The sequence below is a fragment of the Gallinula chloropus genome (genome assembly GCF_964237585.1).
Source record: "Gallinula chloropus genome assembly, chromosome: 16".
In the NCBI taxonomy this organism is placed as follows: domain Eukaryota; kingdom Metazoa; phylum Chordata; class Aves; order Gruiformes; family Rallidae; genus Gallinula; species Gallinula chloropus.
The window spans coordinates 2,279,488-2,405,372 of NC_140101.1; the positions used below are offsets into that span (position 1 = coordinate 2,279,488).

A 125,885-nucleotide genomic window follows, 5' to 3' on the forward strand; every position below is an offset into this window, starting at 1 on the left:
GGGAACATGGGTCTTAGTTTGGTCCCTGCTGTGATGTGGTATTGGGGAGCATCTGGGCCTTAGATATAGAATCACAGAATCAGAGGGGTTGGAAGGGACCTCCAGAGCTCATGGGGTCCAACCCCCTGCCAAAGCAGCTCCCCAGCTCATATTGCACAGGGCGGCGTCCAGATGGGGCTGGAATCTCTCCAGAGATGGAGACTCCACACCCCCTGGGCAGCCTGTCCCAGGGCTCCCTCACCCTCCCTGGGGAAAAGTTCTTCCTCTGCTCTAACTTGCAGCCATTGCCCCTTGTCCTGTCTCCACAGAGCACTGACAAGGGGCTGCCCATTTCCCCTTGCAGCCCATCCTTCAGATACTGATAAACATTAATAAGGTCCCCCCTGAATCTTCTTCTCTGCAGGCTGAACAGCCCCAGCTCCCTCAGCCTTTCCTCACAGGGGAGATGCTCCAGGCCCTTCAGCATCTCCGTAGCCTCCCCTGGACTCTCTCCAGGAGATCCCTGTCTGTTTTATCCCAGGGAGCCCAGAACTGAACACAACACTCCCCAGTATAAAGAGGATGGGTACTATGGGTGGAGTCCCCTGTGAGTGTGCTCCCCTGCTGACCACTGCCATTCACAGCGATGCTGCAGCAGAACTCGTGTGGGGGCAGTGAGGGACAGTGTCTGGCTGCCCTTGGCATATTTTGTCATTGGTTTCACCCATGGACAGCAAAGAGCTGTCACCCAAATGAAGTGCCCAGGGGTAGGGTTGGAGCAGGAGGCAGTGTGTGATGTGGGACGTGTGCCCCCTGCCAGCTCCTGCTGATGGGGGGGCAGAGATGCTGCTAATCCCCCCGGATGACTGCTCTGACAGCAGAGGTAATTGAATCACCTAAATAATTTAATCAAATTGTTAGCCTGCTTTGTAAAGTAAATAAAATAACAAGAGGCAGGTAGTGTGAGCATGGGGGACAGACCTCAGCAAAGAGGAATATACGGGTGCAGAGACCCAGCCCTGCTGGGCGGCCTCTGGCTACAGCCTCCCCTGGGACACCAGTTCCAGCAGCACTTAGCCCCTGTCCCTGTTCTTGAGGACAGCAGAAGAAACAGCTCTGAAGACAGAGAAGGGTGCTGGAAGGCTCCTGAAGAGCTCTGTCCTGATGAAGCCACAGCTCCCCTGCAGCGCCCACGCTCCTCACACAGCCACCAGCCTTGGAAGAGACCCTTTGCCTGTGGGCATCCCTGGTCCTCCTCAAGCCTCAGAGGGCAGCAGAGCCAAGTGGACCAGGTAAAGCAGAAATGAGAGGGAGCCCTAAGTGGCTGCCTTGAGGAAGTAAGAGAGGTTGACAGGCCAGATACTGGCCAGCAATGAAGAAAAGCACCTGAGCTCTCTGTTAACATAAGAAGCACTGACAGGTGCCTGCAGGTCAGTGACAGATGCTGATTGTTACCTTGCACCATGTGGTGTGACTGTAGTTCTGCCACCAACCCAGAGAGCACCGTCTTCCCTTGTTTTCAGGTAACTTCCAGGTGATCTGGTTGACTGAAATAATCCTTGATGAATTCTCAGGTCAGAAAGCAAAACAATACCTCTGAAATAATATTTTGGCTTCTGCAGGATCCTACAAAGGAGACACTTGCAGGAGGTTTGTGGGCAGCTCAAAGCAGACAGGTACAAAACTGGGTCTCTGAGGTACTGGAGGTGAGAAGCTCTGGATGGGTATATGAACTGTGATGTCTTGGCCAAGACTTTACATTCCAGTTTAATGACATCAGGCTGTGTCTTAGCAGAATGAGATTTTAGTGGTACTTTAAGCAGGGTAGGTAGGAGAGGGAAAGAGAGAGGAAAAGCTTGTGAATCAGCCTGGCTTCTTCAGCTCTGAATGGCACACCAGGGAGCCAAGGTATTTCTGCTGTCACCAAAAAGTAACAGAAACGTTTCTGCAGAGCATTAACTTCAATTTTTCCCTCACAACAGACTAATTTGCAACTGCCAGCACAAGCATCTTTGTCCTGACCATCCTGTACTCTGGTACACATCCAGCATGGGCAGGGCTAACTGCAGAGCCCCTACCCCAGTATCATGTCATCACATTACCCTTTAATTTCCCTTATCAGCACCGCCATTCAGTTCCACTCCTTATTCCCAGCTGTTATCACAAGGAGCCAAGAAAGTGCAGAGCATCAGCCAGGAGACAAATATATATATATATGTGTATATATATAAAATAAAAGAACAGGTGAAATTCTGATGTTGTCAGCTAAAATAGTTTCCAGATGAGGTCTGCCCACAAAGAAGCTGAATCTTGGTGATTTAGTTGCCAAATTTTACATTTGCTCCTTCCCTCCTCAACTGTGAGCTCCAAGTGGAATCCTGACACTGCAAAGCGTTAATAGAATTAGTCTCCTGCTATAAACTGTTCACTGGGGCTTGTTAGCTCAATTGTTGATGCTAAATTCTTATCAGAGCCACCTAAAAGAACATTAATCAAGAAAGGCTAAACTCCTTGCCTGGGTCACAGAAATTTAATTAAACCCCAAGTAAAACTGGGAAATTCATTTTGAAAAGAGAAGAGACAAAATGCAAAATGCTTTTCATCATTTGACTCTGCATCTTCGTAGTTCAAACCCTCAGCCAGGATTTCAAAGGGAATTTTTTTGCCAGAGCAATGTCTGAGTGAAACACAGACAAGGCTTCTCTCAGTGTCTCCTCTAACACAAGGTCCTGATGCTCATCCTGGGTAAAGGAAATATGGAAAACCGCTGATTAAGTCCTGCCTAAGGACCAGGACCCACAAGTATTAAGGAGCAGAACGCTCTTCCAAGTAAAACAGTGATCTCCTTCAGTGAGATTGCATTATGGTTATTGGTTTATGGATTTGTATCTATTTTCAATTTGCTGTGCAAAAAGGCTCATGCAAGAGGCCATTTATTCAGTAGGCACAGTGAAGTATTAGTACTGGTGTCGGTAGGACCTCGTGTGGGATATTATGAACAGTTCTGGGACCTCTCTTTGGAAAAGGAAAAGATTAATTTATCCTTGAACAGGTGCAGGGAAGGACTGGCAGGGTGATTAGCAGAACAGAGAACCTATCTTAGGAGAGGAGATTAAAAGAGCTTGGCTCGTTTAGCCTAGAAAAACAAAGGTTAAGAGGGGATATGATTACCCTTCATGAATGCATTCAGGGTGGGAGGAAGGGAAATGATTTAAGGTAGAGGATAATACAGGTAGGAGATCAAATAAGGCTCATTTTGGCCAGGAATAAATTCCCATTGGAAATCTGAGGATGTTTTCCTATTCCTGGAGGAGGCAAGTTTTGGAAGGGCCTTCTGAGCAGGATCACTGAGCCCCTGTGTTTTATAAAGGGAGAAGGACCAATGTGGTTGGTGCAGCTCAACAGATGAGCCTGCAGGTGGAACATGTAGGGCAACCAAAGCCAAAGCAGCAGTGGTGATGCTGAAGTGATATGACCTGCTGTACTGTTATTTGTTTATCCATAGAACTGTTGATTTCATTTAATCCATGAATCACCCGAAAGATCAATGAATTGTTTTCTTCCCCCTAAATAGAAAATACGTGATTTTTGAGGTTTTTCAGTTTGCAACCCCCTCCTAAATCATGGCAGGTGGGGCCATAATGAGACAGGAGAGAGGAAGGATGTGGGATGGCACCGTGCTCCTAGCAGTACTGGGAAGAGATGAAGCACTTCCCTACTCTGTGTCCCCAACAGCAGGGCCCTCTGGTGATGCTTTCTCCCAATCTCAGCCAGCCTGCACCATCTCCTGGCTGCTTTCCTTTCACGATGCACTTAAGTGAGATGAATCCAGGTCTTCATGGGCCCTTTTTTCCAAGTGGCAGTGGTTATGCACGGTGCAGTACAGTAGAAATCAAGACATATGTTCTTTCTCTTGCTTCAGCAATTACTCACAGAGCCCTTTGATGCAGTGAGGCACGAGGGCAGCTTTAGGAGACACACACACACACATATATATATATGCTGTTTGCTCTTTCAAATAAATAAACCATCCTATTTTAACTCATCTTCACTAAGATGGACTTTGGAAGTTAATTCCTGCTGGCCAGTGTATCAGAAATGTTTGTGAATGGAAAAAGGAAGGGGGAACTGTAACCCACAGAGAAATAAAGACAAGGAGAATCAAGAAAAACCTCAGCTTCAGCTCTCCCTCAGGAAATTTGCTTGCTCTCAGCAATCAGCTATCTCATCTAACGAAGGATGGAGACCTGATTCTTGCTGGTAAGGCTGTAGAAATGGGGGTTGCTTAGAGTTTAGCCAGGGTTTGCACTGGTGAGTGTGCCTGCCCAGGGGAAGATGCTGAGGTGCGACCTCCGAACCCCGCTGCAATGCCTGTACTGCTGGAGACACCTTGTGGTACATGGCTGGGAAACAGAATAAGGCTGGGATGTAACCAGGGCCACCGGCCCTGCTTTCCCAGCCCCGCTCGGCTTTCTTCGCTCCCGGAGGCAGCCGGAGCTCCCTCAGCTGGAGGATGCTGCCCTCACGCATTTGGAGACAACAGGCATAGGGGTGAGTTACTGATCTATTGCTGCTGGAACTCATGGATAACAAAGCCCCAGGTGAGCTGTAAGGATGAAGGGAAGGGCTTTGTAAAGTGCAGGGAAAGAAGGAAAACAAAGAATCATCATTCACAGCCCCACGAAACACCCAACTGTTCTGCCTTTCTGAATCTGGGTATTTCTGTGATATTATCAGCTAACTTGGGGTTTCCTCCAGAGCCCGAGCCCAGTGCTGTCACCTGCATAGAGGTGTTTTCTGCAATAACTACCTTTTTCAAAGAACCCAGAGGGGTGAAACATCACAGAGGAGCAGAACCAGTGGGAAGCTGGGGGTGAGCCATCCTGGCTGCACTTTGGCACAACTTTTCTGTTAACCACCCTCCTTAGCACATGATTTGGGCCACGTACTGCAGAGAGGTGTGGGGGTCAGAGGTGCAGAAAATAACCCGTCCCTTGGGGTGACTGTCTGCCTTCAGTCAGTCCCTCCTCATGGCTCTGCTGCCTGGCATCTTTGGGGTACAGGCACAGAGGTGGGGGACTTGTAATGGGCTAAATCTCTGTCTGGAGAAGGAGGGGCTGCAAAGTCTCACCGATCCTGGTAGAGAAAGGCTGGAAGGAATCATGAATACACCTGTGAGGTCTCAGGCTATTTGAGAATCCCTAAAACACTCCTCAAGCTCTTTCTGGTGTTCTTGGGGACTTGCTGGAAGAGCAGCTGCTGCCGGATCTCCCTCCCTGTGTTAGTGACAGTTTGCAGGGAGGCACAGCAGTGCTCCCCCCCTTACCCCTGCTGCTGTGAGCTCTCTGCCCACAGCACAGCTGCTCCAGCAATGATGAGAAATTATTTACCCAGCTTTTATTTGAACAATTTTTTTTTTTTGGTGCAGAAAATAAACCCACTGCTATTTTTCCAGGCAGCAAGGGGAACAGATGCTGAACGCCAGGCCTGGAATCACACGTGTATGGAGTTTGTCTGTTCTGTGTTTGCAGATTTCTACTGCGGTGCCATTATGCTCGGGTGCTTTCTGACTGAGCAAGACGAGGGGAGTGCAATCACCACAGCCTGTTTTGGTTGAATCAGCAAGGAGGAGTTGCAGCGCTCGCTCTCCACGAATAATCCCATTCTCCCAGGCAGCTGTCTTCTGCAAAACACAAAGTGCAGACATCTACAGTATTACCCTGTGCCTGTTTGCAGAGTCTGCTGTTATCATGTTAATGAAGGGAGCTGAGATAATCACCTTAAAGCATAAATACATCTGGGATGCTGATTCACTTTCTCCTGTTTGAGACTCATTTACCAGGGTAATTCCTTTTATTCCCCCCCCCCCCCCCCACTGTGGGTTTGTTGTGTCTGGAAGGACAGCTATTTCTTTTGATAACAATTAATCTCCAAATAACTTAAATCAAGAAGCCTCTTGTCTAGATGTGGTTATTCCTTCTCGGTTTAGGTAGTGTCAAGTCCCAGATCTAAGGCCAGTCCAGACAATTTTGTTTGATCTGCAGCCTTAGCAGTCACACAGATCACATAGCCTCAGCAAATGCTGTGCAGGTCACAGACATGCACCTTTTAGAGAATAACTTTGCTCAGTCTGAGATGAAGACAGGAACCACCTTTCCCCCATGTCTTGTCCAGTGTCAGTTGCAACCACTGAAAGAGCCTGTGTGGGTGGGTAAAATCAATGTCAGGTGCCTAATGCTCAGCCAGACCATATCAGGGGATCCCTACACTGCATGAATGGCAAGTCAGATACTCTGTCAGTCATAGAATCACCTGGGCTGGAAGAGACCCTTTAGATCACTGAGTGCAACCACAGCCTCACCCTGCCCAGCCCACCTCTACACTACGTCCCCAAGCACTTCATCCACACGCCTTTTAAACCCCTCCAGGGATGGGGACTCCACTACCTCCCTGGGCAGCCTGTCCCAATGCCTGATAACCCTTTCAGTAGCCCCAGTCTCTGGAGTCAGGTGAATATGCACCTCACTTCTTCCCAGTGCATTTCTTTCTGGCGTTATGGTTGCAGGAAAAAAAATACAGAAAAGAATATCCAGGCATATGACTCAAGTTGGATGTTCACAGGCTCAAAATGCAGAATATCAATTAGCTCCCAGAGTAATGTTTTTTTCCTAAGTTCCCATGATTTTTTCCCAAGCCTGACTAACAATATCAGAACATCTGGTGTTGGCCACGCTTCACGGAGGAGGTTTAGCTACAGCGTGAGGACTGTGTGTGCCAGCTGGAGACTGGCATCCCCCCAGCTCCTCGCTGGCTCCGGGCTGCTCCGTGCATCCGCTCCTGCACCCTGGGAAGCCCCAATCCCACCCTGAGCTGGGGCGATGCGGTCTCACAGTGGGGTGCACGGCGGAGGCATCCTGCGGGGAATGAGGACTGGGAGGACTGGGAGAACTGGGCACTGAGCTGGAGGAACAAGCATGGAAGTGCAGCCCTGTGCTGGGAGGCAGAAGTTAGGGCAGGGTAGGGGGTACAGGCTGGGGGTAGGCAGCCATGGCGGGATGGGGAGATGTTCCCAGGGCTACGCAATGGGGCAGATGGGGAAAGAAGTGTGTCCTAGTCTGGATTTAGTACTGGTCTATATTTAAGCTGGATCTGTGAGTGCAGGTCTGTATTTAGACCTGGTCTGCATTTAAGCCCTGCCAATATACCCAAGGCTGCTGGCCCAGGCCATATTTAAGCTCCACCTGTGCATAGGCCCAGCCTATCGATCTAGGCTGTGTTAGACCCATTTATTCTTAGGGCTGGTCTGTATCTCTCCCATAGCCAAGCATGTTGGTTGGGGGTGTTGGGTGACTGACAACTGAACGTGAGCCGACAGTGTGCCCAGGTGGCCAGGAAGGCCAATGGCATCCTGGCTAGTGTCAGGAACAGTGTGACCAGAGAGTCCTGGGAGGTGATTGTGCCTCTTTACTCAGCATTGGTGAGGCTGCATCTCGAGTGCTGTGTCCAGTTCTGGGCTCCTCACCATAAGAAGGACATCAAGGGCTTGGAATGTGTTCAGAGAAGGGCAACCGGGCTGGGGAAGGGGCTGGAGGGCAAATCCCATGAGAAGTGGCTGAGGGAGCTGGGGGTGTTCAGCCTGGAGGAGGCTGAGGGGAGACCTTCTCCCCACCTCCCCTGCTCTGCCAGGAGGGTGCAGGGAGGTGGGCGATGGTCTCTTCAGCCAGGGGACAGGAGATGGGACAAGGGGCAATGGGCTCAAGCTGCCCCAGGGCAGGGTCAGCTCAGCTGGGAGGGCAAAGTTCTTCCCTGGCAGAGTTGTGGGGCTGTGGAACAGGCTGCCCAGGGAGGGGCTGAGTCCCCACCCTTGGGTGTGTTTAACATCTATCTACCTGTTGAAAGTACCTCTTTTAACAGGTATATGAGGTACTTAGAGCTATGGTTTACTAGAGGACAGGTACGGTTGGACACGATGATCTTAAAGCTCTTTCCCAGCCCAGTCATAGTGCGAGCCTGTGTCGCGCCGCAGCCCGGTCCGGTGCTCTGGGCCCTCTAGGTAGAGCCCCATGGCAGCTCCCAGTGCCTCCGGGACCGGCCCAGCTCACGCCGCGATGGAGACCAACCTCCCCCCAGCAACCCCCGCACTGGGACGGGCCCGACCCTGCCGGGTGCGCCTCAGAGAACCACCGCTGCCCCCCCCCCACCCCCCTCCCCGCAGTGGTACAGCCCAGCCCGCCTCCCTCCGCCCCCCCCCGCACCTCTCCGAACCGCAGTGGTCTGCTCCCGGCCCTCCTTCTCCGGGCGGTGGTACGCGCCGCGGCTGCGTATTGGCGCGGCCGGCGCTCAGCTGGTCAGTGTTTACCGCTCCGGAGCGCCCCGGGACGGTCGCGCAAGCCAGGCCCGGGAGTGGAACGGGCCGCGTCGGGCTTGGGCCGGGTCGAGCCGCCGCTCAGGTACGGCCGGGGAGCGAGGAGACTGTCTGCTGAGGCGCGGCCGGTCCCGGCTCGACTCGACCCGGCTGTCACCGGGCCGCTACAGCCCACCCTCACCCCCCCGCGCTCCCTCCACCTCCCGACCCCCCTTCACCGGAGCCCCGCCGCCTCCTCAGGCCGCTGCCCCCTTCCTCCGGCCCGGGGCTCCAGCTCGGGATGCCCCGCGCGGGGGGGACACGGCCCTTCTCACGGCCCTTCTCCCTCACCCACCAGCGCTGCCTCCCCGCCAGGGCGGCCTGGGGCTCTGGGCATGGCTGGGGGCAGCGATGCTGCGTGGAGACCGGGGGCGTCATTGAACCGGGGGCGGGGGTGGCAGCATCAGGCGTCTCCTCACCTCTCCCCAGCGCTTTCCTCGGCAGCAGAGGGGTACCGCGGGTAGCGCTTGTGCTGTGTGGCGCGGGGGCTCTTTCGTTTGTTGTTTGAGAGGCTCAGAGGGCACTGGAAGCCGTGCCGGTCGTAACTTTTCATCGGTGAACGTCGTTACCTGTGTGGTTTCCTCTGAGGGGTGTTGTGTCCCAGCAGGGATTTACCCAGGGAGCGTGTTGGGGCGAGGAGTCGCATTCTTGTGCCTTGTTTTGAGTCTTCATCTGCCGGTGTTTGCTTTGGAAGAAGTTGCTTTAACTCCAGGGCTTTGTTTCAGGTCTGAATGCAGCTTCTCCTGTCAAGACTTCTTTTTTTTTTATGCTTTTGTTACATGTTTACTACTTTTTCTGCCTTGTTTTTCTGGCAAGGTGCACTTGAAGGGGTATTTCAAGGCTAAGGGGCTGCTTTGGTGCCCACGTTACGTTGGGCATCATTATTATCATTGCTAACGATGATAACTTTTCCATGTGGACTTCAAGATATAAAACGTTCAGGCCAAAACCATAAGCAACCCAGTGGGAGTAGATGCAACCAGGTGTTGTGTATGGAAGAGAACAGCCCCCCAAATTGGCTGATGAACCCACCTAAGCCTTCAGCCTTTATACATCTCCACTCTCAAGTAATAAAACACAATGGCAATTGTACATCATCATAGTGAAAATGGGGTAACTATAGAAAGGAGAAAGATGGCTATTTAAAGTTTTATTACTGGTCTGAAACTAGGCTGTTGTGTTTGAGGCACGAACGCATTCAAAGCTGGCTCAGGTTCCTTGCCTAAGTGTGTCTTGTTTTGTGTGTCTCTGCAGGTAATCAGGACGGTATGTTATTTGAATAACTGTGAAATTCCCTTAGACTCCTGCAGCTTTCCTTTTGTTTCCTCTGAAAGGGAAAGTGTATAATTTGCTTTTGCTGAATGTAACAAACCCCATCAATTTAGCTATAGGCAGATCTTCTGATCCCAGGAACGAACTCTAAAGCTGCTGCTTTTGTGGTTATTACTGTGAGCAGAGAAAGACACTGTAAATAAAGGCATTTTTCAAAAGTCATGTTGTGTTTCCTGGAAAGGATTATTTTCCTTTTTTTTTTTTTCCTTTCAGATGTGGATAGGGAAGAAAACCTGGGTTAATTTTGAGTGATAAGCTCTTCTACCTGGGCTTCTTTTCCCCCCCTATATCTTTTTTCTGTATAGCCATTCTTAGTTTAGTGCATGGTCAAGGGAAGGTGCCTGCTTCCCCACCTCCTCCAAGCATAAATAGGTTGCTGGAGGTGACAGTGTGGGTGAAGTCAGAAGTGGTTGTAAATCTGTGTCACTGAAGAGTTTCCAGGTTGGAGGTCAGCTTATCTAGGACTTAAGAGGACCTGAGAAATTCCACAGGCTTCAGTGGAAATTCTGCTGTTGCTCTCTGCATGGTGAAGTGTTTTGCTGATGATGGTGGCTCAGCCTCTAAAGACGAGCTGTGTCCAGTGTATTTACTGAAGTAAAGCAAACCCACTTGTACTCTGGGTCAGAGGCTGTTTTAACCTCCATGAACTCAGCATCCTGATAACGTTTTCTTTGACAGTTTGCGATTTTCCTGGGTTTTGCTGCCTCTTAGTCTCTTGATTTCCTCTTGATGCTATTAGAGATAGAAAGTCTGTGTGTGGCAAGATTTCTGACAGGCAAGCCAGGCTTGTGCTGTTTGTGGGATTTGCAATGAAAAATGACCTAGAAGCGTAGGAGCTAGAATAATCCTTTCTATAAAAGAGTTCAGTGGAAAAGCTTACATGCCAGTAAAAAAAACCCTGTGGTAGTGTTTGAGGACAGCAGTTCCACATTTGAATTGTCTATTGTGATTTTTTTCCCCCACTAGTGGCAGGTACTAGCTGCTGGATCTGCTGCCTTTTGGTTTCCATTGTTTGAATGGGGGGTGGGAGGTGCTGGTGTTCGTGTTTTTTTCTGGTGCTTGTGGTCCTTGAGAGCACCTCAAGTGCTTCATGTACAACAGCATAACTTGGTGTCGAAGTGCATGTCCTGTGCCTCACCTTCCTTTTGTTGTTCTTTTAGTTTTAGTGCTTCTAGAAAACTCTTGAAGATGGGAGGTGCAGTGAGTGCAGGAGAAGATAACGATGAATTAATTGATAACCTCAAAGAGGCACAATACATCCGGACAGAACTGGTAGAGCAGGCGTTCCGAGCCATTGATCGAGCAGATTACTACCTGGAAGAGTTCAAAGACAATGCCTACAAGGACTTGGCATGGAAGCATGGAAATATTCATCTCTCAGCACCGTGCATTTACTCTGAGGTGATGGAAGCTTTGGATCTACAACCAGGGCTGTCATTTTTGAATCTTGGCAGTGGCACTGGTTACCTGAGCTCTATGGTTGGACTTATCTTGGGTAAATACCTTTTCACTCATATTAACTATTTACACTAAATACATTTATAATAAAAAATGGAAATTGGGAATGCATTCCTCAAGTGATGGAACTGAAAGGTAGCTAGGGAAGTAAAGAATGCAGTAATCCAACTGGCCAATGTACCAGGATTCTTGCAGCCTTCTCTCTGAGATCAGGTGGGATCCAGGTTTGTGTGGCAGATCAGAACAGGCAACCATGTCATTACCCAGGTGGTTGTAGTGGATTCCTGCAGGACTGGGTGTAAACTTGGATTTGTTATCCATTAAGCAGGAACCCAGCTCAGGAGCAGGAGTGCCATGTTTAAATGTGGATTGAGTATGGCTGCAGAAATTTGTGGCCACAGCTGCTCTGTGCCTTGCTTGTTTTACACTGTCTTATCAAGACCAAAACATGTTAGAGTTCAGATTATGGCTTTTCCCAACATACAGGTGGGAATAGTCTCTGAAAGCAGTTAGTACATCAGAATTGATGCTGTGACCACATCTAGAATAGGCACAAATCAAAGCACCAAAGTGTAATTGTACAATTGCAATTTGCCCTCAAGTATTTCAGTCAGTAATTGTGCTGCTTTGGGCTGCCAGGACAGAGAGCAGATTACTATAGGGCACGTAATTTCCTTTTGTGAAGGTGTTGGGAATTTTAATTGCTAAAAATCTTTGATGTTGGGAGGCTCACTTTCATCTCCCATGCTTTTTCATGTAATCACATCTGTGGTGTTCTGCTGGGTTTGTTGAGATTACCTAGGATGTCAATATGTAGTTCCAGGGCTTTTGAATTTTTGGGGAAGTTACTAAGTCAGTTCTAAATAAAAAGCATGAATGCTGAACAACTTCTGTATTTTCCAATTTATTTTTGGTGTTATTTGAGGTACAATGTGTGGTGATTGTTCCCCATTCCTTTGAGGTGATTTTTAGCATATCAGCAAGACAGTATAAAAATAGAAAGGTTTTTCTTTTTAGGGATTTATTAAAACATGCAAGCTGTTGTTCTGCAGTGGGATTTTTTTTTTTTACAGCAATAGTATCAGTGTTCCCCTCCTGCAAAGGAATTTCCTGCATAGTTAAGAGCAAATGATTCAAAGCCAGTTGTGCAAACCAGCCTCATTTGCTGCCAGAAACTGCAGGTAAAAGGGTTGTAATTCCCACTTAGTATTAAGACAGCTGACCCTGCACAAGCACTGCCTGACACTTAAGGAGCAGCTGTATGCTATCCTGCTGGATTTTGTGTTGTTGCCTGTCAAGGTTACCCTCCTCTTCTAAAATTTGCAGGTCCTTTTGGTGTCAACCACGGTGTGGAGCTTCATTCCGACGTGATTGAATATGCAAAGCAGAAATTGGACTTCTTCATTAAAACAAGTGACAGCTTTGACAAGTAAGAATGTGGAATGCCTCTTTGGATTCATTTTGTGCCTGGCTTTAGTCAGAGGAGTTTTTGCTCCCATGTGGCAGCTCTGGATTCAGGGTAATCTGAGGATTCTGGCTCCTTAGGCTTGCTGAGCTGCAGCGTGTGACCTTCGAAGCTGATGTGTGCTGTGGGGGAGTTAGAGACATTTTTGCAGTGCTGGAATAGCAGTGCTGTTGTTGGATTGCTTAGAGGAAGCTGAAGAAAGTTATTTTAAAGGTTTGCTTATTTTAAAACACACAAATAACAATAGTTGTATTTGTGGTCTGAGATCTGGTTAGAAGGAAGTGAACTGATTTCTGTAGTGGCCTAATATGTTTTCCAAGAAGAAGAAAAATGGTGTTTTAAAATATGAAAGTAGTATCATAATGATTAAGTTGGTAATAAAGCTGCTTGGGATTTGATTTATATTCTTCCTTAGAACCTCTGTTTTGCTGCTGTCACAAGGAATAACTTCCCAGCAAGACAACCATTGCCAATAGTAACCTCAGTGATAGAAGTTGTAGCTGACGTATTTTTGGATCTTAGTAAAGCATCTCTGGATACCTGATAGTCCTTGTCTCATTGGGAGGAAGAAAATGAAAGTCATTACATGCTGGAATTTAAACTACTCAGCTTTGTGGTGTTACTGCTGTACAGGAATGCAGTTGATGAGGGCTGTGTTTTCCTGACAGTTGGCAGCAGACCCACAGTTTTTGGCGTGGAAGGTGATTGCACATAGATGACTTGGGTGTTTTTTTTCACTCTCACTGCTGTCCAGTGAATAGGTGTTTTAAAAGAGACTTTTTTTTTTTTACTCTCTCCAGACAAATATAACTATGGAGCAAAAGTGAGCTGAATTCAGAAATCAAGATGACTGGAAAATTGGCATTGCTGAGAGAGATGGCTGCTGGGTTATGCTGCTAGAACACCATGTGCAGGAACTGTTAGCTGGCTGCTCTGAATGTCTAGCACGCTTTGCAAAAGCAGAAAGCTTCTGGAAGTGTTTAGGAATAAATAGGTGCTATATTGAGCTGCCTCTTAAGCTACTGGTAAAAGGGTGGACTACCAAAATCAGCCCTTAAATGTGGGTCTTAAACTTTATGTAGATTTGGAGCATGTAAGAAAAACAGAGGCATCATACAATCCATGTGGTTTTTTTTCTTGTAAACTGAATCAGAAATGCTATAGGCAAAAATCCCTTTTATGAAGGGTTGAAATCACAGTTCTTTTGAAGCCAATGGCAAAACTTCCATTGGATTCAGCAAAACATTTCTGAAGCATTAGGTGATAGTTCCCTACAACATCTCAAAACCATTTAAAAGCTTTTGAAAATGCAAAACACCCCCCCTGGTGCAGTTCTTTAAAAGGCTGTTGTAATGTTTGGGATTACAGGTCTAATATTTACACTTGCATGTTATAACTGAGTCAGCATGTTACTAAAATTAGCTTGTTCTGAAGAGTTATATGCAACTCAAGTATGAAATTATGCATCCTTATCCTTTAGAGAATTTCACCTACGAATTCTCACCTTGTTGTTCTCTGGTTTTTAGACTTGTAGCTCTTCTCTTTGTTCTGATCATGTCTATAATACATGGATGTCTGAGGAGAAACCACATGAAACTGGGCTTTTAAAATGTATTTCTCATTGTCTCCTTTTTCCAGAATCATGAAAACAATTTAATTTAATAATTTGCAGTATTCTTGTATGGTAAACATCCTCTTCATTTTCAGATTTGAATTTTGTGAGCCATCTTTTGTTACTGGGAATTGTTTAGAGATCTCACCAGACTGTACTCAGTATGACCGTGTCTACTGTGGGGCTGGAGTACAGAAGGAGCATGAAGATTACATGAAGAACCTGCTGAAAGTCGGGGGAATTCTTGTCATGCCTCTAGAAGAGAAGGTTGGGTACCTTTCTACTCATGTTTCTCTGAGTTTTTCTTAATTCTGATACTGGTTTACTCACTAGGGCAAAATAAGAGAAGAGCTGGTTGTAGCAGCTTGGGGAAAGCATTAAGCGCCTCTCTTTTCACTAGGAATGGAAGCTGAACTCTGCACTCTTGATAATATTTAAAGAATGAATAGTTCTATCATTCCTTCACGTATTCCAGTTTGTTGTTGTTAATTGCAAAATGACTTCCATGCCACAGAAAAATGTCACCAAAGCTTTGTTCAAGTTACATGATCTAGTGTTGTGCTTGATGGTAAAATACAACATATTACTCTCTACCTGGCTTCTGAAAGGTGTCAATGGGTTCCTTTTTAGTCAAAAAACAGGTGACTGCCCTGTGTGCAAGCTCAAGATTGTAATTCAGATTATTTTTTTGGTGTAGAGGTGTGTTCTTTTCATGGACTTGAAGGGTGGAGGTGTCTGACCTTCTGCCTCTGTCACTGTACTTGAGATGAGCAGAGTGCAGAGTTCCTTCCCAGTAAGATGCTGTGCAGTGAGTTGGCTTAAGGGATGTGAGCTGGAACAAAAATAGTGATCTGTGGGCTTCCTTCAAGAGTGAATGTTTATCAGTGGCTGGTGTGTGTGCTCAATGGTCAGATAAAGCTGCTCTGGTTCAGAATTGGGGAAGCAGCGTCACCCAAACTGCCAGTCCCCGTACTCTGTTGCAACAAATGAAGCTACTTGGGGCCAGTTCTGTAAGGAGAACTCAGTTGTCTCTGAGTAACACCAGTCTTTCTCCTTACTACTGAACTTCTCTTGTTGCTCCTTGTAATTTAACTACTTGTCCAAACAGGAAAGTAATTTGTTAATTTATTTTTTTGTTCAGAAACCTTGCTGTAAGTTCACACAATGGACAATAATCTCCTTGTTTTGGTTTAGTTGACCAAGATAACTCGTACTGGTCCTTCTGCTTGGGAGACCAAGAAGATTCTTGCTGTTTCTTTTGCTCCTTTGATTCAGCCCAACCACGCAGACTCAGGGAAATCCAGGCTTGTTCACTTGCGTGAGTACAGACGTTCTTCAGTGTGGGGGAGGTTTCTTCTGCTGTTTGGCTATAAGCAGCACCTTGCTTCCTTAGATGTAACATCCCTGTGAATCCTTTCAAGGAAAACTACTCCCAACAGGTTCCTCCTTAGAAAAGTTGGCTAAGTCTGGTGTTGGTCACGGTCTTACCTTTGAGGATATTTGCAGAGGCTTGGTGCAAGAATCAGAATTGTATAAAATAGATTCCAAATACAGGGGATTTATTGTGAAATTGTACCTAAACTTTGTGGGATGCTTGTTCCCTGGTTTTACACATGCAGAGAGCTGCTGCAGTCCTGCATTACGTACTGTGACAGTTCTTGGGCGCTGAGCCAGGGTGATGGAAAATGCCACCGCCCAGCAGGTCTGAATTACTCTCTACCTGGGAGAAGAGCTCCTGGGGAGCAGCTCTGCTGAGAAGGACCTGGGTGTCCTGGGGGATGAGAAACTTCCCATGAGCCAGCAGTGGCTCCTGCAGCTGGGAAGGGCGATGGGATCCTGGGCTCCATCAGCAGAAGGGTGGCAGCAGGGACAGGGAGGGGATTGTCCCTCTCTGCTCTGCCCTCCCCAGCTGGAGTCCTGTGTCCAGAGCTGGGGCCCAACACAAGGAAGATGTGGGGCTGTTGGAGAGGGGTCAGAGGAGCCACGGGGATGCTCAGAGGGCTGGAGCAGCTCCCCTATGAAGAGAGGCCGAGGGAGCTGGGCTGGTTCAGCCTGGAGAAGAGAAGGCTGTGGGGGGGACCTCACTGCAGCCTTCCAGTCCCTGAAGGGAGCAGAGGAACAGGAGGGGAATCAGCTTGTTAAAGGGCAGAGACTGGCAGGACAAGGGGGATGGATTAAAGCTGAAGGAAGGAAGGGTGAAATTGGATATTAGGGGGAAGTTCTTTGCAGAGAGAGTAGTGAGGGGCTGGAACAGGCTGCCCAGAGAGGGGATGGGTGCCCCATCCCTGGGGGTGTTCAAGGCCAGGTTGGATGGGGCCCTGGGCAACCTTGTGTAGCTCCAGGCCTGGAGGTTGGTGTCCCTGCCTGTGGCAGGGGGGTTGGAGCTCTGTGACCCTTGGGGTCCCTTCCAACCCAGACCAGTCTGTGATTCTATAGAACACTTGAGGGATGGATAGAAGTTGTGCAATGTTGGGTTAGTTGTTTGAAACGCAGGTTGTACACAGTGGCCTCAATCTTTAGATTACGACTTCAGCCTAGGGAGGCCTCTTAAGAACACATGAAGACAGAGATACTGCCATAAAGGGATTAGTCAGGCTTTGTTCTTATTCTGGAAAGGTGTCTTTGCATGACAAAAAGCACCTCAGTAAGCAGTCCATACAGTGCTCTGAAGTCCATTAAGTGCATATTTCAGCATACTGTGTGTGGTGGCTTTGTAGTGAGGCCTGCACATGTGTATATATATATTACATGTAATTTTTTCCTGGTTCCTTCAGGTGATAGGAATGCTTACTTGTCAATAGAAGGACAGGGTTTTTCTGCTTCAGTTTTAATTCATTTTACTGTGTGGTTATATATACATTGATACTTTATGCTCTGTGAGTTATGTTGTGCATTTATGGGCTGGCAGCAAATACATGCAGAAGACAGAGCAGTCACCCAAACCATTAATGTGGGAGGTAGTTTAATACAATAACTTATTGTATGCTTCTATAATTACTTTTACCAAATGGTTTCCAGCCTGTCTTCACCCACTAAGTCTGAAGCTGGTTTTGAAAAGCATAAATAGTGCTCATGTTTTATAAGTGAGGAACTTGGCAGAACTGGAGTAATTTCATGATGGGAAGCTCATTTTACAGAAGAGTTAAATAGACTTCAGGTCTAGTTATCTACAGGAGGAAAATACCTAAGTTACTAAACAGTCACAGCTTCAGTCACTAAGTCTGCAGTCTTATAAGCTTTAAGACGTGTGTATCTTAAAATAATTGTGAGGACTTGACAACAAAATAGGAAACTCTCCTTTCATCCCATTCTTTCTCTTCAGTTAATGAGAGAAATGCATAATTAACTTTTGTTTGGAAAGTTACAATGGAGTTTATGCGAGCTGACAGGAGTTGAATAGAGCTGGTTTTGTAATCGCAGAGGGGAATTTGAGTGGCCTGATTTAACGTGGGGAAACCCAGCTTTTCCTGTGAGTGCTCTTTAGAATCCTAGAATGGCATATGGCTTGGCAGGGACCCCAAGGATCACAGAGCTCCAACCCCCAGTGCCTCTGGAGGGGGGACTTGTCGGTGTCTGCTCACGGTGTGTTGGTGTTGTTGCAGCCCCGGTGGCAGTCCGCAGCCTGCAGGATCTGGCTCGCATAGCCATCCGAGGAACCATCAAGAAAATCATACACCAGGAAACCATGAGCAAGGCTGGAAACGGGCTGAAGAACCCACCCCGCTTCAAACGGAGGCGCGTGCGTCGCCGGCGCATGGAGACCATTGTTTTCTTGGACAAAGAGGTCTTCGCCAGTCGTATCTCCAACCAGTCAGATGACAACAACAACAGCGAGGAGATGGAGGATGAGAGGCGAGAAGAGGAAGAAACTAAACCCCCTGAACTAAAGCCAGATCCCCCTGTAAACTTTTTGAGAGAAAAGGTTTTGAGTTTGCCCTTGCCTGATCCCTTGAAATATTACCTGCTTTATTACAGGGAGAAGTAATTTCCTCCTCCTAGAAAGCGGGGAGTAGGCAGAAAATGAAACACTACTTAGGGCTTGACAAATGTATACCACTTGCTTGCCTGCTCATACGACCACCCAAGGCAGTAGGCTAGCTGGGGAATGTGGCTGCTGTATACTTAAACATTATAGCTTTTTTGAGTTTCTTCTTTCCTCTCAGTTGTGTGCTATAGTTTTATCCTACAGCAGGGATTCCTTAGGAAGCAAGTTGGTGAAATGCTCAGCTGCTTATGGAAAGGAGGATTTAATTCCCTGAAACTAACTGCACAGAGATTCTCTAAAACACAAAATAATCTCCTGGCTGCTCTGCTGAATTGCAGCTTTTAACTGTTCTTAAGCAGTTCCCCAAAGACCTTTGTCTGTGCTCTCTCCCACTAGACCTGCCATGGGTTTACCATGGTGTGTGCTCAACAGAGGATGAAGATTAGTAGTAAAAACTGACCTGGCAAATATTGTTTCTTCCAGTAATCTGAAAAAAAAAGCACAACTTTCTGTAAAAGTTTTGACGTTACCCCTGTGGCATCCAGGTTTGGAATGAGAAGGAAAGCATCAGCTCCCCTGTGGTTGGTCTCAGTTTTGCTTATAAACTACATAGAATTTTTCAGTAAGAGGCAAAAATGTTTGGTTTTCTTACTGGGAAACACCTCTTCTAGTGAATTAGTCTAACAGAGATGCAAGGTTCTTGGAGTTTTTTGGGGCTTGCTTTGTTTTCAAACACAGTGGAGGCAAGTGAAGAGCTGATGAGCTTTGGCAAGGTGCTAAGGTAGCCAGGGTTGTGACTGTTGTCTCTGGAAACGTTTACAGAGTTATTCTGGATGGGGAAGAGGGTAGAGAGGAGATGCATAGCAGTGAGTTTGTGGGAACTGAGTGTGAAAGCAGAATCTGTGTGTTTTGCTGTTGGGTGGGAGAAAAACCTTTGCTGGGCTGAAGGGTGAAGTGCAGAGCACGAGCCTGAGCAGGGTGGCTTGTGTCCCAGTCACTCAGCCAGATGGGGTTTTGTGGAGGGTACAAAACAGTCTAGGAAGACTGTTTTGTGGAGCCTGAAAACAGTCTAGAAAGCCAAACTGATGCAGTTCTTAAGTGTCCCCTTGTGTGCCCCTGCTGCAGCAAGGTGGCTGGAATACAACTTGGGTACACAAGGTCTGCATACAGGAGGTGGAATGAAGTTGATTGATGGGGTAGGTTATTTTATTCCTGCAACAATTAACTAGATGTTTTAATGGGCTTGTCTAAAAAGACTTTATGCTCTGCAGTTCTGTGGATGTAAACTCTTACCTTTTATTCCCAAGTCTTCCTGTAAGGGTGATGGAAGGAGATATACTGTGTTTAGAAAGGGAAGTTTACTTGGTTCAGCCTGAACTAGTAAAGGCTGGAAGGGAACCCTTGAGCTTGTATTGATGCAAAGTACTCCTGAAGCTGGGGACATGTGTGAAAAAAACCTTCTCAAGAGGTAAAGAAGCTGTGTTAATGCATTGCCCCATCAGAAGCACTTAAGTTGGTATCACTTTGATATCTTTTTATGCTGTCTCCTTATTTTCTGAGGAGGAATCAATGAAGACTGTCTTGCCAAAAATAGGCTGGGTTTTCAGTTCATGGCACTGAGTTGCACAGCTTGCTGAATGCTAAGTGGTGTTTCCAAGGTCTGTGCAGCTTTGAAAATAAACAGATAACTCTTGTAGGTCTCAGTGTGAGGTGGAGAACTCTTCCTTGCTTAGTAAGCTTTCTACAGGTCTTTGAGAAGATTGTTTGATAATACGGTGTTGTGTGGCTGCTGGAGTGTAACACAGTCATAGGCTGTGTTTTGCCTCTGGTTTCTGAAGTCTTCTGGTCTAAATGGAACCCTAAGCTGTCTTGCTCCCTCAGATTTTTATTCTTATTTTACATGGGGCAGTTCTGTGGCCACTGAGCTGATGGTTTCCTGTAAACATACAAGTATCTTGTAATTCTGCCAACTACAATGAATTTCTTTCTACAAAGGAAAATCCTGCATATGGTTGTAAATAGAGACTTAATGGAATCTACAGTTAATACTTCTCTGTGCTTCCCCAAAGGCTGTCACCTCTGTCTCTGTTGGGCATTTCTGCTTAACAGCTGTCACACCAGGTATGTGCCTTTCTGTATTGTGGCACAGTTTCCATACCCCTCCACAGCACAGGGTGCCTCCTATTTTTGGCTACCAGATCACCCTTCAGTTTAGTTACAACACTTCTTGTGAAGAAGTTGCTTTAAAAATGACAGGTCTGTATTATAAACCCTGCTGAGATTCTGTTCAAGCTGACCAGTTGAGGGAGAATTACCTTTCATTTATCCCTGTTTGATTTTTACCTCCATCCCACCCCCAGTTGTAAAAGATACTTTTGTCAGATTTTTCACCAGATCTGCCTTTTTTTATTACATTTGTTAGATTTTTTTGTAGCTTTCTATAAGATGCATAAAGTACTGCTATTTTTTCCTGGATAAAGTTGAATAAATAAATGTATATACAGGAAATTTACATTCTAGGTTGTCAGATTGTCCAAAAAAACCCCCCCACAGATCCAAATAACCCCATAGTAGAAATTTAATGTGTAATATAATTGTGAAATAGTATTGCTTAGAGCCTGTAAATGAAGGGGAACTGTAAATAAGTTTTCCCTGTGTGTGAGCACTTGCACTGTAGCTTTCTATGTGTTTCCAGTAGAGTAACTGTAGCATAACTGGTTTTGTATAGTCTGTAAGCTGTCTAGTTTTACCTGCTTTGACTGTTTCCTTTTGTGTTCTAAGTAGTCTTCACTTTAATTGTGTGACTCCTTTTGGGTTTTCTCTTTGCAAAGAGAAATGAGCTCCAAGCTGCTTTAATCATCTGTGTGTGAGTTGAAAAAAAATCTCTGTGTAGAAGGTAGAGTTCAGTTGGCCTGAGGCATGCAAAAGTGTTGCACAATTTAAACTTTATTAATAAGTGTTTCTGTATCAAATAAATTCAGTAAAGACTTTTTAGCCTTCTTAAACATGGCTTTGCATCATGTTGTGATTAGAATACTTTGTAGATAAGTATGTATTTCCATAATTGAAGGTTAAGGCACTAGAAAAAAACCCCACTTAATAATATGGTGCAGGTAGGTAGCTTTAGATGAACTTCTCAGAATATAGTCTCTCACAAGAAGCTTGCCCAGCTCGTGATTTTTAGTCCTTTTATGTGATGGAGTTGTGCAAGCTGTGTTTGGAAAGCCACACACCCAGCCCTGATACAGACTGAATACAGCAGAACAGTCAAAGGGTGAATTCACTTACCTGGCTGCCTGACCTGGAGACAACAGGTACTAAGAGGTTTAATCCATTTATGTACTTCTTGCCTAAGCTAAAACCACATCAGGAGCTTATTTAATACAGTCTGAACTGCAAACTCCCCTTCTTGTCTCCTGCACTCTGTTTCACCACTTCATTAATGCAGATCTTCAGGAGCTGGTGTTCAAGGCTTCCATCTCACTGGTATTGGGAGTAATATTTTGGCTTCAGCTGTAATAGGAAAGGATCCTCATTGCAACTACAGCTGTTGCCAATTAAATGTATCTGCTAACCTTTATTCTGTGGGGTAATTACCTGGAGCCTGTGTTTCTCCCTGTCATCTGTGTGTGTGATAGATGTCCTTTTACCAACGACGACCTGAGACTGGCTCAGGGTTCATCTTTTTCTTCATGTGATGTTTACTGGGGGGAAAAAAAAATCCTTTCTGCTTTGGAAAGCTACAGGATGTGTCATACAGATGGTATCAGGTAAGTTAAACCTGGGACAATACCCTTTTTACTTTAATTTCACAGTAAAACGTACAACATCACAGTTCCCTGGGGAGGAGTGATGAGCTCTTCAGGGGACCTACTCGAGTGAAACCTGCCTGCTGGGGCAGAAGTGACAGTTGAAAGCAAAAGAGTGGGGGTGGGGGGAACCCCCCCACCTAAAAAACAACCCCCAACTTCCCTGTGTTCTCCTGGTGTGAAAGGGTCTGCCTAGCACAGGCTGGAAGTGCTTAAGCAAGGGATGTAAGGGTTAACTGTCATCCCTCTTGCTTTGGAGTTCCTGCTCAGAGCTGCAAAGTCCTTTTTAAACAATTTGTCATGTTGATGGGAAGGAAGATAAATGAAGGCCAGAGGAAGGGATCTGTGCTTGGCAGCGTTTCCTAACATCCCATTTGTCATGAAGGAGAGATAAGAGAGGTAGAAGAGGTGTGCTTCAAGTTCAAGGGAAGATCTGCTGCTAAGTAAACACACAGGTTGCAGATCTTGCCTTTTACACTCAAGTTACTCCCTGTGGTGCAGCCATGGTTAAATCTGCTGGCCTGGCTGAAGATCCCAGCCCCACAACAGCAGACAAATACCCCCTAGGCCTCCCAGAAGCTGCCACCCACTGCACAGCCAGGGGCTGAGAGGAGATTCCCAAGGCAGTATGTATAGAAACATGAGGGGTGCCTACCCCAGCTCTCCTGTTAGCCACAGAGGTATATCAGGAAGGGTGGTTTTGTTGTGTTTTGTTTGCTGATGGTTGGCTTAAAGCTGGAGTTGATGTGCAAACATGTCCTTGGAAGCAGAAGGCAGATGCTGTGTATTTGTGTAGTGGCCAGATGTGCTGGGGAAGATGCTGACTTTCCTAAAAACTGAAGCATGGGTTGAAGACAGAGCTTTTGTTTATTTTCCTAGTAACATTTCTTCACAGGAAAGCTCCTCAGCACCTGTGTCACCCTGTCCTAACAGAGCTCCCTGTGCTCTGCAAGGACACAGGCAGCAATCTGGCTGTGAGGATGTGTCACATCTTGAAGACTGTTGCCTTACCCTGCGCTGCCTCTTCTGATGCACCTGAGGGATGCGCTGAACTTCTCCAATGGGAATGAAAAGCTGTTACTCACCTCCAGCAATCTGCCAGTCGTTACGTAAAGGCCGGAGTGATTCATTTACCCTTTTATAACCCGTTCTCCAAAGAGAGGGTTGGGTGGGTGGCCGCTAGAGGACACTCCGCTCAAACCCATAAGGTGGGTGCACAGGGGAGCGGGGAGCAGCTCAGCCAGCTCTGCTCGGGCTTCAGAGTGATGGCAGGGCAAACAACCAGCACCTTGCCTGGGGGCTGGGCGCGGAAAACCTGCGGTACGATGTCCCTGTGTAGCGGGGGTGAGGTGGGTGGAAGGAGCTTTTGCCATCTCTGCCATGAAATTGGGGAGCGAATCCCCAATACCCAGCACTTGCTCCCCAATACCCAGCACTTGCTCCCCAAACGCTCAAGTGTCAGAGAATCCGAAGGGCAAAGGGAACCAGGGAAGGTTTAAAGGGCCAGTGTGTGTTGTCAGGTTAATTACCCTGTAGTTTAGGGTGTAAAGCAGGTGTGCAGGTTCATGGGAAACTTGGGTTTGATCTTGCAGGTAACCAGGTTGGTGCCGTGGTTGGAATCCTCTGGTACCTTTCCATCGTGGTGAGTGGCAGTGCCTCACACTCCTGCTAAACCCACACGTTTAGGATCTTGTGTAGTAATAACTTAAATCCTAGAGACAAGCTATTTGCACACTTAAGCTGCTTTATAGCAGTAAGAGGTGATTAATTCATCTGGAAGTGAGTCCTCCCTTTTGCATCTCAATTTTACGATCCGATGGGAGAAGCAAACTGAGGTCTGCAATTCCTGCAGGGCAAACTCAGTCGCTCTTGTTTCTTTCCCTCTTCATCCCTTGATTCCCTTCAGTTTCTCCAAAATCCTGACATTTTTCCAAATGACATCGTTGTACAAAGAAATTACATGGCTAAAAGGTCTTTGTAATGAATTAGCTCTGCCTCAGAAACTTTACAGAATGCCTGTAATCAGGGTTATTAATCTTTATTTGCAGATTATTTATCTCTCTTAAGAGATTTTAAAAGGGGAATCGCTATCTGCAGCATTCCATGTTCCTGTCAGTGGTTGGAAACGTGGTTTTGCTGGGTGTTTGTAGCTATGTGTAAGAAAAGGCAGCCTCTGTCCTAAAAGCCTCACTGCCTGATAGGTTTGACAGGCTGTTAGATAAGATGCTAGCCATGGTTTGCAGAGAGTGTGCCAAGGCAAAAGTTTTGCCATAATAAAACCCTTGAACATGTGCATCTTAGCACAGGGTCATTTCTGTGGTCGCAGTGCCTGTGGAGAGGGTGAGGAGTTAACTCACTTTTCAAAATAAGAAACAAGGCAAAAAAAGAAATCAAAATGAGGAGTTTGTGTTTCAGCACCACAATTAACAGAGGGGTGGGAGCTGCCTGATGCACATAACGGCAGAGAGGGTGGGCGGTTGGACTGTCAAACTGCCTGAGTTTAATTGCAAACACATGCTGATGAGTCCCCTCCTCCTGGACCTCAGGGCTGGGAAACTTTTTTTTTTTTTGTCAGCTCCCTGCAGCTCAGAATTGAGGCAAATCCACTCCAGCAAACACCATGCTGATCAAACCTGCAGCTCTTGGAGGCTTCTTGTGCTTTCTCCTCTTGCCCAGCCTCTCCTGCGCCTGTCCTAGCCGTTGCCTGTGCTTCAGGACTACAGTAAGATGCATGCATCTGATGCTGGAAACCATCCCCGACATCCCACCCCAGACAAACATACTGTGAGTAACCGCTTCCTTTTGCTGCCTTTCTTACCTGCCTGGTCTTTAGAAAGAGGAAAGAAAAAAGCTGAGGCCAAAGGGGTGCTTTCTGTCTTCCCTTTTCCCTGCAGAACTCTCCGTACCACAAACTGGTTTGTGCTTCTCAAGCATGAACCACAAACTGCTGCTTTTGGCCTCTGTTAACAATTAACAGGACAATTAAGGGAATTGAAACCTTTAATAAGAATCTTGCCAGGATGATCACTGGAAGACAGTTTAGGGGGATCGAAGGTCACAGATGTTAAACTGAGCTTATAGAAAGGTATGCATTTTACCTTTGGGAAGGCTGGGGTAGGGGAGAGAGGGGAAATACAGCAGTTGAGGCTTTTGTCTCTACTAAAATGGACCCTTTGCTAATTCACACCCCACCATTTGTTTCTTAAACTTTAAGTAGTAAACTTTAAGTTTTCCAGTTTCTGTGTGAACCATACAAGCCAAACTTAAGGCTTATTTGGAAAAGAACAATTGTGGTAGCTCAGAGATCCCTTGAGAACTGAAGGACCTGTTGGTGGGAGAGCTGAGTCCATTCCAACACAAAAAGGTGGAGGAAAAGGGCACGTAATGCTTGGGAGACTCCTCATGGTCTCCCTGATAGACCCAGAAGGGCACTTCTCTGTGATTCTAAACTGACTCTAAGCTTAACGCTGGCATCTGGTCTGTGGGGACAGGACAAGGGGCAATGGCTGCAAGTTAGAGCAGAGGAAGAACTTTTCCCCAGGGAGGGTGAGGGAGCCCTGGGACAGGCTGCCCAGGGGGTGTGGAGTCTCCATCTCTGGAGAGATTCCAGCCCCGTCTGGACGCCGCCCTGTGCAATATGAGCTGGGGAGCTGCTTTGGCAGGGGGTTGGACCCCATGAGCTCTGGAGGTCCCTCCTAACCCCTGTGATTCTGTGATCTGATAAAATACTTCCACTTGAGCTCCTCTTACCTGATCCCTTGGTTTGGAGAAGGGTTTTGTGAACAGTAGGAAAGACTTGTCAAAACCTTATCTTTATACCCATCCTCCTTAAACTGCTGCTGATTGTGAAACTTTTTCAATGCTACTTTGAGAAACTTTCCCCTGTACCCAAATTTAGTCTCAGCCAGAACATCTATATCAGCATCCCTCCTGTAAACATCTCCCTAATACCACTAATGATCTTCTCTGCTGGCAGGGACGTGATGTGAGCAGGATGCTGGCATTTTAATTGCTGCTATCCAAATCTGCTTTGCTGGATGGAAACCACAAAGGTTGTAGCGTTGTTAGTGGCACAGAGGAAAATGTCTGTGCTTGCTACAGCTGCCAAAGCTGGGCTGTTGGGGAAATTCTGCAGCTGGGCTGCTTGGGAGTCACCCTGACAGCGTGCAGATGAGAGCCTGGCCTTGCTCTCTCCCTAGGCTGGGGATGGAGTGGTTGTTCTGTGGTGTGGGGCTGGTCAGTGCTCTATGGCTTGTTGGAAACTGTCTGGGTAATGGGTACAGCCACTTGTAGAGTTCGCCTCTCCAAACTGTCAAAGCTTTTCTTCCTTATTTTCCAGCATCTTGAAATATTAAAATCTTTAAATGGCCTTAATTGTTTGATTTTAGCAAAGTAACTTATTTCTCCTTGTTTAAACATAGATTTTACTGTGGGAGAAGTTTATTTTGTTGGCTGAACTGGGATATTTCTGAGCTGAGTGAAGCTTAATTTCAGCTCTGTGTTTGAAATGAGTCGAAGTTACTGTCACACTAGATAGCTCCAGGGTATTTCTGGTAGAGATTCTTTGAGTGCAGAAGAAGGGGGATACTGTGGTCACCAGCTTTTTCCCAGTACTGGAACAGATTATTTCTAAATGCCCTCTGGCAGCAGAACACGTCACTCTTTCTGTGCTACAGGGAGCAAATCCAAACTGGCCCATGGCTTGTCCTTGCAGCTTTAGGAAGATTCTGGGTGGTATCTTGCTGTGATGTAGGTGGCATTGAGGTGTCTGTAAAACTCAGCCTGGAAAGGTGAGCAGATTTCCCAGTGCTGTGTGTGCAGTCACCCTAATTCCCTGTCCCCTGCTCTGACTGGTTTGTACAGGGTCTGTGTTTTGTCTGCTTAAGCCTTTGGAAGTGGTTTGTTTAGTTTAATGTGATAGCCACAGCCTCAAATGGTGGTGCTGGAACAGGCTGCCCCATCCCTGGGGGTGTTCAAGGGCAGGTTGGATGGGGACCTGGGCACCCTTGTGTAGCTCCAGGCTGGAGGTTGGTGTCCCTGCCTGTGGCAGGGGGTTGGAGCTCTGTGATCCTTGGGGTCCCTTCCAACCCAGACCAGGCTGGGATTCTATGAACTGGGAAACTAGGGATTTAAACGTTAATTAAATGGTACAGGTGTGAGATATGAAAGTAATATTCCAAAATATCAGACCTTCCTGTCCTTATAGAATAGAATTTCTGAAGGAGCTTTATCTGGTTTATTCTCTTCTAATACTGTCTGCATAATTATAAGCAAATCCCATAGCAATGAGCAGAGTTCCCTATAGATGCAAAGGCACAGAGCCTGGTATGTCTTCTCTGTTGGCAGATTGTGTGCTTCTCTCTATGATGTGTGGCAAGTAAAAATCCTGATTTTCTGGCTATCTTGAAGATCTAATGTATGTAAATGCATTTGCCAGCCAGCATCCCATTGTATCTGTTATAAATAGCATTTGAATAATTAAACTTTTCTTTTTAATTGTGGAAGATTAAAGAATGCTTTCTAACCAAGCCCCTGACTACTCCAGTGGTTTGGTATGCTAATCTTTCTCCTGGGAGGACCATTGTGTCAGAGTGAGCCTTCAGAATTACAGCAGGAATAGCCTTGATCATGGAGTTATTCTGAGGAGGAAAGGTGGGATTGTGATATTTTCCACATTTGCCCTTTGGTATGAAAGGGACAGAGCCTGTGGCTGCAGATCCAAAGCCTGATCCCGGGCTCCAGCTCAGTTCCCTTGCAGAACAGCTGCTGTTTCCAGATGGAGTTTGCTTTGAAGTTGGGAGTTTGGGACTTTCTGACCTCCGTGACTCCATGCCACCCTCTCTCTAACAATCCTTGAAGAGTGGGGAAGTCTTCTAGCTGGCACATGCTGTGCTTCAACAAGCCCCGCTGGCAGGCGGCCCCCCCGGGGCTGTGGCCAGCTGGCACAACTTAGAGCAGCCCATAGCCTTCTCCAAGAGATGCTGGGATTGGCATGGAACCAGTTCCAGGATTGATGAGCTGTTCCTGGCTCCTCTTTGGTCGCCATTTCCCTCCTCCCTTCCCAATCCCAGCTGGGTGCAGCTGAGGATCTGGCCTAAGGTCTGACTTTAGCAATAGACTATTTATCTTTGGCCGTGAAGTCTCTTCATTTTATCCCAAGCAGGGAATAGGGTGGCAGGAATGGCTACACAAGTACAGATAAGTAAGCTATAAAAATTCATGGTGTATAACTGCAAACGTATTTTGGCTGCTGTCTCTTCAACTGGAACATGATTATCCAGATGTGATCTGCTGGTTGCTGCTGGGATCCTAGCAGCTCCTTCAGCCAGCAGCCCAAAGAAGGGAACAGCTGTGAAACATACACTCCGAAAATTTCAATAGGTCTTTAACCTTCAAAGTCATTTTGTTCTACAGTGTGACATTTAAAACAATAAACTTTGAAACATGTGGGCATGAGCTGAAGAAGGAAAGAAGTTCTTCCCCCCTGGCTGGCAGCTAATGGATTGCAATCCAATTATCCATGGGTTATTCTCCTTTCTGCATTATGCATGGCACATAATGAACGAGCACTTCCAGGGAAGCATAGCTGAGGGCACAGGCAAAGGCAGGGCAGTATCTGCCATCTGAACGCAGCGCTGGCACGCACTGAAGGTGACCCAGTTGTTCACAGACCTGGTTGCTAATTGGGCAGTGTTAAGTGCAGCCAGCTTGACGAGTTTTGTTTCCCTTCGTGGTTGGGCTGCTTGTTGGGTGGCTGCTCTGTTCCTTTCCTCCTCCCACAGGTCACTGCCCCGCAGTCAGGATGGCTGCAGTAGGATGGAGTGTAGCTCCTCTTAACCTATGGAAAGGAACGTAGCTTTGAGAAGGAACTTTATGCATTCATTAGGGAAAGATTTAGAGAGCAAAAGGATTTCTTGGAAATGCTGCTCCCTTTGTGGACTCTGTCGTGCTCTTTGGGTTGCAGGATGGATTACTCATTTCCTCTGCATGTGATAGTCTTACATGCAGCCATTCAACGCACGCCCACACGTTCTGGATGTGCCAGGTGTGATCTCTTTCTGACTTCTTATTCTGGAGTATTTAATCCTCATGAAACCTTTTAGAGGTATCACAGAATCACAAGGTTGGAAAAGACCTTTGAAGATCACCAAGTCCAACCATTCCCATCCTAAGCTAAACCAGATCCCCAAGTACCTCGTCTACCCTTTTTTTAAACACATCCAAAGTAACCAAAGTCTTCTGCATGTTCTGTTTATAGAAGTCTCTTTGTCAGAAGGAAAATGGGGAGAGGAAAGTATTTAGGATGTATTTTCCTTCCAGAAACATTCCAGCACCTTTTGTCAGAAGCATCCTAACTCTTGCAGTTGTAGCTACCTCAAGTGTTTGGACACCCTACTTTCACTGAACTTCACAGCACTTCATCTGGTTCCCACTTGAGTATTTGCATTTCCATTGACCTCACCACATCCTTCTCCCCCTAGGTGTGCCATGAGTTTTGTCTGTGCTCTTTAAGAAGTCAGTGTTTTTGGTGAAGGAATGTGCGTGTATTATCATAGAATCCCAGACTGGTCTGGGTTGGAAGGGACCCCAAGGATCGTAGAGTTTCAACCCCCCTGCCACAGTCAGGGCCACCAGCCTCCAGGCCTGGATAATGACTTACATGGTCATGCTTATAAACAGCAATAAAGCTGATGCCTGTACCACCCGAGCCTTGCTATTAAAGAATGTCCCAGCAGTTCATTTAAACTGGTGCTGCTGCTTCTCAGGCTCTATGAAAAAGTTGATTATATCTTTATGCTCCACAATTTTCTTTTACTCCCTCCAGATCAGGGTCAGAACATACTTCAGGAGGAGGGAAAGTTGTCTTCATGTGATGCAGGCAACATCTTGAATAGATGGTGCCAAAGGAACATGCATTAGGTTACACAGTCCTGCTCCTTGCCCAAGAACAGACTTGGCTGGTTTGATCAGGATCTAACCCTAATCTCCATATGTGCTGCTAATACATAGTAGCTGAAATTACCTAAGATTAATGAGGTCAACAGGTTGCTGTGTAATCTCCCTACCTGAATATGCACCCAAGGCCAGAACTGTATTTTGGAGGTATTCCTTGCTCCTGCCTTTACTGTCAAGAGCTAAAGGGATGCTCAGGACAGTTGATGAAATGATTCCACCACCTCTCCTGCCCTGGCACTGCCTTCAGGGCAACACTGGCATCAGAAAAGGTGGGAACAAAGCAGCTGGGTATGTTGACTGCTGACAAGTCTTGTCCTTGTCCTTGTTGTGCAGAGGGATCCCTTTTGAAGATCTGACCCCTGCTTGGAGGAGCTGAAATCTTAAAAAGCTGTTTTCAGGAATGCCTGTGGTTATGTCTTAATTAAAATCTAGTGTGCCTGTCCCTAAAACTTCAAAATGTAACTGGTGTGGCAGTGCAAGAGAGAGCAGCAGCCTGTTCTGCAGCGGGAGGCTCTGCATCTGCTCGCTCCTCAGCGTTTCATCCGCCGTCGTGTCATCCGGTTAACTAGGATTTCCATGCTGAACATATTTCCCTTCCTCTTCACTCCTCAAACAGTCAAATCTTGATGTCTTCAGTCGGTTTGCCCGAAAATAGTCAGGACTTGGAAAAAAAACCCCAGCCCTGAGCCTCCCTGCGGTCTCCTCATCTGCCTAGCAGAGATGGCAATGCTCGGCTGCCCATGTAGGGATTCGGAGATGAAGGCTGTCATTTATTAAAGCCATTTGGGGACTCGTGTGTGAGAGGGACATTCCTGAGTTGGGGAGCCGATGACAGTGAGTCTGGAAGACTTCATTTCCATCCCAGCAAGGCTGTTTTCCCTTCCTGCTGGGACTGTAGCTGTTTGGCAGGACGGGGGAACCTGCAGAGCTGACTCTGACCTTCCCCTCAGAAGAGAAATGATCATCTTCCTGAGAAATGTTCTGGCTCTTCTTATATGTGGGAAACTTGACTCAAAAAATGTGCTTAGGATGTCCTTCACATCCTCCCTTCCCCAGGAAGCACTGGGAGGAACCTCAGTGTCTTATCTCTGTCTCTAAAACCACCTTTACTTTGCTGCTTCATGGTTGATAATGAGTGGCTGCCACTGACCCCACCAGTGAAATGGTCCAGAGCTGCCAGTGTCATTGCTGTGCACTAAAGATGCTTCAGTGAAACACACCCCATGGAAATTACCATGGAACTGCAGTAAAATACCTCTTGTAGCTAATTATCTGCTTAGTTAACACAGTAATACATGATTCTGTGAAAGCCTAAATAAGATTAAACAGAAGTGGAAGTTGCTTGTAAAAGCCATTGATTGCTTTATGTGCTAATCACTGTTAATTATTTAACAGTGCTTGCAGGAATGATTGTTCTGATAACAGCTGAGAGGATCAGAAAGATTCACGTGTCATTCTTTGCAGACCTGTTTCCCCATCCATTTGCTTGGTGAGTCTCTGCAATGGGGCAAAGAGTTCCCTGGGTCAAGAAAGTCAAGTTAGCAGATCCTAGATTATCCAGGATATCCAACCCGGTTTCCCATCAGAGGGATGATGCTTTGGCATGGATTTGGTGAGGTTTTTCTGGTACTGTTGGAGGGATTGGTGAGGGGCTGGAACAGGCTGCCCAGAGAGGGGGTGGATGCCCCATCCCTGGGGGTGTTCAAGGCCAGGTTGGATGGGGCCCTGGGCAACCTTGTGTAGCTCCAGGCCTGGAGGTTGGTGTCCCTGCCTGTGGCAGGGGGGTTGGAGCTCTGTGATCCTTGGGGTCCCTTCCAACCCAGCCCAGTCTGGGATTCTGTGAAGCAGGACAGCTGCTGTCCCAGGCCTCACTGTGTACACTGAGGTAGAAAAGGGTCTGGGATCCTGTAGCAGCATCTCTCTCCTTTGTTCCTTGGGGAAGGGTGTGTTGTAATCCCAAACTTTTGGTCTTGAAAAGGTGTGGGAGAGTTAAATCACAAGGGATTTCCCCCTCACACACACACGTTTGCAGATTCCAAGGTGGAAAGAAGCAGGCGGGAGGTGGGCACAGCAGCTGGAAGGGGCTGGCAGGGAGCAGCTGTGTGGTGGGTCCCTGTGAAAAGCAGGATTGTTTGTGAAAAGAAATGTACGTTTTGCAGAGTGAGTGCCCAGGGAATAGAGAGGAACAAGCCTTTCTCTGAAAGAGAACGCAGACTCAGTAGGGAATGTTCTCTGATGCACGCAACCCAGCGCAGCCTTACATGGTGGTTGTTAAGCTTCAGGCTAAGGCAAGGTCTGGAGGAACTATGGATGAGCCAAAGTGAAGTTTGGTTGGTGAGGAGGAAGATGTGGGTTCCCCTCTGTCTCTGGGGTCTTGCTTTGCTGTGTAGGGACATCCACACCAGCTTCTTCGTGTTGCTGTTTTGGGTACAGGGAGCAGGACCACACAATACGGTTTTCTTATGAAAACCAGTTCCTTATGAGGACAGGCTGAGGGAGCTGGGCCTCTTGAGCTTGGAGAAGAGGAGACTGAGGGGTGACCCTATTAATGTCTATAAATACATAAAGGGTGAAAGTCAGGAGGCTGGAGCCAGGCTCTGCTCAGGGATGGCAGTGACAGGACAAGGGGCAGCGGGTGCAGCTGGAGCAGAGGAAGTTCCATGGGAATGTCAGGAGGAACTTTGTCACTGTGAGGGTGACAGAGTCCTGGGCCAGGCTGCCCAGAGAGGCTGTGGAGTTTCCTTCTCTGGAGACATCCAAACCCGCCTGGATGCGTCCCTGAGTGATTTATTCTGGGTGATCCTGCCCTGGCAGGGGGGTTGGACTGGATGATCTTTCAAGGTCCCTCCCAAATCCTAACTCTCTGTAAATAGTCCAGTCCATCCTTCTGGTTCCTGGGCACGATCCACACTACCTAAACCCTGTGTGGCTTTGTTGCACCCCCAGCCCACCTGAATGCTTTATTAGCCTTGCTGTTTATGATATTAAAAACAAAACCCCAAAACACAGCCCTGAATCTGCAGTTCAGTCTGTGACTATTGGCCCTTTCCCATTTGCAGTGAGGTTCTGACACACTCATTGTATCTATGGCTAAATAAGCCATTTCAGTTCTTTCCATTGTCATGTTTTCCTGACTTCAGATCATTCCCATTGCTTTCTTCTGGATTCTTTCCAGCTAATTCACATCACTTCTTGAAATGAAGTGTTCAGAGTAGACACAGTTTAGGTTGCCCTTTTGTCTGTGGGGAAAGCTGTTGCCTCTGTGTGATGGACAGTAAACCAGAGAGTGATCTCCCTAACAGGAGTGAAAACAGCCAGGGTCCAGGGACTCGTTCAAAGGTCTGATCTGCAAGAGAAAACAGAAGGAAACCCAAGACATTTCATTAATGTAATAAGCCAAGTTTCATTGTATTCTCCTTAGGGGTGTTGTAGAGGAAAAGTTCCTGCATGAAACCAGATCCCCATTGTTCTCTCAGCACCAGGGACTACCAGGAAGCATCTGTCCATCCAAGTGCTTCTCTGCACCAGGAGCACTACTGAGAGATGGTCCACAGCTAGTGACACAGGGTCGCTCCTGCCAGGCTCTGCAGCCCACGTTTGCTTTGTTGCTCTCCAAGGCGAAGCAGCTCAGGGCCTGGGAGGTCAGACTTCCTATGGGGACCAGGTGCAGCCTTCCACAGCACCACTTCCAGAGAGTCATTTTCAGCAAAGGACTGGGAGTGGAAAAAAAACCCCAAACCCTGGGAGCAGAGGAGCTTGTGTTTTATTTTTCTGGGTTTTCCAGAGCTGTTTACAGTCACCTGAGGTTCTGCTCTGGTTTTGCTTTTGTTGTAGCTGTGGAAGCCACGTGCCTGTGCCTGGATGCTGAAGCATGGAGGGTTCCAGTTCTCTCTGTGCATTGAAACAGTCCAATTTTTATTATTATTTTATTTTCTCCCCACTTGCAGCCTGTGACCCAACATGGTATTTTATACTCCACTGCCTTCCACAAGCACCACCAGCCCTGACCCCTGTGTATTTATTCCCATTTATTTATTATGTTTCCTATTCCCTGTATCCAGCTGCCTGGACTAATTACACAGCTCAGTACAGCCCCCCTGGGGCAGGAAGAGTTGGTGTCTTCACGTTCCAGTGTATAAATCAAGTTTGCATTTCTTCACCTATTTTTCATGGTCTAGTCTTTCCTCATTTCCTTGTAATGAGGCCATGGAGAATAGTCAGTGTGTTGTGCTCTCACCTTTGCTGGTGCTTAATTGCATTTGGCTTTACAGTGTCAGCTGCTGCCTTGAAAAATCCATCCGGATATCCTGAGATTCACATCTCAGGGGAAGAGGGATATGTAACTCGGAATCACAAGGTTGGAAAAGACCTTTAAAGATCATCAAGTCCTACCATTCCTGTCCTAAGCTAAGCCATATCCCTGAGCACCTCATCTACCCTTTTTTAAACACATCCAGGGAAGGTGACTCAGCCCCTCCCTGGGCAGCCTGTGCCACAGCCCCACAACTCTGCCAGGGAAGAACTTTGCCATCCCATCTGCTCTGACCCTGCCCTGGGGCAGCTTGAGCCCATTGCCCCTTGTCCCATCTCCTGTCCTCTGGCTGAAGAGACCATCACCCACCTCTCTGCACCCTCCTGGCAGGGCAGGGGAGGTGGGGAGAAGGTCTCCCCTCAGCCTCCTCTTCTCCAGGCTGAACACCCCCAGGTCCCTCAGCTGCTCCTCAGAGGATTTGCCCTCCAGCCCCTTCCCCAGCCTGGTTTTCCTTGATTCCTATTCTAATAAGAAGTGTTGAACCTGTTGTTGTTTGTATAGTTCTTCCTTTAAACTCTGCCTCCAGATGCTCTGGAACTTCCCACCAGACTGATGGGCAATGCAGCACATTCAGGTGGGGGTTTTACCTCTTGAAGCCAATGCCCTGGAAAGGCTGCCTTAAACTGAGGAATAGCTCTGTATTCCCAAAATGCCTTGGATCAGGCAGCGTAGGAGGGAAAAGAAAGCAACTTCCTTGTTGTGCTCTGGATAGAAACTAGCAGTGAAACCCATTAGTCAGCCTTTTGTGATGCATTATCTTACCCTGGCCCCTGGAAGGTGCCAAATCAAGGCACGTTCCCTATAGAAGCCTTTCTCCTCGGTTAACCAGGTTAAACCACTCAGCTCTTATGTTATTATCTCGTTAGCAATCAAAACCCCATGTTTTAGGGCTCTGAGTCGATGTAGTTACATGGACAGCCCCTGAAATTTGCCAGAGTCCCCTGGACTCCACTAATTCTAATTGAAGTTGGCACAAATCTGAAATGCAGGCAGCGATAAGCTGTTCTGAGCCTCGGAGCGTTGCAGAGTAGAATGTGAAATGCTTGTGATATGAGGTTATTTGATCAGATTTAGCCATTTTAGGGCAATGATAATTTTTCTAGGGAGCTAAAAAAGGGGTCGGCACAGTGATGTGCATTCCTCCACAAAGCAGTAAGAGGTACAAGTGCAATTGTGTGTGAACTTGGGGTGTTGAGCAGCAACCCTTGTGTGGTGTTCATGGAGGTGATCAATTGAGTCCTTTCAGTCTTCAGTTTTCTGTGAAATTAAAAGGAATCTTCTGAACCTAAACTTGCCCTGGCCATTGGCTGACTTTGCAGACAACAGTAGACCCCAGCCCTTGTCCCTGCTCCTTCTCCACCCCTTTCCCTGGTCCTTGTCTCCATTTCTCCAGTTCAGGTAGGCCTGGTGCAATAGAGTCTCCCAGCAACCTTCCTCCCTTTGTCCCATGGACGATGCTGACTGCTGGTGGCTTGTTTATGGCATGAGTGCACTGACTGTATTTTCTGCTTGCAGAGATTTACGCTTCAACCACATCAAGGAGATACAACCTGGAGCCTTCAGGAGACTGAAGAACCTCAACACACTGTAAGTTCCTCTCCATGATCCTGTGGTGAGGCTCTCCATTTATTACTTACATTAGTACTATCCCCTATAAAGGCTTAAAGATGCCCTTGGGCTTTTTGCTGTTTCAGCCAAGTCATGCATACCCAACCAAGGCTTTCAAGTTCTCTCCGTTCTACCCTTGGTCATGTTTCTTAACCTTTTAAACCAAACATTCAACTTAATAACTTTCCTTTTGGCAATTAACCCAACTTTAAAAGAAAAAGGGATGTGTGTGTGGGGGAAATCCTGATGCATCCTGTCCCTGTCTGAGGATGTTTCAGCACATATGGCTTTGGAGCAGCCTGTAAAAACAGCTCTGGCCTGGGATTAAGATAGCAGAGGGATGCATTAAAATCGCCGTCCTTTCTATGACCTTCTCAAATGCATAAACCACATTACTTGCTCTACATGACTTGACTGAAGTGAGAGTGTATCCTTCCCAATGCTGGTCCCTACACCTTGCCCTGGAATAAATGCCTGTGCCTGCAGAGAGACAGGAGTGGGAGCAGAAAGCAGGTCCTTCAGTCTTGCATCAGCAGGCACGCTCACATTGGGCTGATGCACTGCTCTTAGGAATGGTTTTCTCACTCTGCTCAAAGGAAACAGCAGGAGCCTTTGCTGCTTCTTGCTGCTGTCGGTCTGAGGGTTTGGAGATAGATATGAGTACGTCTGCACCGTGCAGCCAAGGCACTGAAAACAAACCAGCTCCCCACTGGGCTGGGTGTAATTGGCCTGTTGAGACTCAGGTCGGATGCTTTGAGCTGTAACATGGTGCTAACAGCTGTAAGATTTCCAGGTCCAAGCTCAAATCTCTCTCTGCAAGGCAATCTGGCTAGCTTGGGAACCTGCTGCATGACAGACATGCTCAGATTTCCTGGGTTCAGGCATTTCCTGGTCCCAAACTGCAAGAGAAAGTCCAGACTGGGGTTTTATTCTGTCTGACCTTGAGAGATCTGAAGTCCCTGATCACATAAAGGTGGCAGAGCTGGAAGGAGGCAGCTCTGGGCGATAAGGAATTCAGTCAATTGTAAGAAGTCGTAGGAAGAATGGGAATACAGCAGGACTTTTATCACAGGGCTTGTTCACTAGCTATCCTTTAAAAATTAATGTTTGCTAAAGATTGTGTGTGGGAAAACTATGGCAAAACCATGGCTGCAGGATGCTTCAAAGGACCCTGCTGGGTCCAGGGCACTAGAGGCTCATAGGGCAGGCAGTCAGCTGTTAGAAAACTTTATTGCCAGTGATGCTGTTCATCCACAACACAAGTACAGCCTGTGTTAGTCTCTCAAACAGCACCAGGTGCTACTTGGTGGTACCGAAAATAATAGAGAGAAAGGAGATTTGGGTGGATTTCTGTCATTTGAGAGAGGCATGGATGGAGTGATAAATGTGACTAAAATATCTGGGGAGAAAATGAGAGTCTGGGTCTGTATCACAAAGCTCTGCTGAGGCATCTTGATCTCCAGACCTGCTCTTCCACCCTGAAGCTCTCCTGGGTCGAGAAGAGAAACTGTTCCAAGTGATGTCATCTCTGTGTGATGCAGACAGATGTTTGGCAGGCAGCACAGCAGGGCCGCCAGGCGAGCTCCAGCCGAACCCTGGGGGAACTCGGGATGCTGGCAGGCCTTTGCTTGGAGAGATGCTCCACCCAACCTGCAGAGCTTTGTAAGAGATCCCAGTTTCTGCCCTGCCAGTGCCTGGGTCTAGGCAGGTCCCTGACATCTGCAAGGCTTCCTCTTCTTTCTTTTTGAGTCCTGCTGCTCTGCTTGAAGCTAGGTATAGATACACAGCCTGGCTGAGCTGGAAAGACCCATCTCTCCATAATACCTGTTTATGCTCCAGGAATTTGTCCAATTCTTCCTGCTTTCTGTCTCCACACCCCTCTGGACAAACAAATCAAGGACAGCAAGTCGATGAGCAGATATTAACAGGAATAGGCATTAAGATGCCCCTAACATCCCACAGTTATGGATGCCAGGACAGTAAGAGGAATATGTTTTGCACAGGTAGCAGATGGGCTTTCCCTAAATAGTGTCCTCTGACCACTGTCAGAGCTGCAATGCTAGACTAGGTGAAAGGCTGCTCTAACAAAATATCTGAATTCTGAAAACCAGCTGCTTTTGCAAATGAAACCCTTCCATCTAGATAGCTCCTTGCATGCTTGGTTGTAATTCCTGGTTTGGGCAGCAAACTGGAAAAATCAGTTATTCTCCCACTCTCAGTAGTTAACTCCCACGGCTGAGGAGCTTGATAACTGAATGAGGCAGCGTCAGACCTCATGCTCGTAAAGCAAATTTCTCTCCAGGAACTTTGGTTTGTCCAATTCCCAGATCAAAACTGACAAGAGCTGAAGAATTTGCTGATGTTTCCTCGATGGTAAACTTTTGCCTGAGGACTTATGCAGTGATAAAGAGAATAAATCCTTTAAAGCCCCTGAGAGGCTTGCTGGGAATTCTTGGCCAGAAGCAAGAGGTTTGGAGAACAGCTCAGGATCCATGCACAGGGCTCTGAGCTTGCAGCTTTCTGCCATGGGACTTAAATGAATGTCCCTTAAGCAAATAAATAGTTTTCAAAGAGCCTTTTCCTGCAGTGCTTTGGCCTGACAGAGGAAGGGCAGGAGATTCTGGGGAAGTTTCTGTTCTGCATCTCCTTTTGGGCAGGATGGCTGTGGTATATCCAAGCTTGACAGCTTATAAGCCACCCTGATAAGGAAAGCTTTTTAGCCTATGTTGGATGTGAGGAGGTGGGCTGCGAGGCTGACAGAAGAGGAGCCTGGCATTGAACGTCCAGTGGGGCTTTCAAAGAGTTCAGACCTTCCCCTGGCTCTCCTCTCTTCTTTCCTGGTGTGGGAGATTTGATAAATTACAGAGCATTACTTTAAAATAAAAACCAGGAGCCCTGTTTGACCCTGGAAGAGATACAGTGATGGGATGTTTCTGGCTGGGGACTCCTCGTGCAGCACCACAGTTACCCCTGAAGCTGGGGGCTTGCCCATCAGCGATCCTCAGCGTTGTGTCAGAGAAGTCATGGCATCACAGGATGCTTTGGGCTGGAAGGGACCTCAAAGATCATCTCATTCCAACCCCTCTGCCATGGGCAGAAGGTCTTAAAGTCGCAGGGTTTCCTCCTCCCTTCCTTTTGCCTCTTGTCAGTTCCTGTGCAGATGTTGGTGTCAGGATCCCCTCGGTGGGTTTGTAAACCATTCATGTGTCACCATGGGGAGGAGGTGGGGGGGGGAAACTCCTGATGCCAACCACAAAACAGCCACAGCTCCTCGACAGCTGCTTCACTTGAGTTTGCCAAGGCCAGCTGCACGGCTTAACCCAGCGTTAGCTCACAGCAGGTGGGGGGCTGTGGAGAAGAGCCCGTGGTGAGGCACAGGGTCTTGCTGCTTGCCAGTCTTTCCTCCTTTAGGTCATCTTTGGGTGGGGATGGATGATGACACCACTGCATGACTGTCCCCTTACATGTTCCCTCAGAAGCTCAGTGCCCTGCCATGTTGACCCAACTGGTTGGTTTGTGTATTTTCAAACCAAGGCCACCACAACCAAACACTTGCTGCTACTTGGGTCTTTCCAGCATCATCTGAAGGAATGTCCAACCCTGGGACCAAAGCAGGCTGTCTTAACTTCCCCAGTATGTATTTCATTCTGCCTGTAGCACAGGCACCCTGGGGAGTATGGAATCTCTGGAGACCAAATCATCATGTGCTTCTGCTGGTGCCTTTGTCCTGTCAGTGTTGCTGCTCACATCATATTTCTCTTTCTGCTTAGGTGAGAGCAAAGCTCTGTTGAGCTCTTCAGCTCTCCTTTAGATGCTGTTTGTAAAGGGTTTCAGGGTAAGCAGCAGGAGCAATGTGGAGGCTGTGCCTTGAACCCTCTAGTAGCTCTTGAGAGAACGTGTTCCTGCAAGTGAGGAGGGGATGTCAGAGCCTGCTTGGGGCTCAGAATAAAAGTTTCTCCCTCATCTATGGGAAATGGCTATTCCAGATCGTTCTGTCAACGAGGGAGAATGCATGGCAGAACATTAAACTCATTTTTTCTCCCCCTTTAAATACACTATGTGATGATTTCTATTAATGGTAGGAGGAAAAAAATCGCTGTTATGTCACAACGACTGTAGCATGTGGCTGGTCAAGTGAAAAGAGGAAAGAGTACAAGTTCTGAGTCTGAATTCTGTACTGTCACATCATTTAATACATTCTTCAAAACAGAAAACGACTCATTTAACACAACTTCAGCTTGTGCTTGGCAACCTGAAGAGAGGATGAGGAAGGAGAAGGGAGGGGTGATCAGGACATAAAACCTAAAGGAAACTGAATGTGAAACGTTCTCTTAGTGAATCTGAGCCAGGTATCATGGTCCTTTACATCTCATACCTCCCAGAAGAATTTTTCTGGAATAAAACCTGTACGATTGAGTCCACCTACTCATGTGGAGCCCAGGTCACCAGCTGCCATGAAGGGGAATTGCTATCTTTTGATAAGCTCCAGGAAACACTCTCCTGATACCTTTAATTTAGCTTTTTCTGATACAGGGTATCCTTAAGACATACATTGATAATGAACTTTCCAGCTTCTGTCTGCCAGAGTACTTATTCCCAGCAGATCTGGTTAGCAGCAGGTCTTAGCTTTCAATCCTCTTCAACATCAGCAGGAATCTGGGCATTTTGCTATTGATTGCAGCTGGGATCAATATCCAGGACACGCCAGGATTTTGCACACTTCTCTGCCTGGTTGAATTGCACAGAAGTCGAGGAGCAGACAGCTATACACAAGCCATCTAACATCTTTATAGGAGCCAGATGTGCTGTCTTGTCTATGGATTTCTCTGAAAAGAGCATTTTGGAATATGTGGAGTATGATGGGCTTCATAAATTATCTCACTTCTGAGTTTTTTCCAGGACATATCCTTCTATTACAAAGGGGAATCCTGAGACAGGAAACAGAGATGACTTCTTCTTCCATACACTTTCTAACCTTTCTTTGGGCAGTGAATGCATTTTTAAGTATCAGACGATGAGATAAGAGGCCTGAGTTCTCTGTGCCATCTGAACTTCCAGAGCTGATCTTATTTGGCCTGAATCACTGATTACACCCTCTTGAATGATCTTAAATAGCCAAGAAACAGAGCAGTCTAGGTTAATAGTTTTAAATAGCACCAAAATGTTGTCAGACAACAAGTTGCAATAAGAAACTCCCCCAGACTTCAGTCCCTGCCCAATCTTGCTGCAAACTTTGCACACAGGGTCAGCAAAGAAGCCCAGACCATCGTGGTGTGTGGGGCTGTTCAGGTCGTTGGCGTGTCTTTGCCTCCAGGATCTGGTTGTTGTCATGTTCCCTATGAAAGGAGAGGACAATGCTGTTGTGTGGCAGGGCACAGGTGCTCATGTCCATAGGAATGATGTCAGAGCTGGCACCCGTCTATCAGCCCATCTAGTGTCCTCAGAAGTGGGGCCAAGGCTCAGATAACAGAGAACAAGCTGCCTGCGTCCTGCTCTGGCTGGAGATGAAAGTGTGCTGATGGAGGGCAGGGAAGGGAGCGTGCACGGTTGGTGCCTGTGTTGTCTTTGTCCTGTGGGTAAATAGACAAAAGCCCTCTCCTGCACAGCTCTCAAGCAGTTATCTCCAGTCCTTGGGTGTTCAATCATCAAATAAACCTTTGGGTTGGTGTTCGTGGGCTGTATTTCCACTCAGCATATCTGGCTGTCAAAGCAGAATAGTTTGTTCCAAGGACTTGACATCATTTTTGCATCCTTATGAGTGAAACCGGGTTGTTTAACCTCTGCCATGTGTCTTGAGCCATTGCTTCCAGCTGTGCAGAGATGTTTCCAGCCATGTTCTGCCTTAACCTCTTCGGGCTGCTTGTCTACACCCTTGGCAATGTGCAAGTTGGTAGGTTGAGCTCACATCGTGGTAGCAGGGCAGCGAATCAAGAGAGGACAGGCCAGGTGAGACCATTGAGATTTTTCTCAACCCCTCTCTGCTCCAGCTCCTGAAGGTTTCTTTCCACTCAAGTTTCTTAGATGCTTTGTGGACCCTTAATGTGATGCTCTGCCTCAGAACAAGGTGGTGGAAAGTTTTGCAGCAATAGCTTTTGAAACTGCAATAACAAGCCTGCGTTTCTGGGAGCTTTTTTCCTTTGGGATCCTGGGGGACACCAGGAGGAGGCCAGCAGGTCACAGGAGGGGATCCTCCCCCTCTGCTCTGCCCTGGTCAGGCCCCACCTGGAGTGTTGTGTCCAGTGCTGGGCTCCCTGGGATAAAAAAGACAGGAATCTCCTGGAGAGAGTCCAGAGGAGGGACAGAGATGCTGAAGGGCCTGGAGCATCTCCCCTGGGAGGAAAGGCTGAGTGAGCTGGGGCTGTTCAGCCTGGAGAGAAGAAGATTCAGGGGGGACCTTATTAATGTTTATCAGTATCTGAAGGATGGGCTGCAGGGGGAAATGGGCAGCCCCTTGTCAGTGTCTGTGGGGACAGGACAAGGGGCAATGGCTGCAAGTTGGAGCAGAGGAAGAACTTTTCCCCAGTGAGGGTGAGGGAGCCCTGGGACAGGCTGCCCAGGGGGTGTGGAGTCTCCATCTCTGGAGAGATTCCAGCCCCGTCTGGACGCCGCCCTGTGCAATATGAGCTGGGGAGCTGCTTTGGCAGGGGGGTTGGACCCCATGAGCTCTGGAGGTCCCTTCCAACCCCTCTGATTCTGTGATTTTTGCATCCCTGAGGTGTTTGATGTTATCTTTACCTTATTTTCCCACACATTTTCTTCCTTTTCTCCTCCCTTCTTCATCTTTCGTTTCCATCCTTTACCTGCATAAACTTTCTTCCCAGGAAGGAACCTTTGCTTGTAGTGCTAGAGGCTGGCTGGAGCACTGTCTACACTATTTTCTCCATCAAATATCAGCAGAAGATTGGTCTTTACTGCAGGGGAAAGTGCTGAACTGTCTTCTCACCTGTTGTCTGGTGGAGGATCATTTCTGAAGAGCATAGAAGTCAGAGAAAGCAGCTTATTAAGTAGAAAGACACATCCAGTGCGCGCGTTGAATTTGACCTGATGTTGTTGTTCAGGTGGGATGTTTGCAAAGGGGAAAAGCAAAACAGAAGAAAATTAAGTGTAATGTGTTACACTTGGGCTGGAAGAATCCCAGACATATTTACAGCCTGGGAGAAGAGCTCCTTGAGAGCAGCCCTGCTGAGAAGGACCTGGGTGTCATGGGGGATGAGACACTTCCCCTGAGCAGCAGTGGCTCCTGCAGCTGGGAAGGGCGATGGGATCCTGGGCTCCATCAGCAGAGGGGTAGCAGCAGGGACAGGGAGGGGATTGTCCCTCTCTGCTCTGCCTTCATGAGGCCCCAGCTGGAGTCCTGTGTCCAGGGTTGGAGCTCTGTGATCCTTGGGGTCCCTCCCAACCCAGACCAGCCTGTGATTCTAAGAGCACAGTTAGGCAGCCACAATGAACAGTTAAACACCATCTATCAAGGAGCTATTTATAAGTGATTTATTTCATTTCCTCAGTGCTGGCCTTGGCAGTGGTTGCTGTCGAGGTTGCTGGAGTTCAGCTGCACCGTTACCCCTGTTGCACAGCGTGGTCATTACAAGTTGTGTTTCTGGCCATTGGCACCAGCCCTCATTTGCATGAACAGTCATGGCAACTGCACATACAGGCGGGACATTGCTTGCCAATGCAATGTCCTCCATAGGTTTTGTATTAAAACCTGGCAGAGGGCTCCCTGGATGGAAAGAGGCTGTGTGTCTGGATAGCCTCAGGAGTCAGATCTGTATTTATTTACTTCTCATTTGCACACATTAGCGTACAGAGTGATTAGAACAGCGCGTTATCATTTCATAGCTCCTATGGAGCAGCTGCAAACTGGCATTTTAAGTGGTGAACTCTTTGAAACTGGCTCTGTGTGCCCCTGGTCACACATTGTTGAGCACAGCCACACACCTTTAAAAGCTGTTGTGCTTGTACATGAGTGCAGCAATGATTTAATTTGTCCCTCTTGCCTGTCTTTCTTCCCCTCATCCATTTCCTGGCTAAAATTGTAACTTTGGGGGTAAAAACCACTGTGGTAAAAGGTAAAGTCTGAAGTCGTTGAAAATGGTACAGATTGGAAGCACTTGGCAATGCTGGGCAAGAAACCTTCTTCTTGTCTTTGGTGGTATGAGCATCCAAACTTTGATCTGCTAACCCTTTTAAATTTTAAACTCTGAAAAACAAAGGTTCAGGATTTTTCAGTGGGCATCCAGGAAGACATATGCCCTAAGCCTCACACATGCTGTGTGACCCATTGTGTTTTTCTTTCTTGATTCGACAGGCTGCTGAACAATAATCAGATCAAACAAATTGTGAGAAGATCCTTTGAAGATCTGGAGAACCTGAAATACCTGTGAGTTGGTAGCTCAGTAGTTTCTTAACCTCTTTGACATCTAACAACCCACTTCTAATGGTTGCTAGTCCAGGATGTTTTTTCCATGGTCAGAATTTCTGGGTGTTAATGTCACAGCCATAAAGCATTGCCCTTGGATCCAGCCAGCAAGCTCTGCTTTGGGTTGAGTTTCATAGCCTAATGCTGATTTTTCTTCTCTCCTTCTGAAAGCTACCTTTATAAAAACGAAATCCAGAGCATCCAGCAACATGCCTTCAACGGGCTCCGCTCTCTGGAGCAGCTGTAAGTACAACCCAGACCTGTTGTTTGCTGGATGAGATGTGTGTATGGGCTGATTTATTGCTTCCCCTAACCCAAGTGCTACGTTTCCAGTCCTGGGGAGTACCAGACACTTAGCAAGGAGTAGGATGAGGCTTTGCAAGGCTGCATTGGCTTGGTTTGAAAACAGCTGGTCCCAGTACTGCTTTTGGCTAGTTACTGCTGAGGTCTCTTCCTACTGACATCCTGTATGTTCTCTCCTGACCCTAAACCTCAGGAGCATAGGAAGAGCCCAGCTGTGCTGCTGATCCCCTTTAGGTCCAAGGACCTTATGATGGGAGGAGGTTCAGGTCTGTAGGGTGGCTGGAAGCAGAAGGCAGCTGGCCTGCTGTGGTTATGGCTGCTGGGACTCCTGCAGCAGGGAGTGGGATCTGGCCCTTGGCTTGAATTGAGGGTGGTGGTCACATTTCTCTCTTACTCAAACCTGTGCTGAAAGCCAGTGGATGAAGTGCAATCCAAGAGCTGGGGCAGTGGGGGATTTGTGGGAGTGATGGTGGTGCTTGTGTGCTGTAAAGCATCATGAAATTGCAGGGGGGGAAAGGTGATGGATCCAGGCAAACCAAAGCGCTGCCCTTCCCTCGGAGCTGTGTGGTACTCTGGGATGGAAGGAGCCTCACGGGTTTTCCTGGCAGCTGGAGCCCTTCACAGTGACACTCCAGCAGTCCTTATGTCTCCCCTTCTGTGTATTGCAAATCTGTGCTGTTTATTCAAAGAAGTTTTGGGTTTTGACTCTTAGTGCTCCATGCTTAAGGTGAGATGGGAGGACTGAGGTCTGACTCTTCTAAAGTGTCTTGCTTAAAGTGGGATTGAATTTTTCATGCCAGGGCTCTGATAGATTATGTGCATGTGTGTAGGTACATGTGCACATGTGGAGAGAGAGTGTGAGCATGGATGTTTGAAGTACAGGAATTATTTGCATCATTGGAGAACTGGGTCCAAACATGAAACCATTTTAATTCAGGGACTGTGCCAAACAACAGCGCTTATAGGGCTGGAATGTAACTAAGGGTTTTGCTGTGGAAGTGATAGGATCCAGCTTGTTCTCCAGGCTGACAGCAGAAGTGAACGGAGTGTAACGGGAGGTTTTAGGCAAGCTTAGTCATAGGTGTGCTAACAGCCTTGTGTACAAGGTGGTTTTTCATCAGGCAGCCCAGCAAGATGCCTGAGAGAAACCATTGGAAGCAGATACCGTCTCAGCTATGCTTAGAGGGAAGATGATGCTGCCCACAGTGATACTTTGGCAAGAAGCATTCCAGACTTCATGTCACAAATAAAAGAAAAAGGAGAAAAAAACCAACCCCAAAACCCCACACAACAAAACCACAAAACCAACAAACAACCCTCCAAAAGTCCCATCTGTTTTCAATCTCAGGCAGGCATGCTTCCAAAAGAATTAGCTTTGCTCCAATCCTACCCTGTTTTCCTGTACCCCACAAGCCAGCTTTTCAAGAAAAAGTAGAAGGCGATTGATGGACAGTATCAGATGCTTTCCTCAAGGAAAGCTTTCCTCAAGGAAAGTCCACAGCAATGACAGCAGACATCTGTGACTTGTTAAAGCACGGATGTCTCTCCCCACTCTTGCTCTCTGCTGCAGATTCTGAGTCACCGTCTCTCAGCTTGTGCTCTGATAGTGAACCATTTATCATGAATCCTTCCATTACGAATCAAACAGCCATGTGGTGGCTTAGGCAATTACTCCTCAGTGCCATCAGCTACAACAGCAGAATGAGTACTTGTGGATCCATGATTCATCAGTGTCTGCTGTGAAATTTATGCCTGTGTAAAATAAGGGGCAGGGGGAAGAGTTAAAGCAACTTGGAAACCATACTGAAATGAATCTGAAGGTCAGGAACGTGCCAGTTGTGGCAGTGAATGTCACAGCTGATGGGAACAAGGAGTCTCAGGTATCAGGGTGTGTTGCACTTGGGATTTCAGCATAAGTGAACCCACTGATCTGTATGAGCAGGGACTGGGCAGTTCACCTGAATGTGCTGCTTAGATCCAAGTGTTCCAGCTGACTGCACCACCTCTGGCTTTGGAGCCTTCTCTCCTCAGAAGCAGAAGACCTCTACATCAGAGATGCTTCTGTTCTTGCTGGGAGGATGCACATGCTGGTAGAATCACAAACACAGGCTGGACGAGACCTTTGGATGTCTCCAGTCCCACCTGCAGCAACAAGCAGGACCAATCTCAATGTTTTATTGGGTTGTTCTTTCCTACAAGTTAATTCTCAGGAAACTCATGATCCCCCTCAGATGTGTTGTGGTTCCAAGGCTGGGAACAGGTGCCCTGTGGTAAGGCTGTTTCTTCCTCCCCAGTGATTTGAGGATGTGCTGGGGGTTCCCAGATGGGAGCTGCTGCTGCTGGCCAGTGGCCAGCAGTTTCATCTGGACCCTTAACTGTGCAACAAGCAATTCATGGTGGTGGTCTTAGGCTTCAGGGAAGAGCAAACCTGTCCTCCTTTCTGTGAGTTTGAGTTTATTGAGAGAGACAGTAGATAAATGACAGGATAGGGCAAAGCCAGTGCTGGCTATTCTGTTTGCATGTGGAAAGCGGAGATGCTGAAGTGGCTTCTCAACATCTACCCTGAGATGTGTGGTGACCAACTGGTGGGCATTGTTGGATTGATCTGGACAGATCTGTGCTTTGACTTGCAGTCTGTAAGCCTGCCCTTTGTGATTTTCTGTGTGACAGCTACCTGCACTTCAACAACCTGGAAAGTCTGGAGCCGGAGACTTTTAGCGACCTGCCTAAACTTGAAAGGCTGTAAGTAAAGATGGGACCTTTCTTGTGAGCAAGGGGGTGAGGAGAAGGGGAAAACCTTCTTCTTTTTGTGTAACAGTTTTAACAGCCTGAAGTCTGATCTTCAAAATGGAGAGAAATGGGAAAAAGAAGCTTTCTTGAAGATTTTATACACTTGCCAAGTAGAAGGGTTACTGAGAATCTGAAGGGAATTTCCCACATTGTGTTATGTTCAGGTTTCCACCTAAGCATGGGGAGATCTGCAGAGAGCCCTAGAGTTGGCCAAGCTGCCTGAAAGTTTACGCTGATCAGAAGGTCAACATTAGTCACTGCTGGGCAGTGTGTGCAGAGAAAAGGGGGTGGAAAAAGAATAAAGTCAGAAAGAAAGTCTAACAAGAAAAACACACATCCTTCTTGAAAGCAGTTAGGAATCAAATCCTGTGTCTCCTGCTCCCCAAGGTTTCTTCTAGTAGGAACGAAGGCACTGGGATAAAAATTTATACAGTGGTTCCCACTCCGTGGTGAAACCAACAGACCCTTCCATCCTGCATGGAAACGTGCCTCATCTCCACCCCTGCTAGGACAATAAAATCATGGGATCCAAACACCATTAGGAAAATTCAGAGCTGGATCAGCACACCATGGCTGATCTCAGCCCCTGTATTCGATCCAACAAAAATTCTGGATTTAAATTTTAAGGGGAGGCTTGTCTGCATCCAAGTTGGGCAACTTGGGCGTGCACATGCAGGCAAGATGTGTGGTTTTGTGTTTCAGTCCTGTTCCACCGTCTACTAATTATCCATGGTCTCTTATGAGTTTTAGACATAACTAAATTTCCCCCTCCATTATGGGGATGGAGAGTTAATTATCCCACCTTGGTCTCCACTGGTGAATATTGTTGCAATCAGAGGGTTTTCCTAAGAACTGGGGAGCCTTGTCTGTGTCTCTGGAAGTGAGAATTTGCCTGGGCTTTGTTCAGAGGTAAGCCCAGCTCAGGCTGCTGTCTGAATGGGATTTACTCATGGATTTGGGTTAATCACTGCACCAAGTCTAGGGCATGTGTTGCCTACATCTTCTGCTGGAGTGTTACTTCAACAGCTGCCCTGTCTTCTGCAGGGAGGAAACAAAAAGGTCCCTTCTAAACTGGGGCTGACCCAGGCACAGAAAATGTAGGGTGGGTCCAGCCTGTGGGGATTTGGTGCCCTTTCTCCTCCCTTTGCTGACCACGAAGCAGATTAACTTTAAGGTTCCAGTTTAAACCTGTTACATCACATCTTGAGTCACCGTTTCCAATCCACACCCGCTCTCTGCTTTGGAGTGTTGCAAATGAACAAAATCCCTTATAGCTCATGGACACAAACACAGTAAATTAAAAAAAAAAACCAAACACAAAATCCAACCCACTAAGTTCCATTTTGCTGAGCAGCCTTTGTATTTAAACTGAGTTTTGTTTGACCTGGGATGTTATCATCTGTGTAGTGTGAATACTGAATAATGTTTTGGCACGGGTTCTCCCCTTGCAGCTTCTTGCACAACAACAAGATCTCCAGGATTCATCCCGGGACATTCTCTCAACTGGAATCCCTCAAACGGCTGTAAGTCCAAAACAACTGCCTGCAAAGAGCAATTGTTTATCTTTGATCAGAGGGCCAGGACCTGAGGAAAAATGTGCCTGGTTGGCAAAGCTTTGAGTTGTTGCACTTCTAAGGCCACTGCTAAGTTTATAAAACAGTTTTGATTGGACCTGAGAGGTGATTTAACCAGTTTGTAGTTTCTTCATGCTCGTGTCTATAATCTCAGGACGACCTTCTTACAGCTCAATTCTAACACAGGAATGCACATTCCTGGAAAGTCCTCACAGCTGTTTGAAGCCATAAAACATTCTTCAAAGATGTGGGAAGCCCAGGTGACAGATGTGACCTTGATCATGTCTTCAAATCGGTATTCCAACGTGGAAGAAAATTCAGAGTCCTAAAAGGGAAAGCTTTTCTTCTAGAGGCTGAAAATCCTCAGAGGGGTGCTGAGCTGCACAGTCCTGTGCAGGAATGCCCCAGGGTGTTATTCCCACGTAACCTCCCTGTTAAGATCTTAAGCTTACTTTTTCCTTACTTAACCCCAACTCCAGAGCTTTGTTTTGTTTGTCCTTTATGATCTCTGGAAATGAGTTCTATGATGCATTTTTGGGGGGGCAAAATAGCAAAGGATGTTGGTGTTCTGCCACGATTTTAAACTACAAGAAAACGATGTGTTTCCAGCTGCAGCTCTCTGTGATTCCTGCACGCAGGTAAAGTGCTTCAGGTCCCTTCAGCAGGGTGTAACTGGAGAAATGTGGTGTGTGCCTGGCAGTAGAAAAGGTTGGGTGTCTGTAAAACGCTGTCTAATGGCCTCGTGTGAAATCTCACATTCCCCAGTGTTTGTCCCTGGAAACATGAGACCTTCCTGTCATATATTGTTCAATGGCCCAGCCCCATCCACTGTAAAACTGTCAATGGGGAGGAGGCATAAACTAATCCCCCCTCTAATCTTTATTTATCCTTCTGCATCGTGCTTGCACATAGGAATGGAGTCAGGGGAGGGAGAAGCACGGGTGCGCTGGGAGGTCACTGTGGCTCCCTTTGGCACAGCTGGGGAGTACATCACAGTAGTAAAAGTTCTTATGGCTGTGCAGAAATGCTACAACCTCTAACAGATGGTGGCAGAAGGAGACTGATCTGACATGTGCTGCAGTTGGGGGGGAAGCTTTGTAGAGCTGGAAGAGCTCTGGCAGTGTTACCTGCTGTTCCTCTAGAATTTGGTGAAGGTTGAAATCTCCATCCTGGGGGAAACCCCAATATTTTACATCTCTCTCTGCCTCAAATTAAGCCAAAAACGCATAACCCATTTTACAGAATAATTTTCATTTGAAACTGGAATGGCTGATGGGTAATGTTGGGTTTTGAGCTAAATCCTTCTGACTTGGTTAAGCATCCTAGTTAAATATTGTGGGAATGACACATCTCAAATTCTCACCTGAGTTCTAATCAAATGCAGTGAAAAACCAGCCAAGTCAGCCTTTGCTCTGGAGGACTGTTCCTCTGGAGAAGGAGGCAGCAGTGAGAGGTTGAGGAATGAGGAACGAGCTGCCTTTTCTCTTTCTCTTGAAGGCGGTTGGACTCCAACGCCTTGCTCTGCGACTGTGACTTGATGTGGCTGGCTGAGCTGCTGAAGAAATACGCTGAGCAGGGCAGTATCCAGACAGCTGCCACCTGCGAGGGTCCTCGGGACCTGCACGGCCGCTCCATCGTCACCTTGACTGCCCAGGAGTTTAACTGTGGTGAGTGAGGTCAAACCCCTCCACTGGACACCCTCAGCCCACAGCGCTGGGCTTTGCTCTAGGAATTGCTTCCTCCACCCCTTTTCCTCCCTCTTCCCTGTCCTGGCATCCTGCTTTCTCCCTCCTTTTACTGCTGAAGGGGAAAAGTCCCGATGGGGTCACGCGAGTTATGAGGATAACACAGAGAAAGCTGATGGTCACGCAGGGGTTGAAAGCAGCTCTGCTATGGCTGGTGGGTGTTGTCTTGGTTTTCAGATAGAGTAGGACCAGTAAAGACCTGCTGAGGTCAGTGGCAACCAGATAAAATGTGATGTATTGGGCTGAGCAGAGCTGCAATGGCTGGAAACACAACTGAAAGCCTAAGCAAGCCCCTAGTAGTTATGTCACTGGATGCTCTGTCTGACTGTGGCAGTGTGTTGTGTCTGTCTGTCTGTCTGGAATTTTTCAGAACAAAACATTTCATTTCAAAATGGCACTTTCCAGTTAGCAATTACCCTCATTTAACAGCCTAAGTTAAGCATTTCATGTGGAAAAAGACAAAACTCTGACTTTCAAGTGCAGGCATCAGCAGAGGATGGCACACAGAGCTATGGTTCCCTGATACTTCACTGCTGGTAGAGTCAGTTTGAGATGATCCTCCTCACCTAGGCCAGCTATTAGCATCCCTCCTGGATTTGCCAGTCCAGCTGTGTGCGTGGCCATGCTGTGAGCCAGATGTGTGAGACTGGCTGGATTTTGAAGAGCTCTCTCAAGTTCAGCTTTTCTCCTATTAATTTTATTAATTTTTTTTTTAAATCTTGATGATTTCTCGGCTTAATTTAGGGCACGTCCATGTACAGAGTTGAACAGGCACAAATGGGTCTGTAACCTCAAGGGAGGGGGTGATAGGAAGGGTTTACAGAAAGCAGCTGGGGACACGTGGATTGGGACTGGTTACAAGTGAATGTTGTGCACAACGAGCTGTCCCCAGTACACCCGGTGCCACGGTGCAGCTGTAAATGAGAATTTGTTCTGGTTTAGGCATGGGCACACAGTGGGGTGTCTGTCAAACTAGCCAGAGCACCTGGTGGGAAAATTCTGCTGGCATTAGGCTTTTACGCTGGTGCTGTGCCAGCTGGGAAAGACAAATGATGCATAATGCAGCGTAAAGCTCTAATGATGCAGGCAGCTGATATTTGAGTCCGTAAAAGGCTGCTGGCATCGAGTTAACCCAACAGCCTTTAGCAGATGTGAACCAGCAGAGCAAATCTGTGCTGGGTCAGCGTTTTGTGCCGTGGGGCTGGGGTGGGTTTGGTCCCTCACTGGCATTGCCGCTGGGGACAAGTTCCCAGGATGTTAATTTTCAGTCTAAGGAGTAAGGGCACTGACTGTCCATGGGGTGGGAGATTCTTAATCTTATGAATAATCCACTTGGTTGAGAGAGGCTGAAGGAGCTGGGCTGGGTCAGCCTGGAGAAGAGAAGGCTGTGGGGGGACCTCATTGCAGCCTTCCAGTCCCTGAAGGGAGCAGAGGAACGGGAGGGGAATCAGCTTGTTAAAGGGCAGAGACTGGCAGGACAAGGGGGATGGATTAAAGCTGAAGGAAGGAAGGGTTAAATTGGATATTAGGGGGAAGCTCTTTGCAGAGAGAGTGGTGAGGGGCTGGAACAGGCTGCCTAGAGAGCGGATGGGTGCCCCATCCCTGGGGGTGTTCAAGGCCAGGTTGGATGGGGCCCTGGGCAACCTTGTGTAGCTCCAGGCTGGAGGTTGGTGTCCCTGCCTGTGGCAGGGGGGTTGGAGCTCTGTGATCCTTGGGGTCCCTTCCAACCCAGACCAGTCTGTGATTCTATGATTCTATGGTTTTACTGGATTACTGTGAGCATATATGGATGAGTATTCTGCTGAACCAGGATCAAGCACTCCAGACCATGTACATAAATTCCTTCCTACTTTAGCACATCCTTTATGTGTTTGACTCAGTTAAGTACATCTTGAAGTGAAGCTTCCACTCTCCAGGGCTTTTATCATGCTCAGATGAACAGTGCTGTTCCCTCCCTGATATCACTGGTCTTGCTGATGCTGGCAAGAAGACTCTGGGTGGCTCTGAGTGGATGCTGTCGTGCCCAGGGCTCTGCTGGTGCCTGCTTGCTGAGGGGGTTGCATTACCCACTACTCTCCAGTTGGGCTCCTGGTGGTTTCGTGCTGCTCTGGACTGGGTTGTGTTCCAATGATCTTTTGCAGAGAGGCCTCGCATAACCTCAGAACCCCACGATGTCGATGTCCTCTTGGGAAACACAGTTTACTTCACCTGCAGGGCAGAAGGCAACCCAAAGCCTGCAATTATTTGGCTGCACAACAAGTAAGTCGTGCCCAATGAACCTGGGGGTAGCAGAGGATTTTGAGCACCAAGCTCTTCAGTGCCTGCCTGTAATTACAAAAGTTGTATCACACAACCTAAAAAAAACCCCAAATGCCAAAATCCAGGCATGGATACTCCACGAGTTGTATTACTCCTTCCTTGCAATAGTGTTCTCTGGTGACTGCATAATCCAGGTGACGTTTCCATCTGCATCTGAAATATTTCATCTGCATTTGTAATGGATCCCAAGAGCTTATAACTTCCCCATAAGCACGCTCTGCAGGCTGAAAGCAGTTGTCTTTTGATCAGAAAATAGAAATTAGTATTTCATGTTGCTCTGTGCCACCTTGCTTGCCGTTTATTAACTGCTGAAATGCTTCCAGTCTGTAGGTTCTTCTCACTGAAGGCTGAGCATGCTGGGGGAATGGCTGCTTTTCAAAGGGAAAAACCACTGGTCTCCACTAAAAGACCTTGCAAAGCAGCATCTAGATTATCATTCTGTACAGCAACACTGAGAATATTTGTGGCTGTGCTGGACACCGGAGTGTTTCTGGGAGATGCTGCACAATATGTTGTGCTCGAGCAGTTGCCCGCTGTGGAAGTGAAGTTGCTTTGCTGCTTTACGAGCTTCTTGTCTGTGGGAGCCTGAATAGGGCTCAGTTATTAATAAACATGATCAATGGATGCTTCCTCAGCTAGCTCCCCACCAGGCAGAGTTTCAGCACGGAGCAAAAGTTTATGGCTGAGTTGAGTCCCCCTGGAAGGAAGGCTTTGTTAGGGAAATGCTGGCAGGCTCCCAAAGATAGCATTGGAAGAGGGGTAATGATAATAAATGTTCTGCAAACGAGATATGACTAGAGTGAGGAGACATCAGGGGAATTAAATAAATGCCCAGCAAGCATATTAGTTTGCGTAGCAGACTCAGCCTTTGTCCTAGGGGGAGAGAGGTCCCTTCTCCCTTTTCAGTCATCTGCAGCCATCCAAGATTCCTTCATGCTGGGACAAATAGGATGCAGCAGTGGGTCCTTCTGCCATGGGCTGGGGTCCAGGAGTCTCAGGTCATTGTGGAAAGAAGGAAGATGTTTCGCAGCTCTGGGGTTGGGTTAGAGTCCAAGCTGTGTTGAGGTCCTGCGGTGACTTTTTGTCCCCCCCTGAGGCCTTTAAGCCTTTGAATAGACATGGCTGCACACAAGGACAATATTAATTCATTATTTTATTTGCACTTAGTAAATAATGAGAACAAGCTTTCCAGGCCTAGATGCCCTGACAATAGCAACAGTGCTGTTGCATGGGAACAGTGTGCTCTCCTGATGGGCTGTAAATGTCGTAAGTAATCAGTGGTGAGAGAAAAAGTAGCTCACCCAGGGAGTGAATCGGGGCTGGAGCTGAAGTTCAGGGCTGTAAATCATAACTCTTGCTATAAATTTCCCCAAGTCTCAGAATAGCTCCAAGGAACACACACTGCAAGGCACACAGAGCCCCAGCAGCTTGGGTGGAGACCACCAGTCTTTGCTCCTTGCAGATTTTTGCCTGTTTCCATCTGTTTTTCAGTAATGAGATCGACATGAAAGATGACAACCGCCTCAACCTGTTGCAAGATGGTACCTTGATGATCCAGAATACCAAGGAGTCAGACAAAGGCATCTACCAGTGCATGGCCAAGAACATAGCTGGGGAGGTCAAGACACAAGAAGTGGTGCTGCGCTATTTTGGCATCCCAAGTAATTGAGTCTTGTGCACCCCTTGAAGGCCTGGTCCGGGTTGGGGCTGGGAGTGGAGCTTAAGTCAAAGTTAGTCCCAGTTTTGTATGTGCCAAGTTGTTCTTGGTGTGATGAGGAAGAGAGTGGCTAACAGTGCAGTGTGGTCTGACCTTCAGGGAGTCCCTCAACAGGAGTGGGAAACTGGGCATTAGAAGTTGAAGGTAATTTGGGGCTGGGGAAGGTGTTTGGAGGCTGGGATGAATTCTGCAGCACAGAGGTGTGAAGGGGATGCAGGAATGGCGATGCTCCAGCACTGACTAGGAGGGAGGAGGTGGTAGGAATTGCTCACACTGAGGATTTGGAGGATAAGGAGAGCCTGCTAGCTGGGTTGCATGAGTAGCCTGTGCAATCTCTGCCTGTGACTGAGCAGGCAGCAGAGCTTCTGGGTTCTGAAGCGCTCATTTCCTTGCAGCCAAGCCCACTTTTGTCATCCAGCCCCAGAACACTGAAGTGCTGGTTGGGGAAAGCGTCACCCTGGAATGTGGGGTTTCTGGGCACCCCCACCCTCGCATCAGCTGGACCCTTGGCACAGGCTCCCCTTTACCACAGGACTCCCGTTTCGCTATCACCAGCTCTGGAGGGCTCTTCATTCAGAACGTCACCTTCTCAGACCAGGGGCAGTACAACTGCAACGCCAGCAACACGGAGGGCTCCATCCAGGCAACAGCAAGGATTATAGTGCAAGGTGAGGAGTCCCAGGCTGATGGCATTTTTGGGGTGAAGTGCTCAGTCACTGGGAGGGGATTTAAGCCTTGTGATTAGTTCTGCTCACATGAACTGGGCATTAACTCAAGCTTGCTGCCTGAGTTCTTCCTGCTGCTCAGTCACTGCTTTCTCCTCCAGATTCTCCCAGGTTTCTCCTCATCCCCACCGATCAGGCAGTAACTGAGGGACAAAGTGTGGATTTCCCCTGCTCTGCTGAGGGTCACCCTCCACCTGTGATTGCCTGGACAAGGGCAGGTACTGCCTTGCTTGACTCATGGTTTCTTTCTCTCCCATGCCACCAGCTAAGGAGTGTGGGTGAGAACAGCCAAACTGGTACAGGGTGATAACTTGTAGTGGTGGCACAGGATAGATGGTGATCAACACAGACCTGATCACACTGGGAGGTATGTCGTACCTCACCAAGAATGATGTTAAGCACTGAGGAGGGATCAGGTCTTTGACATACTAAGTCATCGTGTCAGAAGGAAGGGGTGGGCTGTTTTCCATCAGCATGAAACCCATGGAAAGCCTCAAGCTTCCTCCTGTGGTGGCTTCCTGTCTCCTTTGAAAAGGCAGGATCTGGATGCTCCAAGTTGGTGAGTGTCACCATGTACCAGCTCTTCATCACTGTCATTGATTTGCTCCTCTTGGGAAGCATTGCAGGAGAGCATCACTGGCCACTGACACACCTCTGCAGTTCCCTTTATCCCAGGAAAAAACACTTTGGGCCAACAGGTTGTGGTGAACTGCAGTCCCAGATGATTGTTAGCACTGGCTCCACTGAACTGATCCCATCCAACACTTTCTGGGACAGAAGCCAATAATGCTTGGCCCAGAGGCCCTCCAACTTTTCGTTATGCTTCACAAGTCATAATTAATGGTTTAGTGCCGTGGAGAATTCATGTCTATTGTATCCAGCTTCCACAGCAATAGCCCTGACATGGAGTTAAGAAGGACCAGCTGAAACTCCTTTCACCAGCATGCTCTTCATCTCCTTTAACCTGTTTTCCTCCACTGCTAATATTTCAGAAGCTATCTCTTAGAGAGGTGGAAAGGAGCACAGTGACAAGAAGTAAGGTTAACAGCTGCTTTGTAGCAGTCCACAGACCAGGCAGGCTTTAGAGTGCTTTCACAGAAGGCGTGCAAAGACCAAGACAAGAGGAGGAGAAGTGGTGGAGCATTGCTCACTCAAAACCACTCTTGACAGTGTGGGGTGGTTTCAGATTCCTTTTGGTATTGGGGATTAATAAGTTGAGCCCTTATTTGGAGGCAAATAGTGTGTATGTTAAAAATAAGTTGCTAAATGGAGGAGTTCTAATAGTTTTGTTTGGATTTGGTGATGCATTTTAATTTTGAACTTTTCTCTTTAAATAGAGGAAATATTGAAACAACACATTTTCCAAAGCAAAGTAAGAAAATGAATTAAAAAGACAATGCTAAATGCTGCCATCTACTTGATGAAACAGCCAGTTTGGGTAATTGAGCACAGATTTGCTATCCATCAGGTGTCACCCAACGTGCAGTTTGCATGAAGAAAAGACTTAAGAGGAAAGGAAGAGGGTACCAGCTCCTTTCCAGTTGCTCAGGGAAGACAACTCAGTCATGATCCTGGGTGTGGGAAGAGCAGCATCCGTCCTGTTCCACGCTCAGCAAGATGGAGATGGTATTTCAGGCTGGCTGGTGTCACGTTAGGAAGGAAACGAAATGTTTAACTCTCACACAGATACATCCAGTGTTGGGAAGAGAAATTTTACAGGCAATTAACGAGCTGCACTGCTTGTTTGATCAGGTGGGCCGCTGCCGAATGACCGGAGGCACAGCATCCTCTCCACAGGCACGCTGAGGGTGATGAGGGTCGCTCTGCATGACCAAGGCCAATATGAATGCCATGCCATCAGCGCCATCGGGGTGAGGACCCTCCCGGTACAGCTATCAGTGACCCCACGAGGTAGGCTGTGAGAAACAAGGGCTCAATTAAATCATAGAATCACAGAATCCCAGGGGTTGGAAGGGACCTCCAGAGCTCATGGGGTCCAACCCCCTGCCAAAGCAGCTCCCCAGCTCATATTGCACAGGGCGGCGTCCAGACGGGGCTGGAATCTCTCCAGAGATGGAGACTCCACCACCTCCCTGGTTAACATGATGGTGTAGAACACCCAGACTGATGAGGAAGGGAATTGCCCTGGTTCCTGTGGGATGGGATTTTGTGTTTGCAGATATCGAGGTGGGAATGAAACTCATCTGTTGTGGCCAGGGAATGGGATGGTATCAGTCAGCATCTGCCCAAAGAAACCCAAGGGCAGGGTTATGTGATCAGAAGTCACTTCTACCACCCATCAGATGAGTTCAGATAGCTGACCAGTTTGAGTGAAAAATGGGGCCCTGTAATGTGTTTGGGAGCTGTTATTAAGAAAATTATTTTGGGAAAGGAAAGGATAAAATAGGTTTGTGGGTTTTTTAATGAGACTTTACTAAATCTTATTAATTAAATTTTTAGGGGTTTGGGTTTGGTTTTTTTTTTACTATTTTTAAATCTTGGCTGTCCTCTACAGAATGAATTCCAAGATTCTTTTTTAAATGAAATATTCTGTGAAAAGCTGATTCCTTCTCAAGAAGATTTACCTCTGGCTCCAGATACTTTTGTCTTAAACCTGAGCTGCCAGGTCATAGGTTTAACTTAAATTTAGGTATTCTAAAAGCCCCTGAAAACACAAGTCACACAGGAATGCTTTAATGCTTTCCTGGTTTTATTTTTATTCTCTGTTCCCATGTAAATAATCCTTCTAAACTGAGTAAACATCCCTGCTTCTTCACAAACACAGCAGAATTTTACTAATGATAGACTGCAGGGGAGGAAACTACCTAGAAACATGAAATCAGATGCTTCAAGCACAGAATTCCCAGGATATTTAAGACCAGGAAGGTCAATATAGTTATTTAATCTGACCTGACGAACACTTGCCAGAGAATTATTCATCCAATAATTCCTGAATGAATCCACAATCCTGGTTTCAGCTGCAGCATCCTTTCTAGAAAGCCTCTGAATTAATGCTTGGAAATAACAGGGAACCCAGCACATTCCTGTGTAATTGCCCCAAGTAGAGACACACAGGAGCAGAAAATAATGAATGCAAATTACAGAGGACTTGGTGAAAGGATAGAGAGCCTGGGTGAAGTGACACTCCTTTGAAGAGCCCTTGCAACAGCAGAAGGAGCCCAGCAGCTCTGGTTTCCCCATACGGGCAGGTTTTGCAGGCAGATTTCTCTCTTCTCCTTGATGCATTTCTCCTTGCATGTTTCCCTTGTGTTGCACAGTGATCCCTGTGTTCCTTCATCCTCCCCAAGACGTGGTGGCAGAGACAGGCCAGGACGTTGCGATTACCTGCACTGCCCAAGGAGATCCTCGTCCCACCATCACCTGGGTCAAAGTAAGAGATGGTATCACATCCTTGTCAGTCACCAGGCTGGGAGGGCTCCTCCATGGGGGCATCAAGCAGCTCTCTCATCAAACACCTCTCCCAGCTCAGCTAAAGATATCGGTTTGTGCAATGCACACGGAAGAAATTGAGCTTGATGAAAATTTAAGGACACACATTTGCACTGATTTGGGGTTTTTAATGGTCCAGAAAGCCCCGTTGCTGTTTCTCAGGCTCGAAGCCTTGCAATGCACATTGCTGTTCACTCCAAATGAGTAACTGGAAGCCAGTGACCTTCCAGGATGCAAGAAATGCTTGATTGACTATCCCTGGAAAAAAAAACCTGGAAATGGATCTTTCTCTAGGCACTTTGTCCTTATTCCAGGATTCTCACTGGTAGAATTTTCCTTATTTCCAGAATTCTCACTGGTAGAACTGGATGATGCTGGTTGTCTCTGGCTTTGGTGGGGCAAAGCCCTGACCCTTCACAATCACGCTGCAGCCTGGCTGCTCTTTTCAAGAATTCATTCTGTGAAGCTCTTTAGAGTTCTTCCTGCTGGTCCTTCACTGGGACCTGCCCTGCCTACGAGCACAGCACAGATTAGAGGGGGAAATTCTCAAGCCTCAGTTACCCTGCAGAGGTCTGGCTGGAGGTGTCCTAGCAGCCAGCAGTGGGAGCAGGAAGGACGAGCCTGGGAGGACAGCACAGGAACCACTAGCTTGACGTGGGGCAGCAGGGAAATGTTAAGAAATAGGAGAATAAAAAAGTAAAACCTGAAGCCACCAGCCAGGGTGAGAGGTGGGGGATGATGAAGCTGCTCAGCACGTTGATCCACAATGCTGCCCAGAACCAGCAATAGCTGGTGTTGACGGTTCCAGGCCAGCAAAAGTCCATTGGTTTCAGTTGTTCCCACACTTTTAAGGCTTATTTATGTGCCATGAAACTTCTGTGGCAGCATCAAGGCACACCACTCACTCCAGGCAGGGAAACACATGGGGTGTCTGTGCCCTGCAGTGACTGCCTAGAGATGTACCAGAGTAAAGCAGCTGTGCAAGGACCTCTTGCAGTGGGTCCAGGCAGGAGCAGATGGCCTCGGATGGCTTTCTGGTTTCTTTGGAAGAGCAATGCTAACATCTGGTGGCCACATTAGTTCATCGCATCTGTCTGCATGTTAGCTGAAGCAGCCGAAGGCTGGGCTGGTGGGAGGCTGGGCTGGTGGGAGGCTGGGCTGGTGGGAGGCTGTGCTGATGGGAGGCTGGGCTGGTGGGAGGCTTTCCATACCCTGACATGTTTCCTGTCTTTTGGTGGTGCAACAGGAGGGTATCCAGATCACAGAGAGTGGCAAGTTCCACATAAGCCAAGATGGGACCCTTTCCATCCAAGACCTGGGCGTGGCTGACCAGGGCAGATACGAGTGCATAGCAAGAAACCCCTTTGGCTTCACCTCCAGCGCTATGCAGCTCACCATCACTGGTAAGGTATCTCCCGTGGCCCTCTGGAGTCCTCTCATGCAAGGAAGGGCTGTGCTGTGTTGACACCTACACTGCAGACAGATAACTCTGTTTTTCCTTTAGCTCTCGTGGCCAGGGGGGTTGGAACTGTATCACCTTTGAGGTCCCTTCCAACCTAAAGCATTCTGTGATTCTTCACAGATGTGGCCCTTGCTGGGGTGATGGGAGTCGCTGCCTTGTGTCACCCCATGCACCTCCTAGCTGCTCCTTGCTGTTTTCTCAGTGGAGCTGCAATTCATAGAATCATAGAATCATAGACTGGTCTGGGTTGGAAGAGACCCCAAGGATCACAGAGTTCCAGCCCCCCTGCCACAGGCAGGGACACCAACCTCCAGGCCTGGAGCTACACAAGGTTGCCCAGGGCCCCAGCCAACCTGGCCTTGAACACCCGCAGGGATGGGGCACCCACCCCCTCTCTGGGCAGCCTGTTCCAGCCCCTCACCACTCTCTCTGTAAAAAACTTCCCCCTAATATCCAATTTAACCCTTCCCTCCTTCAGCTTTAATCCATCCCCCTTGTCCTGCCAGTCTCTGCCCTTTAACAAGCTGATTCCCCTCCTGTTCCTCTGCTCCCTTCAGGGACTGGAAGGCTGCAATGAGGTCCCCCCACAGCCTTCTCTTCTCCAGGCTAAACAAGCCCAGCTTCCCCAGCCTCTATTCACAGGGGAGCTGCTCCAGCCCTCTGATCATCTCTGTGGCTCCTCTGAACCCTCTTCAACAGCCCCACATCTGTCTTGTATTGCGGGCTCCAGACCTGGGCACAGGACTCCAGCTGGGGCCTCAATTCCTCCCCCTGAAGCCAAAGGTGGTGTCTGAAACCGCCTCCTGCAAGCCGAGCTGTCGGTGTGCACAGAGCTGCTGCCTCTGCTGGGAGGAAGGAACTTATTAAGATGTGCCAGCACGCTCCCAAGTCATGGTCTGGCTGTAACCTCACACGCTGGGGAAGGGAGAAGGAGAACAACCTTGTGGCTGCGAATGTGGGGCTTTAAATGTTCCCTCAGTCCCTCGGGGGTGGGAAATAAGTCGCTCGTTTTCCAGCTACTGCTCTGTGCATTAGGGGAGCTGTAATGAATAAAGAGGAGTAGCACGTTTCTGCTAGTCAAACCAGAGGTCAAGAGCAGAAATCACACTTCTCAGAGGATAGGCAAGGGGGGAAAAAAAAGATCAAAGGCAAGCAATGAGGTTAAAAATAGAAGTAGAAGCTTATTCCTCAAGCACACAGGAGTAACCGGCACGAATAGTGGTAGCTTATTAGATGTGTTTAGTATAATTTTCTATACAGGGGCTGTATGCAAGGAGCTGAGAACAATATGATATTTCTTTGAGGTTTGGAATTATTCCTAAGGTAATTTCTGTGATTTATTCTTGACTGGTACCTCATTTTCCAGCTGGCTATTGCATACGTGGGTGGCCAAATGGGAACGGGTTTGTCTGCTGTGGCAAAGACCCTGGCTTAAAAATGCATTCTGTAGTAATTTTTAGGAATATATGTGTTTACTTCCAAAGGTATTCAAACCACAGCTTCCTTTTGTGTCTTAAAATGATGTATCTGAGGCGCTAACGCTAAAGGTGAACTGAATTTAGAAGCACTCCTTAAAAGTATGAGCAATACATTCAAATTAATTACATGAATTTGAGGAGTTTCTTTTGTGGACAGTAAATACACTGTTTTCAGCTAACCCACTGTGTTTTTTTATATTTTTCTTCTTCCAATTTAACCCCCAACCAAAGCAGACATTTATTTTCCAAGCTGTACAGGAGCAAATGTGTGAATATGTGTGTTCCACAGCCATCTCCTGAAAAAGCCACCTTTTTTTTTTTTCCCCCAGGCAGTTAATTTCTTCTTAACAGAAGAAATAATTAAATAATTAAAACAGAATATCTGTTTTAACAAATAAATTCATGATGTTTCTGTTTAATGGAAATATGGATTGACCCGCAGTGGAGTTCCTACAGGGCTTGTGCTGATACACAGGTTTTCTGGAGCTTGGAAAACAGATGAATATCCATGTAAATGTAGAATGTTTTGTTCTCTTTTCTGCTCTGGGAAGCCACAGACGTCGGTCGGAGCGGTGACACATTTGTAGCCACATCCATCCGGGAAGCCATCAGCAGCGTGGACCACGCCATCAATTCCACACGCACTGAGCTGTTCAGCAGGTGAGTGTGGCAAGTGCCAGGATCTGAGACCTGGAGCAGAAAAGAGATTGAAAACCCCCATGAATGAAGCTTTCTCAAATCTTGTTTCATCGTTGGCAAGCTGCAAATGAAAGCTGCAGCACTGCTTTGAGTATTGGAGGTTGAAGCTGCACCATGTAGGTGTAAGGATGCGATAGAACTTTGCATCAGGCATTTGGGATTCTGGAAGAGTTGGATACATGAGTTATCACCTCTTACGTCACTGATATCTGCAGTGTACATTCTGTCAGCTGGCTCCAGAGGCAGCACACAGAAAAGAATATAATCAATGTCATCATGTTATAAGTGTAACAGACTCTGTGTAGGGTGAACAGCAATAATAATATGAGAATTCTAACCATTCTCTCAATGAAAAATGACTTCCTGAGTGAATGGTAATTCCCTCCTCTTCCACCCCAATATATGTTTTCATTGCAAGGTAGACCATTTGTATTAAGCAGAAAACCTTTGGGTTTCAGCTGTTGAAAAGGGAAAAATAAATGACTATGCTAGAAAAAAAACCCCAGGGTTACTAAGGAAATTAAATATATGTATTTTCCTGGGGAAAAATATCCTTTCTTTAATCATCTGCCATACATTGGCAAGCTGCATCATTCTTATGCACTGGGCTTGGAAGTCAAGAACCAAAGCAGAGCCTGTTTATTTTAATGTTCCTGCATCCCTTCTAATTGCTTACAACAGACGTCCCAAGACTCCCAATGACTTGCTGGCTCTCTTCCGTTACCCCCGGGACCCCTACACCCTTGAAACAGCCAGGGCAGGTGAGATCTTTGAAAGGACCTTGCAGCTGATTCAGGAACACGTGCAACAAGGTCTAATAGTGGATATGAACGTCACAGGTAGGAGAGATTTTATTTCCCTTCTTAGCTTTGGGCAGAGGATTAAATTAAAACAGTGGGTGGATAGTCAGAAAGTGCACTTTTGGGTATGTCAGGAGAAACGTTACCTGGGTTGCAGTGCTCACTTACATCTCCTGGTGTTCATAGCAGATGGAGGGCTGGTCTTGTGTTTACCATACTGGGAACTCAGGGAAGTGTTTCAGTTCCCTGTTTGCTAAAGACTTCTTGACCAGCTGTGAAAGCCCTAATCTTTCAAAACCTTTACCCATCTAACTTGGGTAGGCATGCCTTTGTGGATCTGAGTTTTGACCCCTCAGCATTGTGGACTGAGGCATTCTTTGTTCTCCAAGTGGCAATGAGGAAAATGCTGCACACTCTGAGTATTTGGGTGCTACAGCAGAGGAAAGGAGGTCTTGCTCCTCCAGCTCTCAACTGCTTTGACCTCTTAGCTACAAACTCAGACGAGTTCCAGCTACTCAGGTTCCTCTTATCGAAGCAGGATAGCAAACAACAAAGCAATACAACACCAGAAATACCCAGTGAGGTCCAAGCATCCAGCAGCTGGACCCCAAAACCTGCCAACTGGGACTTCCTTTATTTACAACAGACATTCCCATGCCCTGTGTGTTCTCAGCTACACCTCTGAGTCACTGTGTAGCAGGCGTGTATGTTCGGGCCCATAAATATTTTTGTATTCCATGCTGTGAGGAGTGTCTCTCCAGGCTGCAGGTCTTGTCTGAGCTGGTTGGGCTGCCAGCCTCTCCTCCTCATTGCCCTGTCAGCATCCGCACAGCGCAGCATTATTCAGTGCTTGCGCGTGGCGCAGTGCCCTGGCAGTCACCCTCAGCTTCCCTGCTGCTCGTCACGTAGGGTTCTGGATGGTTGATGGAGCTCCAGGTTGCACTGATAACCCAGAGAGATGTAAAATGAACCCAGGGTGGAGATTGAGACCACCCCCATGGTTGGGTCTGCCAGTCTGGTTCCTAACTTCACAGAGTTTATACTAAACTCTTTTCCTCTTCTTCTCTGTGGCCCTCTGATACCATCTTGTGCTGTCTTTAACCTTCCATAAATTACCCAGCAATGCCATGATCAGAGCCCCAGCCCTCCCCTGCCCACCCTGACAAACCCAAGCAGCAGTTTCACACAGAGCACTTACATGGGATGGTGGGAACTGGGCAGCTCCAGCAGCTGTGGTCTGACCTGGTGCTTTGTCTTTACCTTCACAGGCTATCGGTACAATGACTTGGTGTCCCCTCACTACCTGAACATGATTGCCAACCTGTCGGGCTGCTCTGCCCACCGCCGCACGCCGAACTGCTCCGATATCTGCTTCCACAAGAAGTACAGGACCCACGATGGGTCTTGCAACAACCTCCAGCACCCCATGTGGGGTGCATCTCTCACAGCCTTCCAGAGGCTTCTCAAACCTGCCTACCAGAACGGATTTAACCTCCCCCGGGGCTTTTCCTTGACAGAAGATGCCAGAGACCTGCCCCTTCCTCTACCCCGCCTCGTCTCCACCGCCATGGTGGGGACAGAGACCATCACCCCCGATGACCAGTTCACGCACATGCTGATGCAGTGGGGCCAGTTTCTGGACCACGACATGGACCAGACGGTGGCAGCCATTAGCATGTCGCGCTTCTCAGACGGAGCACCCTGCAGTGAGGTGTGCAGCAACGACCCACCCTGCTTCTCCGTCATGGTCCCCGCCAACGACCCTCGCGTCAGGCACGGGCGCTGCATGTTCTTCGTCCGCTCGAGCCCTGTGTGCGGCAGCGGCATGACCTCCCTGCTGATGAACTCTGTCTATGCCAGGGAGCAGATCAACCACTTGACGTCTTACATCGACGCCTCCAATGTTTATGGTAGCACAGAGCAGGAATCGCGGGAGCTGCGGGATCTGAGCAGCCAAAACGGGCTGCTGAAGCAAGGGCAAGTTGTTCCCAGCTCAGGGAAGCATCTCCTTCCCTTTGCTGTGGGGCCACCCACTGAGTGCATGAGAGATGAGAACGAGAGCCCCGTGCCATGCTTCCTGGCAGGAGACCACCGTGCCAACGAGCAGCTGGGTCTCACAGCCATGCACACGCTTTGGTTCCGGGAGCACAACCGCATTGCCACAGAGCTGTCCGCCCTCAATCCCCACTGGGATGGAGATCTCCTGTATCACGAGGCACGGAAGATTTTGGGTGCCCAGATGCAGCATATCACTTACGCCCAGTGGCTCCCCAAAGTCCTTGGGGAAGCTGGGATGAAGATGCTGGGTGAGTACAAAGGCTACAACCCCAACATCAACGCAGGGATTCTCAACGCCTTCGCCACTGCTGCCTTCCGCTTTGGGCACACCTTGATCAACCCCATCCTGTACCGGCTGAATGAAACCTTCCAGCCCATCCGCCAAGGACATATCCCCCTGCACAAGGCCTTCTTCTCCCCTTTCAGGATCACACAGGAGGGTGGGATCGATCCTCTCCTCCGTGGGCTCTTTGGGGTTCCTGGGAAAATGCGGGTCCCCTCTGAACTCCTCAACATGGAGCTGACAGAGAAACTCTTCTCCATGGCACACTCTGTCTCGCTGGACTTGGCTGCTATCAACATCCAGAGAGGGCGAGACCATGGCATCCCACCTTACAACGACTTCAGGGTCTTCTGCAACCTCTCATCTGCGCAGGAGTTTGAGGACCTCAGAAATGAGATAAAGAACTTGGAGATCAGGGAAAAGCTCAGGAGGTACTGTAGCCTGGCCTTGGAAGCATCAAAATCGTTGGAGATCAGTCAGTGAAAAGCTTCTGATCCTCCCAGGACACCCATCAAATAACCTTCCCAGATATTGCTACCTACAGATGTTAAGATAGGGTAATAGCTGTGGTTTAAGAACGGGGTAAGACAAATGATGTCTAGCCAAGTGATCAGTCTGGTTCTGAGTGGAATGTCATCAGGCACTGCTGCGGTGTAGTTTGGGAGCAGATTGAGCCTTGGAGCTATTTTCCAGGGAGACTAAACTGCATCCTATCTGCACTGGCTGCCCTTTTCCAAACAGGCCTTTATCCCATTGTCTTTTAGATAAGACCATTGTAAATATTGCCCAGCTGAGTTCCTTACATCCAAATGCCTGTGATAGGATCAGATTTCTTTTTTTCTTCACTCTTTGATAGTCTTCTAACTTCTGTTTTTTAATATCTTTTACCCTGCAGTTTATATGGGACTACCAAAAACATCGACCTATTTCCAGCACTGATGGTGGAGGATCTTGTCCCCGGTACCAGAGTTGGACCAACGCTGATGTGCCTGTTAACAACACAGTTCAGAAGGCTGAGGGATGGAGATAGGTATTATCACTGAAGTCAACACAAAGTCTGTTTTGTGGGATTTTTTTCCCTTACAGGGAGGAAGAGAATCTGTGTCTTTTGGCTATTTCTTGTCTTATGATATGAGGAAGGGTCTCCTCTGTCCAGTGCATTTGCAAAAGGACTTGCCACACTTCACATCCATGTGTCCTTTCCTGATTTAATCACTCTCATTTCACTGCAGGACACTGGGCACCGTTAAGGATGTGCCCAATGTCTCCTGAAAATGCTAGAAAATGCCCACATGAGCTCCTGTGAATTCTTGTTTGCTGGTGTGTGAGGCACATCTTTGCCTGGTGATGCACTTTGGGACAGGAGCATGGTTCACCCATGACCCAACCTGCTACGGTGTAGCTGTCAGAGCCATGGCATCCCCCAGCAAGGGGCTGTACCTGCGGGTGGTGGTACCCTGCAGCTCCAGCCAGCAGTTTGCAGGGGTTCAGGTGTTCAGAACAGGGCAGTCTGGATTTGATGCCACCTGATAGCAGACTAAAAGCCCCTGAGGGGTGTGGGTGCTGCGGCACAGACGTAGGGGGACTCTTCTCCCTCTCCCAGCCTCACGTCTCCTCTCCTACTCCTGAGTCATGCTGTGATTACACCCCACTGCAGGTTTTGGTATGAGAATCCTGGAGTCTTCACGCCGGCGCAGCTGACTCAGATCAGACAGACATCCCTTGCTCGTGTCATCTGTGATAACAGTGACCACATCCAGCAGCTCCAGAGAGATGTCTTCCGGGTGGCGTCGTACCCGCAGGGGATGGTTGGCTGCGAAGAGATTCCTGCTGTGGATCTCCGCTTGTGGCAGGACTGTTGTGAGGGTAAGGAAGGAGGCTGCTCTAGCACCAACAAAGGTGGGGGTGGCTCTGGGTGGCATTTGTCACATGCTGACACCTTGTATGAAATGCCAGGAGGATACAATACCATACAGTTCCATTGTTAGGGACCTACAGCCATCATCTAGTCCAACTGCCCAACCACTTCAGGGCTGAACAGAAGTTACAGCCTGTTATTAACAGCATTGTCCAAATGCCCCTTCCACACTGACACATTTGGAGCCTTGACCACCTCTCTGGGAAGCCTCTTAGCTTCACTGAGTGTGGCCAAAGGTCCACCTAGTTGAAGGCTTCTGGCAGAAGCCAATAGCTCATGGTTAGGGGGGTGACTGAAACAAGACGTAGGCATGGTGACCCCCACCACATGTCACTTTACAGGTTCAGTTTGGAGGCTGTGAAACACTGCCAGTAAACCACAGATCCTGCCATGGTCCCTTTGTGCTGTGTGCTGGCTACAGATCTCCAGCTGAGCCATGAGTACCCTGTTACACGTGGTAGTTGCCTCCTCCCCTCTGGCGTAAGGGATGTGTCACGGGGGGATGGTGAAGGAGGGCAGCGCTGCCTCTTGCTGCCTTCAGTCCAGATGGTTCTGCTTTAAACACAAATGCTCACTGCAGCCTTTCTCTTCCTTCCCCAGACTGCCAGACACGTGGGCAATTCAGGGCCCTTTCTCAGAGGTTCCGAAGTAAGAGGTCTCCTGGCTTCAGCTACCCAGAGGAGAACCCTGCCAAGCAGAACCCTGCCCTCCCCAGGTACAGTATCACCACTTGTTTCATCTCTGGTTTAGGAAACATCAGAAAAGCTTTAAATAACTCAGCCCATTCTGTTCTTTGCAGTCAGCATTCTGCAGAGGTCTGGAGGTCAGGGGTGTCTCAGTAGATAGATGCTGAGCTCAGAGTCCTCCAGTGCTTTAGTGCAGAGTCTGACTGATACTTGGCTGTCTGGGCTCCTTGGCCGTTTCATTGGCATCTCTTGGCTGGTGAATGTGGTGGTCAGGCCCTTCTGTTTGATGCTTACTTGGAGGCTGATGTTGGAGAAGGCAGAATGGTTCTCTCATCCAGGAAGCTGAGGTTTGCATAATCCCTTTCACTTTTTATCCCTTACCCCAGAAACGTGGTGCCTTCTCCAGGCCCTTCCTCCAGAGAGCATCTCGAGTCACTTGTGGCTGAACTGGAGAAGACAGTTGCTTCCCTACGGAAACAGGTAAAGCTTTGTGCCCCAACGTCTGGGGTCACCCTGGAACCAGGATTTAGCTATTTGCTATGGGCAGCCTCTGCAACTTCTGCATCCTCCAGAGCCAGGAGCAACCAGCTGATCAGAGGGAACTAGCTGCAGGTACAGAAGAGCTAGAGTAGGGAGAGAAGAGATGAAGCTGAGCCCTGTGAGCTCAGACCTCTACAGCTGCAGGGTAGAAGCAAGTCTGAGCCTCAGTGGAGGTGACTCGAGCCAGCATTTTCTTCTTGCACATCAGGATGAAGATTATCTGTGCAGTGATGCAGACTCCTCTTAGAGCTGCTGCTTTCTCATCCCCACCAGGTGAATGCACTGGAGACCCAGCTGAGGTGGCACCACAGGGACACCAGCGTGCACAGGCAGGGGAAGAACACTGGAGACAAACAGAGAAAAAGATGACTGTTGCCTGTTCACATCAGGTCAGTGTGTGTGTTCTGGGCTGGGGTCCAAGAGGGGGGTCAGTGTGGTGCTGCTGAGCATGTGGTGGGACACCTGAGCAGCCTTCATAGGCAGGAGAGACTGTTGCAGGAAGGAATGGAGCAATCCAGTGATGAATGGGACAAGACGTAATAGGCTTAAATGCAGCAGGTTAGACACAGTCCTACCAGTAATGATTAGTGACTCACTGGAATGGGCTGTCTGGGGACGGTGTGGCGTAGTTATGGCATATCCATTTCTGGAGGTCTTTTAAGAACTGGTTTGGCAAAGATGGGGAAAGACATAAGTATAGGATGGACCAGGTGGACTGGGTGAGGTGTCTCAGGCCTATTCCTCTGGGACTCCAGGTAGGTTTCTTCTAGCAACACTTAATATCCCAACCCCAAATCCCCACAAAGGCCCTTTGTGGGGAGAGATATCACAAAGTGCTGTGATGGAGCAGATGGACTGGTTCCTCCTCAGAGTAACAAGGACATAGGGGCAGATGGAGCAATCCATCATTTGCCTACATATTGACAAAGAATTCCCCCTCAACAACTGAGTCACCATGCACTTCTTTTCTAAGAGCACCAGTCCTCTGCTCATTCAGCTCCAGACAAGGGAGTGAGGATGTTCAAGTGCATTTTCAAAGTCCCTGTCAGCACTTCCCAGCCTGGGGACTCCTGCTCAGCTGTGGCAGGGAGCTGGCAGAAAGCTGTGCAGCCTCTGGTCCCCTGTGTTTAGGGCCATGGAGAGCACAGACTGAGGTCCCTTAGCCTGCTTTCCATGGAGATCCCTGCAGCCTTGAAAGAGGATGAACAACTCGCTGGCACCTGCCAGTCTGGAGGAGGTGTTTAATGGCTTTTACGTGCTGTAAATGATTACTCCAGGGACAGGAGCAGAGGAGTTATGCAGAAGGGTTGTTCTGCCAGGCAGTTTGTACTAGAAGGAGCATCCTCTGGAAGTCAGATTACAGGAGAGGGCAAGGAAAGGCTATTCTGTGCTGGTAATCTCAGCAGAAAGCAGAAGGGGAAGCCTGTAGACTGGACACACTATTTTCCAGTCTCATTCAGTGTGTTGGTCCTCACAGATTTTCCAGTTGAACAGTGGTTTCCATTAGAAATATGGCATAAACTGTAGTGTGACACACATGAGTTGGCCTTTTCCTTGCCATCATCTGCAGATCCTTGAGGAGCACTCTAGGGTTTACAGGGCCCCTTAAAAAGTATTTCTCTGTGTTTAAAGGGCTGTTGCTATTTTCATGCTGCAATCACAGACCTGCTGGGTGCTGTACAAACACCTCACTTCCCAAAGAGTGTTTTTTTTTCTGCTTTCCTGTGCCATTTCAGGTGCCCTGTGACCTGTACTCCTCCTTCCCACCAGCCAGTCCAACCCACTCCCAGAGACAGCAGCTGCTCTGCCTCCTCTCACACCTCCTGTACCGCTCCCTGTCCAAGAATGACTGTTGTGCCTGTACCAAACCCTCTGCACTGACTGTCTGCAAACCCCTCAGCCCCTGAACCATTTTCCTCCAGGGATGGGCTCTTCCCTCTTTGCCAAGATGCCACTTTCCTCCTTGGTCCCCAGGAAATGGAGAATAGCTGAAGGTGCTTTAGTGCCACCGCTCTGCCCTACACCTCTTCCCGTACAACGCTGTCATCATCCACCACCCTTTGTCTGCAATGTCCCGTGAGCACCCAACTGAAATAACTCATTAAGAGGTGAAGACCTTTCCCAAATGCACTGCGATGCCAGGAAACACCTGGACACATCTGGGATAAATAAATAAAGCCAAGAAACCCAAACCAAGCCCCCAGCCACCGTCACGTGCCAACCGAAAGAGCCAAGAGCACCGTTTGGGCTGGGCTTGTTGTCCCCAGCAGCAGCAAGGAGGTGAACCCAAGGCCTGGGGAAGCCCCCCACCTGTTTGGGTGCTGCAGGACAGGATGCCAGACACAGCAGAGCCTGGCTGCCCACGATGCCAACATCAGCCACTGTGGCGCATCCTGAGTTACAGGACCCCACGAGTGACCTGCAGGGACATGTCCCAGTGTGTGACCTGTGTTGTCCAACTTCCAGCCCCTCTGGGAGATTAATTGGATTTATTTTTCTCTTCTTCCCCCCCAACCCCTCAAAAAAAAAAAAACCCCTCTTTGCTGGAAGATGTATTTTGAGCATAAATGCAACAGGACCTTGAACAGAACCTCAGATAATTAGAGGTAATGGGCTCCCTCATTAGTGGAGGGGAGCTGCTGGTTTCTGTCAATTAGTGCTGGAGAACACGGTGTGCAGTGTTTGACATATGGATGAATGCAAAGTGCTCTTTGTGTTTATTGCTCCCAGGTGCTCTGCAACTAAACCAGGACTATGTAACCAGCTCTACCGAACAGATCTTCTGCCTTTGGTGCTCTTTGGAGGTGCTCTTCAGTGGTGCTAGAACTAAAGTCCCTGTGTACCCACCACAGCCCAAAAATCTGCGGACAGATTGGTTGTTAAGACACCCTTGTAAGCTGGTCACAGGGACTAAAGAGAAAATACTTGATCCATTAGATATCTGTGCCTTCCTTATCTTTCTCACCTTTCCTGCATCCTTCCACCTTCTTTACCCCACTGCAAGGACCAGAAACTTTGGTGAACATGCTTGTTTTTTCTTTCTCCTTCCCCCTTTTTTGGTTTGATTGGGGTTTTGGGGTTTTTTTTTAGATGTGTTATAGTACCAAAGGGATTCAAAGCAGCAGGGATGCTCCTGGAACTTAATAGGAAAATAAAAAAAAAAGATACTTGATAAAAGATTTGTGATTTATCAGCTATTTCCTGGTGTGGGACTCTGGGTTGTGTGTGCGTGTCCTGTGCTGTGCAGACACAGGCTCGCAGTGATGAGTGTGTGTGTGTGTTATGCATGTCTGGTAAGCACAGCTCAGAGGCAGTATTTAGTCCTCAGGGATGTTTGTCATCTTGAAGTACTCTTTCATTTAGGTGCAAATCAGGATCCAGAGCCTTGCGTGTTACAAATCAGCTGCACTTGTCTATCTCTTGTACCACTAGCGAATCTCATCTGGCAAAGGTCACTAAAGGTAAATCTGTCTCCAGTCTCCTTCTGCAAACCGCAAGTTTGCCAAGTCCTCATTCAAAACAGTAAGGCAGAGATGTTCAGGGCTTGATCTGATCAGATAATCTTTAAAGGCAGAGCTGAGCAGCCCGTCTTCCTCCTGATGGAGCCTGAGGTGAGCAGCAGGCTTGTCAGAAGTGGGGATCATAGAGCCACAGAATCACAAGGGTGGGAAGGGACCTCCAGAGCTCATGGGGTCCAACCCCCCTGCCAAAGCAGCTCCCCAGCTCATATTGCACAGGGCGGCGTCCAGACGGGGCTGGAATCTCTCTGGAGATGGAGACTCCACACCCCCTGGGCAGCCTGTCCCAGGGCTCCCTCACCCTCCCTGGGGAAAAGTTCTTCCTCTGCTCTAACTTGCAGCCATTGCCCCTTGTCCTGTCCCCACAGACACTGACAAGGGGCTGCCCATTTCCCCCTGCATCCCATCCTTCAGATACTGATAAACATTAATAAGGTGCCCCCTTGGTCTTCTCTCCAGGCTGAACAGCCCCAGCTCCCTCAGCCTTTCCTCACAGGGGAGATGCTCCAGGCCCTTCATCATCTTCATAGCCCTTCCCTGTGTTGTACACCTGTCTGTGCTCCATCCTCTGTTCCCTTCCCCCTGGGAAAAATGCACAGGGAAAGGTACCCATCCCTGAGCACCATGAGGGGAGGCTGTGTGCTGGGCAGGATGGGAAAGACCTTGGAGGAACTGCCCATCTATTCAGGTGCTACTTTGGTAAGTAGGGAGCTGTAATATTTTATTAAAGACTCCCCTTTTCTCCTAGTTCCCATCTGTGCAGCAACACGCAGAGCAGAGCCTACTCCAGGAGCACTGTGTACTTCTGCCCCGGGCTTCTCTGCCTGTGGGGTGGGGAAAGAACTGATCCCCAAACCCAGATACTGAAATCCAGCTTCTGGAGGTTGATCGGGCATCATGGGACAGCCAGGACATGGCAAGCCCAGAGCTGCCAGCCCAGGGACAGCTCCAGTTTGTTCGTACACCACACGGCTGCAGTTTACAGCCCAGACCCCTGCAGTAAATTTCCCTTTTGTTTTCTTCTTTAGACAATCTCTTTCAAAACCCAACTGCAGACCCAAAATGAGCTACCCAGGCCAATTATACGCAGAGGAGGATTGAAATAATGGGCTCAAGGCCAGGAGTGGAGTTGCCAGGCACAAAACTCCCACTAATTAAATGGAACAGTTAAGTGACAAAACCCAGGCAGGGGCTGGGGGGTGGGGGCTGGAGATGGGATTTCTCACCAGACCAGTGATCATCAGGCAGATTAAAGTGGATGTGCAAGATCTGAGGTGAAAATCTCCATCCTTTGGGCAATGTCTGTGGCTGCTGGGTTTGGTGGTGGTGGGGTTTGTAGCATGTCTGCACCTGAGTGTCACTGGAACTGTGAGGAGCATGGGTGTGCTGGTGGCAGCAGGAGCTGAGGTTGTGTGCCAGGGCTCAGCCCCGGGTGTCACACAGGCATTGAACTGACCAGCAGAGGACCTCCTGATGCTCAGGGGGGCCCACCTCTGCTGGAGGCTGAGCAAGCACTAGATCCTGGTGGATCTGGGAAGTGGATTCCCTGGAGATCCTCTGCAGTGGGGAGTTGGTGGGAGGGGGCACATGCTTTAGCAGGGTAACTCTGGGAAGGCTTTGCAGACCGAAAGGAAAGTTATAAAACTGTTACAAAACTCCCACTATCCACCCAGCAAGTACCCAGGCTACTTCAGACCTCTTCTAATATTTTTTCCTCAATTCAGTTTTAACTATCACACCTTTGTGGATGCAGAAGGAAGACAAATACCCTCCCACACAAGTGAGATCAAGACTATTAACTGGAGTCAGCCACTTGTCACAAGAGCTGCTTGAAGAGCAGAGAGCTGTGTTTACCAGTGCTCTGGTAACAAGCAGGAGAACATGCTTTAAAATAGTAATTATTAAAAGGGGGGGGGGGGGGGGGGGAAAGCTGTTCTCCTTCCTGGAGAGCCATGAGCTCGGCTCCAGCTGTGCCCGGCTCCCAGATGTGCCCCCGGGTCTGAGCGTGGGACTCCCCGCCTGCAGACTCATCCCACCTGCAGACTCGCCCCACCAGATGAACCAGTTTCACTTTCAGAAATAGGAAGTTCACTGGGAAAGGCCGGCGAGCGCCCAGACGCGGGCGAGGGACGCGGGACGGCAGCATGAGCCGCCCGGCTGGCGGCACGAACCCTGGATCGCCCCTTCCTCCGGCTCTGAGAAGCGCGGTGCCATAGACCCCCCCTGCACCCACAAGCACCCACCAAGGATGGAGCAGTTCGTGCGGAAGCGTTTGACCTTCCTGACATCCTTCTGGAACAAGCTCCGTCCCCGCTCCGTGCCGGAGAGCTGCTCACTGGGGTATCTTGGTTCCGATTCGGTTTCGCTGCACTCGGAGCCCAACTCCATTTCCTTCATCCCCAAGTCCTCTCTCTGTATCGCTTTATACGCTTTCACAGCCCGCAGCGCAGAGGAACTGAGCGTAAGCGCAGGGGACAAACTGCGCGTCCTCAGAGAAGAAGGAGAGTATGTCTTAGCCCGGCGGCTGCTGGGGGAGCCGGCCATGGGGTATGTTCCTGCTGCCTACGTGGCCAACCTCAGCCAGGGCACCTCTGCTCACCGGCCGTAAGTATCCCATGGTCTGGACCCATGGGGGGGGGGATGGAGGCTGGACCAGGGCAGCATTTCCCTGCCCAGGGGAATGCAGCGCTCGCCCTACACGTGGTGGGGAGCATGAGATCCTTGTCTCCTGCTTTTGCCATCACTGGTGGTGGGTTTGAGTGGGGATCTGCCCTCCCATGGGGCATCTCCTGCAGCTCGGAGGAGTGGTGGTGTTCAGCACAGCAAGCAAAGGCTGGGGGATGTGCTGGGGAGGGGGAAGGGGGAATGGAGTTACTGGTCCCTTTCCCAGGCACATCAGCCTTGAGCAGGATGGGGGGTGGGGGGTCTGGGCTGGGATACAATGTGATGGTGTGCATGGGTGCAGCTGTGGTTAAATGGTCTCTTGCTTGTTCTGGCTCCTGTCCCTCTCACTCTGCATTAAAGAGGAGGCATCAGGAAGGGACGGAGCTGGGGAAGCTTGTGCCCGAGCCCTGCCAGCTGCAAAGGGTCTGAGAGCGTGAGGAGAGGCAGTTAGGGTTGGGACCTGCTGGGAACCCCAGAGCCCTGTAGGGCCACTCTGCCTTGCTGCTGCCATCTGGCTCCTGCTTGTGTGGGGCTGGGGACCCTTTCCACATGGGTGCCTCTCCCACCCGCCGTGGAGCTCAGGTCGCTGTCTCAGCCCTCTCACAGCTGGGGAAAGCCCAGGTTCATCGTTGCATAAGGCAGCCTGGTCCCAACACGCCGGGTGAAACTGCTGCTCCCTCCATGCCAGGCCCTGAGTCATGCTGAGTGACGGGGATTGCATGGATGGGGGGGGGGGTGTAATCACCCCACAGACTCCCCCAGCACTCACCCTGCACTACCGGGAGCAGGGCTGGAGAAAAGGGCTAGAGCGAGCCTGGGAAGGGGCCCTGATGTGCCAGGCCATCTACTGCAGCTGGTGGGGTGGCAGAGACCCTCTCTTGCTCCCCTCGCTGCGGGTGCTTTGGAGGAACAGGCTGCCTAGCCTGGAACAGGCTGCCCAGGGAGGTGGTTGAGTCACCATCCCTGGATGTGTTCAAAAAAAGGGTAGATGAGGTACTTAGGGATATGGTTTAGCTTAGGATGGGAATGGTTGGACTTGATGGTCTTCAAAGGTCTCTCCCAACCTTGTGATTCTGTGAAAGCAAATCCTGTCTGGTTTGAGTGGTGCTGGGACGCACCAGTGGGGTCCATGGGGCTGGTGAGATGCTTCTGTCCCATGGCACAAAACCCTTGGGCAGGCTGAGTGTACGTGTGTACGTGTGTGTGTGCACAGCCCCTGTGCAGCCCTGTCCTGAGGACGGGGGTGAGGGAGATGCTGCAGTGTGGGACAGCAACTGTCAGCAGACGTGCACGGCTTTGCCGCCAGCACACAGACTGTGCGGAGCCAGGGGTTGGAGCTGGGGGTAATTTGTTCAGCTCTCTAACTCCATCACATATAATTTCCTGCACGGCTTCTCAGAGGCTGGTGATCCCAGGTAAAGACGAAACCCCTGGCTTTTCACGTCACAGCTGCATTAGGCTGGATGAAGCAGCATCTCATCCACTCCCCCGTGTGTCCTGCTGAGTCTGGGACCCAGGCAGCCAACCTGCCTTTTCTTGCTGGAGAGCTGGGGATGAATCTCGCTGCTGATCAGGCACAGGAGAGGGGTTTGGCTGGGTTGTCCCCGCTGGCTGGGTGCTGCTGAGATCCCCAGCCAGCACTGCCATGTCTGGAGCCGCAAAGGGCAATTCCCAGAGAGGTTTTCCATTGATGTGATTTGCTTATGGGCTCTGAGAGTTGGTTGTGTCCCTGAGCAGCAGGTGAAGTACAGCACAATCCTGTGCCTGTAGCTGCGGCTGTCACAGCAGGACACATGGGTATAACCCCACCAGAACATCTTCCACGCAAGTGCTGACAGGCTGTCAGCCCAGGTGCTCAGCTCCCTGCTGCACTATGACACGGGGGTAACCCTCCTGATTTGGGGGACAGAGCTGAGACCTGCTCAGCTGGAGGCAGCAGAGCTCGGGCATGGCTAGAGGAAATGGGCTGCAGTCAGTAAGCTGCGATAACACGCAACACGTGCTGGCAACCCCAAGGGAAGGAAGCAGCCCCAGCACAGGCTGGCAGTGGTGTGAGCAGGCAGGCATCTTTCCAGGCTCTGGGATGCTTGCTTAGTGGCTGCCATGGGGGAGCAAAAGGTGGGAGCGTGCTGCTCCCCATCCCTGGCTCCGAAGGTGCTGTGGTGGGTACAGCCCCACTTGTGCACCATCTCTTGGCACCACACTAACCCCTCTGCTCCGCTCCCACAGCTGGTACTTCAGCAAGATCAGCCGGAACGAAGCTGAGCAGCTCCTCCTCTCACCTCCCAACCAGCACGGCTCCTTCCTCGTGCGGGACAGCGAGAGCAGCAAGGGCGAGTACTCCCTCTCAGGTAATTTTGTGGTAATTATCCAGAGAAAATGAGCACAGGGAAAGGAACTGAGCTGTTCTATAGGGGCAGCTCCTGGCTTGGTCAGGGCAAGGTGAAAAAACACAAAAAAGGCACTTTACAGCATCTTGTTAAAGTGAATTGGCCGCTTGCTCACAGCATGGGGGAAGCTTAGAGATGCAGGTGTGGATTGCCAAATTGCTGTGGCAAAGGAAAGTACGTTCCTCCCATCCAGAGTATGAAAGCCACAAACAATTCAAGGCGACTTAATGATGGTTTCATGGCACTGACTCTCAGGGTTTCATTCCAGTGGCTTTTGTCATCTGAGAGTTGTCTAAAAACATGCTGCCACTCCAGATTACCAGGGCTTGGGCTGTTCCCATGGACAGAGATCTGAATTCAGGTACCAGGCAGTGCTGTTATGGTCTGGTGCACGTAAAAATAACCTTGAGAAATTCACAGCAGACCCCACATTGTCCCTACGTCCCCTCCCTGGGCTGTGGTGTGCCTGCAGGAGGTCCAACCATCACCAGTTTACCCACCTCAATCAGCAATCATAGAATGGCATGGGTTGGAAGGGACCCCGAGGACCACAGAGCTCCAACCCCCTGCCACAGGCAGGGACACCAACCTCCAGGCCTGGAGCTACACAAGGTTGCCCAGGGCCCCATCCAACCTGGCCTTGAACACCCCCAGGGATGGGGCACCCACCCCTCTCTGGGCAGCCTGTTTCAGCCCCTCACCACTGTCTCTGGAAAAAACTTCCCCCTAAGATCCAGTTTTAACCTTCCTTCCTTTAGCTTTAGCAATGATGAGCTCCATCACTCTCAAGCAGTTCATTTGTGTGGGGAGTTATCCCTGCTAATACATCATCATCCCTCTGGTCCAAACGAGCCCTGCTCACCCATGGCCAGGAGTATTCTGAGCCAGGAGGTGGGAGCAAAAGGGATGGTGAGGAGTGGGACGTAACACCCAAGGGTGAGTTGTGTTGCTTCAGGGTGAATTAATGGACCAGCAGCCTGGAAAGGAGAGCTGGTGAGAGCTGGCAGGGAGGTGGGAAGGAGCTGACAATTCATGGATTGGATTTTCCCCCTCCTGGGCTCCCCTGCAGTGCGGAACCACACGAAGGTCAGCCACTTCCGAATCTGCAAGAGCCCCGGGGGCAGCCTGTACATCCAGAAGGGACATCCCTTCCCCGACATGGAGGAGCTCCTCGCCTTCTACACCGAGCACTGGAAGGTCATCCAGAGCCCCTTGCTGCAGCCCTGCAGCCCTGCGGTGCGTACACCAGCGGCACGGCTTGGCCAAGGACCCAAAGATGGGCCAGGGTGGCAAGGAGGCAAGAGAAATTGTGGGAAAATAGGAATTACTAGTCTGTCCATTTGGGATTTGTGCTTTATTAAGCTGAATTTAAAATACACCATTAGCATAGTGGCCAGCTTCCCCTTTTACCAGCTAGGTTAAGGCTGGGCATGCCATTGATAGATATTTTTGACCAGCCAAAATGCACAAGCTTGGCTGAAATGCCTTCTCCATCTCAAAGACCAGAAGCCATGCTGTTAGAAATCCCTTTGATAACAAATCTGGGAATACCCCTGCTTCTATTTTTCCTAGAGTGTAAGAAGACCACGTTGCTTTTATAGAGTTGTTATAGCAATTAGTGTGGCACTCATAATTCCAATTAGAGTATTAATCCCAAATTGCCAACTCATTTCCTGATTAGAATTCCATTCACGGATTATGCCTGAGAAATAACAATTAAATGTGAATAATTCAAGAGTGCCACTCAAAGGTGGGAGATAAAAGAAGCACCTAATGAGCTATATAAAAGTCTGTATCAGCCGTAATAGCAATAATATTAATTTACTCATTTTTATTCATTGGTGGAAATGGAAAAAAAGCCACCTCTGAGGCCTGATGAGGAGAGAATTATGACTTGAATTCATGATACTTCATGTAGTCTCCAATAATGTGTGCCTTGGCCACGCTGGCTCCCAGCAGAGGTCCATGCAAGGGATGCCCCACATGCTTTGTGTCCCCGAGTGAACATTTAGCAGGGACAAAAGCAATGTCCAGGCTGCAGTGTAGGAGGTGGAGCACATTGTCCTGCTCACTCCTCCGTGGCCACCAGGCCTGGTGCAGGCTCCTGCCTGCAGATCTGGTCCTGCCCAGCTGGCTGGTCCTAGCGTGCGATGTCCATTTTGCAGACCCCCCCTGAGAGGGATGGCTGGGAGCGCCCGCGCTGGGAGTTCACCCTGAGGAGGAAGCTGGGCGAGGGCTACTTCGGAGAGGTGTGGGAAGGACTGTGGAGGAACACAGTGCCGGTGGCCATCAAGATCATAAAAGGTAGACAGAAGAGAAGATGCTGACGGTGGCCTACTGGGTCTCTTGTTCACTTGTCGTATCGGTCACCCCCTTTCCTCTTGGTCCTGTGTCTGTTTTGTCAAGCAAACTGTGGTAGGACCTGGCAAGAAGCCACTGGACTATTTCTGTGGGCACACCTAAGCTTGGGGTTCACCTTCATAAAATGGTTCTGTCCAGTGGGTTTGTGATAAGTCCAGGGAAGTCAAGTCCTGATGGGACCATGATCCTGAAAATGGGATCCAAAGCCCTGTGGGAAACATCTCGTGGGTGTTTGAGGCACAGGTTATGCAGACACAAGCTTTGAGAGTAGGGGTGGCCTGTGAGGAGGAATAAGACCCTCATCCCAGTTGGAGGTGCTGAGCTCCCAACATCCATGTGAGAAAGCAGCTGACAAAAGCCAGGTTGGTTTTCTCTCCCAGCCGACATGAAAGCAGAAGACTTCACCAAGGAGATTCAGAACCTGAAGCGTCTGAGGCACGAGAAGCTGATCCAGCTGCATGCTGTCTGCTCACTGGATGAGCCTGTGTATATCATCACTGAGCTCATGCGGAAAGGCAACCTCCACAGCTACCTCAACAGTGAGTACTGGTGCTGGCACTGTGGTGAGTGGGTTCCTGGGGCACTGATGCTTTGCAGATGCTTTCCATGCCCTGGAATGGCCCTACAAACCCAAGTGAGGACCCTGAGAGAGAGTGAGTCTGGTTTCCATCCCACTTAGAGCTGTGGTAATGCAGAGCAATCCACAGGTGCCTGGTAGAGATGGTCTTGGGTTCACTGCAGAGATGCAGTCTGGTGTGAGTCCTTTGGTGTCCATATGGGTTGGGCCCATATCAATCCAAACAGTGCTGGTAGGGATCTTCACCCGTCCTCCTTCACCCACCCATGGGCTGCCAGCTCCCACCAGTAGCCAGAAACTCTGCTGCCATGTTTGAGCACCAGTGCTTCCATTAGGAGTGTAACACTGAACCCAGGGCCAGCAGCATGGTTCAGTTCACACGCAGAGCTGGCACCAGGCCATGCTCCACGCATCACCTGACCATCAGTTTATTTTTCTTGGCCTTCCTTTTCCTGACCCAGTAATCAGTCTTGAAGGGAAACAAGACAAACAGCTCCCACCAAGACCTGTTCTTCTACTGGGTACACCCCCTCTCCTCCCCCGCACTGACCTCATTTTTGGTTAGGGTTCCAGCAGCATTTGGTGCCTGAGGAGCTGGAACTTGCAGGGAGGGTGGGTTGAGAGGCCAGGCTAGAGATTTGCATGACAGAAGGTCACCTTTAGCTTTGAACAAGCCACAGACATCTGCATCTTCATTGCAGCACTGGGCACTCTTCAAAGCTCACCCAGTCCTTTTCCCTGGGGAGCATGTGGCTGTACTGAACTTCCCACATGGCACAGCCAGGACAGTTAGGTAGGACTTCAAGGTTTTACATGTTCTCCTGGTCCCATGTTGCCTGTGCAAGGTCTCCTTCCAAACCACAACACCCAAAACAGATGTTCCCCCAACGCTTGTATCCTCTGGGTTAACAGGTCCTGAAGGGAAGTCCCTGGGCACTTCCCACTTGCTCAACATTGCCTGCCAAGTGGCAGATGGGATGAGGTACCTGGAGGAGAAGCACATAGTCCACCGGGACCTGGCGGCCAGAAACATCCTGGTGGGTGAGGAACTCACCTGCAAAATCGCTGATTTTGGACTTGCCCGACTCCTCAAGGTAGGTCAGTGGGATGCTGTGGTCCCTCCTGTCACCCCAAGCCACCAAGCTGCAGCTGTCTCACTCCCTCCTCCTCTTTCCTGGCTGGCAGCCCCAGCAAAGCCCCCAAAGGAGCAGCTGTGTTCATCACACCATCCCTCATGACCCATCTCCCATTACTTTCCAGGATGACATTTATTCCACCAGCAGCAGCACCAAAATCCCAGTGAAGTGGACAGCCCCAGAGGCAGCCAACTACCGCACCTACTCCCTCAAGTCCGATGTCTGGTCCTACGGGATTCTGCTCTATGAAGTCTTCACCTATGGGCAGATCCCGTATGAAGGTAGGGCTTCCAGCCCCCTCCAGTGCTGCTCTGTCCATGTGCTGGGCAGCCTGACAATGGTCCCCAAAAGCCAACATGTCATGAATTGTCATGTTGCCCCTTCCACACTGGCTGTGGAAGAAGCTCCAGGTGCATGGGGAAGTTATTGCCCGCTTTTGGGATTGCTTAGAGGGATTGCAGAGTGGGAACAGGACCTGAGGTGGTATGGGCTGGATGATCTCCACAGCCTCTACTCCACCACCCACGTGGCAGAGAGAAACCATTTCACTGCAGTGCCAGTTGACAGCCCACTGCAGGTGTCCCTTCAGGGCATCCTCTGGGGACACCAGACTCAGGGACAGCTTCTCCTTCCTTGCAGGAATGACAAACCAAGAAACCGTACGGCAAATCACCAGGGGCTACCGCCTTCCCCGGCCCAGCTCCTGCCCTCCTGAGATCTACAGCATCATGCTGGAGTGCTGGAGTGGGAACACAGAAGAGCGTCCTACCTTCTTGGCCCTACGGGAGAAGCTGGGCTTCATCTACAGACGGCTGTTCAGCTCCCTCTCCTGAGGGATCCCTTCCCACCATCCTTCCTGCACAAGCCCCTCCAGGCCAGCTCTTGCCAAGAAGCTCCTTCCTTCTGGTTTGCCCTCTCGTGGGGCTCCAAGGAAAGCACATTCCCACCCCCCCAAAACAGCCCATGGTCCCTCTCAGTCAGGATGCAGGGAGGTGGCCAAGGGAAAAGGCAACGAGTTGTGGAGAGCTCGATGCCAGCACTTGGCTGTGTAGCAGCCTGGAAAAGCCCCGTGGTAGTGAAGGCATCACCCAGAGTTTACATCTTCATTCAGCCAGTAGGGTGGGAGGTCCCTGCCCTCCCCACACCAACGTGAAGGTTTGCAGTTCATGTCCAGTCGTGGCTCCGCTTGGTTTTTCTTGCAGTGTGTGTCCAGTGTATTTATCAATAGATGTGTGTGCATCCAGCCCTGCCAGTCCCTGCAGGGCATTGCTGGATGCTCTGCCCACACCGTGCTGCTCCCTTCCCTGCCCAGGAAGCAATGGTCTCAGTCCCACTCTTGCCACCACAGATAAAACCACCTTCCACTGATACAACCAGCTTTGTGTCTCTTTGGTCTCCGTTCATCCAGGAGTGCATTAACCTGGACACCACCCGTTTCCCAGGCAGCAGCCCCAACTTGCCCTGAGGACCCTGCACCGGCAGCTCCTGCCTGGGCTGCTCCGCTCTGGCGCCTCATCTTGCTCATCATCACTGGACTGTCCATGGCAGTGCTGGACGGACTCTGAAAAGCAGCCCAGGAGCAGTGCCAAGGCCCTGGGGTGGTGCAAGGCAGGCTCCTCAGGCCAGCCCAAGCATGGCTGCTTGAGCACTGACACGCTCGAGACACCAGTGGCAGGAAGCATGATGTGCTGCAGTGGAAAGGCAGCTGGGTACAGCCAGGGCTGCCTGGGTTTAGCTTTCCCCTGACAAGCCTGTTCGTGGGGGTAAGTTCTCTCTGAGCAGAGCTCACAGGGGTGTGCAGCTCAGCTCCCCTCCCACTGCAGACTGACTCCATGGCTGGCAGGTGATGGAGTTGCCACGGACATGTGTGGGGCAGGCTCAGAAAGATATTAAAGCTGCAAATCTGGCTGCCACCAGATGGAGCTCAAAATTAAGCTGGGAGGGAAGGGTGTGCGTGGGGTGACTGGAGTGGTGGGGCTGGAGTGGGGAGCAAGGGTCACCCCAGAAGCAAGGGGGGTGGGCAGAGCTGCCTGCAGCCTGCACCGGCCCGTCACACGCCTGGCTCCGTGCAGCTCACTGCTGCCAGCAATGCCATCAAAGGCAGTGTGGAGGGGTGACGTGGGGACACAGGGACACGGGCCAAGCCAAGTGCTGCCCCAGCAGCTTTTCCTTCCTCTTCTGCAGCTGCATTAGAAGCTGCTTGGGTTTGCCCTCCAGCACGGTCTGCTGGGCATTGGCATTTCTCTGGCTTTTAAAACCAGGCAGAGCTGGGGGGAGCCTGGATTTCCTCACCTTCTCTCAGGATCTTACCCTGGGCAGGGCCTTGCAGCTCTCCGCAGCCCAAAATCAGAACCAGGGGGCCTTTCCCAACATCCATCCCATGAAGGTAGACCTGTGAGGAGCCCAGTCCCTTCTGACTCCCTTCCAGGGTGGGCATTGCAAACACGTGTTGTTAAGGCATATTCACCCGCTCTGGTTTCAGCCTGGCACGTGCCCCATTGCAGATTCAGCTTGACCAAGTGGCATTTGAAAGCAGCGTCAGGCTCCATTTGAGCTGCTCAGGTTGTTTCTATTTTTAAGGTCCCACATCAGCCTTTGAAGAAATGGGGGGGGGGGGGGGGAGCAGACCTGCTGGAGGAAAAAAACCCCAATATTCCCCAAGCAGCAAAAGGAAGAGGAAAGGAAAAGGTGCTCACACTGGGGCTGCTGTGAGCGGTCCTCCAAGGCGTTGTGGTGGCACAAGGAGCACTGCAAGGGCCCCGAGTGTGTGGAAAGCACCAGGAACTGTTTTCCCAAATATGTGAGTTAATCAACAGCCAAAACATGGTGTCTTGTCAAGCGGCACATGGCGGTGGCAGGGGAGCAGAGGAGGTGACATCGGTCCCTGTGGAGGTTGGTCTCATGGGTGGTGGGGATGCTTTGGGAGGGGTATGGTATATGAAGTGCCCTTTTGTCTTATTTGCCCCAGTGGGCAGCACAATGATCCAAGACTCTGGAAAGCAGATGAAAAAAAGCAGTAGGGGTAGAAAGAGCACAAAAAGGAATGTATTTATTTGCTTGTAAGATGCATTTCCTGAACTCAGCTGAGTGTCACAACACGGTGAGAAAGGCCCTGCAAGCACTGCCAGGTCTTTGCTCCCCACCATGCCATGCACTGCCTGGGAGCACAGGCCAGTGGTGGCCAAGCTTTCCCTGTTTTTTTTCCCTTTTCCAGCCCTGACAGAGCAGCAGCCTGTGTGAGATTTCACAGCCACTCACAAAGCTGCCTGAAACTCAGCGGGGCTTCTTCAGGCAGTTTTGCTTTGTTGCCCACAGAGCCCCAGCATTGGGGCAGCTACTCACTGATGCTGCAGTCCCTGGCCTGCCCATGGCCATGAGCTTCACCCCCACATGGCATCCAAAAATGGGATGGAGGAGCATCGATGTGCTGGTGGCATCACAGCACCTCACCCAGAGCTGGGTGAGACCAGGGAAGGTACCCAGCTGGAAACCAGAATTGGTGCCTTTGGTCTGCCACAGTATCCCCCCCTGCACTCCAGGGAGGCCTGTTGGGTTTGACCCTCTGCAATCATGAGACCAAAAAGCAAACACAGCAATACTGACTTTACCTTTGTGTGTTCACATTTTAACTGGCAGCCCCTGAAGCTGTAGGCTTGGAAAAAAACATTATCTCCAACATCTGGAACTTCTGCTGGGAACCAGCAGCAGATGAGACCCCACTGCTCCCATGAGGCATCCCAGGGGGGGGCAAGCAGTGGCCAAAGGGGTCTGCCAGAGCATGGGAAGACGCTGGAGCAGTCCTTGCTGCCCAGACGTCCTTCCCAGGTCACCAGCCAGGTAGCACATCTCATCTTGTCTTATTCAAAGAGGATTTTTTTTACTTTATTTCCCATGTTTTGTGAAGTTTAGGTGTGCTGCCATGGACATGGGGGTCCAAACCGTGTGCCCAAGGCTGCTGGCCCTGCACAGCTTGCTGCAGCTGTTCCCTGTGGCTGCACACGTTTATGCAGGGGCAGTGGAGGTCCCGGTGCTGCCCTGGCCCCTCCTCAGGACAGGGGCCAGAACCAGGACTTGCCTGGAGACACACAGCTCCGGGCAAAGCTTACACAACATTTTTTCCTACCACAAACAAGCAGTGAAGCTGGAAGTGACCCTGGATGCCTCGGCAGCTCGGGTGAAAAGCAGAGCAGCCACCTCCCCTCCAGCTGCTCCCTGGGCCAGGCAGGATGGAGCTGCCCCAGCACCCAGCACTGCCCTTTGGCCCTGCCTGCACAGGATACAGAGGCCCCCGCTGCCATCCAGGCTGCAGCACACAGGGACTGTCCTGTACCTCATGCCAGGGCAGGAAGATTTGGCTCCTTTAAACTGACTCCTGCCAGGGGTTTGTTTGCCTCCAGCAGGAACAGGGACCATGCACCCCTTGCATGCAGGTACCTGCAGGCTCCTGTTTTCCCAGTGCTCTGTCCAGGCACTCCCTGGCTATCAGGGTGATCACAGCCAAGATAATTCAAGCCCCAAATCTGCCAAAACACCAGCTGGGCTCCAGGGCCGCCCAGCCCAGTCCTGAGCTCCCACCCACACCACAAGCATCAGACCATGAAACACAAGCCCTGAGGAAGCAATCTCTCTCCCCTCATTACAGAAGGCTCCCTCCACATCCAAATCCTTCCCCCCAGCCCTGAGCAGACCCAGCTCAGGCCCAGGCATTCACTCCTACCCCACAAGGCACTGGAACGGGGCAGCAGCGTGTGCTTGGGGAGCAGAACAAGTTGGGTGCCAGCAGGGACGTGCTGTGCAGCCAAGTAAGGAGGAGAGGGTGGGGGAGGCTTTGCAGCATCACTCCAGCCAAACCAGATCTCGCTCACGTGCAAGACACGTGCACTGGTGAGTCACACTGGCATGACCATGCCATCCAGCATTACCAGACCACGCTGCTGCAGTTGGAGGCTGTACCATTCCCCTGTCCCAGTCCCACCAGCACCCCCAGCACCGCTCTGCCCTCCTGTCCTAGGTGAAAAACAACCCACAGCCTTTTAAAAGGCTGCTCAAGTTTATTAGTTGCCATTGTACCAACACAAGGTAAACAAAAGGCGTTACCAAGTCTGCGTGGAAAGGGCAGAGTTACTGAGAAAGAGTAAAAAGGCTGGTGTGGGAATCCTTGGGGCTTCGCTGTGCCTTCAGATTACAAAGCAGCGCCAGTGCTTCGGGGCAGCCTGCCTACTCTACGGGGTGGGGAAAGGGGCTGTGCCCGCCGGTTTGGGGACCGGCCGCCGACCCGCTCATGCTGAGGGCCCAGAGCTGGGCTCGCTGGCGTGGCGTCTGCGTCCTGCGCCCGGGGCTGGCACCAAGCCGCACGTCACCGGTCCTGTCGTCACCCTCAGAGTCCCCAAGCTGCAAGACAGAGCAGAGGAGAAGTCAGGCCAGCGCTGAGGTGCTGTAACTGTCACTCTGCATTTTTTTTTGCAGCACAGGAGTGCGTGCTCTGGGCATGAAGACATCACCCCCTCAGGTCAGGATGCACCTCAGGGGACACAGCAGGGATGTCTCCAGCTGCCTCCAGTGCTGCATTGGCACTCCTCACATCTTCTCATCTGAGGGAGGTACTCACCTCTCCGGGGACTCTGACACAGTTGTCATGGCTGGGTGAGTTGTCTTCCCGAAAAAGAAGCTGGCCCACCAGTGGCCAGGGTCAGACTTGGGCAGACCTGGGGGATAAGTGCGTGTCCAAGTCAGTGACACCCCCACCACCCTGCTACCACCCCTGTCTCATCCCATACTAGGAGAGGCAGGGTCACCTCCAGTAAGGTCTGCTTCCACACCCTCCACCACAGAGTCCCCTTGGTGGCCTTCAGCTGGGATGCGTGGCACCTACCCGGGGGGTGGGGGATGACCTCCCCAGCGTACTCAGAGCTGCCGCAGGAGCTGTTGCTGGATGTGGAGCTCAGACGCCCTGTGGAGAAATCATGGCCAAGAGCCACCACTGAGCCTTGGTCGTGCTAGGAAAAGCAGCTCACACCTTGATGTGGCAGCTCCTGGGGTGACACAGCTTAGTGACATCACCTTTTCCATCCAGTACCTGTGCAGCTTTAATGCCAGGTGAGTAACACCAGTAGGAAGGGGAATACTGGTGAGAATACAAGCTGGCCAAGAGCTGGTAGCAGAAAAGCACCTGAACAGCTCTGTAGGAAAACACCTGCAAGCCCAAGGACATTATTTCATGGCTTTGCATCTGTATGCAACACTTGGGAAGCCTTTGCAGACACTTAAGGCCAAGAGGATGCAGATTCCTGCATAAAACCCATGCAGTTTTAGTCTAACTGTTAATAGTTTCAGCTTAAGGGAAATACTCTAATTCCTTCTGGTTTAGGCAAATTAAACCACAAAGTCTCTCCCCTGGAGAAGCATCAGGGGCTACCATTGCATGGACTGCTTTTGGAGCTCATTTCCACAGCTGGCAGTGCAAGATGCACTTCAAACCATCATCTCTCCTTCACCTACAACCTTAACAATACACAAAGAGGTTTGCAAGACCCATCTTCAGCTGGTACAACGGGGCAGGGCCTGGAGGGTCCACGCAGGAGGGATGGGCTGCCAGCTGCCCCCCTTTCTCAGCACGGAGCCTGACAGCTCTCATGGGGTTTTGGCCGAAAGCTCACACCTAAGCTCAACTTCATCTCTGCTGCAGCCACATCCCCCTTGAGCCTGGGAGAACACCCTGCCCACCGCCCCAAACCCACCCCAGCCCCCAGCCTGTGCTCTTACTTCTGTAGTAGTTGTGTGTCGCCATGAGCGAGCCGCTCGATGGGATGGATGCCATGGCTCTTGATCTTGGTTCTCGTGCAGATCTAAACCCTGCAAGCAAAGGGGCAGTTGTCACTGCAGAGGGGCTGCAGCACGGCCCCCGCATCACCCACCCACCCACCCACCCACCTGACCTCTCACCCACAGAGGAGAAAGAATCATAGAATCACAGGGGTTGGAGGGACCCCCAGAGCTCATGGGGTCCAACCCCCTGCCAAAGCAGCTCCCCAGCTCATATTGCACAGGGCGGCATCCAGACGGGGCTGGAATCTCTCCAGAGATGGAGACTCCACACCCCCTGGGCAGCCTGTCCCAGGGCTCCCTCACCCACTTGAAGCCATCGCCCCTGCATGCAGAGTGGCACCACGCTGGGTGTGGAGACCAGGGCAAATCCACGGCAATGCCAAAATAAATCCCTCAAACCCAACTGCGAGCACAGAGCGCAGGGCTGGCCAGCCCTCAGGGCTGGCAAGCCCGCACAGCACCCTCCCTCCCGGCCCCTCGCACGGGGGTTGTGCTGCTCCCTCGCAGAAACTCATTTCTCACAGTGTCAACAACTGGGAGTTAAACCCCCTCAGGCAGCGGTTGCGTAAGCAGCACAGGAGCGTCCAGCTCCGGGGCACATGCCGGGGATTTTTGTGCAAGGGGCTCCAGCCCCAGCCTGTCCCCAGCAGCCCCCCGCCCCAAGCCCAGGGGGGAAGCCAGCCTGCCCTGCGCCATCGTGCACATCACATCCCCCTCCTCCCGCAACGTCCCCTTCCAGCACGGGCCAGAAACTCTCTCTCCCCGGCCCACAACACACACAGTGCTGAACCGGAGAAGTGTTTTTTCTCCTTCCGGGACAAAGCACCCCCCTGCTAAGGTGCTGAGTCTCCCCCACGTCCCACGGTCTGGCCGCTTTCTTCCTCAAGCGACCTCCGAAATGCCTCCCAACAGCCGAAGGTGCCACCTGCCAGCACAAGCCAGAGTCCCCGCGGGCTGTGAGAGGACACCGAGCCCCATCGCCCTCTGCAAGAACGGCAAAGGCACCGAGCTGGGATGCCAGCCAAGCACAGCAGAGGCACCCAGCGCCCCGGGACCCCCACCACCCCCTGGGCATCCAGCTCCTGCCCGGCTCTCGGAGGAGCCTTTCCCTGGTGTAATGATGCGTCCATTTGTTGGGTGTCCCGCTACAAAATGTCCTCCGCGCACTCGCGGCTCCTTCAACACAACCACCCTCGGTGGGGAAACCGAGGCACGGAGCCACCTCCCGTCCAGTCCCACCCCAAAGGGGCTCACTGCGGCCTTGCAGCTGACCCCTTCGAAGCAACACACCCCCGCCCCAATTCCCACAGCCCTCCCCGCTTCCCCACTCCCCCCCCCCCTTCGCCCCAGCCCGCGGGGGCCGCACTCCCGATCGCAGCGCACCTGGGCTGGGCGGCGGCGGGGTCCGGCGGGCGGGCACTAGGGCCGCGGGGGCCGCTCGGCGGCGGCGGCGCCGCCCGGGGAACGCAGCGTCCGCTCCGCACCGCACGGCCTGAGCCGCGGCGCTGCCGGCTCCGCCCCCGCCCCGGCCCTTATATCACCTCGGGCCACGCCCACACCGGCCACACCGCCAATCAGAGCGGGGGCGAGGCGGGACACTCCCCTTCCCCGCGGGGGGGCGGGGCCTGCGCGGCAGCGTGCGGGCGGCGCGGGGTGGGGGGGGTGTTACCGGGGGGCGAGGGGCCCTTTAAACTGGAGGGTGAAGGGTCGGGGGGCTCCGAGCCGGCGGGGCGGTGTCAGGCTGGGGGGGGGACACTGTGTTTTCGGGGCCAAAGCCGGCGGCAGGGGCGAAGCTGCTGCGGTGCAGGGTCTGGCCCGAGGTCTGTGTCCGGGGGGGGTCCCTCAGGGGTCGGTACTGGGACCGGTGCTACTCAGTGTACCCATCGGTGCCCTGGGTGAGGGGCTCGAGTGCGCAGCCAGCACGTCTGCTGCTGGCACAGCCCTGGGAGGGGTGGCTGACAACCCTGGGAGGGGTGGCTGACACCCCAGGGGGCTGTGCTGCTGTTCAGGGGGACTGAGACAGGCTGGAGAGCTGGGTGGGGAGGAGTGTAATGAGGTTTAATGAGGGTCAGGTAGGGTCTGGCGTCTGGGGAGGAACAGCCCCGGGGACCAGTGTAGGCTGGGCACTGGGCTGTTGGAGAGCAGCACTTTTTGGGGTGATGATTTAGCCATTTTTGGATTTGGAGACAGGAGGGAGCTCCTGTCCCAGCCTGGGGTGGTTCTAGCACAAGCTCCTCACACAGCGGGGTTCATTCTTTCCCCAGTCTGTCTGTGATTTTTGCTGGAGTTACTCGTTCAGCACTGGGGATGAGCAGGCAGCTCCAGGAGAGCAGTGCTGCGTTGCTCCAGGAGGACACTGATCTCCCCACACAGCTCATGGGGCTGCAAAAGGGCTGAGCTGCCCTTGGGGCTGGGTTTCTCAGCAGGGACAGCCCCCCTGGCTCAGGGGCACCCTAGGTGACCCATGTGCCCAGATCCCTTCGCTTGGGCCACAGAACAAGGCAATGGTCCCACCATCACTGCTGGGACGGGCACCTTTCACTGCCCACAGCCTGTACATGTGATCCCAGGAAATCAGCCAGAACAGCTTCAGAGAAAGCCTTGGCACCACAAGGCTGTAAATAAATTATTTCTTTACAAATTCTAAACCCCAGAGGCTTAAGGACCAACAGAAGAGCATGCATGGTCCAGCTCGGGACCAACACGCTCCTGCCGTGCCTCAGTTTCCCCACCGATGACACCGACTCAGCGTTTTCCAGGGAAGGAGTTGGCTGAAGGCTGTGATGGACTTTGAATATACAAATACCAACTGGCAGTTTAAACAGCCATGTGGTTGTTTTCATGCCCAGCATTAGGCTTCAGTTCCATGCCTCATGATCAGGTTTGACCTGTGGTTTGATTTTGGGGGCCCTGGGACCCCCAGGACAGCCATGCTGGGGGGTTATGCCCCCAGCCCTGCCAGCTGCAAAGCATGAAGACCCCCAGGGCATGAGCTCAGGAGAGTTTTCTGGCCCAGAAGTGAAAGCCAGAAGGACTAACAAAGGAGTGGGTGCTTCAGACCTGAAAAGTCACTTCTGTTTCAGTGAGACTGGGTCATTTCTCAGGTTCCTCCCCAAGTCCTCCTTGTACCCTACATCCCCCTAATCATCTACAGAGCAATCAGAGATTCCGTTCTGTAAGGGAGCACATTCCTCCCAGCTGGTCCAGGATGGCTTTGTACCCCATCAAGCCTCAGTGGGCTAATTGCATTAATTAATGATAGGGCAGGGATGAACAAACACTTCCTGGTCCCTGTGTGCAGCGACACTGCTCACAGCCACGTTTGGGGTGGCTGTTTTAAGCAGGTAGCACTGGGGGCACGATGCTGCACCCAATGCCATCAGGGACGAGTTTGGGGCTTGGCTGGCTCAGGGGAGATGGGTGCCCCCATGGGTGAATTACAGCCTCCAGCACAAGGGGTCTCGCTCCGCTCTTCATGCCAAAGCCAAACCCATTCTGCCTTCATGATGCAGCAGGAGCAGCGCTGGCAAGGCAGAGCAGCCAGGAGAGACTGATGGAGCAGCCTTCCTAGGGCGAAGCCAGCCCTGGGTGTGTTGAGGAGAGGAAGATACATTTCATTTGTATTGATCAGGGATCAGTTGTTCTAAAAGCAAGCAGATGACAAGGTTTGGATAGATTCTTCTCTTCGATTTTCCTCTAATTAGAGCCTCTGAGTTGAGTCCAACTCTCCTTACAGCTTGCTTTTGAGCAAGGTTTCTGTGTTTTGCTTCTTTTTTTATTAAAAAACATTAATCCATGTGTCTGTGCTCCGTGGTGCAGCTGGCAGCTGGCTTTGGTTATCTGGTGGCTGTGTGTGCCGTTGGGAAATCACCTTTCCTGGGGCATCTTGAACTTGGCAGAAACATCTGGAAGCCAGCATAGGCTGTGGAGCAGAAGGAGCTGCTGCCTCTGGATGTGGCCAGCACTCGTGGGACATCAGAGATGGGTGTTAGCTGCTCCTGGGGGTGATGGGGCACCCCAATGCCCAGCCAGTGGGGCTTACTGCTGCTGCCAGATTCCCTCTGGGGATATGACATCAAGGTGGCTGCAGGAGTTTGGTCAGTGGTGAGAACTGGCCCACCAGCCGCTTCCCCACCACCCTGCACCTGAGCACACAGCAACTTCCCACCTGGACAAGAAGGCAGCGCTCACTCCCCACACAGCAGAACCACAGATTCGAGCTCTCTGTAGTGCTGAGGGGTCTGATCCTGCACCGCCGAGGGGTCTGATCCTGCACCGCCGAGGGGGCTGATCCTGCACCGCCGAGGGTGCTGATCCTGCACTGCTGAGGGGGCTGATCCTGCACCGCCGAGGGTGCTGATCCTGCACTGCTGAGGGGGCTGATCCTGCACCGCCGAGGGGGCTGATCCTGCACTGCTGAGGGGGCTGATCCTGCACCGCCGAGGGGGCTGCTTAGCTCTCCCTCTGTGGAGAGCATCTGTCAGCAGCAGAGGGAGCAGGGGCGACCTGTGCTCAGGCTCTGCCCTCCTCCTCCTCCTCCTCCTCCTCCTGTTCGCGGGGCAGTGTCGGTGCCAGGTTTGGGATTCAGGCAGCACCCAGCGCAGGCAGCTGCTGCCACCTATGGATAGCGAATAGCCGAAATGTTCACCCCAGGCCGTCCTCTCCTCCCTGTCCCCAGCCTTTTGCAGCCTCGCTGAGGTCAGAGCAAGAGCAGCTGTGGAACCGAAGCCAGGGTCATGCTGAGAGACACCTGCGCATCTCCCTCTGCCTGCACGTGTTTAATAAGTGGGATGGGGAAGTCCTGGAAATGCAAGGAATAAACCCCCTTTCTTTAAGTACAGCTCGTGAGCAGCATCTTTTACCAGTTGCCTGGAAATTCTGCCCTGCCTTGCTGGGATTTAGGCAGCAAAGTGACCCAAAAGTGCCACCTTGGGAGGAGAAGAAGCCAAAGTCAGTTCAAGGGATGCACTGCTGTCCCTGCGGTGATGGGAGCAGCTCTGCTGTCCCCACCTGCAACTTGTGCCAAGGGGTGCAGGCACCTTGGGCTGGTTTCCCAACAGGCTGAGGGAATTGGCCTTCCAAAATTCTGAGTCTCATCTGCAGACATACACGGTGTGGGGAAGGGGTAGAAAGTCACAAACTTCCTGGGTTGCCTTTGCAAAAAGGATGTCTCCAGCTTGGTCAGGCTCCACCTGGAGTGTTGTGTCCAGTTCTGGGCTCCCTGGGATAAAACAGACAGGGATCTCCTGGAGAGAGTCCAGAGGAGGGACAGAGATGCTGAAGGGGCTGGAGCATCTCCCCTGTGAGGAAAGGCTGAGGGAGCTGGGGCTGTTCAGCCTGGAGAGAAGAAGACTCAGGAAGGACCTTATTAATGTTTATCAGTATCTGAAGGATGGGATGCAGGGGGAAAGGGGCAGCCCCTTGTCAGTGTCTGTGGGGACAGGACAAGGGGCAATGGCTGCAAGTTGGAGCAGAGGAAGAACTTTTCCCCAGGGAGGGTGAGGGAGCCCTGGGACAGGCTGCCCAGGGGGTGTGGAGTCTCCATCTCTGGAGAGATTCCAGCCCCGTCTGGACGCCGCCCTGTGCAATATGAGCTGGGGAGCTGCTTTGGCAGGGGGTTGGACCCCATGAGCTCTGGAGGGCCCTTCCAACCCCTGGAATTCTGGAAAAAGCAGTGAAGAGAGATGACTGCTGGTTCCTGTAATCCAGAGGCTCCAGGTGAACTTGGTCCCCTGAGTTCCTGACTTTTGCCCATCCATTCCTCTGGACACACTGGAAAATCCTCTTGCAGAAACCAGCAGCAGCGCAGAGCAGGATCCATCTCTCTACAGAAAGCTCTTACACCAGCATCTCCTTCATGGGATTGAGGGAGATTTCACTATCATTTGGTGAATTCAAAGCATATGCAAACAAATTCCTCACTCACATAAATCCCTGGGCTTTGGTAGGAGTTGATTCAGCAACAAATTTTCTCAGCAAGTTCTCTGATCCTTATTCCTCTGGATGCATCCAAAGCTTATGCTCTTAGCCAGGTATCTCCATTAACAGCCCTTCGACTCAAGGGATCAAAGAGAGGGGCAAGGAGGCTCCTTTTGCTGTGGGTTAATGAGAAAAGCCATCCCCAGGATTGGATTAATGCAGCTTTTCCTACCTCAGAGATGTGCAGGGCTGCCAAAACAAACACATCAAGCTGCTGTAGGTTGATACAGCACCAGGCTCCTTTGCTGTGAAACCAGTGTGGTCTGGGAGCTCCCTAGCATCCTGAACACAGCATTAAACCACAGGGAAGAGGTGTCTTCTTTCACTTGAACTTGACCTAGATCAGGATCTGTCCCTTCCTTGGCACATAGGGAGATTTACAGGATCAGCTACTTGTAGCTCTCACAGATCCTACATCTGGGCATCAGAAACATCAGGGTGTCCCTGAAGAGATGCATCTGAAGTGGTGTTTTTCTCCTCCTCTGGTGTTAAAAGAGTATTTCAGAGGATGGAAGATTTCATCCTGGCTTCTTCCTGGATGGATTGAGCAGATTTGTCCTCCACAGCCTCTTCTCTGCCAGTGGCATCTCAGAGAGCTGGAAGAAATATAGTAGCAATATTAAAATGACAGTGGGGAAGGGGAAGAGCAGTTCAGGAGTGAAAATCTTCAGATTAAATCCGAGTTTAGAACAGGAGCTGCTGTGTTTTACCTGGGGATGTGCACCCAAGGGCATCTGGTAACCCCTGGGGTGCTGCAGAGCTCAGAGAGGCAGGATGAGGGTGCAGCATTGGGGGGTGCTGGAGGAGCTGCATCCCACAGGGATGAGTTTCTGGTGATTTTATCTCTGACACCACCACCTCTCTCTCAACCTGTCTGACTTTGGGCCCAGACCCTGCAAGCTTCTTGCTAGGGACATGGAGGTACAGGGGGTGTGTGTTGTGGTTTCTTAGACAAAGGGGTTAAAAACCAGCCCAGCCTCCCAGGCTGATCTCTGTACCGGCACCAGAAAGGTGGTGGGTGGGTCCCTGGGCTGCAGTGGGGCTCCCAGTTCACTGGGGATTTACTTCACACACAGATCCTGTGTCACTGCAGCAGGATTCACAGCTTAAGGTGCCACTAACCAGGTCAGGTACTGCAGCAGGGGAGAGATCCTCCCCTGCTCCCCATGCTGCCCAGATGGCCCCAGTGCCTCCCAGCCTGGGGACATCTCTGCATTGCTTTCCAGCCTAACTGCTGAGCCTCAGCAACGTCCTGCAGCCTGGGGGGTGTTTAACAAAGGATGGAGTGCTGTTAAGGCCCCTGAGTTGCCCCCAGAGGAGGGATTTGGCCCCATGAATGCACGAGGTCTGGCTGTTATTAGAAAGTGATTGAAATGAGAACCTGTTCTGCTGTGCTCCCAGGAGAATGTGGGACCAGGAGTTGATGTGGGAGCTGCCTCAGCACCCAGGGTTCTGGAGGCTTCCCAGTGCAGAGCTGGGTTTGAGGTGTGACCACCCACAAACACCAGTGAGGGGGAACGACAGCTGGGGTGGGGGGTGGATTTCCCCATCCCAACCCCATAACTCAGCTGTCTGGGGGAAAGGGGGTTTGTGGAGGAGCATCCCCACGGTGTACCTGGAGTCACACCCATGCCCAGGATGGCTACAGTCAGTTTTAAAGGCCTTTGAGCATTGTCCCTTCAGCACTGCTACCTCAGGTCACCCAGGTCTGGCAGAGGCAGCGTGGTGGTGGATCCTGGGGTGCAGCCTGGTCCAGCCCACCTTGCGCAAGGCTTGCTGCTGTCCCATCAGGGCTGACACCAGACACCATCCCCAGTTGTCTGGAGCGTTTCAGCATCTTGTTATTGCCTCTGAGGTTTATTTTTAAAACTCTGGCTCCAATTTAAGGGTATCAGCAGCACACACTGAGTGCAGGACCTCAAAATACTCCCCTTCTCCTTCTTGCCAAGCCTTTCTGTCCCATAATTTCTGTCTTCCTCTCCACTCTCCACAGCTACAGCATGAGCTCACTTTAAAAGCTTTGTTAAATCTGCCTTGGGCTGGGGGTGCTCCTGGGCCAAGGTGTGGAGAGAGGCACGACACACATTGACATGGGGCCATGGAAAGATTGACCTCAAAGCCAACCCCCCATGAACATGTTCTAGAAACCTCTGGGAGATGCAGCAGGGAATCCCAGCCTCTGCAGAGCCTCCAAAACTGGCGTGGGAGCAGATGGAAGCCTGAGGATGGGAAGAAGGAAACCTAACAGCATCCACTCCTTCCATAGAGCTGCCCTTGAGAGGACAACCACTGCCCTGCATGCCTCTGAGCTGCTTTTCTGATGGCTGCTGCATGAGGCCAGCATTTCTTCCTCACAGGGAAAACACCTCTATCACTTTGCATGTGAAGAAGGAAGAAAATCATGATTTACAGCCTGTGCCAAAGCAAGAGCACGTCTGGGGGGGAGATCAGGGCAGGCATCCCTCATGGCTGGAGAAGAGAAGGCTGTGGGGGGACCTCATTGCAGCCTCCCAGTCCCTGAAGGGAGCAGAGGAACAGGAGGGGAATCAGCTTGTTAAAGGGCAGAGACTGGCAGGACAAGGGGGGTGGGTTAAAGCTGAAGGAAGGAAGGGTTAAATTGGATATTAGGGGGAAGTTCTTTGCAGAGAGAGTGGTGAGGGGCTGGAACAGGCTGCCCAGAGAGGGGGTGGATGCCCCATCCCTGGGGGTGTTCAAGGCCAGGTTGGATGGGGCCCTGGGCAACCTTGTGTAGCTCCAGGCTGGAGGTTGGTGTCCCTGCCTGTGGCAGGGGGTTGGAGCTCTGTGACCCTTGGGGTCCCTTCCAACCCAGACCAGTCTGGGATCCTATGGCTGCTCTCTGCTCTGCCCAAACCAACCCTGCCTTCACAGGAGACCTGACGCCTTTCTGAGTGACAAAGCCACCAGTGCTCAGTTAGCTGAACGTGTTTCTCTTCTCAGGGGAAGAAACACCCCCAGTGCGAAGGCAAATCCAGGCAGGCAGCCTGGTGTGTTCACATCCCAGATACATACAAATTACCAGCACTGCAGATTATTCACACTCCCAGTCACACTGTGCACGGCCTCTTTGGAAGCAACAGCACCAAAAAAAAGATTTCTCAATTATTATATCTGGGCAAATGGGGATTTTAGCACAGCTTCAAGCACCTGATACTCACCTGGGGCTTGTGGGGCTGGCTGGGGCCAAAGTGATGATGAAAGGGGTAAGAGGCACCTGCCATGCATGTCTGCAGCCTGCACATCCCTTTGGGGGAGGGTGGAGGGTGTCTGTTTTCTTGAGTGTTCCCAAATAATTTGGTGATGGTTTTTGGGGCCGGAGAATCAAACCTAAATAGGATGTACAGGAATTGTTTCAGCTGGGACCTGAATCTGAAGCCAGATGGATGCAGACAAGGCGCTAAACTCCAGCCACCCCCAGGTTTTCCCTGCTCAGGTCTCTATTTTACACAGCTGAATGGTTAAGGACAGATTGCCACTATTTTCCAGGAGGGAAAATGGTTCCACTCGGGTGTGACAGTCGAGCTTGGTGGTCCACAGGGACCACACATGCTCATTGAAACCCTCTTCTCCAGGTGCTGGCCACGCAGCTGTGGCTTTAAGCTTTCTGGAGGCTGGGCATAAGGTGGCTTCACAGAGCCAGGATTAGCCAGGTCTGACAGCTCTCTCTCCTTGTCCCCCATCCTATTTATAGTCTGATGGCCTGTCAGGCTTCGTTTGTAGAAGGAAAGCACAGTCATTGCCTGCTTCTCTTTTGCCTGGCTGAGAAAAAGGGGTGAAAATTGAAATTCTCTTTACTGGAGAAGGAATGGAGAGAGGAGAAAGCTCAGTCACACCTGGCCCGAGCAGCAGAGGGACCTGGGATTTACTCCATCTCTGCAAAGGCTGAAGTCTTCATTAGCAAAGGCAGCCTCTGCCTCCAGCCTTTGAATAAAAAAAGGGGGGGGGGAGGGATTATTTTTTGGCAAAGCACTGAAATCTGGATAGGAAGAATAAGGGACTTACATTCCCATGGCTCCTGGGCGTTCCTGCTCCTGGTGTCCACCCCAGCCCATCCAGACCAGGGTAATGCTGCTGTTCCTATGCCAATCCCTTTAAATGCTGTCTTCAAACCTTCTTGGAAGATTCTTTTGAGTTTTTCTGGTGCTCAGTGCATTTTGTGTGGCGCGAGAAATGCTGCCTAAGAGGAGAAGACATCTTGGAGATCATGTTTCTAAGAAAACACCAATGAACTACAACATTCAGGGGAAAATAATGAAATCTTCCTTTAAGCATTAATGAGAGGTTAGTATCTTCTTAATCTACACGATGTGTAAGTTTGTAACCCTTAGACTAGGAAGGCAAGGGTACCTTCATGAGAGTACCTAAGAGTACCAAGTCTGGGCGATAAAGGTGGTCACAGTTGAATTCAAGATGAGCTTTCTTCTGACCTGTATTTGGCTGTGGGATACAGAAGTTTTGCCTGAGCCCTGTTGAGGCACAGCTCACACAGGTGTCAATATTCTGACCACTCCATGGTTTATATTTTCTTTTTAAGCAAAGAAAGTTTCATGGCATTACCAAAGGAGATTACTCACCGTTTCCTTGTCCTCCTAGGACTCAAACCCCATCTCCTGAATGGGATGATGTTAATAAAACACAGGTCCTTGAGCAACCAACCTACGTGTGGCTGGTGCTGAAATCCATTTTGCTCAGTTTGCCCCTTGCTTTGCTGTTTGCTCCTGGGCTGATGCATTTCCAGTGAGGCAGAAATGGGGGTGAGTGCCAGCAGAGCTCTGCCCAGGGCTCTGTTTGCCCCCTGTGCTGTGCAGAGACCCCTCTCCTCCCAGCCCTTCTGCACTACTGGCCTCACTGGGGTCAGAGCCAGGGCTGTGGTACTTGATGGTCTCCTCCTAGTTCAAGCCCTGTCCCTTCACCCCACACAACCCCAAGCCCTACTTGGCCTCGATCTACCCCAGTCCCCCTAGATCAGGACTTCCATCACTTCCCCACCTCTTCCAAAAAGCCCTTCTTTCCACCTCCCTCTATTCTTTCACTTTCCTCCCATCCCTCTATCTCCAGTTCTCCCACCTCCCTCTTATGCCTTCCATCCCTATATCTCACCTTGTCTCTCCACGTTCCATCCCTCCACCCTTCTCCCACCTCTCTATCTTCCATCCTACCACCTCCCTCTGACCTGTCTTCCATCCTTCCATCTTCCCATCCCTCTATCCTCCACCTCTCCATTCCTTCCATCCCTCTATCCTCCATCTCTCCATTTCTCCCATCCCTCCATCTTCCCCCCATTCCTTTATCACCCATCCTTCCACCTCCTTCCCATCCCTCATTCTTCTGTCCCTCCATTTCTCCCATCCCTCCTCCATTTCTCCCATCCCTCCACCATCCTTCCCTCCCTCCCATCCCTGCCTCGCACTGCTCTCCCTCCCTCCTTCCCTCCCTTTCCTTTTCTCTCTCTCTCATTCTCCCTCCTCCTCCTCCCCCCGGCGCGCCTCCTCCTCCCCCGCCCGGTACCGCATTGCCGTAGTGCGGGGGGGTCGCTGCATTGCGCTGCCGCCGTCAATAGGTGGGCCCCTCCCGGGGAGATAAAGCCGCCGGAGCCCAAGCTGGCAGCCTCTGCCGCCCCGACCGCCGCTCCGGTAAGAGCTCCGGGCCCCCCCCACCTCGGGCCGCGCCGCGATGGGGCCGCAGCGGGGAGGGGGGGGACACGGGGACACGCCGGCTTTTGGGGGACGGGTTCCTGCCGCCAGCAGCAGCGGGGGTTCAGTGCGCACACATCTCCCCCCCCCCTCCCCGTGTGCATGGGGTGCTGCCAGCCCGTGGTGGGACAGGGGGGGTACCACCGGCGGGGAGGGAGAGGATGAGGCTGGGCCGTTCCTTCATCCCGCAGGTGCCTCTTCCCGCAGGTGGGAAATACCCCGCATGCCCCCATCAGCTTCTAGATCCTTGCGGGAGGAGGGGGAGGAAAATAAATACCCGGTTCCCAAAGCCCCCCCCCCCCCCCCCCTTTCCCCCGCATCACCCACCCTGGGTGTTGAATGGGGAGGGGGCGCAGGGGGCAGAGGGACCCGCACCCAGCGCTGGGCGCTGCCGGGAGCTGCGAGGTGGCCGGATCCAGGCGGGAGCTGTTCAAGGGCAGGAGGGACGGGGCAGCCGGGGTTCCCTCTGCCCGGGGAGGGGGGGGGGGGGGGGGGGGGGGGGGGAATTGGGGGGGCTTCTCCTGTGGGGGGTGTTACTACCCGCATGACTGAGTCGCTATTAGAGCAGCAAACTGCTCCTGACCTCCTTTGCTTTTACGGGCAGATTTGTAAAATTGGATTTTATTAGACGTCAAATTAAAGCTTCTAATTGTGCCGGGTCCGTGCGGCAGCTGCAGAGCCATGGTAACGCCGGGAGATGCCAGAACAGCTCCCCGGATATAACGATTTGCTTTCTTAGCCTCCTCCCTGCGTTTCATCCCCATTCACGGCAGCAAAATATAACGATACCCCCCCCACTCCCTTCCTCCCCCCCTTCCTTCCCCCTGCCGCCCCTCTGCTGCGGGCTCAGCCCATGCCACCGAGCTTTTGGCAGCCCCGTTATCCCCAGCCCTGCCCTGGGGAGGGGGGTGAGGGCTATTTTTGTCCGTCCCGTTTTGCGGACACCATGTTGTCACCCGAAACTGCGCGCAGCTTGGGAGCGGTGAGGGGGCAGCCTGCGGGGACGGGCACCCACGGCTCCTCCCCAGGACACCCACCACATCAAGGAGATGTCCTCGGGTTTGGAAAGACCGAGAAGGTGGCGGTGGCAGCCCCTGAGCTAGAGGAAGGTTTTCTGGGGAGGAAGGGCACCTTCGAGGCACCGATGACGTAGCCCTGGGAACTGGGGGTCTCCGGGAGGGCGGTGGAGGGCGAGGCGGTGGAAAACGTGGCATCTTGCTGAGATTTGGAGGCTGTACGTGGCGGCCAGAAATAGCCCAGCTGGCCTCCTCCAGGGGTGGGCTGGCTCCATCCCAGCATGGGCAGAGCTGTCAGACGAGGCCGGGTACCCCCAGCCGGGATGGGGCGCGTGGTCCAGCAGGAAGGTGGGGCGAAGGGAGAAGAGCCATCTCCGTTGTGCTGGGGCGAGTTAAGGGGTGGTGGAGGTGGTGGTGGTGGTGGTGGTGGTTCTGCACTGTCTTCGGGCTTCTTTTCATGTGCCTACCTCTTCCCCCACAGCCTCCCCAAAAACGCAGCCGCGTTCCCACAGCCCTCCCCACCGCCGCCTGCCCCGGCCAGCCCCGCGTAGCCCGCCAGCATGGGGAAGGAGAAGACACATATCAACATCGTCGTCATTGGGCATGTGGACTCTGGGAAATCCACCACCACCGGGCACCTCATCTACAAATGCGGGGGCATTGACAAAAGGACCATTGAGAAATTTGAGAAGGAGGCTGCTGAGGTGAGGAGCCCCTGTGTCCCCCCCACCCCTCCCTGGTGTGCCTCCCACCCACAGTGATGCCCCACAAGTTTTCTGTGGGCAATACTCCCCTTTTCCCAGTGCTGCCCTTCTCCTACCTTCTCCTTCTTTCTTCCCATCTATTTATTTATTATTCCTCCTCCCCCTCCTCTGTACCCCTGGGTTTTTCCTGACTCTTCTGGCCTTGGGAAAATAGGACATCTGGGTGCTCACCACCCTCTTCCCCAGATCTGGGGGACTCCCTGCTGCAGGCTCTTAACGAGGGCAGGGGCACGGTGAGGTCTGCAGGATAGGGATAGTGCTCTGGAGGAGCCACAAACCCTAGTGCTTCAGGGCATGAAATTCCTTCTAAATACTACCCCCAAGGAGGAAAATCTGATAATGCCTCATGCAGGACTCAGAATTTCATCCTGAAGCATCTATTTCCAGTGCCTGCTGGGGACAAGGTGGAGCATCAGCTGGACCACTCGTTTGGTCCAGTTTAAAAACCCCATCCTCCTCTTTCTCAGGCTCATGCATAGCTTGGTGGGCAGCCTTTAATGTAGAAAAGCTGGTGTGAAATATGAGCATTTCCATTAAATCCTTTTGTTTAGCCCTGACAACGGCCACATTTGTGGTGATATAATAGCTGGTGTATTTAGCAGCCTGTCACACAGCCCAGCACCACCAGATACCTCTGCTGTGGTGAACACAGAGGTTTAAAAGAGGAAGAAATTGTCTTGGGAGGAAAAATGTGAATGGGAAGCTCTTGGGAATTAACGATGGTAAATTCTAGAGAGGTGGGGGAGCCAGGAGCATCCTGGCTGTGTGACTGATGGGGCATATCTGCTGTGGCAGAAGATGGCTTGTCGTCATCGTTCCAGGAATCCTTTAATGCAGATATCCCTCTGTTATATTTGTGTGTGTTTGTTTCCAGATGAGATCTCACATTTCAAGGGGGGGGATGGGATGGGAGTGTGGGGGGGAAGGTTTATAGAGCTTCCAGTCTTGATTAGATGTTTCGCTGTCCGTCTGTCTTATAAACCTCTTGGATTTGCTGGCAGCATCCGAGCTGAACGACCCATTTCTGGGCCACGCTCTCAGCCTGGTTTCCCAACCATTAAGCAAAGAGCTTCATCCTCCCTACAAAACCACCTCTCCACCCTGGTTTAAAAATGCCTGCTGATACCCCTCCCTATTTCAACTCCCCCCCACCCTCCTTCAGCTCCGGATGGGATCTGGCGTGATTAGGTTATTGTAGATGTGATTGCAGCTCTTTTAATTGAACAGACACTTTCCCTGACTTGCCAGAATACGCAGGGACTGGGAGCTGCTATTAATAGCCTATTGACTGAGCTTACAGACTCCATTTTCTGATGCAGGGCTGGGGAAGGGTTTTCTTCCATTAGGTGGCATTCACAGGAAATGGAGGCCTGCCTGCACCCAAAAAGCCAACACACAAACCCCAGGCTCTGGGAATTTTTACCTATTTTTTAAAGAGAAAAGAGAAAGGATTGTATTTTCTTTCTGGCTCGAGGGGAGAGGTGATGGGATCTCTAAAAGATGAGTTGTTCTGTTATAAAAAAAAGAAATAAATCATTATTTGTGGCCTCCAAATAGAAAGCTGCCCCTCTGCTGGGGTTCCATCAAGGCAAATCAGGCTGTTTCTGGGGCTGAACAGGGAAGGTATTGTGCAAAGAGAGATAATGCCCCGGGGTGTTTCAACAACAGCTCTGGGTAACTGAATATACCCCATGAAAGGAGGGAAACTGTTTGCTAAATAAAGGATCTCATTTGTCTTGAAGTTACATATGATGCCGAGTTCTGGGGGGGTTTACAGATGATGGGCTGTTTGCATGCACGGTTGTGGGTGCCTGTGATAGGGTGTTGATTGCTACTGAGAGCCAGGGGTCTGCTCTGTGCCTCAGTTTCCCCATCCAGGAGTGAAGGAATAGGCTGTCGATGGGTGAAAGGCCCTGGGATGTGCCGATTGAGCTCTTGTTGCACAACATGCACTGTCCCTTGGTGTATCTCCACCATTTCCAGCAGTAAATGAGCACCCTCTAATGACCCCCCCTTTGCCACTGGCAAGAGAGGGGTTCAACGTGCATGCTGAAAAGAATTAAGCTCTGAGCTCCTGCTCTTCCCCCTCATTAAGTCTGATGCCAGGAGGATGCTTATGAGCAGAGATTTGATTCTGGATTTTTCCACACACCCCCACCCCCCAACTGCCCTTCTTGCAGGCATGACAGCCCACAGCTACCCAGCATGGATGCTGTCCCCTCTGAGGAGGGGGACCCTTGCCCCTTGGCTTTAGGATTTTGCCTGTGATCCTCCAAATCAAGCTGCAAAGTCATTGCAGCGCTCAGCTGTTACATAAAGGGCCCAGCACTGTTAATTCCTGGTGCTGGGCTGGAGTGCAGAAGCCAGGGGCAGACCAGCCCCTGGGCACAGTGTGGGCCAGACCGGTTCGGATGTGATGCTCCATTAGGCTTTTTGGTGAGGAACATCACTGAAGCATTCACTGCCTGTGATCAGGAAGCTGTTCCCTCTGGACCAGCGATGTATAATTGCCCATAATGAACTTTATGCATTGATTCTCCAGGAGAAGCTGTGGCTGCAAAGAACGGGTGTCGGGGGGGGGGGGGGGGGGATGGACAGGAGTAGGGTATCACAGCTCTGTCCTTGCACAGTGGTTAAAGCCCATTAAATCGTCTGCAAATGACCTAAATTCCATTTCCCATCTTAAAACAAAGCCTTGCTACCCAGGCTCAGAGCTGGTGATCAATGCCCATTACCCCTCTGCTTTGACCAGGCTCCCCAGACTGCTCTGGCGTGGTTGGCAAGATGACATGGTCAGCAGGAGCTGGTCTTGGCCTGCCCTGTGTCCAAGGTGGCAGCGTTCAGACTGGTTGCCACCTTGTTCAGACTGGTTGCCACCTTGTTCAGACTGGTGGCAGCGTCTCCGTGCTGGGGGGGTTCATCTTTCCTGGGTGGCATGATGTCAAAGGACTGAAATCAAAGGAGAAAGTGGTTGAGAAGTGACATCATGCTTCGACCAAGGAGCGTGCTTTATCACGGGGCAGGGAGATTTACTGTAGCTGATCTCACCCAGCGTGATTCGATGCATTACAATGTTGGCTGAGATTTTGGCCATTTGGCAACGACAGTTGGTCTGGCTGCAGCTTTGCAGTAGCTTTTCATGTGAATTCTCACACTCTGTGGCAAAAATCAATCACATTTTTATTCTGCTCATAGCAACCATCTTGCATTTCATTTTCTTTTAACCCATTCCCTCCCTGCACCTCTGTCAGTCGTGGTCTTGCTCATGCAGCAAAGCCCTTTCTGGTGAGCCAGCTGTCTCACAGGTTTGGTTATTAGATGAAAACACAACAAGAAGCAGCTTTTCACCATTGCTGTGTAGCTCTGTAGCAGCATCATTTCCCAGGAGCAGTGCAGGAATGCAGTTTCATGGAGGAGACCTCATGGGTCGCTGGCTTGAGCTCCTGCCCATCCAACCCCACACACAAATTCACTTCACATCTCTTTTTCCAACCTTTCCTCCTTCCTGTTGAGGACCACATTGAAACCAATATCTCCTTTCACCTATATTTACTGGTAAATTGATCAAGGCTGCCATTGAATTTAGGGAATTTTGCCTTCAACATGACCCTCTGTCTATGTGAGCCTGGGCTCAAGCACCTCTGCTATGGGCTTGTGTTTCTCACTGGCTCCTGCCTTTGTGTTGGCCAGATGGGGAAAGGGTCCTTCAAATACGCCTGGGTGCTGGACAAGCTGAAGGCTGAGCGTGAGCGTGGCATCACCATTGACATCTCTCTCTGGAAGTTTGAGACCACCAAGTACTACATCACCATCATCGATGCTCCTGGCCACAGGGACTTCATCAAGAACATGATCACCGGGACCTCCCAGGTGAGAAATGGGGGCAGGGGGCTGCCAGAGGTGGGAGGCTGTGGTTTGCCAATGGGCCCAGGGTCATGTAGGTGCTGTTCAAATCCTTTTGAAGGTGGGTAGTTGGGACAGAAGACATCAGGTGGCATTGAGCAGGGTCCACACAAGAGGCTGGATAGCACCAGGGCACCCAGCGTGCCATGGTCCTGCACCTCCCTGTGCAGCTGGGAGAAAGGGCCTCCTTGGGCACAGAGAGCTGGTTTCTCCACCCCACTTGGCCTTCTTGGAGGGGGTAGGGATGAATATGGGCTCTCTGGGAGGTGGGGTGGTTGGACCTACAGGCCTTTGTGTGAGGGTGTCTCCCACGTTATTTTAGCCTCAGGCAGTTGAGGTACACAAGAAGCTTCCAACAATCCCCTAGGTTTTATTGGCTAAAGGAGACCCCATGGGTCTCCTCCTTTTTCTCTAAAGACTTGTCTTTGCCCCATAAACCACATCACACTGCCAAACTCCACGGTCTACCCTTCCAAGGTAGGGTGATTCCCCCTCATCACACTGCAGGACATTCCTGCATCTCCCTGTTGTTCCTGAGCCTTGCTGAGAGCCCAGTGAGATCCCTGTTGTGATGCCAGTTGTGCTGGGCATGGCTTTCCATCAAACTCATGCAGCTTCTGCTGTGAGCTCTGGGAACACAAGTAAGCCAGGGAACACAGTTTGCATGGCTGGAATCTCACCCATCACCCAGGGAGATTGTTTGCAAGACTTCAGGAGGGGTTTAGATAAGGTCTTGCTTGGGTATCCCTGGGTGATCAAGATGGGGTCCTGGTTAGCATCATGCAACATAAAGGGACCCAGACTGGTCTCCAACCCAAAACCATGCACAGTTGGCAGGTCTGAAATCATAGAATCATAGAATGGTCTGGGTTGGAAGGGACCCCAAGGATCATAGTTCCAACCCCCCTGCCACAGGGAAATAACAGAGTTAGGTCACTTTTGAGGTAGATCAGCAGGGTTATGGGTAGCAGCTGGCAGGGAGTATGCCCAAGCCATGAACAGTGTTCCCCTGGGACTTACTCAAAGCTCTGAGGGGTGTCCCCAGGAGCTGTGCTCTTTGGAGGGGGAGGGGGGGGGGGAGCAGAAGCCATTCATTAGCTCTTTCCTCCCAGGCTGACTGCGCTGTCCTGATCGTGGCGGCTGGTGTGGGTGAATTTGAAGCTGGGATCTCCAAGAACGGGCAGACTCGTGAGCACGCCCTGCTGGCTTACACCCTGGGGGTGAAGCAGCTCATCGTGGGCATCAACAAGATGGATTCCACGGAGCCCCCCTACAGCGAGAAGCGCTACGACGAGATCGTCAAGGAGGTCAGCGCCTACATCAAGAAGATTGGCTACAACCCAGCCACAGTCCCCTTCGTGCCCATCTCAGGCTGGCACGGAGACAACATGCTGGAGCCCTCTCCCAATGTAAGTGTGTGTTGGGGTAGGCTTTGGCCCCCACCCTGACTGTCCTGAGCCAGGGTGCTGTCACCCTCCGTGCTCTGAAAGCTGTGGGCACATTTCATGCACCCGTGGTGTGTACTGGTTTGTACTGGCCCGTGTTGCCAGCATGGATGGGTTTGTCACGTAGCTCTGCTTGCGCTGAGCTGGGATGAATGGGTGCACTGTTCGTGGGCACGCTGCTTGCTGTACCACAGCCAGGCACCCAGAGGCTAAATATGAGCATCTTCTGGAGATGATCTGTGTGGCTTTGCTTCTGGGATGGGATTTTTAAGGTCCTGCATCTTCAGACCCGTGGTGATGTTATTGCCACCGGCTGCAATTGTCACTCTCAGCAGGGAAACCCTGTGTGTTTTTAGGGCATTGTTTTCTAAGGCAAATAACAGGATCTGGTCACAGGCTGGGAATGGCTCCCACCACACAGACAGGCTGCCACGTGGTGGGTGTTGGGAGCCCCTCCCCATGGGTGCTGCATGGCACTGTGGTGGCCACTCCTCTGGTTGCAGTGCTGGGATCACACCTCTTAACGTGGTTTTTTTTCTTGAGGAGTTACCTGGTTTCCACTGCCAAAATCATGGTTTCCTAGAGCATCCATCTGGGGGGCTGCTCCTTGTCCAGTTGATTCTTGCAGTGCTTCTCCCTCTGCACATTCATGATAGGGCTGGTGGGAACACAAAGGCAGGGTGCTCTGGGTGGCTCCTTGCCGTTGTTTCACATGCCAGCAGGGGAGGAAGAAGAAGGATGGGGGCTTCTTGGCAGATGGGCTGGCAATAACACTTGCTACTCTGATGCTGGATTTTTTAGGAGGAAAAGCTTTAGTCTTCTTCAGAAGTGCTCTGGCCAGAGGAAGGTTCATGCCCTCCTGTTGGCTTCTGGGTGACCTTGAGCGAGTTGCTCAGAGCAGAACCCCCCCCTCCCAGCAATCTCTTGTGAAACCAATGGGAAATTTGATGCATGAGGGGGCTTTAGGTCTTCACCCCTGGATTATGGGTCAGGGCCCTGTGATGAAGGAGGCAAGGTGTGAGTACAGCAGTAATTGAGGGGGTCAAGGGTTGCCAGCCTGAGCTGGAGAAGTGCTGCAATGCAAACTCACGCTGTCATGAAAGGCAGCTCACAGCCTTGCACAGGAAAAGCAGCTCACTTGGGGCTGCCTTGGAAGGAAGGAATTTTTGGGGTGCTTGGGAGATTCCTGTTGCCTGTGGAGCAGAGCTGGGATAAAGGTCAGCCACGGCCATGCCAAACCCAGCCACATAGTTCCTGGGTGCCTCAGATCAGGCAGGCTCCAAATGTCAGCAGCTGCTGGGCTGGGAAGATGATCCCAAACAATTCCCTATTAATAGGCAGCAGAGGGGAGGCACGGATCAGGATGCCCCTTCCTCTGGACAGGTCTCAGAGCATGTGCCCAATGTGATGCCCAAGAGAAGGCAAGGGCCAAAATAACTCACCCCTCTGCTGTAAGCAGGCTCCTGGGTGGGTTCCCAGCAGCTCTCTGAGCTGGGAAGAAAGCTTGACCAGAGGTCTGGAACAGCATGAGCTTTGCTGCAGAGGGTCAAGAATCTTCCCCATGCCGTGGTCCCCAGGAGGTCCCCATCCTGCCTTTGCCAGGACACCAGCTTGGGACAGACTCCTCTTTCCCATCTTGCTCCCCATCTAGGAAAGCTGAGCAGGAAGCCAGCCTGGATATCTCTCCTCTCATTCCTTGCCTGAAAAAGCTCTGATATTTCTTTGACTCACAATTCCTGGCAGGGTTTCACCAAGGCACAAGACAGTCAAGTGACTTGTCTGTCTGTCAGGGGACTTATCAGAAAGTGGGAATTAGAGCTGTGACTTCCCTGCAGCTCCTGTCACCTCTGGGTGAGGGGAGGTGTCCAGCCCACGTGCCTGTTGCCCTGCAGCCCAAGGCCAACAGCAGGAAATGATGGCTGGGCTGGGTTTGTATCCAAGTTTGACATTTAAGAGGGTTGTTTTTTTTGTAAATGGGATTTTACATGAGGCCAGCTTTCTGTAGCTGCAGCCAGCAGAAGTGGGATGCTTGGGGGACTTTCACCCCATGGGATGCTGCCACCCAAACAACACCCAATCTGCAGGGCAAAGGATGGTGGTGGCCTCCATACTGGGGTGCGTGGAGGGTGTTGGGGTGCTCATGGGGTGGGTAAAATCAGAGGGTGACTGCTCTGTGAAATGGACTCAGAGTGCAACACCATTGGAGCTCAGCTCGTGTATGGGGACTTAAGCCTGCAGTTTAGCCTGCCTGGCTCTGGGGTTTGGTCAAATCCTGCTTTGGGTGTAGAGGTGGTGAAACAGGAATTGGTCTTTGGGAACCAGATTTGGGGAATACATAAGGAAGGTTTTGGCTGGGTGGCTCTAGGAGGCAGCACAACCCAGATGCTTCTCACCACAGAGCTATGCTGAGGTCCCAGAAAGTGCCAAGGTCGTCCTCTCTCTGACCCTTGGGATGCCAGAAGTTTTCAGGATAAGGCATTGGAAGGAAAAAGGCCGGCTCCAGCAGCCAGGTGTCACGGGGCAGAGGTTGCTCTTTCTCCCTGAGCTGTGCAGGGGCAGAGGGGTGGGAGCTGTGGGCAGGGAGGTGGCCATCACCCTCAGGAGCAGAGCCTGTGAGCAGGCTGCTGCTGGGGCAGCTGCCCTGCCATGAGGCAGCAGGCTGGGGGAAAGGTCTGAGTCATCCTGCACATCACACATGGCTCTGTCACTGGCTGGCTGGGTTTATCTCTTCACCGAGCTGTTGCCCAGCACTGGAGCTGGCTGTGTGGCTATAGCTGCAGCTCTCTGGGAAGGATCCCTCTGCAAATCTGTCCCCAGGCTTCTCCTGTCACTGCCAGCAAGGAGGGGAATCGGTGTTGGCCACAACCCTCCAAGGGAGGCTGACCTGGACACAATCCCAGCTGAACTCCCCAGGTGGACCCAGCTCTTCCCAGCAGAAGGACAGACTGCAGGGTAGGAAACCAACCATGACACAGCTGTGCCCTGCAGGGAAGGCTGTGAAAGCAGGGCACTTTGAGGGGCCCATTTCCCCCCTAGCCCCAGCCCCATCCCAGTGCACTGTGCTGCTGGTGCTGGTCCCAGGGGAGGATCCACGTCTGTAACGTGTGTGATGGTGCTGGGTGCAGGGGCAGTGCTTTGCATCCCAGTGGGAAAAGACTGCCTGAACCTCTCCATGCAGAGCACAGGGCAGTGACCTTGCAGGCTCTGCTCTCTCTTGTATCAGGGTTGTTTCTAAGCCAGGACTGAATTTGTCTTGCCAGCAAGCCCCAGGCATTGCTACAGCTTCCAGCATCACCCAAGGAAGGGCTGTACACCCCTGCATCAAACCATGGCCTCTACTGAGCACATTTCCCTACCTCTCTGCCTCTTTTTCTGGCCAGTTTTAGCTTCAAGGGTACAAATTAGGGCAGGAGAAGAGAGCATCTATGAAAAAAGATCCTGCCTCTCTGCAGCCTCAGTGTCAGTGCCAGGTTTCCAGCATCCTCCCAAGCCAGGGTTTAAAAACCAGACACTGGAGGGGTGATAGCAGGAGTGAGCAGGGGCAAGAGTCTGTCTGGGGCTCTCCTGGAAGAGACTCAGTTCCCAGGAGTGAAGCAGGGGTGCTCTGTAGCTGGGATTTGGCTGGAGACCCTGTGGTCTCATGGTTGCTGGAGAGCAGGATTGATGCAGCTGGCCTGGGAAGGCAGCATCCACAGATTGGTGTTGGAAATAGGGACCTTGCTGGATTTAACCACCTTTGGTCTTTTTCTCCTGTTAATGGGTGTTTTGTATGTTTCTGGGAGAGAGGGGGGAGATTGAACCAAGGGGTGCTGATAAGCCTTCAGAGGTGGTGGAGTGGAAAGAGCTCCCCAGCCTCCAGGACATGGCTGGACCAACTCTATGAAGGTTGTCCTAGTGGGACATCGCTTTGGGATCACCTCTGGATGCTGAGGACAGGCACACTCAGTGCATGTTTTTGCTGCTCTGTTTGCAGATGCCTTGGTTCAAAGGCTGGAAGGTGGAGCGTAAGGAAGGCAACGCCAGTGGGGTGTCCCTCCTGGAGGCCTTGGACACCATCCTGCCCCCAACCCGCCCCACAGATAAACCCCTGCGCCTGCCCCTCCAGGATGTCTACAAGATTGGAGGTGAGCAACAGTCCTGCTGCTGCCCCTCTGCCCTCTGATTTTACCACAGCCATGGGAATTTGGGAATGATGTTTCCAGGCGTTGGGAAGCTGGAGGGCTTGGAACCCTCAGACTTGAGATAATGTTGGGGAAAAAGGAGCTAGCTCCAGGGCAAAGACCCTGTTTGAGACTGTGCTGTCTGGGGTTGGGGGTAGACATGCCCAAAGGGACCCAGGGACTGCAGGGGAGCTGCAGGTTTGTGAGCTCTCCCCAGGGAACACATGATGCCAAAACGGCTGCAAATTTGGGCGTCCCAGAGATCATGGCTGACAAGGCAAGTTGAAGGCAGCAAAAACGTGCTGGGGCCCACATGAGGGACAAGGCCAGCAGGGAGGGACACTGGTGAGGCTGGTGCATAGCAGCTTGGCCACAGCCTTCCTGTGCCTCCCAAATGCTGGTGTCCATCATCGGCACCTCCATCTGCTGAGCTGGACCATGGCACCAGCCATGTAGAGAGTGCAGCGGTTGGCACATCTCCCTTTCCCTCTGGAGTGGTGATGGGGACACTTTGCTGAGCTATAAATACCTTGTGAGCTCTCTGACCTGCTGGCAGCAGCAGGCAGCCCTCCTGACTTGCCTGACTGCTGGATCAGGCAGGCACAAACATTTCCAGTCCCTTTCCATGCTTTTCCAAGGACACGTGTGCTGCAGGAACCAGGCAGGGATTGAACATGGATTTCAGCAAGCCTTTCAGTGAAGTCTTTCATTTGCAAGGGGTTTGAAAGGTGGTGAGCATGTCTGTGTCCTCCCCTAGCTCAGCTGGGGCAAAGAGATAAGGTATTACCATGAGGCAGGTCCTTAGAGAGCAGAGACACTGGTGGGAGTGGGGACATGGAGGCAGCAGGCTGGATGTGGGGGAGCAGAGGGGTCCAGCCAACCTCCTCAACCTCTTGTCAAGGTTGTTCCTCTTAACGATTCTTCACCTGACTCCAAAGGTGGGTTTGCCCAAAGTCCTCTGATGATACAGGGTGTAAAAGATCCCCTTGGTTTAATCCTTGTTCCCTGACATAGCTGCACCTCTCCCCATGCTGATGGAGTACCCATCAGGGGTGTGGAGATGCACACACAGCAGGAGGTGCTGCAGTTGCTCCAAAGGAAGAGCTTTCAGGGCACATGGATTGCTCTGGCCCTTCTAACTATGGTGTAACTCCTTTTACAAAACACTGGGTAGAAAGGATAGACTTAGAGTATTTTTAACACCCTGATATTGATCTTGCAGCTGAAAGATGGGCTTTTTTGGGGGCAAGAAGCATACATAGTCTTTAGTGAAAGCCACTGGAGATCACAGAATCACAAGGTTGGAAGAGATCTTTGAAGATCAAGTCCAACCATTCCCATCCTATGCTAAACCATATCCCTAAGTACCTCATCAAGCTTTTTTTAAACACATCCAGGGAAGGTGACTCAGCCCCTCCCTGGGCAGCCTGTTTCAGGCCCTGACAACTCTTTCAGTAAAAAAATTTTACCTAATATCTAATCTGACCCTGCCCTGGCACAGCTTGAAGCCATTTCCCCTTGTCCCATCTCCTGTCCCCTGGCTGAAGAGACCATCGCGCACCTCTCTACACCCTCCCTTCAGGTAGTTGTAGGTGGGGAGAAGGTCTCCCCTCAGCCTCCTCTTCTCCAGGCTGAACACTCCCAGTTCCCTCAGCCGTTCCTCATAGGATCTGCCCTCCAGCCCCTTCCCCAGCCTGGTTGCCCTTCTCTGCACTTGCTCAAGGACCTCAATGGCCTTCTTATGGTGGGGAGCCCAGAGCTGCACACAGTACTCATGGTGTGACCTCACCAATGCTGAGTACAGGGGCACAAATACCTCCCTAGACCTACTGGCCACACTGTGTTTGATACAAGACACCTTGCTTCTGCTGCAGCCAGGCTCTGGCTGAGGGCTATGCCATGCAAGTTACATGTTGCTCTGCTCTGCCCTTGTCTCCGCAGGGATTGGCACAGTCCCCGTGGGCCGGGTGGAAACCGGCATCCTGCGGCCCGGCATGGTGGTCACCTTCGCCCCCGTGAACATCACCACTGAGGTGAAGTCCGTGGAGATGCACCACGAGGCCCTGAGCGAGGCTCTGCCTGGGGACAACGTGGGCTTCAACGTGAAGAACGTCTCCGTCAAGGACATCCGCCGTGGGAACGTCTGCGGGGACAGCAAGTCGGACCCGCCGCAGGAGGCAGCGCAGTTCACATCTCAGGTCAGCAGAGCTGGTGGGGCCACCACCCGTGGGTTGCCACTGTTTCCCCAGCTCCAGGGCTTGTCCTGACATCGCTCTGTCCTCCAGGTGATCATCCTGAACCACCCCGGCCAGATCAGCGCCGGCTACTCGCCCGTCATCGACTGCCACACCGCACACATCGCCTGCAAGTTCGCTGAGCTGAAGGAGAAGATCGACCGGCGCTCGGGCAAGAAGCTGGAGGACAACCCCAAGTCCCTGAAATCCGGCGATGCCGCCATCGTGGAGATGATCCCTGGCAAGCCCATGTGTGTGGAGAGCTTCTCCCAGTACCCACCTCTTGGTAAGGGAATGGATCTCTTGCAGGCTCCTGGGGAAGAGGCGTGAAAGCTCTGTCTGTGCTGTGCAGCTCACACCAGGTGTGCTAAGCCTCTCCCAGTATCCCACACCAGTTAGACTGGGGAGGGAACTGAACACGTTTGTGGCTCCCAAACCTGTTGGGGCTGCAAAATCTCATGCATAAACTGTGCAAGGGCTGGTGGGGTGGGATGGGCTCTCTGCTGAGTTGGGTTTCCAAAGACGAGGCTGGTTTTCCCTCTGAGAGCAACTGGGTCTTTTCTTCGATGTCATTGAACTCTGAGAGTTTCTGGATGCAGAAACATTTCTCAGCTTGCTCATCTCTGCCCTAAACCACAACCAGTTAGAAGAAAGAGAGAACTTTGCTAAGCAGAGCATACCTGTCAGTGCAGGGAAGTGCTGTGCTTTCACAGAATCACAGGGGTGGGAAGGGACCTCCAGAGCTCATGGGGTCCAACCCCCTGCCAAAGCAGCTCCCCAGCTCATATTGCACAGGGCGGCGTCCAGACGGGGCTGGAATCTCTCCAGAGGTGGAGACTCCACACCCCCTGGGCAGCCTGTCCTAGGGCTCCCTCACCCTCCCTGGGGAAAAGTTCTTCCTCTGCTCTAACTTGCAGCCATTGCCCCTTGTCCTGTCCCCACAGACACTGACAAGGGGCTGCCCATTTCCCCCTGCATCCCATCCTTCAGATACTGATAAACATTAATAAGGTCCCCCCTGAGTCTTCTTCTCTCCAGGCTGAACAGCCCCAGCTCACTCAGTCTTTCCTTGACGTGCCAGACATTGCACGTCTGCAAGCTTTAGCAATGCTGGGAGCTGCTCAGACCAGATGTGGTTTAATTGTAATCAATAGTTATTAAAAGAGAGGGCAGCATCTGGGCTAGCTTGGTGGGCAGAACAAGAGCTGATGACTCAGGGTTTGCTCCTGCAAGGACCTGCTCCAAGGATGGGGGTAACTCCTGGTGCTATGGGTGGTGGGTGTAGATCCCACCGTCACCCACCTATGCTCAACCTTAGAAAGGCACTGGGGAGACCTTATCACCACCTCCTCTGCCCTGCCAGGAGGGTGCAGAGAGGTGGACGATGGTCTCTTCAGCCAGGGGACAGGAGATGGGACAAGGGGAAATGGCCTCAAGCTGCCCCAGAGCAGGGTCAGATTAGATATTAGAAAAGAAATTGTTACTGAAAGAGTTGTTGGGGCCTTGAACAGGCTGCACAGGGAGGGGCTGAGTCACCATCCCTGGATGTGTTTAAAAAAAGGGTAGATGAGGTGCTTAGGGATATAGAAGCATAGAATCATAGAATGGCATGGGTTGGAAGGGACCCCAAGGGTCACAGAGCTCCAACCCCCTGCCACAGGCAGGGACACCAACCTCCAGGCCTGGAGCTACACAAGGTTGCCCAGGGCCCCATCCAACCTGGCCTTGAACACCCCCAGGGATGGGGCACCCACCCCCTCTCTGGGCAGCCTGTTCCAGCCCCTCACCACTCTCTCAGGTTTAGCTTAGGACGGGAATGGTTGGACTTGCTGATCTTGAAAGGTCTTTTCCAACCCTGTGCTTCTGTTTCACTCCCCCTCCACCCCCTCTCCACCCCCCAGGCCGCTTCGCTGTCCGTGACATGCGGCAGACCGTGGCCGTGGGCGTCATCAAGAATGTGGAGAAGAAAAGTGGTGGGGCTGGGAAAGTCACCAAGTCTGCCCAGAAGGCCCAGAAGGCTGGCAAATGAATCGTGGGCTCCCAGTGCATCGCGCAGAAACCATCCCTGACACCAGGACGCTGCCACCGTCTCCCCCGGGCGCATGTGTGCACATCAGCTTGTAAGAGTTTATATGTCAACGACTGGATGCTCACCATTAAGGTCCAGTGGAAATTCTTTAAAAGGAAAAGCATGTTCCAGCGTTTGTGAGGCTTCATGTTAATTTTACCAATAAAACTGGTACAACGTCCACCGTGGGAAAAAAACAAAACAAAACCAAAATCAAAAAAAAAAACCAACCCCCAAACAACAAAAACCAACCAACCCAAAAAGTGTGGAGCTCTTTGTGTCTGTCTGTCACTGGGAGGGGCTGGGTTGGCTGGGGTTCATGTAGTCTCCCACTCAGAGCAGGTGCTGGGCTTGGGCACAGGCAGGGCTGGGATGGAAATTTGGAGGAAGGAGGAGAGCTTGGCACCCATATCCAGGGGAGCACCCAGTGCTGCGCCAGTTCTTGCTCCTTGGCTGATGCAGGTGTCTGGTCTGGCTCCCCCAGCCTAAAGCAGGAGCTGCCCTTACAGCAGTCTGGGTTGTGATACTCTCTTTAACCTGTTCTACTCTCTAATACTAATTCTTAGGGCTTTTATTATCATTTCTTTCCACACAAAATAAGCTGAAGTTAACCTCCTGAAGTCATGCCAGTTAAAGAGAGAAGACAGCATGCCCTGTGCCTCCTGGAAGGCCTAGCAGCATCACTTCTATCTTTTGTAATACCACATTATTGTGGAAGAAGTGGCCAAGGCTGCCTTCTTTCTACACCTGCCTTTGCCTTGCATGTGACAGAGGGACCAGCCCTTCCCAAAGTCTGTAACAGGGATGTTTTCCCCCAGCTGAAGCCCAGATGTGACTCAGGACTCCCAAGAAGCTCCCAGACTCATGCTCTTCACCCAGGCTGGCTCTCATTGCAAACTTGCAGCCAGGGGCAAGGTCTGCACCTCTCCCTGCCCTGTGTCAGCTGCCCCATTCCAAAGGGTTGTGTTGCCAAGCAGATAGGATTGGCCAAAATGCAACATCTAGGAAATTTGAGGGTGAAAGGGTGGGAGCACTGGGCGTGGGGAAGAGCAGGAGGTGGTACTGCAGGGCAGGGAGGTGGAGGGAGGAGGTGTGAGGGTGCTGCTTCCACCCTGCTATAGTGTTCTGGGGTCTTTTCCAAGAGGTCTTTCCTCCTTAAAGGTGGGTTTAGCACTGTGCTGGGGCATCCTAAGTCGTTTGTGCTCATGACTTGGCTTTTAGGAGAAGCCACAGCTCCAGGGGCAGGTTCCATGCATGGGCTCTGTGAAGGATGGCATCACTGGAGGTCCTTCTCAGGAGAGCTTCAAAGGCACAAGAATCATTACTGTTTGTGTTGCAGGAGCCCTTAATGATCCTAATTAACATCTGGTGTTCTGCAGTGCTAAGTGCCCCCAGGCAGAGCCTCAAGGAGCTGGTGCCAAGCTGAACACTGCATGAAGCCACCACTGTCTGAAGCCACCACCGCCTGCTCCCCCAACACCATCCCCATCCCATGTGCTGGTCTCACAGCAGGCAGATGTACTGGCTCACTGAGCTGCATTCCCCAAGACTGTGAGCACTGAGGCTCCTCCTCCTTCCCCACATCCCCAGCAGCCACCAGTTTCACCTGTAGAAACCAATTTGATGCCCAAGGTCCTTGCAGCATCTGGGGTCTATGAAGTGCTGTGTCCTTGGCATTCCACAAATTGGGAAGGGACCTGGGGATCCCTCCAGACACAGCACATCTGCAGGAGGAGGCTGTTTTCCCACTGATGGTTTAATCTCATCTTCCAGCTTCCAAGGTATGTCCTTGTGCCAGCACAGTGGACTTGTGCCCCTTCCTGGGTATATCCAAGCAGGGCAGGAGAACATCACCATGTGCATGTTTTTCCTTCATCCTTAAAAGCAGCAGGAACAGGAACTCCTGTGGGAGCATTCCTCCTACATTGTGCAGGAACCTCCAGCTCTCTGGTCCCCAAGGTGAGCCGATCCCTGGCTTAGAGGGAGTGGGAACAACCTTGGAGTCATGTTGAGGGACAGAAGAGCAGGCACAAAGCCTGTACCTGCTCCTCTACAGCTATTTTAAAAGCATAAACAAGTTTGACAAAACCACAGCTACGTTTCCATAGAAATATGCCAGGGGAGCTGTGAAAGATGCTCTGGGAGCAATGCTCAAGTGGTGTGGTAATTAACAGTGGAGCTGCAGAAAAGAAGAGATGCAAACCCCAGAGGCTTTAACTCCAACTTTCTCATGGCTCACAGCAGGTCCAGATTTTCAGCCTCATGTCAGTGTGTTTGGTACCCCAGGTAACCCACAGGATCAGAAGCCAGGTCCTTAAGGGAGACGTCTGCAGCTGCAGCACCCCCTGTTTTGGGAGGTTTGGGTCAGGCTCTGAAGAGAGTCAGACCCAGAAATAGTCACATTTAGACTCACTTCACAGCATGAGGTTCAAAAGAAGAAAATGAAGTGTGCTGAATTTCTGTGGCTCTCAGATGGAAAGCCATGGCCTGCCCTCACCCAGACCTTGGGTTTGGAGCCTCATTGCTGATCTGGGTTTTGGGACCAGATCAATGTGCTAATCACTGCCTGACCCCACAGGGCTTGCCCACACACTGAGGATGATGCTTTGTTTGGCACAGGTGACCCATTTTGGGGAGGGGGGGGGGGATTACCAAAAGACTATAAGCAACCCAATGTCACAGAATCACAAGGTTGGAAAAGACCTTTGAGATCAAGAGCATCAAGAAACACATCAAGAAACCCCAAGGAGGCATCAGTGCTGTACTGTGCTTGTGCTGGGGAGGTGACCTTCCCATCCTAAGCTAAACCATACCCCTAAGTACCTGATCTACCCTTTTTTTTAAACACATCCAGGGGTGGTGACCCAACCCCCTCCCTGGGCAGCCTGAACGGGGCCACAGATGGCTTTTGGCAAACCACACAGGGAGCTCAAGCTCATTCCAGAGCCATCAGCACCATGCCATGGCAGGTGGGTGTCGTGTGGCCCCAGGGCAGGTGGTCTGTAGGGCTGTGCTGGTGAGATGCATTTTAAACCACTAACTTCTCCAACAATTCCTCCCTGCCACGGTCAGGATTTCACAGCCAAGAAGTCAGAGGCTTTTTTTTTTTTATTCCCCTAGCAACTTTTTATTTCGGAGCCGCGTTTCATCTCCGTCCTCCCTGCAGTGCCTGCTCCCCCCCCCCCACCCTCCCCATCGCAGTCTCAGCAATGCCATCTCGTGGAAACAGGGACAAAGTCCTTCTGGAGCAGTTGCCAAGGAGAGGAAATCCAGCCCCACGTCCCACCTCTGCAAAGCCTGGCCCTGGCAGCGTGTGGGTAGCCACGGGAAGGGTACAGCCAAATGCTTCGTGTCCTTTCTTCCGAGACAGGAGTTTGCAGATGTGATTATATTACCTGAAATTTAAAGCTTGGGTGGGGGAAATCAATGGAGGTTGCAGGAAAGTCGAAGAGCACCAGGGCCAGCTTGCTCTTGAACTCTCTGATCAGCTCTTCAAGAGGGTGTTTGAGAAACCAGCAGACCTGGAAGAAGAGGGAAGGAGTCTTCTGGATGAGGACCAGCATCACCTTCCCCAAAGAGGCATCATCTCCCCAGCGCAGGCATGCACCTCCTTGGGCATCAGTGTACAGCCTCCTTGGGGTTTCTTGATGTGTCTCTTGATGTTCTTGATGTTGCCATGAACAGGACCTTCCTCCAAGGTGTGAGTGGACACCTCTGCCTGGCCCCAGCCTGGTGCTGGCTGCGCTCCTGGCACCCACTGGAGAAGGAGACATAACTTCTCCTTTCCCACCTGCACCCCATGGGCCTGGTGTCTGGATGTGTGTTGTTAATAATTTAAAGTAAGTTTCCTTAATCCACTGGAGCTGATTGGCCGACTCAGCAGGCACTTTGGGCTCCTCTAAAAAATTGATGAGGCTTTTGCAAAGACTGCAAGTGGAGCCCATGCTGCAGATGCTGAGCTGGGTGAATTCGAGCTGCCTGCTGCCCTTCTATGCTTGGAGGCCAGTTAAAGCACCCACTGCAACCCCTTGTCTGCTTGGGCACATCCCTGCTCAGCAGCAGGTCACCAGGCAGGCTGCTGCCTCTGGTGCCCCCCTCACAAAGGGCATCAGCCACCACTGGCCAAATCCTGCCCAGAGATGTACAAAGCCAGGGAGGAGGGTGGCAAAACCAGCCCCACCCTCAGAATTCTGTACTCTGTTGAGGACCAGGCTCAGGAGGGCTTTACTCATTTCCTTTAACCACCTCCCTCTGCGTCCTCCCATTTGAGATCCACAGTTTCAGTGTGAGCCCAAGGTGGGCTCACAGCCCAGGGAGCACAAAGGAGCATCTCTAGCCAAGGTGATGCACCACATCCCATCCTCCCCTTGGCCTGTGCCTTCACCTCTGGGCAAAGATAGTGCTGATCTGAAGGAGAAACCTGAGCTGCCACCCAGCCCAGGGCCAAGCTCCCAGGCAGCCCTCCCCTCCTGCCTCCCAGCACTCAGGTATCCTTTAGCCCTGGCGCTTTACGCAGAGATCCTGCAGCATCTGCACACAGTTCATCTCAGCTCTGCTCACAAACACTCCCTCCACGTGCCAGGCTGCCTGCAAATTCAGGGTGGCCTGGTTTCTCCCAGTCTAAATGATCGCCCCTTGCCTGGCGCTCTGTTCTTGCCTTGGAGTTGCTAAGTGGGTTTTGCAGCCCTGGCCAGGCACTGCCAGTGCCTGCCTGCCAAGCACTTAGGAGTGATGAGTCTGGAGGCAGCCAGCCTTTGGGATAGGGCTGCAGGAAGGGGAAAGAGGGGAGGACAACCCCCAAATCTAGTCTGTGTGCAGAGGTGTGTGTGCTGGGGGTGTTTAGCTTGGAGAAGAGGAGGCTGAGGGGAGACCTTATCACCACCTACAACTACCTGAAGGGAGGGTGTAGGGAGGTGGGTGATGGTCTCTTCAGCCAGGGGACAGGAGATGGGACAAGGGGCAATGGGCTCAAGCTGCACCAGGGCAGAGTCAGCTCAGATGGGAGGGAAAAGTTCTTCACTGAAAGAGTTGTCAGGGCCTGGGACAGGCTGTCCAGGGAGGGGCTGAGTCACCATCCCTGGATGTGTTTTAAAAAAGGGCAGATGAGGTGCTCAGGGATCTGGTTTAGCTTAGGATGGGAATGGTTGGACTTGGTGATCTTTAAAGATCTTCTCCAACCTTGTGATTCTGTGATGATGGGGAGGGTGGCAGCAGTTACTTAGCAAAGGCTGCAGATTCCCCAGCTTGGGTTTTGGTGTGAGGTGGGGTCACAGGGGGGGGTTATTGCCTGTGCCAGCCACTGCCACCACTCACACATCAGCATGATGGGGTGGTCCTCTCCACCATGCACCACCTGCAAGGACACAGTGTGGACTTCTCCCCTGGCACTGACCTGAAGGACCACAGAGGTGAGCAAAGGCAGCCCGGGCCAGGTGGGAAGAGGCTGTGATTAATGGAGCTGTGCTGGTGTCTTGGATGCTCTGAGCAGTTCCCATTAGAGTGATTGCTACAGGGGGAGCATGCAGCTGCAGGGCAATTCACTTTGGTGCCTCAGGACATCTCTGGCCACAGATTTCCATGGGGACTGTGGGAAATGTGTAGGAGAGGGGGGTCAGGGTGGGGTGGCTGGAGGTGAAGTCCCTCTTGCAGGGTGGTCTGGGCAGCTAGGCCATTGCCAGCTCCCTGTCAGGCTACAAACACAGCTCATTTTTAAATCCACCCCCCACCCCCCACTGTCTGCACACATAGGAGAGGACAGAGAGATGCTGAATGAGATGTTTTGCAGGCACAGCCAGAGCATCTGGATGCCCAGAGGACAGCAACATCCTTTGGACCAGTGTGAGAAAGACAAAGTTTCAAGAACAAAACAGGGGCTGCATGAAAATAAGGCTGGATGTGTGGAAATGTCACCCTGCACACACAGCATCAGCTTTGCCTGGGGGATCCATCCTAATCCTGCCTTGTCAAACACCCAGGCACTGAGATATCTAGCAGAGGCTAGTTGCCTCTCTGATGCTCCCCAGGTGGCATCCAAAAGGAGCCCTCAAAGCAGCAGCTTCATGCACAGCAGAGCCAGGCAGGCCAGTTTCCTATTGATCTGGGTTTAAAAGTCCTGGGTTAATTCTCTGGTGTCAAACAGAGCTGTGTGCATGCATCAGCATCTCCCCAAGCACAGAGATTTCAGGGTTTCTCTCCTCTCTCTCACCACATACTTTCACTCGTAGCAACCCAGAGTGTCCCCAACTTTTATGAACCAAGACAAAAGTCACCCATCAGCTCTGCAGTTATTAAAGCAGAGATGAGAGGCAGACACACATACACCACCTTTCCTCAGGGCCTCAGGTTAAAAATTAAAAAATCATAAGCCCTCATCCCTTTGTGTTCTCCTGATCTCCCAGGTGCCCAGGCTGAAAGACTGATACAAGCTTTCCCAACAGAACACTTACATTTTTAATACCCAAAACATGGATCAAAACCAACCCCCTGAATTAAACCCAACAGCCAGCCTGCCCTCTAACACCTGGGAAAAGAGACTTACATAAAAAGGGACAGCAGAGCTTTACACTCAGAAAGGTTACAAGACAGGTTCACCCCCTCCAAAGACCCTCTGCAATCCAGCACAACCCCTCAAAAGCACTGAAACGCCCCAACAAAGAATAAACACCATCACCACCATCACCCATCCTGCTCCCAACCCCCCCCCCCCCCCCCCCCCCCCCCCCCCCCCCTTCATCCCCACAGCACTCACCGTAGTGGAGTGGAGCCAGCTCTAGAAGATTCCTCCCCTCCTAACCCAGGACACCTGGGACCATTTGGAAGGTTCCTCCCCTCCTAACCCAGGACACCTGGGACCATTTGGAGCCTATTTATTTTAGTTGGCTCCCACACACCCCTTTTTTTCCCTACAGCAGAATAAAGCTCAACAATCCAGCGTGTTCCTGTACTGCTCAGCTCTTAGGTAAGAGAGATGTGTCAGAGTTGTTAGCTATTCTAGTATGGGCTTTTTCTTTCTGTTGACAGCCTCCAGTCCCTAAATATTCATGCAGGCTTCAATTCAGCTTTGAAGTGGTGGGAGGCAGGTGCTTGAATGGGAACAAAGCACCTAAAAGGGCTTTGTGGGACTGGGTCCTGGCCAGGATGTAGTTATGGTACTCAAAAGTGCCTTACTGGGAGGACTGGGACCAGTCCTGAGCTCTGGAGACTGGCAGGGCTGGCTGAGCTCCTGTGCATCAGCCAGGTGAGTTTTACTGCTGGGAAGCTGTGTGCTGTGGAGAGAAAAGAGCTGGTTTGGAGGCAGTGGAAGGGGGCTGCTGATGGGTTCTAAGTCAGCTCACTTCTCCCAGGGGTCACTCCAAGGAGCTTGTGGTGGCCCTGGGAAGGGGGAAGGGGGTCCTGGGGTGGCCTTGTCCTGGGGAATAAGGTCTAAGGGCACAGTGGTGGCAGTGATTTGAGCTGGGTGGCTTTGGCCCTCACAGGTGTGGGGGGAGTCAGGAAGCCAAGGAGGTCAGGAGGAAGAAGGTGAGTGCTGGGAGACATGAGGAGTGACTAAGAGAGCTAAATTTACAGAGCCTGGGAGAAGGAGAAGGAAGGCTCAGGGGCAACGTGGTCACAGGCTAAAAATACCTTCAAGGTAACACTATAAATGAAGAAAGGGAATTGTGGTTGGTCTCAAAGGAGGCTAGGGCAAGAGCCAGTGCTGGAGCCTCATAAAGGAAGCACACGGAGCAGGGATGGGGAAGGAGACCTGGCTGGTGGGGAGTTTTCCAGGGGAAGGGGCTGTGGGGGGCTGGGCAGGGTGACTGTGGAGTGCTAGGGAAAAATGGGACTGGCAGCAGTCCCCGTGTGACCAAGGGGCTTATTTGCACATTTGTGGATGCTCTGAGTGTAGCCCAGTTTAATCAAACAGAATTCCCTCCAAATCTGCTTTCCCCCCATTGTTTCCCATTCCCTGGGCCTGCCCAAGTAGCTGCTCCTCCCAGGAGCTGGTTTACTTTGCAGTTAGGCTGTAAGTGAATTTTTAGACATCAGCAAATTTAATGGAGGTGCATGAACTTCCTAACTGAGAAAGGAGCCCTTGCATCTCCCTTCTGGGTTAATTCAGTGTGACTTGGGGACATTCCTGTTCATACATTCAGGTGTTTCCAGCTGCAGGTCAGTCTCTTGTGGTATGATTTGTCCTGGGTTTTGCTGGAGCTGCCTCCAGTGAGATAGGTTCTGTCTAAGAACAGGGCAGAAAGATGGATGGTGGCACAGCAATTTTGCATCTGGTGGATATATCTCTGTCAGCACTGGGAGGAAGGCAGCCAGGCTCTTCATCAGTGTGTTGGTTGGAAGTTCTGATTGAAGCGTTTTAGTGGCTGGGAGGGGTGGTGGTGTCCTCATGAGCACCTTCTCTGGTGTCTGATAAAGATGAGATCACACTTCAGGATCCCCTTGGGAGGAGAAAAGAGGATGTATTAGGGAGCCTCTGCCTCTCCCTGCATTTCTGGTCATGAAAATTGACACAAATTGAATTAGCCTTGAGGCAGTTGGATTTTATTGAAGCTGGACAACTATCTGGGGTATCTTCATCTTAGGCTGGTCAAAGTTTAAAAATATAAATCAGTGGTGGTGATGTGCTTGAGACTGCCAAGAAAGGCCTTTGTTCTTTGCCTGGGTCCCAACTTGGGGCACTCTTGCCCTCAAGGTGGTCCTTCCACACTAGTGTCTTCACCTCCAGTCTTGGCTGCCACAGCCCCAAAAAGCAGGAGTGACCATCCTGTCTGGTGGGGGCAGGGGGCTCAGGCTAGGTCATGAGACTTTAGGTCAGTTTGACAACACTACTGCACCTGCTTTTCACCCCAAGTCCTTAGCAACTCAGGTTTATAATGTGCTTTTAGTCCCTCCCTCAAGCCCATAAACAGGGCATAGACCCTGCAACCCAATTGAAGCTCATTCAGCCAATTTCTGTCTCACCAAAGCCCTATGGCTCAAATAACAGTGGTGACAAGCAAGTCTCCTTCAGTTTACTTCCCCATGCACTCCTCTAAACTGTGTGTTCCTGTGCCCAAATCTCCCCATCACAAATGATGAAGCCTTTGCTGACCACTCATGTTCCAGCCAGAAGGATGTAACCCCTTGTCTTGGTCATCTTTCTCCTCTGGAGATCTGCAGGTTTCTCTGTGCACTCTCTCCTGGAGAAGCATCACTTGCAGGTTGAACAGAACAACCTTTCCCTGAGGTCAGGGCTTCTTGGTTTTGAAACCAAGAAGTGTGTGTTGGTATGTGTTGGAAAGAGTCTCTGCTAGCCAAGCAGTGAAGGTACATGTTGAATAAATAAATGCAGGTTCTGGGAGCTGTTGGCTGCTCAGAGAAGAGGGTGAGGAGGTGAGGGGTGGCTGAAGCAGAGGAGGGAGCTGGGTGGATGCTGGGTGTAGGAAGACTGAGCTGTTTGTGCCTTTGCTCTTGACAGGTTAGGTTTGCTTGGATGCTGTTGCATCCTGTACAAGAGGAGATAAAGCCATCTGCTTTAGGCTTTGAAAATAGCTCTGGAAGAAAGCTGTGAGTGACAAAACCCAGGCTATGGGGAGCACAGTTCATGCAAACCACCAGCTGGGCGGGCATGGAGAAAGGGCTCTGGTTCAGCATTTCCAGCAGCAATACATCCCTGCAGTCATCTGACATGTTTCACACCAGTCATCTCTTACTGCCTCTCAAACTGCCAAGGGACAGAGCGTGGACTTTCTGTATCTTAACAGACTGTGATAGAATTCATCCTGCCTTCGGGGTCTGAGCTATCTGCTGCACTATTTGTGTTTTAAAGCCATCAGTAAGTGTTGAAAGCAAAGGACTGACTCAGTAATTCTGTTTGTTTGTGGAGACATAATGCCCTTGCATCAGATAAAAGCACCTTCCCAGAATGGCATTTATATACCTCATGAGTTGGCCCAGTGCTGGTGGCTGTGTGTCTCCTTCCACCCCCCAGCAGAAGCAGCAACCAAGACTTTGTCTTTGACAAGTTCCCTGGTGCAGACTGGGTGGCAGGACATGCAGCTTCACCAGTGGTTATATCCCAGCTGTTCCCAGGAGATGGTTATTCCTCTCAGGGTTCTGACTTGCCAGGTGCTGTGCAGACCTGATTGAGGGAGAGCTCCTGGGAACTGGTGGGGAGGAATGAGGGAAAGGATGTGCTCGTGGTCTTGGAGTGTTTAGTGGGGGGGGGAAACCTCAGACCTTGCCTTCTGCCACCATCTCTGCTCAGCCGTGCTG

At 50.8% G+C, this 125,885-nt stretch overlaps 5 protein-coding genes and 1 long non-coding RNA gene across 7 annotated transcripts; 4 read left to right on the forward strand and 2 right to left on the reverse strand.

The window, feature by feature from the left end:
• Positions 1-10,887: 10,887 nt before the first annotated feature.
• PCMTD2 (protein-L-isoaspartate (D-aspartate) O-methyltransferase domain containing 2) lies at positions 10,888-18,235 on the forward strand (the record flags this gene model as incomplete). Its single annotated transcript, XM_084271782.1, has 5 exons — positions 10,888-11,210; positions 12,500-12,602; positions 14,346-14,517; positions 15,445-15,568; positions 17,853-18,235. Exons 1-5 carry the CDS (start codon positions 10,904-10,906, stop codon positions 18,233-18,235), a joined length of 1,089 nt encoding a protein of 362 aa, XP_084127908.1. The 5' UTR covers positions 10,888-10,903.
• Positions 18,236-24,664: 6,429 nt separating this feature from the next.
• On the forward strand, positions 24,665-69,255 carry LOC311197568 (peroxidasin homolog; the record flags this gene model as incomplete). Its single annotated transcript, XM_084271343.1, has 22 exons — positions 24,665-24,828; positions 35,828-35,899; positions 44,229-44,300; positions 44,511-44,582; positions 47,313-47,384; positions 48,884-48,955; positions 50,504-50,673; positions 52,893-53,010; positions 54,562-54,731; positions 55,183-55,455; positions 55,614-55,730; positions 57,265-57,423; positions 58,791-58,903; positions 60,209-60,365; positions 62,454-62,562; positions 63,283-63,440; positions 64,670-66,173; positions 66,638-66,772; positions 67,400-67,608; positions 68,261-68,375; positions 68,733-68,826; positions 69,160-69,255. 22 exons carry the CDS (start codon positions 24,665-24,667, stop codon positions 69,253-69,255), a joined length of 4,221 nt encoding a protein of 1,406 aa, XP_084127469.1.
• A 5,397-nt stretch (positions 69,256-74,652) lies between these two features.
• Positions 74,653-82,859, forward strand: LOC311197937 (tyrosine-protein kinase Srms-like; the record flags this gene model as incomplete). Its single annotated transcript, XM_084271786.1, has 8 exons — positions 74,653-75,008; positions 77,298-77,419; positions 78,528-78,694; positions 79,624-79,762; positions 80,200-80,358; positions 81,309-81,490; positions 81,657-81,813; positions 82,172-82,859. 8 exons carry the CDS (start codon positions 74,653-74,655, stop codon positions 82,363-82,365), a joined length of 1,476 nt encoding a protein of 491 aa, XP_084127912.1. The 3' UTR covers positions 82,366-82,859.
• Positions 82,860-86,563: 3,704 nt separating this feature from the next.
• Positions 86,564-89,892, reverse strand: PPDPF (pancreatic progenitor cell differentiation and proliferation factor). Its single transcript, XM_084271702.1, has 5 exons — positions 89,741-89,892; positions 88,295-88,384; positions 87,405-87,482; positions 87,141-87,237; positions 86,564-86,923 (listed from the first exon to the last, which is right to left on the reverse strand). The coding sequence occupies exons 2-5, from the start codon at positions 88,347-88,349 to the stop codon at positions 86,812-86,814; spliced, it is 342 nt and encodes a 113-aa protein (XP_084127828.1). The 5' UTR covers positions 88,350-88,384; positions 89,741-89,892; the 3' UTR covers positions 86,564-86,811.
• Positions 89,893-91,979: 2,087 nt separating this feature from the next.
• Positions 91,980-99,004, reverse strand: LOC311197577. The gene is made up of 3 exons (XR_014617646.1): positions 98,929-99,004; positions 98,357-98,531; positions 91,980-94,932 (listed from the first exon to the last, which is right to left on the reverse strand). It is a non-coding gene; the product is annotated as an uncharacterized lncRNA (long non-coding RNA).
• Positions 99,005-99,909: 905 nt separating this feature from the next.
• Positions 99,910-115,870, forward strand: EEF1A2 (eukaryotic translation elongation factor 1 alpha 2). 2 transcript variants are annotated; one of them, XM_084271529.1, is made up of 8 exons: positions 99,910-99,987; positions 101,545-101,767; positions 105,518-105,697; positions 106,843-107,139; positions 111,149-111,299; positions 113,277-113,533; positions 113,621-113,855; positions 115,471-115,870. In XM_084271529.1, exons 2-8 carry the CDS (start codon positions 101,624-101,626, stop codon positions 115,596-115,598), a joined length of 1,392 nt encoding a protein of 463 aa, XP_084127655.1. In that variant the 5' UTR covers positions 99,910-99,987; positions 101,545-101,623; the 3' UTR covers positions 115,599-115,870. The 2 variants fall into 2 exon arrangements, with proteins under 2 accessions (XP_084127655.1, XP_084127656.1); XM_084271530.1 differs by lacking the exon at positions 99,910-99,987 and adding an exon at positions 101,173-101,281.
• Positions 115,871-125,885: the final 10,015 nt, after the last annotated feature.

What these genes read in the sequence shown, in the direction of transcription:
- PPDPF (XM_084271702.1), bottom strand. Translation starts at nt 88,349, where the DNA reads ATGGCATCCATCCCATCGAGCGGCTCGCTCATGGCGACACACAACTAC. An exon ending in GGTCATCCCCCACCCCCCGG is followed by an intron (nt 87,238 to 87,404) that starts GTAGGTGCCACG and finishes CTTATCCCCCAG; the next exon opens with GTCTGCCCAAGTCTGACCCT. An exon ending in GTGTCAGAGTCCCCGGAGAG is followed by an intron (nt 86,924 to 87,140) that starts GTGAGTACCTCC and finishes TCTGTCTTGCAG; the next exon opens with CTTGGGGACTCTGAGGGTGA.
- EEF1A2 (XM_084271529.1), top strand. Translation starts at nt 101,624, where the DNA reads ATGGGGAAGGAGAAGACACATATCAACATCGTCGTCATTGGGCATGTG. An exon ending in CAGCGCAGTTCACATCTCAG is followed by an intron (nt 113,534 to 113,620) that starts GTCAGCAGAGCT and finishes TCTGTCCTCCAG; the next exon opens with GTGATCATCCTGAACCACCC. An exon ending in CTCCCAGTACCCACCTCTTG is followed by an intron (nt 113,856 to 115,470) that starts GTAAGGGAATGG and finishes TCCACCCCCCAG; the next exon opens with GCCGCTTCGCTGTCCGTGAC.